Source organism: Haemorhous mexicanus, chromosome 2 (genome assembly GCF_027477595.1).
Source record: "Haemorhous mexicanus isolate bHaeMex1 chromosome 2, bHaeMex1.pri, whole genome shotgun sequence".
Taxonomy (NCBI): Eukaryota; Metazoa; Chordata; class Aves; order Passeriformes; family Fringillidae; genus Haemorhous; species Haemorhous mexicanus.
Genome location: NC_082342.1, coordinates 10,918,021 through 11,039,916, shown reverse-complemented (window position 1 = coordinate 11,039,916; position 121,896 = coordinate 10,918,021). Strand labels below are relative to the sequence as shown.

Here is a 121,896-nt window from a genome sequence, read left to right as displayed (position 1 = left end):
CCTAGACAGACTCATGAGCACTCAGAAAAGAAGCATGGAAATGATAGCAGTCATTCTGGAAAGCTTTAGTTAAGGATTTTTTTTATGGCTTCATCAGTTATTTCTTTTAAGTTATTCTTGGTAATATTGCTCTAGTAACTATTTATATCTGAATGAAAAATGCCATGGAAAAAAAGAAAACCCAGCTGTGCTCAAGAAAATGTTAAAATCCATAGCAGCTTAGAGAGCCACTCCAGAGCAGTGACCCACTGAAATGAATCACTAAGAAGATTCTTCACCTCCCTTCGAGTGTTTTCTTTATGAGAGGAGGTTTTTAAAGCTCTCATTTCAAGATAGAAATATTAGAGGTCTTTTGCATGTGCTAAGCCAAATGTACCACAAGAGCTACTCTTGGATACAGGCACATCTCTGCTTAGCTCTGTAGACTTCAAACCTTTTTCATGTCTGCCTTTAGCACATTAGGTTTCATCTCTGTGGGGAGGGTGGCAGTGAAGCTCCTGACATAGCATTTCTTAATCAATAAACTAAATTCATGAGATTACTTGAATCAAGGAGCTCTAAAATCATCACCAATTTACAAATATTCACTGTTCTTTTAAAGGACTAATTGCTTGACTTGTGACTTGTATTTTAGTTTGAGGAGTGGCAGATCATTTTCTGACTTGGTCCAGGGATTAGACATTCAGAATACACAGGAAATCTCTCAACTTACCCAACTCAATTAAAAAAGATGCATGTACAGCATTTATGTAGTGTTTTGACAGACTTTATTTTCTGCTTAAGTGATTCAGTTTCCCCTGGATACATACGACCCTCTCTTTGTGTTATGCAGAACTGGAATTGCACAGAAAGAAGATGAGGTTATTGGTTATTGGCTAAGTTGCAATACATTCATTAAACCAGTAATTTCAAATAGCCTTCAATAAATGAAATGTTCTTTGGGTAAAATCTGATTCTCAGCTACTTTAAACATTAGGCTACCAGGCCAAATGAAAACAAAACAAAGTAATATCTATTAATAAAAATAAACACTGCTGACAGCAAAAGCAACAGCACAGCCATTACAGTCAGAAGAGACAGTACTCTTCTGACTTCTGCACCCACCAACCACCAAAGTTTCAGAATCAAAGAAGTTTTGTCTCAATTGCTGTGGAAGAGCTGAGCAATTTTATCGGATGAGCATGATGACTACTAAAAAAATCAGGAAATTAATTTCAAGATCCAGATGCTTAAAGCATCCTGTTTGAATAAAAGTTTAATAAAAACTAAGAATATGGAGCAGTGCAGTACAAAAGAAAAACAAACTGCAGGACTTTCATCACAAAGATGCAGGAGGTCAGTGCCCACCTACAGAATTGTCTAAATCAGTCAGCACTTCTCAAACTCTCTTGGTGACTCCCTTGAAGGCCAGTTTTGGTTAGATCCAAAACTGTGATGTTTTGAATATCTGAATCCTGTATATGGGTGAATATGCACCCATGACTTCAAGAGGTCAGGCTCCACATGGCAGCCTGACACAGCTGTGGGGACAGCACATGGCAGGGCAGAGGGGCTGCAGTGCTGGAGCATGGTCCTGGGACCACTCTTCATGTGCAAAGGCAGAGTCAGTGCTTTCTGAATGCAGACATTATCACCCACAGCTGACAAGCACAATTGGAACAAAGCATTAGTCAGAACTTAGTGTCATGTAATTTGCTTACTGTAAGCATGAGCAAGAAGATCTCGTCCCAAAATGGCAGATACCTCATGTACAATATTTTTGAAAAACAAAAGACAGGTGTTAAAAGACAAACTGCAAGAGAAGAGAAAGAATGGACTGATACCCCCAAGAAAAGGTGCCTGTGAACTGGTGGCCCCCAGCTGGGGGCTCACAAGATGTTCCAACTCACCATGCTTTCTGCAGCAGCTCTGGAACAGACAGGACACAACAGCAGGTGGAAACTGGCACCTCCCTCTCCATCTGTGCATGGCAGCCTCTCAGGAGAGCCCCCAGCACTGAAAAACTGGGACCACCAAGGCACGTCCACCCCTCGCTTACTGCAAAGGGTGTCTGAAACAATCCTCTCTCCTCCCCTGAAGGGTGACACAGAATACCTGAAATAAACTTCTGATCAGAAATTCCCTGTGAGATCCACTTTCTCTTTGTGGACTACTAAGGGGATCCTTGGAAATTAAAATCTTAATTTTGTTGACCAAAATTAGTGACCTACAGCTAGGGCAAGTGAAGTCCTCATCCTTTCCTCAAAGCATTTCCCATGGACAAAGTAGAAAATTTCCCAAGGTTTTTTATAAAAAGTTTTCTAATAAATCAGCATTTGATATTCAGCCAAATACATTTACATAGTTTCCAAAAACACTGAGAAACAATATCTTCTATTAATAGGAATGAAAGTCAGAAGCAAGCCCAAATCCCCAAGTTAACTCCAGAAGTGATCAGAAGTTGTAGTTTTTGTGGTGACACTGTATCTCTTCAGTGAACAATTATCTCTGGTGATGTTAATAAAACAGTTTAAAAAAATTATTTAAGCTATTCTTTAATAGTTGGGTTGTAGATGCCCCATTGCACGTAGATGCAAGAAAAGGGTATAATCTCTGTTTAGGAGAGGTTACAAGCAAAATGAAGTTTCCTAAAAAGAAACAAAACTATGACAGTAAGCCACTTTTAAATACTATCATGGCTCTAGTGTATTACTCTCCACAGAGGACACAGGCAGCTGTTAAAAGCACCTTTGTTTATTGTTAACCAATAAACTTAGGAGGGGGAGGGATTCCTGTCACAAGGCAGGATATAAGGAAGGAAAAATAACAGTGCATTTCTGTTGCTGTCTTTATTCTGTAATATTTTGTATAATCCAAGTAGCTGATGATGCTATTTTCTTGGCAGGAGAACAAGGAGCTATTGTAATTAGGAGAGGCCAGGCCATTTTCACATGAAGCAGCTTTCTGAAACACTATGGCAACATTCAAGGTTGGGAGAGAAGACTGCAGAGAAAGCCCAAACAAGGAAGAACGGAACTGGACACACTGATATTTCCAGGTTTCTCACAGGCCAAGTCAGGCAATGACACTCACTGGTCCCACACATTGTGTGCTCTGAAGTTGTGATGATGTTACAACTCAGAGCAGGACAAGATGTGAGATCAGCCACATCTGATCCTGTTCTCTGCAGAAACCCTGTGAGACAAGGGCAATGGCAAGGCTGAGCCTTCACGGTCTCTACAACAACTTTTTAATCAACACACAGAGAAAAAGGTAGTCACCTCGCTGAAATATGGCATATGGAGAAATCAATGGGATATATTTATTCCCCAGCAGTCAGACACTGCAGATACATCTCTCTTTTCTCATTACTCCTTCTGTCCCCTCCCCCTTCTAAAATGAAGGCATTTGTAAAACTAGAAAGGGGGAGGGCAGAGAAAATCAGTCAGTAGATTTCTCTGTAACTATGATGCTAAAATTGAGACATTGTTTACCTTCATAACTTTTTTGTTTAAAGATACAGCTTAGCTTAGAATAAAATATATCAAATGCAGTACTTTTGGGTTTTTTATATATGCATTATCCTTGGGCTTTTTATTGTGGAGTTATTTCAAGGTTTTTAAGATGGTTGTACCTTGCTTGTGATCAAGAAATGGTATCTAGTCAGCTATATCCTGCTACAGAGTGACAAGAGAGGGACTCCTGCAGGAGCTCAAATATTTTTAGTCCAGAACACTGAACTCCTTAACAGCAAATGTGTGAGTTTAGCAGTGTAGTTTTCAGCACTGAAGCCAGGTGTCTAGAACTGTCTGGAGTAAGTACCTGACTTCAGGATAAAAACTGATATTACAGGTTCTAGCTTGACTTCCACTTGGTCAATTCTTCCCCAGCCATCATTAAGCCATGTCCCTCAGTGCCACATCTATACATCTTTTAAATACTTCCAGGGATGGTGATTCCAACACTTCCCAGGGCAGCCTATTCCAATGCTTAACAATCCTTTCTATGAAGAAATGTTTCCTCACACCTGATCTAAACCTTCCCTGCAAGAAGGACCTATACACAACACTTCCATGTCCTTGTAGTGAGAAGCCCAAAACTGAATGAGCACAGGATTTGAGGTATGGCTTCAGCAGTGCCAGAAGAGGGGAACAGTCACTGCCCTGGTCCTGCTGCCACACTACTGCTGACCCAGGCCAGGTGCCATTGGCCGTCTTAGCCACCTGGGTACAGCTGGCTCACATTCAGCCACTACTGACCAGCACCCCCAGATCCTTTGCTGCCAGGCAGCTTTAAAGCCATTCGGCCCCCAATCTGTAGCTCACTGTACACTCATTAAAAGGCAGTGCATAGACAGTAATTTATAGCCCAAATTCTCTGAGCTTTTTCAGCAACATAACACCACATAATTTATGCAAAAAATACTATCAAAACCCCTTGAAACATATGATTCTACCTGTTGCGTACCCTCTTCGTGTAATTAGCATTATCATTAACAATCTAGAAATCCAAATTTCAAACTCTGAGTGCAAAAGACCCACAAACAAGCAAGATTCTTTTCCAGGTTGTTAAACAACATCAGGTAGTTCCTGTGGGACAATCTTCTCTCCCTGTGCTGGGCTCTGTCCTACCCTCGGTTCCAATGCACTGATGTTTTTAAGCATTCTTTTTTAAAAACTAATTTCTCCACTACTCCACTTATAGAAAAAAACATTGCAGAGACTATGGAAAACATTTCAAACTTTCACAAGAATTTCCAAAACTGTACTTAACTTTTGTTACTTAAGTAGAAACAGAAGAGAAAAAGAAATGAAATGAATAGGGATAATTAAGGCTTACACAACCCCTTCTTGCCACTTTGCTGAAACTAAAAGAAATGATGATGCCATCAAAACTCTGGATCTAGCCATCCCTTCCCAAACCCATACAACAATATTTTGGATCTTTATAAATAACTGGAATTCTGTACATGTAAACTTTTTTCTTGAATTCAAAGAAAGCTACAAATACATCATGACATCCTCTTAACAGAAATTATCATGGCAAGGAAAAAAAACCTTTTCCAAGAAGGCTTTGGAAGCCTTTCCTGCAAAATTGGATGACTAAATCTCATCCCATACCATCAAAATTTCTCACTAAAATCTCATTTCTTGAGCTAAGGTTTCCACTAAGCTGTTCTACACACACATATAATATACGTACATACATTTTTTTCCTCACTGTCACATAGAAGAAAAGGAAAATGACATTTGAAGACTATAAAATCAGCAGGCTCTGAGGGAATATGATAGGTACTATATTAACTGAACAGTACAGCTCAGACTGGTCCATTCACTTCTCAGCCACATTTGTGGCCTGCCCTTCCATTCAAACCACTGCTCAAAAATGTTAATTTTCCTTGAGACAAATGTTTAAATACATATCATCTGACAAATTTACAGATTTCAGCTATTGCAGAAATAATTTTGAAACACCTGTGATTATTTCCCTCCTCTTTGTCATAAGTTTTCATGATGCCATTAATGCAAAACAGAAACTAGAGAACTATTCAGCACAGATGGCACAGCAATAAAAATCTGGACATTTTTCATGTGAATGTCTATCTTTGGACCTATTTTCTAAGCACATGGAAAAGAAACCACTACACACTGCAGTATGGTAAGCACTCTTGATAGCAGTAATTGACTATTTTTGAGTACAATGTTAGGGATCATTTGACATAAAAACACATGTTTTAAAACAGGTTATTTACCTTGGCACCATACTTAACTCATTTTCTTCAGCTGGTAAAGTAAGGAATTCATCTGCTGTTTTTAGATATCTTCAATGTTGAAGCTTGAGGTGGTGATCTCAAGGATGAGACATCTGAATCGCTTATTTCAGCTGAAAAAAGGCAGGGTTTTAATCTATGGGAATTTAACTTTTATACAAGATAGGCTTGGACTAAAGAAATTAAATGCCATGCTCCTAAAAGAAAAATATGTCTTGCTTTACGAATGAACCTGTATTACTATTATTTTGGAATGAAAAAGAAAGAAAAAAAGAGGATTCAGAAACCATTTTAGGCCAGCAACTTAGAGCAGTTTTCACACAAAGACAACTTAGCTTGAGCAAGCAGCACTGTAGAGATAGCCAAATTAACCTGAAACTGGCTGGTCAAGTGTGAGAAGTTTATATTAAAAGCCATCCATGGCAGGAAGGAGCTTACCTGCTGAGAGCCAATTATTCTTATCAAACTCTTGCATTGCCACTTCCATTACTTCAATGGCTAAATTAAAGCTAGTTCAAGTATTGATAACTCCAGTCTATTATTTCTAAATAATTTTGTAACAGCCGCTTTTGAGATGGAAATGCATCTTCACAGCCGCAACTCCTACACATTCTCCCTGGCTTTAAAAAGGAAATGGGGATTAGTCCAGACTTGAAAAGGTCCCTCAAATTAGGAGATATCAGTTGCTCCAAATCAAGAGGCATTTGAAATACACTTCTAAGAAAATCAGATTATTTAGCCTTTCAAGTTGCGAATTACAATTTTGAAGGGGTTGTTACAAAATATCTTGTGTGATATTTGCATATATACAGTCTCCTTGTATCTTGAAATTATTTCTGATTGATTCCTGGTGTTATAATAATTTAGTTTATTGTGCAGCTATCATATGAATTTTTTTAAAGAAACCTCTAGGAAAACTCAGAAACATTTTTGCAAATCATAACGTATCTACAATTTTTCCAGCTGTTCAGCTCAAATAAAGCTGAACTTCCTCTGAAATTGTCACATAATTACATTTCTATAGTATTAGGCACAACTGTGTTTTAGAAGCCTCTGACAATGAGAGAACTGAGGCAGTGTTACTGAACAGAAATTATGTTATAAACAATTGCAACCTTCCAAAGCTGATCTCATCAATAACTGGAAAGGAAAAATTTAGAAGACATAAAACTTTATAGGAACAGTCTTCTCAGACTCCTTCTGAATGATTGCACCTTTTCTTGGGCAACTAAAACTGAGCACACAATTACAGCTGGTTCTCTGTTCTAATACAGGTCATTTAACACAGCTCACAGAAGGTCAACAAAGTTTTTGGAGCGGATTCTTCTAAGCGCTATTCCTCTGAAATATAAATGTCTGCTATGCAAGATTTCTAAGGAGTGAGCCTGTGACATCTGATACAAATCTTGCTACAGATGCCAAAGGGGTATAAACAAGGTAGAACTTTCTTTGTAAAACACTAAGCCCTAAAAAAGAGTAAGAGCAGGAGACATCCTCCTGAGTCAGGGTGCCTATAAATGCTCTCAGAGCACTACAGATCAGGCATGAACAGGCAGTATCCAACGGGACTTACATGCCTCCTGAAATAAAAGCTGGCCAGCCCCACAGCTCCACTAGAAAGCCATCTTCCCCTACAAAGGGTGCTCACTGTCAAATTAGTTGACCCTTAAGGAATAAAATTATATGCCTCATAATCTATGTTTAAACCCTTGCTGCGACATAATCAGGCTATTAACACCATCCACTCACACATTCTTTGAGATCTGGGACAATCCACAATTACTCCGCTCTGGCCGCTCTTAGGTTTTGGAGTCAGTTGCTCTGTATTAATTACATCATGTGAGAGAAGAGCATGAGTAACCTCTTAGTAACACTGTCCTCAGTACCTAACACATGCACAGGGCCTCAGAGACAGATTAGGGGTTTAAGGCATAGTCTGACTGACAGCTAATAGTGCTACAGTTTGGGGATTTCTGAGCTAGGGAGAGAAGCAACACCTCTTTTACTGTTACCGCTCACTTCAGCTTCAAGAAGTACTCAAGATAAAGAGCATTATATAAAATCTCATTATTACTCTGCCTCTTCCTACATTTGAATTTCATCCCTTTTGTTATTTAATTCCCTCTGTCTGTGCTGTTTCTTCTTCTGCAGGTGACAAGAAGAACATGAAGAGGGACTAGTGATGACATGTAAATAGTATCTAAAGAGGTGAGCTTGAAAGCACCAGGCATAAAATTGCTCTTTACTGGTGTCCTACACATCTTTGCTTCTTGTCGTATTTCAAGCAGCAAATGCAAGCACTTAATAATGTTCCTCAGCTCCTGACCAGAAAATTTAATAGGAATGTTAGAATCCCTTAATTTGATTTGCAGAGACGGTATGAACTGGAAGCAACTAAAAAACAGAAAAGTGTGATGAATTTTTCCTCTCTGTGCCACTTCCATATCAACATACCCTTACCTGTAACAGGTTGTAATATTCAGGTCATATTTTAATAACCAAAGGAACTCTTTACACCATCAATGATTTCTTATTAAGATGAAAATAAAGAACAATATCTAATCTTCTAGCAGAGCCTGAAATCAATTTCTTAATTAGTCAGGGTCCATCTAACATCTGACAAGACTTCCTTCATCATAGGAAACTGACTTTAAATTATCTTAGGAATTCAGATTTTTGGTCAGCAATAAAGGGCTAGAACCATACATAAGCCATCAAAATAATACAGTAATTTTTAATAGTCATTGTAAATCAGCATATATTCTCCCTAACAACCAAAAGCGTGAATGAAGTTTAGTTGTTTAATCTCTATTTGTAAACTTGTTCTGACACCTCAATTCCTTTATATGCTAAAATGAAATGCCCCATGCTAGACAAGCAGAATGGTATTTCACTGACTCAAGAGTCACTTCTAACTGCCCACTAGGTGAGTTTTTCTTCATGCTTTCTCTCTCACCACTTCCTAGCCTTTGCAGTATCTCCCTTCATCTTTTAAATATAGACCTTTGGAAATGTAAGTCTCTAAAGCATCTCTGGTGATGACATGATTACCACATCTCACCTGTTGCTGCCATCATGTGGTCCATAATTAACCTTCAAAGTGCTTTGCTGCTATCTCAGCTTGAGTAATAGAATCCTTGAGACAAACACCACGGCTTGCAATAATTTTTAGAGAGCTTGCTTTTCTTGCCATCAATAACAGATTTACAATAAATTATTAATGCCTCTATCCCTTTCAGACCTTCATTTGTATTGAGCAGAACTTTGCTAAAGCCAACAAATATCTAAGGTCATGCTGAGGCAGAACCATATCTCGTGGCAGCATCTTTACTATTTTTCTCACACATTTTGGCAGGCTGACAAGTCATGCTATGGATACAGGCACACTGGGAAAACCCAAAGAGGGTAAAACAGCTTTTTCACCCACATTCCAAAGAGAAAATATTTTAAAGAGGCTAGTCCTGATTCAGTGCATTTCCATATCAAATTCTCTATTTGTCCAACTTCAGCAGGACTGCTCATTATCTTAATTTAAAACTTAAGCCTGAGGAGATTTGTTTGAAGGAACTAATCCAGCTAAATGCACTACCATGAGGAATTTACACAAGCTAGCTCTCTACATTTGCATGTCCCCGAGGCAGTATTCTAATGGCACCATAGTAAGAGTGTTATTGCCTCACAAATCTGACATCTTCAATGACCTTAATAGTTAAAAAAAAAAAATAATTACAGGTCCATACCCATCTGACTAAAGCTGATGGTGTGTCTGGAGCATCCCTCTTTTGAGGAGAGACTGCAGGAGCTGGGCCTGCTCAGTCTGGAGAAGGCTGAGAGGGGAGCTCATCAGTACATACAAATATACAGCCAAGAGATGTCAAGAGGTTCGAGCCAGGCTTTTTTGAGTGGTACCCAGCAACAGGACAAGGAGCAGCGGCTATAAACTGAAACACAAGAAGATCCACCTCAGCATCAGGAAGAACTTTGCAAAGAAGATCGCAGAGCTCTGGAGCAGCTGCCCAGGGAGCGCAGAGAGTCTCCCTTTAAGGAGGGAAACCCGCTCCAGGTGACCCTGCCCTGGCAGGGAGTTTGGAGCGGGTGATCTCAGAGACCCTTTCCAACCCTAACCACCCTGTGATTCTGTCTCCCGAAACGCACAGCCCCCTCAGCCACACACCGAGCCCACACAGCGCTCCCGCTCCGAGCTCCGCACGGGGCTCGCAGCGAACCTGGCCCGGCTCCGGCTCCCGCGGGCGGCTGCGCTCTGAGGGCGATCGCAGCCACAGCATAACCACCCCCACAGAAAAGGCACTCCCGGCAGGAAAAGGGCGGCCGTAGTAGGGCGGTCCCGGCAGGAGAAGGGCGGCCAGAGCAGGGCGGCCCCAGCAGCAGAAGGGCGGTCCCGGCCCTACAACACCGGCCCGGGCCGCCATCTCGTGGCGGGAGCATCCACCAGCCGTGAGGAGGAGCCGGCTTTGGGAAAGCCCACTATGAGGAAAGCCACCAGGAGGAAGTTCCGGGCTGTTGTGTTGCACCGGTTTGGGGCGAGATCTGAGCCTGCTGCGGCAGTGGCGGGGTGCCACGGTGCCCTCACGCCCCCGGTCGGGCCAGCGCGATTTGGGATTCGCTGCTGATTCCGCCGAAGGCATCGTTGTAAATTTCCGGGGAGCACACCCCTGCCTCACCCACTGCAGTGTTTTCCAGGGGATTACCGAGGCGCCTGAGAGGCAGCTATGTTTGTAGTTAATGCCGTTAAGTCAATCCACCTGTTCCAGAGGTGAAGGAAATACTTGCTTACTACGGATTTAAGGCTTTCATAGGTCAGGCTCGCTGATTTACAGCCAGCCTTGCGGGCTGTGAGGGTGAACACGATCGCTGATTAGCTTGTTTTGGGGTGACAGTGCCCTGAACACAAGAGAGCCCTGGCTCACCCGTGCCCTTGTGCCCTCCCATGCCACTGCTTCACCCCAGCTCAGCCCCTGGACACAAGCCGTGGCAGTACCTGGGCAAGGAAGGCTGAGGGAAAGGCAATAAAGACAGAGCTGAGCCCTTTTCTTACGGCTGGAGCAGTCATCTGCTACCCCCGTGCCCAGGTGTGGCCCCACACGTGTTGGGAGCAGCTGTCCTGCGTTCCGGATGAGCAGGCGGGCTCTGTGTGTCCTGCTGTGCCTGGGCAGTGACCGCAGGAGCTGCCCTGCGTCTCTCACCTGCCCTGCTGGGCAGCCCTGGCCTTTGATCGTTTGGGTCTCACCCCAGCTCTTTCTTGACAAAACCACGGTTCCCATTGGAGGTAACATCAGGGACTGAAAACAACTGAACTATTGCGTGGTTTGGGAAATCCTGAGTAAGCTGGTTTTGTTGTTTTGCGGTTTTGTTTTGGTTTGGTTTGGTTTTTTTTTAGGAAAAACAAAACAAACCTTTGGTTTAATTATCTATATGCACCTTTAGTAATCTACTATATACTTACTGGCACACACAGTTTTTCTTTCTTTCTTTCTCGGGCCTTTCCAGATTCAGTCATTCTCAGAGCTCTTCTCTGAGGCCATTCCAAATTTTTTTTGTATTTTTCGGAGGTGCTAATTTCAGAATTGGACACAGCATTTGACAGTGATCTCACCCTTGATGCTGAGAAAATAAAACAAGCCACCAAATAAAACCCTCCCATCACCCCCTGAGTAATATCTCCTTCTTAATACAGTGGAGTGGGTCTACCTTGGGACAATTATACTGTCTGTTAATATAGCACTTTCTAGTCAGAAAAAAATGCTGCCTTCATAATGCTAGACCTGTTTAATTCCAGAAGAGGGCCCTTAGTTCTAAAACCTTACTTTCGGTCTTAGCATACAACATCTGTGTCCTTTTTCAGACACAGACCTGCAAATACTGCCGTCCACCTAATTTCAGGTTTTTATTCCTGACTTACAGTAGTACTAGGCATCTTGCAATCTTCTTGAATAGCTTCTTAATTCTTTTCTCTCCTGAGGTGTTAGCAACTACCAGAGACTACCCTCAGTCTATTTTTTTGACAGTGCTATTATTTTTTTATTTTTACAAGTTAAACCACAGTGTAAATCTGAGATGAACACCTTGCAAAAGACCATTTTTGACCATTTCTTTTACCAGCCAAGCCACTGATGTTCTCAAGAAGTTACATATTGTTTTGATGACTAGATTAAATATTCATAACTAATCTAAGACAACAGTGAGTTTGTGGAGCATATGAATCTTGTAACTTTTGTTCTCCTTTTTTAGTGTGCAGTGCCTGGTCCTGTGTGATTAAACCTGGCAGCCAGTGTAACTCCTGCTGGAACTAACACAGGTCAGCCCTTCACTTTCAGACACAGGGTCAGTCATGAAAAGGATCTGGTTCAGTATAAACAACAGAGAAGCAATACCATGTAATACCTAGACTGCCTTCAAAGATTAAGCTAGAAGTATTTCTGCTTTGTTCTGAAAAAAAACCCACTCATACCCAAGCTAGTGGGCGGTATTTGGGTATACACATGATGAACTGGAAAGTGACCCTGTGGGTTTGTGGGTCCCAGACCACTGATAAGGAAGCATTCATCTTAGGAAAACTGGGCCTTTTTTTTGAAAGCCAAAGTCATAACTTACAAGACTGAGTTTTCTTCTTTGACAGGAAAATCAGCCCCTTCCTTTCATTTTAGTGGCAGAAAATTTAGCAGGAAGTCCCTTCAGGCAGGATCACAGAATCATAACTTGGAAAAGACTTCTAAGATCGTTCAGTCCAGACTTTGATAGATCTCCAGCCTGAAAACTAGATCATGGCACTGAGTGCTACATCCAGTAATTTCTTGAACACCTCCAGGGATGGTGACTCCACTTCTGGGCAACCTGTTCCAATGTTTGACAACTTTTTTACACGAAGAAATTTTTACTGACAAGAATGTACTTTATATTTCTACAAAAGCCAGAACCCCAAATGTACAGGAGAATTCAAGTGTTGCCTTGCTTGTTAACAGGAATGATCAAACCTTAGTACTGTTAAAAAACCCCCAACAACCCAAAACCAAACAAACAAAAACAGAAAGGAAGATAGACAAAGAAGGAAGGTAATAATAGTAATGAAAAACTTATCCTAGCTGGCATGCATCTTCAGGAATTGGAATTTTTTATTTCTCCTCTGGGTAAGAAACTATACTCTATGCTATTTTATCTTTGCCATTCTCTTAAGGTCTTTGATAGATGTCATACGTTAAGGAAAATCATCAACAGTGTCAATTATTCATGAATGCTAGAGAAAACTTCATCAAAGAAGACATGGAAGGCAGGCGGTAAGATGAAGAGCATAGAACACTAATAATTACAGATGTGTTCTTGGAGATTTTTTTAAAGCGACAAATATTTTTCTTGACAAGTTTAAAAGCATGTCATTTCACAAAGGAGAGGCTAACAAATTCCTGATAATAAACATAATCTAAAGCAACTTCATTAATATCTTAATTTAGCAGCACTTGGATTCAGCTTCTTGGTTGCAGAAAAACCCCACACTGATAGAGCTGAGCCCCTAGTAGAGCTGACTTCTTTTATGCTGTCTTAAAACTGATTTAATCAGTCCTTTCAGTCATTTGAGAATAAGACAGCTAATGAGGGTGCCATAAAGGGAATCTCCTTCTCATTTCTGTCTTTTAGGTAATGCTTTTTACCTTACAGAATGGAGATACGAGCTGTGCTGCAGGTGGCAGATTCAAGGAAATCTTTTATCTCCCTGACCCCTTTCTCCTTCCACACCTCAAGGCCAACAAAGATTTCATCTCTCAGTACTATGCATTTAAGTATTTGCCTGGTTGATCTCTCGCCAACAGATTGAGCTGGCTTGAAACAACCCTTTTCTTATGAAGAGCTTTCTTCTTTTTTTGTTGGGTCATTTCTCAGAACTGATTTAGAGCCTGCATGCCTCCACCTGTTCAAACTGGAACAAGCAAATGAAATCCAAACCCAATGGCAGGGATCTCTGGCCAAGGGAGCAGCTAAAGGTGAAAACAAGCTGCTCTGGGGAGGTGAGGGGGTGTTTGTGTGTGGGTGGTGGCAGTAAAATATTGATTCAGCTCAGCTGTAACCAGAATAGTTCCTCTGACCGTACACATAGTGCTTATCTCCTACTTCATCATATTGCCTGTACCTGACTTCTTTAATTGAAGTAATATATCTTTTGGGTTGCTTTCCTTGTATTGATATGCAATGGAAGACTTAAGTGAAGGAGAAGAGAGAGTCAGCTTCTACATTTGTATTCACCTTCCTGATACAGGGCTGGAAAAATATGGAGGCATGTCTCAGGCAAACATCAAAACAGCTATTATACAAATCTGGGAGAACATCAAAGTGAAAGCTCTCGTGTGCCCTGATTGATTTCCATTGCAAATACAAAGCTAACTCATTTATTTTCCAGTTTGTGCTCATGATTATTTTAATTTAACATGTTTGTCCGGAGGCAGCCGTCATGTTGATGCCATGGTGCTGTGTCACACAAGCTGTGGCCTAAGACACCCCAGCTGGGTATCTCAGTACCAAGAAAATTTATTCATGCCTGCATACAAAATGCATTGTGCAGGAAAGCTTGCAGTGGTATTTTGCAAAATAGCAAAATCTGTTACTCTGGAATGTTACAGATTTTATGAGAATCCCATATGGGCTTATCTAGTCTACTTTTTTTTCTGAAAATGGCCAGAATATACCTTAGTGGCAGATAGAAAAGTCTTAAGATGCACTTACTGGCATCAAGAGCAGATTTTCTGCAGATCCACTTGTATTCTGTGAGAAAAGCTAAAGAGGAGCTGCTGGGTTAGTGGGACCACCACTGTCAGCCAAAGCTGTCAGCTAACTGAAATTTTGTTATAATATCAGTTACAGGTCTGCTGCAGAGCAGCAATTCCACAGAGTTTTGAAGAGGAGGTGTCAGCTGTAATTGTGAAGAGCCATGCAAATACACCCTGGAGTCAATCAAGAAGGGAAAAAAAACAACCAAACAACAAAACCTGAAATCCCTTAGCTTTATAACCAGTGAATTTAGATTCAGTTGCGTCTGTTGCAAGCACCTCACAGGTTCTGGGAAATTAGGATTGGAAGGGACCTTAAAAAAAAAGGCATAGTTGTGAAATTTTCTTAATGGTTATCCAGAACTTACCTTGCTGTAAGTTCAGTAAACTTTTGTCCTGTTTGTCAGGGAACAGTGACAGTGGGGCTGGTCCCAAGAGAGGATGAGCCAGGGGCCAAGGGTAACTCCAGGACAGGCAATGCCCTCACCAGCTGGGATGAGCAGAGCCAGGGGCTTGTGACAGCGTCTGTCAGGAGCCCAGACATAGGAGAAGGCATGAACCAGGGGCAGGGCCATCCAGGGACAGCAGGAAGGAGACAAGGTGATGACCTGAACCTGGGACCCACCTGGGAATCCCTGTTAGAGAACAGGGGCAGAGGAGGTCTTGGGGGGGGAAGGGGGCGTGGTTCCAGGGAAGCTGGTCAGAACAATTAAGACCTTTTAGGGCTGACAGTGTCCTGACAGAATTCACAGTGGATATGGTGATCAGTTATGCTCTTCTGTGGAAGATGAATCTCCTGGTTTTATCCTTCCCTCTGAAGGTTCAATCCGATACTCACTGAAAGGAAAAAAGATTGTGGAAATACACATTAATAAGATGTATAAAATTATCCACTTGGTTCTTGTGTTTGATGCTGTTGTGTCTCAATACGAGCCTGGGGAAGGATTTTAATTCTATGTGGTGGTTGTTGTTCTGGGTAGGATTTTTGTCTCTTGGCAGGACTGAGAAATAAACTATTTTTTCCTTGAACCACTTGACTCAAAATTCAGATACATGAACAAGTTTGAAAAACAGTCCATGAAGATTATTAATAGTTGAAGAGCTGCTTCTTTTATCAAAACATTTAGGTTTTTTCTCAGAACACATTAGCAAACAATTTGAATCCTTAATATGGGAAAATCAGGAAAAGTTCAACAACATGCACTACAGTTGGCCACAGTTTCAGTTAAGATGGCTAAACCCGCAAACCTCTGTCATCTCCCTCCATTTATGCATCCAACTATTGTAGCAGGAGGATCATCAGTGCTGTCTCTGAGCAGATCATCCTCTATTCCAGGACCTGGAATGATTTTGTATTTTGGTTTATATAATAATATAGTTTATAAAATTTGGTTTATGTAATGGTTTTATATTTGCTCAACACTATCAAATGCTTGTGTGAAATCCCTACCCTGAACTCTGATAATTACCTCCCATCATCTTCCCAAGCTACAAGTAGTTCAGCTTTTCTTTGAGGCGTAATCTGTGGAAGATTTCAGAGAAGATAAAAGGGCTCTCTAATGGCTGAAAATGTGGCTAGAGTTATGTTGAACTGAATAGCAAAATAAATAATATATGGCTTTTATATTTTTAAATATATTTCAATGAAAGGCCCCAGAATTTCCAGTTTGCAGTGGTATCTTGAAATTTCTATTCCTCGTTCCAAGTGTACACAAAGTTGTACCTATGCCCACTGAGGGATATTTCACACACGTTCTGTGAGTAGTGCAAACACTGAGTTATTTAAGAACAAAGTATTTGTAGCTGTGTACAGAGGAAGTGCACGTACTTGGAAAACAGAACCATTTACAGTGCTAACGCTTCACATACTTGACTATTTCCCACATTTTCTGCCGTGTTTTATTAAACCAGGAACTTTTGAACCTTTGTCCCTGTAGGGAATTTAATTTAATCAAGGCTCATTCACAGGAGCGACAGATACTATATCTTGTCTCAAAGTGCAGTCTAATTCTGCCTTGATGCTGCTGCATAATGGATGCATACTTTACACTCACATTCCAGAGTGTATTTTTCAGCTAATATACTGTTCCAGCACTGCAGAAAAATCATCTGAAAATTGAAATATGTGTCAGTCAAATGGTAGAGATTAATAAAAATTGCTGCCTTCATGAAAAACTGAAACTAGGTTTCTAGGAAGAAGATATTTTATTAGCAGAAATAAGAACTTCTTTTCTGAATTCATTCTCACATGATAAATTAACCTCTCTTACAGTATAGACATTAAATCATTTGAAGTTACCTTACTACAGTTCTCAACATCTGTGCCCTTGCTGAGCTTCCTTCAGTGCCCAGCAGCAGGAGCCCTCAGCTAGCTGGAAATGGAAACGAGTTGTTTATATAAAAATAATGAGCCACCTCTGAACTGATTAAATTCCCCCCTGTACACTGCCTGCATAAAGGATTGTCTGAGATGATCTCTTTTGTAAACCCCTCACCTCCTCTACTTTGTATCTCATGAGCTTTAAGACTCATAACATTTTGCAGTGATACTTTTCCAGCCCAGATTCCTTACCTATGCATTTCTTTTTTTATTACAAAGCATTTATATTTTGCCCAGAGCACTCATATTGTAGAAGTTTTCTGCATCCCTGTAACAAAAGGGAAAAAGAAGAGGACAGAAAGTAAGTTAATTAAATTCATTTTGCCTGCTACAGAAGTTTGGTTTTCTTCAGCTGGTGGGAACAGGGAGGGAGACAGGGATGGATGGATGGATGGATGGATGGATGGATGGATGGATGGATGGATGGATGGATGGATGGATGGATGGATGGATGGGACAGGACACATTTCCTTCTTTGTTGCCAGAGACTGAACTTTGGAGTTGCTTCCTTTACCAGCAAGTGATCTTAAAACATTGTGATTCTGGTTTCTTTGTAATATATTTGAGGAATTGAACGATTGATGATGTGTCTTCAGAAAACCATTCATAAGGCACTCATTTTCTTTACATATTGCAAGCAGTTGATGTACATTATGAGCTAATAATCTGTCAGAATTGCCTGATACATGAATTTTTTTCTCATTTCATGTACTTCATCTTGGTCAAACTGCATTATTTGTTAATAATACTACTGTGCTATGTCAGGACCCTGTTGTTGATGAAGAGCAGAATGCAATTCAATGGGAAAAAAAAGAACTAAAAGTAAAAAAGCATTTCTCTCCCCTTAGCATTAAAAAAAACAATAAGTGTTTACGGACTGTCAGACTAGCAAGAGGAAAGAGTGAGCATGAAGCTGGTCAGCATGATTGCCAGTGATCTGATGATTCAGCCCAAACAGATTTGACTGTCTACAAAGCTCATTGTTCTACCTGTTAATAACCAGAGGAAATTTTCCTGTAACCATAACCTTTATAGGTCCTCTCAGCGGGGGCTTCAAATCTAAAGTGTAAGAGCTGGCATGGGAGAATCTTCCATATTGCTCGCAATTCTGCCTATAATAGTTGAGAACAATCCACCTCATGCGCTTTAGAAGCACATGAATTACAGATGGGGCACCTCAGAAAGCAAGTTCTTCCAGCAGAAAGTATAGAAACACATGTTCAAACCATTCAATATTTTCTGCACTTCACTTGAGCAATTTACCTAGAACTGTCTTAACCAAGAAAGGCCAATACATGACCAAAAATTACTTGTGTACAGATAGATATAGACTGCCAGTATCAAGGAAAGACAGTGTTTAGTGTGGTCAAAGGGGCATTCCAAATAAAAAGGTGATACATGTTAGGGGTTCTGCATTGGTAATAAACTAACCTGTACCACTGTACAATTTTTGCAAATGGAGTGATGTCAAGCACCACGTAGTTTCAAGAAACACATTAGTACATGTGAAGTTTTATGTGCTTTATGTATTTTTTCTGAGTTTATGGGTTTACTAGGATAAAAAAGATTTTTTTTCACTCTTGCATACTAGATCAGATACCTAAAGAATCTGCAAAGGTTAAAGTGAAAAAGGTCATGGCAACAGACTGTCCTGTTTTTGAGGAGAAAGTGGACTGCAATATGAATGATGAGGCACAAGGTGTCCCCATTAGTCAGTTGTCTTGGTTTAAAACATAGATGTCTGCCAAGAAAGGTGGGAATCTTCCTGGATGGAAAGATGACTCCCTCCCACCAAATTGTTATAACTTTGAAATGACAGGGCTTGCAGGCAAAGATATGGAAAAGGAATAACACTTCTTTACTAGACTATATCTCTCTTTTTTTATGTATATATATGTATGTATGTTACATATATATATATATATATAAAAAGACAAACAACAAGAACAAAAAAGGGCTTTATTGCAATACCACACTATCATACAGAAAAGAGGTTTCAATTTTGTTATTACCAGAGTTTACATGTTTATGACTCTGTGCTGTGAAGTCCCTAAAAAACATCTTTCTTTAAGAGTTGAATTACTGGATTGAATTTGATATCTGAAAACACACAAGAACTAATTCAGCTGCAGCATTTTGATGGCAAACTGAGGTCCATAAAGGATATAAACCAAAAAGATTCCATAAAGGATATAAAGTAAAGATTCCATATTCTAAACTAGTAAGGCTCAGAAGCAGAAAAATACTCCATCAGCAGCTGGTCTCATACATTCTACATGGCCAAAAAGAAAATGAAAGACTGTATAAAAAATTACTGAACTCTTCAGTCTAACTACAATAACTTGCAAAAAGGAACTGTGGCTCAGAGCTGAGCAATACTTCATGGGTTGCATTTACTCATTAGTAAATTAAGCCTTTACATTTCTAACCATGCTAATTTTGATAGCCACAATGGTAGTGGTACAGTATGATGTGTTAACTAACTGTATCTTACAGAGATTCTTTTTTATTGAGTTTGAAACTGAAGCAATACATACAAGCCACCATTCTGAAAATATCTATGCAAAGACTTAAAATATCTATGTATAATTAGTTTATTTGTTACCAGTAGAGCCTTTGCACACTGCTTGTAGAATCAAGGTCTTAACTCATATTAGTGACTTCAGGTACTCTTAAGTGGATTAGAAGTCAGTTGAATTAACAGATGAAAATATCTAATATGGTTTTCCCCACACCTGTGCTTTCTCTTTATTTAAAAAGTTTTAAAAAGCATATTAAGTAATAGTAGTAACCACATTAGTTCTGAAAATATTGCTGCACTGCATCTTGCACAGATGCAAATTGTCACCTTCTGTTCATAGAACTCGCTGAAATTCACTCACTGAAATTCACAATTATCAGAAGCAGCTTTTTACCTGTCTGAAAGATCATTGTCAGGAACCCCGCACTTCCAACAGAAACACCAGCAGGACAGTGCTGCAGTGCTTCTATAACACCTGCTTTGCAAGGTGTGTTAGCCAAACAACAGGAACCCAGCTGTGGCGCAGTTTACTGCTTTTATGGGAAACTTTTCCTGGGCAACAGGAGTTTCCTTGCAGCTCAGTGGTGGAAGTTTTCTCTCCCCTGTTGGGCTGCCAGGCAAAGTCATCCCAGAGACAGAGCTTCCCTCCATTTTCTAAATGGGCTGTCCCCTTAGAGACCCTAATGTCAGTGGTTCTTATATTAGCTGGGTTCCCCATAGCAGGAAGGAAATTATGAATCTGACTCCATGTTCTTAGGAGGCTAATTTATTATTTTATGATACTAGAGTTTATTAAAGAATACCATACTAAACTATACTAAAGAACACAGAAAGGATACTTACAGGAAGCTAAAAAGATAATAATGAAAAACTCATGACTCCTTCCAGAGTCCCAACACAGCTTGGCCATGATTGGCCAATGAGTCAAAACAGCTTGCACCAGAAACCAATGAAACAACCACCTGTGGTAAACAATGTCCAAACACATTTCAAAGCAGCAAAACATGGGAGAAGAAAATGAGATAATATTGTTTTCCTTTTCTTCTGAGGCTTGTCAGCTTCCCAGAAGAATCCTGGGCAAAGAGATTTTTTCAGAAAATCAGACGTTGAGAAGTGGTCTCTGCCCCCTCACATGGCCCAGCTGCCTCATGCACGTGGCATGTCTTAAGGCTCCCCACATGTGTAGTAATTTTCATCCCACATTAGAAAATGGATTTCTAACATAAAGCTGGACATTGTTGAGGCATAAGTAAAGATTAAATTGGTTCCTCACACTTACCTGTTCTCATTGTCATCATCATCATCATCTTCCTTCTCCTCCACTGGGATAGTCCTTGATGAATTCTCTCCCTCATCTCAAAGAGGAGGTCTGGTGGGGATGCTGCTCTGGCTCCAGGCAGCTTTCCACACTGCAGCTTCAGTGGGGTGAGGGACAACTTCCCCAGGCACCCACATGGGCTGGGATGGTTTCCCAGCAGGTACAGCTGATGAACTCTCAGTCAATGGAGCAGCCAGGACTCTCTTCCACTCTTGGAATGGGCTCACAAGCCAGCAGCAGGCAGAGGCCCGTGGCAGTGTGGAAAACTGCTGTGCAGGAGAGGTTCAAGGTGAAGGAGCACCACAGTCCCACCCATGCAAAAACTGCTCCCCACCCTGCCAAGAAACTGCCAAAACCACCCTGCTTTCCCCCCTCCCCCAGCACCATTCCAAAAGTAAGGCTTCAGCTAAATCTGGTCTCTAGATCACTGTCTGTTCACCATCTCCCTGACAACAAATGGGAAGAAAATTCCCTGAGAAAAGGAAAAAAGCCCCTAACACCAGTCCACCACTGAAACTTAGGCCTCCAACCCTCCTTCATACTGAAAATTGATTTTTTCCCTTTTCTATGCCTCAGTCTAGGAGTTCTTGTAGCTGTCATTTCAGGAGGCGGTGAGAGCAAGCCAATGGATTAAAACAGAGTGCAAGGGAGTGGTTTCTGGTTCTTCTAGGGCACCAGCAGTAAAAGCTGAGGTAGTGGTTGTCTTTCATTGGAGAAAACCATAATAAGAAATTGAGGAAAAGACCTGAAATCAGCTTTGCTGGCTCTCAGTGACTCTGTCTGCTCTGCTTATATTACTTTCTGTGATAATGCTGCATTCACAGCTTGCTCACTCTTGTGGAAACCTCTGGCACCGTATAACATGCAGTCCCAAAGCACCAAATGCAGACTTCACTTTATGCTGTAATCTAATTTATCTTCTTTTTAGTGATCAAGTCTTCAGAGGATCCATGGGAAAAGCCCTCAAAGTCTCTTAGAAGCACAGCACAATTAGGCTTCAAAAAACTCAAAGTACATTTTCTACAAATTTATTCAAAGCATTTTAGATCTTTCTTTTTCCTTGTCTTACCCCATAGGTTAGGTGTGCCTTCCATTCCTAATGAAGGATTAAGCTGGGCATAAGCTTAGCATATTAAGGTAATGATGGGGCAATGAAGAATTGTTATTATTCCTGCTTTGAGTGGGGAGATGAGGCCTGCTAGAGTAAAGTTTGTAATTTTGGAAATGCTTGAGACCCAGAAAACTCATGAGCTGAAAACTCCGTGAGAAGCCATGGGAATGGCAGTGTACTTTGTTGCCAGCTAAAATTTGCTTGAGAAATCTCATGTAATTTAAGGTAGGTTTCAATTTTCTTATTGGATGAAATTAGCCCAATGAGAATTTTCATGACAGCAAATGAGACTGAACACAGGTTACTGCCAGAGTCCTGTGTCTCTGCACATACACTCAGAGATGACATCTACTAGAATATAAAAAAGAGGAAAAGGGTGCAAAATATTAGGAATACAGGTGAAGAAAAATAGTGTAAAGACTGTGTTTATAATGTTTTCTTTTTTGATGTTACAATGTTTTATTTTGATTTTTTATTTTACTATTTAACCATCATCGAACTTAGAAGAAAAATTATAAATTTTTAAATTCTAAATTCTAAAATTGTTTTACACTTATTTTGTCTTTGCATTTTCAGATTTTCCAATTGCCCAGGTGAGCAATTGCACATAGTTGCCATGGAAGGAAATTAAAGGGGAGATAGCACAGGTACAATACTGAAAAGCAAATGTACAGGAATACTGCTGAAGAATATGTTTCCCAGTACTTCAGCATTTAAGGCAAGGAGGGAAAAAAATACTGTGGGAATTAGGTGTTCCTACTCCATTTTTCTAACCAAACTGTGCCCTCCAACCATGAGAACATCCTCTGCTCTGTGATTCACTCTTAGTTTACTCACAAAGCATTTGGATGTAATGAATAAGGAGAGACATTTTAGTAAGCGTGATTGACGCACACAGACAGATCTTGCTGTCTGCCAAATTCACTTTGTGCCCTGCAACTCAGAAGTGGCCAGAGCTGTGTGGTGGAGAATAAAGTCTCCACATGAGAAATTATCACAGGCACAGAACTGGCAGCTCCAGACAGTCGGAAATCACAGCTCAAGCCTCTGAGCAGTGCCACAGGGCTTTTAAAAGTAAGTATGAAACAGACTAATATAGTCTGTATTTTTGCATTTACACTCTAGATATGGAGACTTCAACTTTTTTTTTTGTTTGTTTTTTGTTTTTTTTTCTTTTTTTACCTTCCCTTTTTCCTTAAACAAAAGCTGACATTTCTTTTGAAACTTTATGGTCTGAAAGCTGGTCTCTGCAAATATTTCCAGAAATTGCAGGTCTTGGGATAAATTTGCAAGAGTTGTCAATACATTTGGTACAGTAAAGGCTGCACCCTGCACAGGAAATTCCCTATCTGGTGTAAGAAGATAAAAGACTGGTAACAGGAACACCAGACTAAGATGAAATATGTCAGAGAAAAATAAGAGAATATGAACTGAACTGCTTTGGCTCTTCTTCTTGACACAAGTAAAGGTTCTGTGTCCTAAACCCTGTAAGTCACAGAGGTCTTTCACAGGGGAGAGCCTTTCTCCACCAGATCAGGCTTTTGCCATCTGTCTTGGTCTCTCTTTTCCCCACCTCTGTGCAGTCCAAACAGGAAGGGACAATGTAAAAGCCACTGACACGTTATTAAATGAAAAATGTTCAGGAGAGGTCAGGAACAAAATCTCAGGGCTGTTTATAGTTGCTTGATTGCTGCCTGTGTAGCAAATAAGGCAACCATACAAAGGTCACCGTGTCTCATCCTATTACATCAGTGCCCTTTCAAAGTACATTGTGTCCCTTCAAGTTGTGTCACATCGAGAGCTGGTTGAGTGCTTCATTGTGATTGATATTCACTGCTAATTTAACTTTCTGCTACTGGTACATTACTTGTGAACCAATTCTTGTTCCTGGAAGCATATTTGCTATTTGCAAGAGTGTTTGAGCAATTTGCCAACGCTTCGTTTGGTGGTTCATGTTGTTGGGAGAGTCATTTAAAACAAGTGGTTCCTTCCCCTTCTTTATCAGATGACAGTTCTTTTTAAAAGCAGAAAAAATAAGATTATTAAAGCATGTATATATTTGTTGATTTGTAATACAGCTGTAATCTCCTTAAAACCAAACAAAAAAACAACAAAAAAAAAAAAACCAAAAAAACAAGCAAAGAACAAAATAAAAAGCCCGAGTAAAAGGAACAAGAAGCTTTGTCAAAGAAGCTGACAATGAGCATGACCTTGTAGGTATTAAAATGTTGACCGTACCTTCAGTACGGACTTGTAAGCTCGGATATATTTTGCATTAGAAACCCAGTTAAAAGTTAAATCCTTCAAATGCTACGTGGAGCGTAAAACTCGGAATTCACCGCTAGAGGACTCTCTTTTCTTTGAAATGACACTCAGCTCGCACATAAAGACTTTGGGACCCTGTCCTTTGGTCCTTGCTGTCAGAGTGGTTACTTTATAAAATGTGTGAATGAGGTCCATGCTGAGGGACTCGTGTGAAGTCTCAACTGTTCTGTCTTTAGCTTTAAATAGGAAGCAGATTTTTGAAGCAGCATCCAAATCAATTATCCAAGCTGTGAGATTGAACTGAAGTGCATGGAAAATCTCACTCTGTTTTGATGCATGTGTAATATTTTATACATACTGTTGCACTCTACAACATATCTTCACCCTTTTCTATCATTCTGCTCTGGTTATGACACATTCACACTTAAAAGTTTACCAAACATGATACTCACCTGTGACCACATCGTTTTATTTTGACTTTAGTGCATGTGGGAATTTGTTAGTGCTTTATACAGATTATTGACACACCAGGGAAATGAAGTGTTGCTTTTTCTCAGCATCCATTTTCATGTTAACCTGCCCCATTTAATGGGGAAATGCTAATGAAAGAGCTAATGTCCCCCATCAATCCTCTTGTGCCTGGCTGTGTGTCCCCTCTTCCTTTCCTCCAGCAGGTATAATGATTGTGTGGCTGCAAGGTGAGTTGCATTAATCACCTGGCTCGACCCGAACAAAGCCCACTGCAGCTGGTGCCAGAGCACTGGTTCTCTGCCAGGGAGCTGGGGGTACCATGGGGCTGGCTGGGAGGGCAGGCAGGATCGGGACATGCTGTCAGCTGCAGATTAAGTGCAACATGATATGGCAGATTTTCAGACCACTAAAAATGTCACGCAAACACCACTTTGGTTTTTTATTTGTTTTGTTTCTGAAACTGGAGTTAGGTCACATCCAGGCTCCTGATCTGCAGTGTTGGATTCATGCACTTTCCTGGAGTTCACTGAGTTCACAGCTGTTTGGTTTTATGCAGCTACAGAACAGGTGGCCTGAGAGAATTAGACCAATAAAAGATGTGTTAGCAAACTTAGGTTTGCTTTTTTTTTTTTATTCCTCCTCATGGACATTATAGTCACATGGCTGTTCCCTATGATGCTACAAATGATTGTACTCAAGGGGTGCAGTGTTTGAAAATTATAAAGAAAATACATTGTGAATCCCATCAGTTTGTGAAAACAGTCTCTAAGCACTTTCTAAATAGCACAGACTTGATTGAGCAACGTCTACTGTATGTATTCGAGCTATAACATGTTCTTACATCTCTGGTACATTTATGTTAAAGCCAGATCCTGTCACACTAATATGGATTAGAGTCACAAACACAGTGTGATGATTTGATGTTTTGCCTGTGTCTAACAGATTTTTTTTACCATGTCCTAACTGCAATTATTGAGAAAAGAATGATAATTATTGCAATTAAACATATGAAATAGCAAAAAAAAAAAAAAAGATGATGTAACATTCTCTATATTTTTTGTCTTTCAAGGGTGATAATTTATATTTGCCTACAACAATTGTACAGATGTTTGTTCTTTCAGTAGCATTAAAAATATGTAAATTATTTACTCCTAAATATGATTTTCTGGCTTTTTTCTTGTAATTGCTTTTGAAAAATACTGATAAAAAGCAAAGAGATCTTCAAAAGGCAGATTTGTGCTTAGAGAAAGCAAACTATTACCCAGACCTTACAATACTAATTAAGTAACTTGCCTTTCTTCTTGATGAACTTAAGAAGAGGTTATCTTTCATTGTTAAAAGGCAAGGCAAATCACCTTAGTGTTAATTACCTGATGCTGGATGACATGGATGGTCTGTACGATGGACACAGTTTAGGAAGGGATTCTCCTACCTATAAATTCCAGGAAGTCACAGAATAAAAGAGTGCACATTTCCAGAGAGCAGCACAATTCAGTTGCAAGGCTCCTTGAGTTAGGTTCAAACCTAAGAGTTAAACTCTATTACCTGCCTACTTGCATATGATCAAATATAATTTTAGCTGGATATAGCCAAAGTTCCTGACAGTTAATTTAAGGCAACAATAATCAGAACAAATTAATATAAAACAAACAAAAAGACACAATAAGCCACTCAGTGTTGTCAAAATACAGTTTTAAACTAGCTAGTGAGCATGTATGCAGTATTGCAGAGTCTTCTCAGGCAGTGTCTGCCAAGCATGGATGATAATTTTATTATGGAATATAAACCAAATGGTTCAGGAAGTATAAAGAAATTACTGAAGTCAGAAGAGCGGGAAGAACTATCAGTGGTTTAACAGAGACCTAAAAGACTAGATCTAGTCACAAAAAATATAAGGAGAGTTTAATGGCAGTATTTTGGAAAAAAGTACATATTTCCTAGACAAACTAATAAAGTTTAATAAAATGGAGATGCTTTTGGACTTGTCATCCCTTAAGGCCAAATCCAGAAGCATAATTTCCAGAATATTATCTGACTTAATAAATGTTGCATCCTCTCCCTTTCCTCACTTCTATCCTTAGATCATGGTTGTAACCAAAATGGCAAAATATTGTACAGTGGAACGAAGATGTCTTCTACAGTGATAGGTATCCGAATGAAAATGAGAATACACAGTCTTGCAGAAAATAGTTCAGTCATGGAGATTTTAATTCATTATCTGTGATTCCTTCCCTCTTCTTGCAAAAAAGGCATCTTTATTTCTGCCAGGCACATGCATAGGTGGCAAATGAAGTCCCTTGCTGATCATGGTAAGTGGAAAGATCCTGTTTTCTAGGTGAAAATGTCACATCTTAATTTTTCTTTGGAAGCAAAGGTCAGTGTCTGGTCTCACCTGCCTTAAGGTGTACAAAAGTTAAACCAAAACCAATGGAGAAGTACAATTATGTCATCTAACAGTAGTTACCCTCAGAGGCTCAGCTTGCTGCTGTTGGTGTTGACTGCTGGTGATATTTTGAACCCAAAATATCACCAGCGGTCAAAATCTTGGTCTTATTCCAATATACCAGGACTGTTGTTGGCACTTTTAGGTCTGTGGCACCGGGGTGTTCAGATCAAGGCTTTCCACAAGATTCCACCAACCCTCTAGAGTCAAATACCCCAGAGACCATGAACCATCATATCCTTCCATTACCTTCTGCTCCAAGTACATTTTTTGACCACTGCCCCTGCTCCATATGAATTTACAACAGCACTAATAAAGACTTTAAAAGCTATCATCCTTCCCTATCTTGCTTTCATAAAAAAGAACTCCCTTCACCAAAGGTTTTTCTCTGCACAGGTTCAATTCCTGGGGGCAGGGGGAGAGGAGAAGGATATGCCAGAAGTTGGGTGCTGTGGCTGCTGCACTATCAGAAAGCACTCTGGCACTCTGGTGATGAGCGTGGAGGAGAGGAGGTGCATCCAGGGTGTGCCAGAAGCACAGTCAGCATGACAAGTGGGTTCAGCTCGTTTGCTGCACCTCGCTGAAGCCTCTTGTCCCCTCGCCAAGCCACACCATTTGTCCTGGATGGCTGTTGGCAGTGGGACGGGAAACACACGGGGTGAGCGCTCTTTCACAGAATGTGCACTCTGTCTTGTGTGTCCGAGTGCACTCAAGGGATTAAACAATAGGAATCACAGGCAGAATTAGCATTTTAATGGGGAACAATGAGTTTGAAAATTCCCATAATTTGGCCTTTGAGCACCATCTAAAAAATCTGCAGGCACAGGGGGAAGGAGACAGAGAGACGGAGAATGTGCTCTGCCCAGACTTACGAGAAATCCAGACTGTGTTTTAATGAGGGATGGGCTGAAGTAAGTCAATGCAGCTGACCTTGCTGGAGACACATTTTCCTCACGCTGAATCCTGACATTTCAGACCTGCTTTCACACATTCCATGAATAGATGTCATTACTCATTATCACATTTATCACTACAAGTCTAAAACAATGAGGTGTCACCGAGGGGAAGGATTAAAATAGGCTCTAAAACTTCCCCCCCCACCCACCTTCCCAGGAAGTACCTGGCCTAGGTCATCATATGGCCGTGTGTTCTAAGAGGGGAAACAGAAGCCAGGCTTCTGATCTTAAAAGCTGTTCCTCAGAGTTGTTATTTTGCTAAGTCCACAACTTTCCATTATCCTGTTCTTTTCCAGACTAACAGAAGACATTGAGAACAGCTTGGAGAGATAATAGCCAGTTCTATCCTGTACTGGGGGTTTATTCTCTCCTTCACTGCAGGTAGCATCTAGTACACAGTGCCAGTCTTTCCTACTTTTTGTAGTTTTCATCAATGGCAATAAAGTACATTAAAAAGAATAACTTGACCATCAAATTCTGAACCTACCTGTGGCAAACTGTGATGGGATAGCGAGGGCAAGGAGAAAATGGCCCAGTTACTGAAGTGCAGAGGGTGAATACCTGTCATGCAAAACTAGAGAGGCTGAAATTATCTCCTTACATAAGTCACTCATGAAGCCTGAAGACAGTCCAGACACCTTCTTTCCAGGCAGAGGTGATGATTGAAGCAGATCAAAGGAGTCAAAGGAGTCATGCCCCATGGGTAACCTTCCTCTGCTCTGCCAGAATGGCTCTATCCATTGCCCCACGAGAACCCAGATCCTGGAAAATACGTTTAGAAATAAGCTTCTTTTTTTTTTTTTTTTTTTCTTCCCTTTTACTGTTTGGATTTTATTGTTTGTTCAGTTTAGGTTGGATTTTTAAGCCCTGTCAGTTCTTAAGGCTGCTTCCCATCATGATCAGATGCAGAGTGGTGCCAGCATACAGGGAGGAGGAAAATAAATAAGCAGGAACTAGGACAAAAAAGAGGTGGTCAATACAGGGAGATATTGCTGTTCACATAGCTCGAGTTGCGACTCCTAAACATGTTCTAAAATCCTAAATCTTGTGATAAACACTGTGTACTAGGAATGGGACTCATGCCTTCAGAATAGTTTTGATAATTTTCTCTATTTTTAATAGAAAGAAAACTGGCCTCTCACAAATAGTAAATCCTGCTATTTGAAAATGAACTTAAAAAAAATGCATCAGTTAATAGAATTCTCTGTCATTTAGCCAAATGCAAACTCAGGTGAATAAGATTGCCAATTATCAGTACAATTTTGAAAGAAAGGTATTCAGAACTAATTGTATGCTTCACTTGGATAGGCAGTCTATCAATTTATGTTTGCAGTGCTATCTTCTATCCAACTGACAGTATTATGGCTTCTTTTTTTTTTTTTTATGGAATTTTTCTCATTTGAAAAAATCAAAGCCTTAGTAAATGAAAATCCAGTCTGTCCAAACTAATTCTGTCAGTTTTTGCTTCCACTCCATCATGACCAACAGAACAGTCAGGAGGACTGGTAAACTTACTTTTGTTGACAGTGGTTAGAAAATTGGTAGTTACATGTGTAATCATAGAATCACAGAACCATAGAATGGCCTGGGTTGGAAGGGACCATAAAGGTCATCTAGTCCCCACCCCTGTGCCGTGGGCTGGGACAACTTCCGCTAGACCAGGGTGCTCAGAGCCCCATCCAGCCTTTCCTAATATCGGTGGGGAAATTGCTTCTCATTTATTTTGGTGATGCAAGGAGCCTGATCATACATCAGAGTGAGAGAAGAGAGAATAAGAACAGGGAGAGAGAGAGAATAACCTTGCCTTTGCCCATGTACTCCTCAAGTGCAAGCCTAAAATCCACAGAGCACTGACGGATCTATTTTGCTTCCTCTCGCAGTTCCATTACTCAAGTGATAAAGTGCTGTCTGCCATACTGACAGCAGAAGGGGACCTAAAAGAGGTCTTGTGATACAGCCTAGGATGCAGAAAGCTTTCTATGGGAATGGATAATGCCCACACACGTGCAGAATAGCCTATTCACCTCTGTATTATTTTACAGCATAAAATGTCAGGTGCAGATGCCACTGTGTAGACCAAACAAAAAAAGAGAAATTGCCTGATTTTGCAAACAGTTTGATTTCCATCTACTGATCACAGATTTCTAGATTTAAAAGGCCAGAGGGACCATCATGATCTCTCTGTCTAACCTCTTGTATCACACAGGCCAGAGAATCTCACCCATTAATTTCTGCCCCAAGACCATAACCCATGCTTGTGTGAACATAATTCTTTTAGAGACAGATTTTCTTTTCAGTGCCCAGGCCCATGACTCCAAGTAAAAAATAATTGAGAAAATTTGTGCAAATGCTGTAACTGTCTGCTGGTTGTTTTTTTACTTGTTTGTTTGTTTTCTGGGCTTTTAAAAAACTTTAGAATACTTTTGCCATCTTCTCTGACAAATCAAGTCCTGCACTTTGTCAGCAGTTAAAAGCACAGCAGTACTTGTGTCGCCAACACCCACCTAAACCTTGATGTCTTGCCAATGAATGTGCCAGGTTTGGTGGCAGGTTCTGGAATGCAGAGAGTTTTCAGCTCCAAACTGGACAGACAAGTTAATTCCCTTCACATGGTCCACTGAACAGCCATCAGGTGGTGATAAATTTCAGCTGTTGTTCACCTGCACTGGGTTCACTTTTGTAATTGTAACTGAAATATTGCAATGTTCTACTCTGAGCTTTACTATTGGTACAGGAGAGCAACTCATTTCCCTGTTTTAAATTGTAAGCAGAATTTACCCTGCAATGAATTTGATAAAATAGAATGAAGCTGTAATTTAGCAGAAGACATGGTATACTTTTGTTATTTCACAGAAGTGTCAAGAATAGTTAGGCCGACTTTAAAAGTTTAAAATCAAAACTGCACAGAATATGCCATGGTAAAGATCTTGTGGTATAATATCCAAAATAACCTCAAAGAAAACTCGTAGCACTACACTTTGCTACCTTTCTTGCATTTCCTGTAAATTAATCTTTAGTTTCCAACTGTTAATCTCTGGAACTGCAATGTACAATATAAATGGGACCTTTTAAAAATAGCACAGTAATATAATGAATTAAAATGACAGTAAAGAAAAAAAAATCTTACCATTGTGCCAGAAATCAGTTCAATATGCTGGCTTAGTCTTTTTAAAATGAAATTGAATTGATGAAGTTAAATGCAGATCTTGCACAGAAAAAAAAAGTGTATGATAAATATTTATGTGGTGAGCACTTTAGAAGTAACATATATTCACCATATATCTGTACTATCAAAACGTGGGGTATCTTTATTATTTTTATTAGGGATACAAGCAAACATAAGATTGTAGTGAATGAACAGTAGAAAAATTGTGTCCTATATAAAGCCATATTTATGATAACAATTTGGTCCCTTGTGTGGAAATTTATTTAATTTTCAAGCATGCGACTTAATTAGAAAAAGAAATGATCTGCAGAGTGGTTACCTTTGCTGATTTTTTTAATGTGTGTATTTTACACAAAACTTATACCACAGCCATTCATTTGCACATGGGAGAATTTAAACAGGTGGGGTTTTTCTTATATTTTCAGCCTTCTGCTACTCAGCTCTCAGCCCAGAATTTTGTCTGAAGGCTTCTCTCAAGGGTGCATTTCCAGTGCTTCTTTAAGCTGTCTATGTATGGCCTGCTACTTCTTTTTGAGTTTCCTCTCCCTCACTAAAATGTTACTTAGCAAAACCTTCCTGACCACTGCTGCTTTTGTTTTGAGGAGCAACAGGCCATAGTGTTTTGCTTAATTATCTTCTTATGTTGCATTTATTTCCATGCTGGAAGGCAAAGATTTTTTTTCAACCATGTTTTTCAGTGTTACACCTGAACATTTTCATTGAAGCATGAGAGACTCTATATTTTTACCCTTTGTACACCACTTTTATATTTAGCTCATGAAAGACACTAGAGAAAAGATAAATGAGAAGGCTCTAGAAAACATGGCAGAGAACAAATACCACACAAGAATCTAACACAGCACTTTTTTCCATGCCCACCAATGGTTTCACTTTCCCAATTAATTGTTGTCTGGACATTAGCACAAAGATAATTGCTCAGTACCATCTAATACCAATGTTCACATAGGTGAGCATTGATATTAGGATGTGAGCCCTAACAAATCCAAATGATTTCTTGTCAGGTCACAGAGCCTTTGACTATGGGTGATGTTTATATGCCTAGATGGGTTTCTTTGTTACTGGAATTCTCCAAGGGATTTTGTTTCATTCACATCACGGCTGTCCAGCCCATGTGCAGATGTCGCAGTTGGGCTCTGATACTGCAGTAGTTCAAGTCCACAGATTTTGACAGAATCAGGGAGTTGTTCCCAGGGAAAAAAAAAAAAATAAAAGTGTGGGAGGACCCTCCTCTTCTGAACGGGTTCAGGGATCTATCTGTGGTGGACTGGGGAAAACTGTTCCTAGTAATTAGGGAGGTACTGTAAATTGCTGTCCAAAGATATTGTTAATTACCTCAATCAACTAAAATTGAGTCTGCAATCTTCCATACTTGCAAAGGTCTCATTTTGGATCACTGGCACAGTAGTAACTAAATAACTGCTTCTCCTAAAAGTCAATGTTGGATGGAATTAATCTGAATTTAACTTCCTAAACACCGGCTGTCTATTCTATACCTGGTCTCAGCAGAAGAGAAAGCTTCCTCAGCAAGGATTTGCTGTAGTGCCTATAACACTCTCTCATAGCCTAGATGATTCCAACCTAGATTCCTAAATACAGGACAAGTTGTACCTCAACATTGGTCTGTATTTCCAGGGCAGTCACAGGAACCAACTTGACTGGTTACCAAGAGCTGCCTGCCAGTGGCCTACATGTGATGCACATTCCTGGTGTCCTCAACTGGGACATTAAATTCTGCTTACCTTGGATTTGAGACTTTGCACAGGAGCTCGGTGGCTTGTGCCGCTCCTGTTTGTTGCAATGGCAGGGAATGATTCTGCAATCCATATTGATCTGAGCACGTGGCTTTTGATTTCCATTGCTACTTGCTTTATCTGAGGCATCGAGTAGCTTAGGAATAGCAGGCAGCTGTAGGCAAAAGCTAGGAGGAAATCTTCACAGTATTTGTTACTCTGTTCCCACTGCTTCATGTGACTGATTGTAATTTTGCTGATATTTTTGGGTTAAATTTTTGTTACTATTAAAATGCTTCATCTGCCAGAAGGCTTTTCTCCATGTTCTTGCAACAGGTCTGAAGTTACTTGTTTGTAATAATAAGAATTGGTAAAAGAAGGAGGGCAGCAGGCATCAGGGCTGATATGGGAAGTGTCAGTCAGCTTTTGGATCATCATTTGCTACGACAGCAGTGGGAAGGAAGAAGAATGGCGGTCACAAATTTATTTTAATGTGTCCTGCAACCTTGTGATTGATTAGAAGAAAAACAGATTGTTTCATCCTTTTTCCACAATTGGATTTTCTGGTTAAATCCAGAACTGCCAAAGTGCAATAAAACACTCTCATGAAAGCAGTAATCTCCCTAAATCTTCAAATTTTCCCCACCCCGCCTCCCCACCTCATTTCATACACAAACACGGAACAAAATGATGCATAAAAGCAGCAGAACTGATTACCATCAGCAGAGTTTCCTTTTTAATGTATTAAACCTTTAATCTTTTCTTAAGTATTGGCCATTAAAATTATTAAACTACTTCCCCTCCTCCTGCCAACGTATATTTTTTTGAATGAATTGACTGAGGTATTTAAAAAATGTTACTGCATTTTTTTCCACAGCTCTCCTGGTGTGGTTTATAGTGTAAATTTTGCATTGTTTAATGAAGGCATCTTACTGCTTTCTGCAGAGACAGTGGTTCCTGTAAGCTGCTGGAAGCTGGAACTGCTTCTCCCCTCAGTTCTAACCAGGAGCCCTGGGGCTCAGGGAGGCTCCCTGGGCAGCAGTGAGCAGGCAGAAAGGCTGCTCTCTCTGCTGGAATCTGCTGGGAGTGGGTGTGTAGGTGTTTGAGAGCTACCTTTTACTTCTCCTTCAGGCTCATGAATTGAATGAACATTGGTCTGAAGACTGTCCACTACCAGTCGGTTAACTACTGGCTAAATAAACATTATGACAGGAAATAATGTCATTATTTAGCCACGTCCAAAAGCACTTCAGGCTTCATAGGCATGGTAGCAAACAGCAGCAGGTTAGACAGGGCATTTTCTCTTCAGAATAACTAAAATAACTGACAAAGATATTCCAAAGTGGCAGGGGGTCTCAGGAGACCCTTGGGGAGCCACAGGCTTTTCAGAAGGGTGGAGGACCCGCTTTTTGAGTATCACACTGCCTAAAGGAATCTCTCTAATGGAAAGGAGCTACACTATTTGTATCTTTTGAAAATACTGATCACTGATAAACTTGATACTATTGAGCCCAAATTAAGTGTTACCTTGCACATATGCGAGGTTGGTATTCTCACACTAGGCTTTAGAACAAATGACAAGCCTTTCTGCAGCTCTTGATTTGGTATAAATCTAGTCTGACAGAAATTAATAATGCATTCTTGAAACATGAATCATGGAAAATGAGCAAGATAAGTTCTTTTACTAAATAAGCCACACACTGACCACAATGACTTCTGCTCTACACCGTCTGCTCTCCCTGGAGAGCGGTGACTAAGAACTGGGTGCTGTGGGAAAAATGTTTGGGTGTAGCAGCTGAGTTTCTGGATGTTGTGATCTGATCTTGTGAACACTTCAGCAAATGAGTAACTACCCACATTGGAGCAGTCCCACTGAACAGAAGCCACTTCTTCCTTATGTGTTTGCAAATAAGTGCTCAGCTTTCTCTACAAACAAAATGTACTCATTTACTTCACATTTCTGACTGCCAGTTTAACTTTCATTTCACTCAAAACAAGCAATGTTCTTATTTAAACAGGAGCTGAGTGCCACAGGAGTAGGCTGACAAGGAGCCAGCCCAGCTAGCAGTGTCTGAGTTTCAATAAGCACACATGGAAAGTTGCATCGGTCATTTATTTTGAGCAAGTTCGCCAACTTGGCCCATCTTTCTGAATAGTTCCCTTGTTTGGTACAAGTAATGAAAGACATTCCACTTATCTTAATTGCTTTACTCGTGTCTTCCACATTCCTGTAATGGTTCCTGATTGTTCAGCCTTAGAAATTAAATGTATTGTCTGCTATTATTTCCACAGTTACCCAGTATGAGCAGTTAGGTAGTACCACTGATGGATAGATGCTTGCCTTTCACTTTTAAAAGTCTGAAATTCAGTTTTTCCATTAGATTAAAAGTACAAGCAATGTTAGCTGGATTAATGTAGCTACTGGCTGGCTCTTGAAACAAAGTAACCAAACCAATTGGACAGTGCAGTGAATTGTCACTAGATATATTGATAACTGCAGTTCTTGTGCTTAACTTACATGCAGATAACGTTGTATATAATCAGAGAAAGTTTGCTTTCAGTTAAAGTTTGCTTTCTCTTCACATGAACAACTTTGATTTAGACATTTCTATAACAGACATGCAGAGTTAATGACATTATGTGAAGACAAAAAGTGAATGAGATCTGGTTCCCTCCAGCAGCCCACAGGACAGTAGATCATGCTTGTTCAGGAAAACATGCTAAAACTAGGAAAATTAAAATACCAAAATTAATGCTGCCCGTGTGACCTTAATAGGGCTGTCTCTATATATGCCTCAATTCCTTGGCCCCTGGTACCTGTGTATGGTGTGAATCAGGGTTCTGTAAGTCAGGGAAATTTGAATTTGAAACCATCACCAAATAAAGGGCTGCAAGAACAGTTTCAGGGTTAAAACAAAGCATCTCTTATGCCTTTGTGTTTGGAAACACCTGACTTATTGTAGATGAATAATTTTCTGCAGATTCATCCTTCCAGCCTCTGCAGTTCTGGTCTGCTTGGAGGAAGCACAGTGATCTTGAAAAACAATATAATACTGGGTTTCATAATGGAAAGCATATGGGACTCATGGTGATACAATGATCTGGAGGAATTTCTGCTGGGAGCTGTGGTCATCTGGGCATTTCTGTGCCAGACTGCTCTAAGAGTGAGGCTCATAGAAGGATTTTACAGCTGTTTACCCTGTTCCACTTCCACCACAGTTTTGCAAGTGCTCAGTGTGCTCCATATGTGGCTACACTTGAAATAGTTCCTTTTTCTTTTCCTAATTTGTTTTAAAAAATGGATGATTTCACTGACTGGGTTCAAGGAGTGTCTCCACAAAGAGCTGCAGCAGCTTGGCTGAAGGGCTGGGAAACTGTGATGGTCATTGCTTTGATGGAGGTGAGACAAGGGAGAGATCAGGAACCTGCTAAGCAGGCTTTTCTGCTGGAAAAAAATTATAATGTAGAACAAACCATTCATTTCTATTTGTGCTCTCACCTGTAACTTTAATTTGCATCTCTGAAGACATAGTGCTGTGCTGGTACTTAAATAGCAGCTTCTCATCCAGCTCATGAGCACATTTTACCCAAACCTCACGTTATCTGCAGGCAGCCCAGGAGTTCCTCCCATTACCTGCTCCCTCAGAAAGTGGCTGTGAATCCTGAAGGCAGAGCAGAACCAGTGCATTGCTTCCTGCTGATCAAATCTCAGTAAGAATTAACAGACCTTAGAAGAATTTCCCAGCAGACCTCGGTAGAAATTAATTAAGTACCCCTTCTCTACTGGATTAACTGAAACATTCTGTTCATTTAGTAATGAGAACTTCTTTGATATGCAGACTGGGTGCTGCAGCCCTGGCTCTGCCTGGCCCTGGGCCCTGCTGAGCCGGCACTGCCCTAATCCCATCCCACCCCATCCCAGGGGATCCTTTCCTGGCTGAGCCCCAGGGTGCCTACGGATGACTGGGCTGTGTCTGACCCTGGTCACCATCCCCAGACCAGCCTGGCCCATCTTGCTGGGATCTGCAGGACAGGGCTGGTCAGGGAGGTGCCCTGGTGTTGCCTCCTGGTCCAAATCCACACTCCCACAGCAAAACCCTCCAACCTCTGTGTGTCTGATTTAATTAACTAATCAATTTTGTTTTAAGGCCAAGCTGAAAATCTGAGAATCACACACATTAGCTTCTCAAGAACTCTCCCATGTACAACTAATATGGCCTCTGGATGATGTTGTATCTAAAAACAATTGGCCACAGAGCTGAAAGAGTCTGGCTCCCAGACCTGTGAATGTCATGCTGAAAAGAGAGCAGGTGTCAGTACTGTAGGTGAGAATTTCAAGTCCTTGAAAGACAAGAATAATTTTAGGCATTTGTCTGTAGGACCTCCTGGAGCCATGGGAACTTCCTAGCAGCTGTATGGATACCCTGACTCCCCACCCTCATGTTCTTGAGGCCACAGACATCAGCCTTGTTTCCCAGTGCCATGGCTGCACCTTCATCTCTCCAGTTCTTCCTCTGGGCACGAGCCAGGGTAGAAAGCAAACCAGAGGAAGATCATCACTGTTGCCTCCCTTTTCTACTGAGTTTATAATGCGGAACCATGCTTTGCAAAATGTTTCCTTCTTAAACTCAGCTGACCCTTTCTAGCCAGGTCTGGAGCTCACAGTATCACTACCAGGAGACTTCCATGAGAAGGTGAAAGAGGGCAGATGGCTTCTCTCTAGGTTTTGCCTTTCCTTTTGGCTCCTGTTCATCCTCATCTGTCTTACAGCACAAGGGAATGCAGAGGTCTCCGAGCAGGCTACCTAGAAAATTCGCTTTTGTGCACTGCAAACTGGGGGAAAGGATTCCTGATCCATCAGCACACTGCTGCCAGGCCCAGGGCAATATAACACCATGGAAATCAGCTGGGATGAAGCTGGAATAGAGCTACAGTGGGGCAACACAGAGAATACACAGTCACATCATTATATTTATACCTGAGGCCCTTGTGCCTCCAAAGTGCTCCTTGCCCTGCAAAGCAGCAGCATGGCACTGGGAAGTAGGAATAAAACCACCTCTTGGCACAGCCTGCCCTGCCTGGAACAAAGACATCCAGCAATCAGTGTGTGCAAACAGCCTGGTTTCCCTCTTCAGAGCTGCAGGCTTGTAACCTATCACTGCTGACTGTCTTTATTCAACAAGAATAATGTCAAATGCTTTTCTGGCAGAAAAAAAATGCAGACTTTGACCACACATTAACCCCATTAGTATGGTGTTAACTTTTGACTTTAATTCTGGCACAGTGTTAAGGATACTTAAAAGCAGAACAAAATGAAAGGAAATGTTAAACACATTCCTCTTTCTCTTGAAAACGGGAACAATAATTTAAGGGTAATGTCACGAGATGCTTGAACGGGTTTCTCATATCTCTATCTTGCATACAGTGTTACCAGAGGTAACCTGGGCAATTTGCAAACAGCTGAAAAAGAGGAACATGTAGTATAGATTTAAAAAGTTTACCCCATGAAGTAATTTCAAATGTGTGTCTTAGGAGGCATAAAACTATTATTACAGTAATACATTCTCTAATTGATAAAAATATAACATTGAAAAAACCATATCATTAAAAAATATCATTAATTATTAAATTTCCTATATTGTAATTTATGCCAGCACTTTACATACAGAGAAATCATTCTTTAGAAACATTTTGTAGGGGAGTAAAACTCCTAAAGAGGTATAATTTTGGTCTGTGAAAGGCTACATATGCTGCATCCAGAGGTTTAATATTTGGCATGAAGTTATTTGCAGCTTCACTTGCAAAAATGTCTGAGAAAATTAGAAGCCATAAATTACTAATTACATAAAATATCCAATAGCCAAATGATGGTTGCTTCCAGCAGTGAGATTACTATAACAAAAGCCAATACTGATTTCCCAAGATTGCAAGATGGATAAACATGAGGCACACAAAGAAGGACGTGCTCAGCACTCTTGTAAGGTAAACCTGAATTTTATTTTTCAACGGTTGCATATATTTACTGAAGGAGAAATGCGGAGTCAGCGTCAATTGCATGGAGAAACCACTCTATCCCATGGCTAGTAAACTCCAAATGTGCCACAGGGGACTGATTGGAAGTTACCTCCAGCTCTCTCATTATCACAGCACTTCGCCTCTCTGGTGACTTTTGTCATGGTAAGCAGGTTGCAGAGGAGTGAGTGCAGGATGAAATGAATCCTAGTACAGAGCCTATTCTTCAAAAGACTCACACTTCATCTACTCCACAGAAGCACAGGAACAAACACTCTTAACTCTTCTTTAGTTCTCATTATTTGTTTTTCCTGCACTGGTGATACCTAGCTTTGTCAGGAGTGCTCCACTGTGTCTATTTGTAAGTACTATAAAAATGAAAAAGAGTGTCCACACAGAGGATTTTCTCATTTCCCTTAATAACTGAATGGGCAGAGGGTGAGCTTGAATTCTTCAAACAATGTACAAATGATCAGCACATCCAGTGGAGGACAGAGAGGCCTTCCAGGTTGCCCACACTTGGCTGAGCTATGAGAATGTTCCCTTTGACTGGTCACACTTGTCCCACCTCCTAGTCCATGCTGGGAGCTGTGCAGGTGCAGAGGGTACTGAGACACTGACAGCTTGTCCCTTTGCTTGTCCTTTTGCAGCTCAGCTGCTTCCAGAGGAAGCAGAGGAAGTGCAAATGGTCACCACAGATACACTGACACCAAAGGCTTTTAGGTCAGTAGGCCTTCCTTCATGATAAATAAGATGATCTAGCCACTTTAGGGTTTTTTACTGTATGAAGAGGAGCATTTATTTGAGCTTTATGTGCACTAGGAGCAGATGACATTCTTTGGATGCTCAAATTAATGTAGGGTTATTTTTTTTTTTCTGTCAGACAACATAAAATGCATTGCTTGGCATCTCTCTGAAGTTTCACATTGCATTTTTTGTAACTTACTTTAAATAAGGGGGATGAGAAATGTGGTATAATGCAGCACAAGAATTTTAGCTGAGATAACACAGAAATAATGATGTTCCTTTATAGTCCCAAAATTTGTTAGAGTAGTATAATTTATACTGTAGTAAATGAAATATTAGGCTATATTCAGATTATTGTTGTATTAGACATTGTAAAGATACACAATAACTGATTGTTTGTGTCTCAGAGCTATGATCTAAGAGCCTTAACAGAACAGAAATGCAGCAGAAGGGAGAAAAGGGTGACAAAAACATCTCAACAACTCAAGTGTGATTCATAGCCAGGCATTAAAAGCAAGTATCTCACCACTTCTGATGTTGTCTCTAACATGGGCAGCAGAGCAAGTGAGGTGATGAGCAAGGTGTCACCCTGTTTCTGGCCAGAACTGCACCAGGCACTACCAGCCTGAGGAAGGCTGTGCCCTTCTCTCCACTCAGCTGCACAGGTGCCTGAAATCTGAGAGTGCTTGGTACTTGCCAAACAGCCAATTTCAGTGTAGAGTTGTTTTTCTTTCTTGTCAATGACTGCTGCTGCAGTCACTTTCAAAGACCAAAATCTTTCATTTAATGTTCCAAACTTTGCAAGAGAAATTTAGATGCAGAACTAACTCAATGTATATATATATATATATATATATATATATATATTTTATTATTGCTTTAGAAAAGCAGCTAGGACAGTGTGGTGGGTTGTCCCCAGCTGGACATCAGGTTCCAGTGACTAAAGTCATTCTGTCACTCACCTCATGAACTGGACAGGGGAGAGGAAAATAATATGAAAGGTTTGTGGGACTGCTGGGTGTCTGCAGAGTAGAACCTCTCACATCTCCTCACTCCTCTCTTCTCTGGCAGCAACTGACTGCCAGATGACTGTGGTAGTTGGATATGGTAAAACCAGTACATCATGGTGTAAGTTGCAGCTACCTTTCCTGGAATTATGGGTTTTCTGCTTATTTTTTTCTGTCTTTCCTGTTATTTCCTTACATTTAGAGGAAGAACAAGCAAATGATATTTAGGATTCATGTGTCAAATAAAAGCACTGCAGTTAAAGCCTCTAGATAAATATGTGTTCTTGAAGTAAGCTTCCACAGAGAACCAGACAGTTTGTAGGTATCTTTCGTAGGATTGTTTTGGCCTATTTTTTTTTCTCAATAAGGTTAATATTTTACTTCATTTTAGCTCCCATAAATTCTTCAGAAGCACACCATAAAAAGGTGAAAAGAGGTATTCAATTTCATACTAAGAAGTCAGGGAAGTCATTGCAGGCCCATTGAGTTAGCTCCCAAGCGCTGATTTTGTAATCATACTTGGAAGCATATCTTCCTTCTCTTCATCAGTATGAGTAATTAGTAATTAATAGGAATAAGCAGCCTCAAAGAAGGCAGTGCAGAGGCTTTCAAGCCTGGACCTCCCTCAGTGCAAAGAGAAATACTGATTAATGCAGTCTGACTTCTGAGTCTCCTCTGCCCTCTTTCCACAAGCATTTCTCTGAATCCACATCTGCTCAGAGCCATGTCCATTCTGCCACCAAAACTCACACATGACATCAATCCCCTGGCACCCTGGGTGTCACAGTCTGCTGCTGGTAGCCCTGTGTGCTCTGCCAGAGATTTTCCTGGCCCCAGGACCTCAGAAAGAGCCCCAAGCAGTGGCAAGGTGACATCAGCATGCTTATGTCCTCGTAATGGGGATGCTGCTCCATTTTCAGCTCAATGTGCTCTTAATCACAACACATAGGTCTGTTCTCCTCCAGAATACCAGTGTAAGAATATAAACTATAAATAAATGTAATAAGTGAAAAACAGCATTTCTTTTCTGCAGGTTTTTTTGTCCCTTTCCTGCTCTCTTATGATTTCTCATCATCTTGTGGTTGCCCATTTTGTGTTGGTAAAAATGTTGGCCCTTAAAAGTAACTTAGTGGAGTTTGCTCCTTGTTTGTGGATCAGTTTCCAGGGAGCAAAAGCTGATGAGAAATCAACCTACTAAAATGAAAAAGAGGCTGGCAGCCACCAAAGTCAAAGAAGGCATTTTAGAGTCCTGAAGCAGAAATTAGAGGTTGGTTTCCCAAAAGAGAGCAGATTCCAGAGTCTGGCAGAGAGGCACATGTAAGAGGGAGAGAAGAAAGGAAAGAACCTGGAAATTTTGTGCCTCAGCCTAAAGAATTGTCCAGAAACTGAGGAAATGAAGGCATGGGGATGCATAGAGAACCAGCACTATGTTATCTAGATTTATTGTCTGTGATGGTAGCAGAAGGAAGAACCATTATTCCAGAATCTCTTTTGAAAGGCCTTTGTGTTACAAGCTATAAATGCTTCCTAGCCATGGACAGGCTAAAGCAAAGTCAAATTACTCATGTGGCTGAGGTTTGGAAAGAGGAAGTCCTAGGTCTGGAACGACTTCACAAGGTTCTACTCCCATAGGGTGCCTGTACCAAGAAGCTGCATAATGGGGAAGGCAAGGAAAGAGTGGGCTGGACTTCACCCAAATCTAAGACAGCTTTGGAGTACGTCAGTCCAACACCTGTAACTAAACCACTGACACCTGGCCTCTCCTTATTTCTTTCTGCCCTTCCACAACTGGCCTTGTCCAGCTTAAGAAATGAGTTGCTTATTCATTTTTTTCCTGGGTGGATCTCATGTGTCTGCATTAACAGGCTGCATGTGGATGGTCCTGTCATTGAGCTGCTTTGCTCCACTCCTGCTCATTGGAGCCCAGAGTGAAATTCAGTGGAAGTTCAGAGAAGTTGAGATGCACTCAGATCCACTCTGCTGGTCCCAACGCAGGCAGAAAATAGGCAGCAAAAAACAGCCCAGGACCTAGAGGTCAGTCAGTAGTGTACAAATGGTGCTCAAAACCTGAGCTTGCTATGGGCTCAATTACATCTTGAATGAGCATCTAATCAGCAACCATTAAAAGCAACCTTTAAGCCTGTTGAAAGACATGTTAAAAAAGCCTTTGTCCCACATTGATTTTCCCAGATCTCTCTCAGAGAGTTGCTTTCCAAGAATGTGCAACCACAAAAGCCTGTTTTCCTGCCGATATTTTGCAGACAAGCATTTCTGACTTTAGAACTGGTGTCAGATCCCCTCAGATGTGTCTGTGTGTAGGATCAAAAGCCAAACTCTTTAACCTCAAGAGTGGTATTGCACGAGTTGAGGGTTGCGCTTCTGACTTTTTCTTCATTACCAGTAGGCCAAGTTGATCTAGCTGATGAAAACTGGCAGCTCCTTCTCTCAGAATCCTTAGGATTATAGTTATGTACCACTTAAACTTACTTCTGACAGATTTGTCTCCATATGGTCACGCTTCCTGCCAACATGAGATACTTTGTTAAGAATTTGTAAGTATTGCAGCCAATACATGCCTAGGTCCAGCCACACTCTTTCTATAATACTTGTCTATTTAGTATCCACTGGTGTACTCCATGTTTATATCAAAGCTCTCTCTTGCCATCGAGGTTACCTTGATAATTAGATTATTAATATGCTATGACCATTAATTAGTATGATTTTCTTTAGTATAATTTCTCTCTTGCCTCTATAAATCATCTGTTGTCAGATGCTTGCCATAAACTGTTTGCACTACTGATTAAAGTCTGGCCTGCTTTTTTGGCATATAAACCTGGAAGAATCCTTTTTCATACTCATAGAAATAGAAACCTTAGTTGCATCATCACCAGTCCTGGGGTTTGGTTATAAAGGAGTAGCTGAAACCAATTGGTGTGGTTAATATGAAATTGACTTGGTGTCTCTTGGAATACCAAGGGAAGAAGGTCAAGTTCTAAGTAACATTGATATCAATAATAAAAACTAAATATTTTTTATTTGGAGTAACAAGCAGTTTTTCTCACCATTCTTGCATATCATGTTTCAAAATGAAGATATCCTTATTACATTGCATTTGGCCGATAATACCTGAGACATCCTGATCTTTTTTATTCAATGGCCATCATTTTATTGTCACTCTGACAATATTTATTTTTTACTTCTGGAATATAGCCATGCTCAAAATTTAATGCACAAATTTTTTGCTGCCTTTAATTCTTAAAAACTTTGGTGTCTTAGTATTTTGCAAGGTACACAACAAACCTGATTATCAATCACATTAAGACTTTTTCTTTTTTTTTTTTAATCCACTCTTCTATCTAAAAGGATCTTAAACATTATGGAAAGAGTCTCTTGAGAATAACTCCTGTATGAAAAGCCCTGTAAGCAGCACAGGATCTCGAACTCTCTGGCCCTGCCTGTCAGGAGGGAAATACAAAGACAGGAATTTGTTGTGCTATACAAGTCCTTTGCTTTGCATGACTGTTAGTAGGTCATGGGAATCAGAGCCTCGGGTGCCTCAAATTCATGGCACAAGCATATCCAGCTGAATGCAGAAAGTACAGATGTTTCACATTGAGAAAATGCACACGTTGCTCTTTGGTCCCAAGTTAGCTACCACAGACATTCATTATTGCTACTATTATTATTATTATTATAGGATTTTTTTAAAGAACTGTCATTTGTGAGGTAATTTTCATGCTCCTGACACTATCAGCACAAAGGTACCTGAAAATAAGACAAGGCTTTCATTTCCTTCTCACACTGGCTTGGCGGGTGCAATGCATCCCAGCAATTCAGAATGCATTCAGTACACTATTATTCTCTAATAATCACCTGTAGTCCTTAGTCTCTAATGAGGCATTAAAGACTCATGCTTTATGGTCTGCTCAGGTTAGCTTCTGCAACTGCAAATATTTTAAGGATCTGAATATGATCTACATTCATCATCTCTTGATTTCAGGCTCTTTAATTTGGAAGCACTTTTGCCAGGCTTTACAATTTGTATGGCTATCATGCATTTTGCCAGCAAGCTTGTTTTAAAAAATCTTCACCTTAACAAAAAATCTACAAAAGTAACAAATTTAAGATGCTGATTTTTTTTTTTTTTTTTTTTTGGCTACTCCATCATATTCTCTTTGGTCCTATTTGGATTCTTGTCTAACTCAGGCTAGTATTGTCAAGCATCCAAACATCATGATTGTAGGTGCATGCAAATCTTTTAAATAAAAATAACCAATACTTGTGGTCAGTAGTGGAAAAGTATGGAATAAAGATTATATGCTTTGGCCAATGATCACAGGAAAATTTCTAATGAAGTATTATGCAGTTTCTAAGATTGGTGGAAAACAGGGCTAGGGGGTTAGAATTTGAGGGGTTTTTTTTGTTGTTGTTGTTGTTTTGGGTTTTTTTTGTTTAAAATGCTGCCTTAAAGGGTGGATATGCAGCTGTCAAGACAGAGCTTACGGTCTGTGGGCAGACAAGTCAGTATGGCTGAGATTGGAGCCTGTTGGTCCATAGCACTGACATGTTTGAAAGCAACAGTATTCTATCCCTTGGCAGACTAATTAGTAATAAGCAAACAAAAATTCAAAGCCTACTTCTCTTGATCTGATACCCCCTCCTCCACCCCTGAGTCCTACAGAACTAGATTGAAGACCACAAGATGAGAGAATCACTATTTCTGTTTCCATCTGTGAGGTCTGTAGTGCAGGGGATCCTGCTGTCAGAAGAAAGATCAGCAATTTCAAAGGGATTTTTTCAAATAGTACCAGAATTCATATGGACTAGAGACCACCTATGATTACACAGCCAACCTTGACTGTGTCATTTTCCAACCTCTCAGTTCTTTATTTTGCAGCTTCAATTTTAATAATAGTTGTTGCAGTTTAACCCCAGCCAGCATCCAGGTCCTAAACAGTCACTCACTCATTGCCTCACCAGTGGGATCAAAGAGAGAATCAGAAGAGTAAAAGCCAGAAAACTTGTAGATTGAGACAGTAACAGTTTAATAGGGAAAATTTAGGGCACACATGTAAGCAAAGCAACAGTTACTTGGGAAGATAAAATGCCACCACTCCAAACATCCCTCCTTCTCCCTTTTCCCCTCGGCTTATATGTGGTCTGGAATACCCCTTCAGTCAGTTTGAGCCACCTGTCCCAGACATGTCTCCTCCCAACTTCCCATTTAGCCAAAGTCTCCTCTCACTCCTCCTCTCCAGTGAGGCAGCACAAAAAGCAGAAAAGGTTTTGGCTCTGTGTAAGCCCTGCTCAGCAATAACAGAAACATCAACCCCATGTTCAGCACAAATCCAAAACACAACCCCACACCAGCCACGGTGAAGAAAATTACCTCTACTCCAGACAAAACCAGCATAACAGTGAAATTACATCATTTGGATGTCTTATTATGAAATTAGACAGTGAAATTACATCTTTGGATGTCTTAGGAATATTTCAAGTAAGGTTAAAATTATAATTTGTATGTATGATGTATATGTTCAATAGAGGGAAATATGTTAACTTCTTTAACTTGTAGCTCAATTGTAGCAGAAGAGAGTTTTAGAGAAAGAAAGACACTTCTAATGCTTGAGGGTGTTTCTTTTTGCTGGATATCAAAGCCTTACAACAAACAGGGAATCTGTGAGAGATTTGTAATGAAAGAATCTGAATAGTCTTTTACCATGGAGTGTATTAACTAACCTGACTACCAGGGAGGAGAGAATTTCTCTGTATTAGTCCTGTGAAAGTTACCTGCCTCACTGGAATAAATAATAGCAGCCTAATACACATATTACAGTAATGAAATATTAGTTACAGCTTCAAAAAGTCAGGGTGCAAGTTCTGCTGGGAGGAGAAGCCCCTGGAAGCTCTTGCAGCAGCCCTTACCAGCCATGATTCAGGTATCAGAGCTGTCACTGGCTGGATCACCAGGCAAGGCAGATCCAAGCCAGCTCAGAAATGAGCACAAGGAGGCATAGCCAAATTAACAAAAGCATGCAGTGGTGATTTTCTGCCAGCACGTGTCACTGGTATTCTAGACAGCTCCCTGCTTGTCTGCCCTGTGCATACCAGGCCACCAGCCCTGCCTCACAGCAGGAATATTTTGGGGCAGTTCGCTTAGACAGGGCCAGTTTTCCTTTTCCAAGGTCAACTGGTGACCCAGGAAATAGCTTTGTAAAAAGTGCCATGCCACAGGCAGGCCAAAATGCCCCGGGAATTTTGGCATTACAAGCACCCTGTGCTATTTTTGCCTCTCTCTTGAGCAACAGAAATAGCAGCAGCAACAGCATGTGTCCGTGCCTGGCAGGGCCAGGAGAAAGCTATGGCTACACGGAGGCTTGGCACCAGCTCCCTGCCCACTGTGGGCCACATGGAGAAGGCAAGCAGGGACCAGCACACACAGGTGTGTTCTGCAAGAGCTCCAAGGCAGGGAAGGGAAATGTCAAGCTTCTTCCAGCAGACCTGATGTGTATGGGTGCCCCATACAGCTGGGTTTGGCCTGGGGCTTGGTTCTGGCTAGACTGCAATGGCATCTGCTGTAACTGCTGCATGTAGACATAATGGCCAAGGTCTGATGTCAGTGCCCACAGAGAAAGATGCTACGGAGCTCTGGAGCCTGCACTGAAGGGTAGGCAAGAATTTTTGGTGAAAACAAAAATTCTTGGTGAAAACAAAAATGAAGGGGTGAAAAAGCTTGCAACCTAGTGGCCATGCTGGTAGAGAAAGGTAGTGTGGCTCTTTCCAGCTCACCAGTCCTGTCAGGATGGATTTGAACTAGAAAAGTCCTTTCTTTTATGGCTTTTTTGATATGGAAAACAAAAAACTGACTTTCTGCCTTAGGGGAACCCTACCTAGCTGCCACTGAGCTCTCAATGCTTGATGCTGTTTGCCTCCTGCATTTTGGACTGTGAACTGCTGCCAGTGAAGAACCTGCAAATATTTACTGTTGCATCCTTTGCTGCAAGTAATAAGCTGTCTGCTGCTGGGCTGCTATGTCTGAGAGCACTGTAGCTAGACCTGGCAGAGGTCACCTGTATGAGTCCTGCTCAAGAAATACAGATTTTTAAGGAATCTCTAAGTGCATTTGTTCCCAAAAATATGGAAGCATAAGAAAGAAGAGAAATAAGAACTACTCCAAATCAACTGCTCCCACTGAAGCATAATCAGCTCACCAGTCCTGACTGTAGGATCAAAGATACACATGTAAACTATTAATAGCAGCATAAGCACATAGATGTTGCTGAAAACAAGCAGATACTATTTTTCCCAGATTTACAAAACAGGACAGCTTAATTCTCAACTTTCTGAAGCCTAAGTGTCTGGAAATTCCAAAATTAGAGATGTGAAAGTAGTGTGTAAAAAAATTCAGAAGTGTTTTAAGAATACCAGTGTTTGCATGTCTTATTTCTGTTCTAAATAGGATTTAACCAGAAATCATGGCAACACCAAGAAAGACTAATGACAAGGTCATTCTGGGGCCATGTATTTTGTCCATGTAATACTGGTGGTGAGGACACAATGTGAAACACTCATGTCTGCTTTCTCTTTTATGCCTTATAGAAAGGCCAGAACATTATGAAAGAGTTAGTGACCTGGCAAAGCTTTTAGAAAGAGCTAAGAGCTGTTTTCATATGCCCCATAGCCAGGAGGGAACTTCAAGAAGGGACTCAAATGCAAGTATGATAGTTGCATTTCTGATGATGTCACAGAAAAAAACAACCCAAACCTTAGAAAACAAACCAAATAAGAAAAAATCCAAACACAAAACTGAAAACAAGGAATTCTGTAAAAAAGTAGAGTGGTGATCATTGTAACTACTCACAGTAGTTAAAATAAGGATATATTTTAAACCATATACATATGCAATTAAGGTTGTTCCCTGGTCTAGAAATTATGCAGGTTTGGAATTTTTTGCAGTCAACTAGGATCTTTTTCTGTACAGGAGTTCCTAAGGACTTAGACTGGGTTTCTCCCAGTCTTTACTGTCCAAAACATTCTATTTCATGTGTAAAATGTAGACAATTTTTGCTCAAGTTACTAATTCTTTCTTTTGTTTTTTAGGTTACTCATATGGGATCATATAGATTTTTAAGGAATCTCTAAGTGCATTTTTTCCCAAAAATATGGAAGCATAAGGTTACTCATATGGGATCATGCATGGAAGTTTTCACCCACCATGGCTGAATCTCCACAAGCACTGACTGTCCAGTCCTGGGACCTGACCTGAACAAGCTGAACCCTCTCAAAGCCCTTCCATGCACCTTCTGGAGTTTCCTTCCTGTGGGCATCAGGCCATGGAGGCAGAGATGGGAAGCAAAACTTCACCGTGCACTCAGTGTTTGTAACAATGGCTGCGATGTGTGCCTGGAGCTGGGAAGTATTTCTGAGTCCCACCAGGCTCTCACAGCCCATTCCTGCACCTAATCCTGTAGAGAGCAGAGGCTGATAGCACCATTCCAAGGTGCTCTACGTGATCCATGCAGGAGAACTGAGCACTGGATCTTCTCCTGCAGGGTCTGGGCCTCTCTTGCCTCCTTGCTGAACTCACAGAAGGAACACATGGACCTGGAGGCAGGCAACCCCATTCCCAGCACTGCGTGGGGGTGGGCAGGCAGAATGCATGAAGAAGGGGAATGGCAGGGAGAGAAGGAGGTCACATCCCCCTTGGCTGTCCTGCTAAATCCCCACCTGAGTTTCATTACGTTATTGCCTTACAGCTGACATCTCATTATGGAAGCTCACAGAAGGCCTGGACTTTTGAACCCAAGAGCAAAGGTCAATTTTTGCCACTAAATCAAGGTGGCAGAGGAAACATATGGTCCATGGTTGATCCCTCCTCTCTGTCCTGATTTATTAGAAACCAAGAATTGATTTTTTTGGAACTGCCTTTGCATTTATTTTCTCTGTATTTGGGATCAGTTAGATATCTCTAAAAAAACCCAAAAAACCCAAACCAAAACCAAACCCCAAAAAAAACAACATAAAATCTCCAGTAAACCTTTATACACAGGTTTCTATTTAGGTACCTGATATTGTGAACTGTTTTACTTCAGAGATAATTTTAAGCTGTCATCCCTGACATTGCCTTCTGTTGAACTCTGTTACAGTCCTTTCTTGCAATCCCTCTGCATTTTAGCAAGATTTCATCCTCTATCCATATTCCATTGTGACTGCTTTTGGCTCAGATCCTGCACTAACATGGTCAAGAAATGTGAACATGATAGGAAAATAACCCCATAGGTGAGCTAAAAGTCTTTCTCTGGGTAATTTGTATGCTCTTCCCTTCTAGCTGTAATAGCATCAAATCAAAGTGATAAGGATACTGCTAAAATTGCTTTAATTAACGTCAGTTTTACAGCCATAAATCATTATTAATTCCCACGTTAAATTTTGGAAATGGCCTAGATTTTTTTGGCCATTGCCACCGTTTGTCTGGAACTTTTCCCACTTGCAGACCTTTGCTTGTTCTTCTTACTCTCATCCTGATGTTTCCCCGTCAAGTGGAGCTTCCATCTGGCCTGAATGTGTGCACAAAGTTACTCTCACTCCTTCAACCGTGACCTAACTCCACTTTCTGTCAGTGCCTGGCCTTTTTCTAATTCCAGAGGTAGATGAGATGCTGGAAGTCATTGCTGCCCTGCCTTTCAAGAGACAAAATCATTGATCAGAGATTGTCTTCCCATATTAGTGCATTATTGCAATTTAACAATACTTCAGATGTCTACAGAGAGAAGCTGAGCACATCGCTGATACATCTACATAGATTAAGCTTTTCCTCTTAAATGGAATGCAGCCACTTCTTTCAGGAGTTCTTGCTTCCAGATGTATTAATGAAGGTGAATAAAATATTTAAATTACTTAGCAGCTCATCTATTTTACTGGATGTTGACTTTCCAATGACTATTTAGCAGGCCTTTCTTTTATTCCACTTGGGAGCTTGGACTAGTTTGTTTTCACTGTTTCATATGTATTGATAAAATTCACTTCTGCTGAAGAGAATCCATTCTTTAGGAAAGCTGTGATTCTCCTATATTTCAATTTTCATTTCTGTTTATATACTTCTTTTACTTAACAGAATTCAGCTGCCCTGTTTGCTGTGTCATTTGTATGCAGACGATATTCGGATATCCTCTCAGTCCCTTCAGAGTCTACAAAGAAGTTTGATGTTTTGTGTAATTGCCTCTGTGATATTTAATCACGGGTAACTTCAAATTTTGTTAAACTTAACACAGACAAAACTGAGTTGCTATTGATTAGTTCACTGGTGCAGAGGTCTCAGGTGTCATCTGTGGTAGTTTCCATTTGTGGTATTTCTTTTATCCTTCAGATAATGCTTGTGACCTTGGGGTCATTGTGGATTTGGTGCCTGCTTTTGAAGCCCACATCAATCATGTAATTAAAGTGTCTTACTACTGTCTTTGGAATCTAGCTGGGCTGAGACCTATGCTCTTTCTAGCCCACTTGCTAAAACTTTAATCCATATTTTTTTTGTCTGACTTGACTACTGCAGCTCTTCCGTGTGCCCTCCAATGTTTGCTTTAGGGACACAGCCTGGCTATTTAGGAATATACAGTGAATTAACCATGTTCATTGAATTCCATTCTAAGTAGACAATGTATTTTTAAAATGTGGCTAGACCCTGGGTATCACTTGGCTGCTTCTTAGCAGGGGGCTTTTAATGATATTTTATTTAACAGGATATTCTTTACCGACAGACCGGGAGAATTTAACAAGAATCATATCAATTTGTGCTGTCATTTTTCAACCTCTTTCTGAAAGTGGATGGCTTTAAAAATTATTAGAATTTCAAGATTGCTCTTACTTAATGTTATTAAATGTTATCTGTTTGGCAAATTGCAGAAGCTTTGGTTATGATTCCATTACAATCCTTTCTTTACTTGTTTGTCACTTTGGGGGTAAAGATTTCCAGAACAGTGTCTACTAAAAGATGACTGGTTTCAGTTTTTCTTTTCTTTTTTTTTTTTTTTTTTTTTTCAGAATTTATCTGCAACAATCTTTTTCTTTTTGCCAATACAATGTCACAGACCACATTCTACTCTTGCTTGTGTCTTCAGAGTTTTTTGGGATAGTACAGGATTAACAGAAGCCTTGCCCACGACGTAGAGTTTTAAACAATCCAGATAAACCTATGCAAGTATGTATGTAAACACTTATCTAAGTTTAAAATTTGTTCAACTTTATTTAATTCAGGCTGATTGCAGGTACTGTTAAGTCACACCGAAGGAAATGAAAATAAAAAGTGATGCAGCCTATTTTCCTGTTACAAAATCACATTATGTGTTTGTATTTTTGAAAAGTTAATGTGTAAACATATCTTAACAGCAGGCTATTGCCACATACACCTAATTATGGTTCATACCTCTCCTAGAAGGAGAAGCATGTGAGGTGAAGTATGCTCTGACACACAGTGAGTAAAGACAGCAGCTAGAAAAGGTAATCCCTGAAGAAGCAGGACAACAGTTGCATGGATCCAAAATTATTCCCCTTAAAATCTCTTGAAAGGAAGAGTAACATGGAGCACAAGTGGGTAATCAAATATGCATGCCATGGTGATGAAGCAAGGCTCCTCTGCTTCTATTGCTTGACACACAGAATCACTGCTGAGATGGCAGGAGACAGGAAGATCTCCGGCTTTCAAATACAGCAAAAATGACATTTTGTTTGGTTTTTCTTTCAGTTAGGTTCTGTAAATAAGTGCCTGAAACTATTCATTAGCATTGATACCTGCAGTCTCACTGTTTATACAGCAGCCAAATGGGTGAATTTCACTGCAGCAAACTGCTACAGGAAAGATTAATTTGCACTGAATTAAGTGGAGTAGTCTATTGTCTACCTTTGCTGTGATGCTTTTTGTCTACATGCCCAACTCTAACCCAAGGCTGTTCACTTAGATGTGAAAATCAGATGTATGGGATAAACTGGATGTTTTATTTATAGCAAGAACATTAATATACAGCATGCTCTTCACTATGGGCAAGGGTGGCCTAATGGCACTCTGGAGTGGCTTGTTCCTCGCTGAAATGTGAACTTTCCTCTCTGACAAAGAAGTACAGAAACACTCTGAAGTTGGATGCTCTTCCTGAATCATTACAAAATTGTCTGGCAGTCACTGCAAGTGTTAATTGCTGCAATGAGAAGATAACTTAACCTACCTCTCTAATTAGAGAAAGCACACTGGCCCAAGAAAGGGAAGTGGCTGAAGCTTTACCTAGTTGTCTAAAATGGATCCCAAAAGTGATTAGATTAATTTTTCAGTACCTGAACAACACTGCCTGCTTTCCTGATGGCCATCTGCAGCCTCTGTCTTGCAGGCTACTGGACTCAGAGAAAAGGCAAGGTGCCCTCAAGCTGCGAGGAATGAAGGAAATCTGAAATTAAGTAAGAAATTTTCCAGATGAGAACTTTTACACCGAGGTTGTCCCAAAGTCTCTGGAGAAGTGCAGTTTTTGTACCAAAGATGCAAAGCCTTATTTAAAGCTTGTGTAAGCAACTGATTTTTTTTTTATAATTCCCCCAAAAATGCTGCTAATTGATTTTATTTTGGCACACATTTGCTCTGGGGTGTACACCAAAGGAGCAAGAATTATTCCAAAATATTGTGTTAAAGATATTACTCACTTCACAAGGTGTTGCAAAATCAGTTTCTTCCCCTTCCACCTGGGCTCACAAAGTTTGCAGGATTCATCCCAAAAAACAAGAGAAGTTGTCAACCTTTTCCCACCTTTTCCCACACAAGGGTCAAACACAAAAGTAAAGGGGGTGCAACATGAAGAAGTATTTATTCTGCAGGGTGATGTACTGTTTTTTTGGCAGCAGCAGAATTTCAAAGAGAATTACTTTATCTCTAATATGGACATGAGTAATAGATGGCAGAATGTACTGAGACTTATATAGGCAGATTTATGAGGCGTGCCAGAAAACAGTGGCCTGCTGAGTTTATTTAAAGCCATACATTCTGAGCGAGTCTGCAACAAGGACTGGAGCAGTCTCTGTCCTTCTTGCAGTAAAACTGTCTCAGACTGGAGAAGGTGACTGTAGCACCACTGACTCCCCCAGAACAGCAGTCTCAAAGACTCCAACAGCTACATGGAAGTTCTTCCTGAGTGAGCAGTTTTTAGAAGCAAAAGTCTCTTTGTATAAGACTAGGCAGCAAAAGTCTTTGTATAAGACTGTACAGTGAAACTGAGCTCTACAAACTTCATTGCAATAGGTTTTGAAGATGGTTTAGTCACTTTGGTCAAATTTAGACACTTGGCCTCAAAGACTGTTAGCACAATGATGTTTATATCCTCTAGTTAGTAAAAAAATAACTTTGTGTGACTACAGAAAAGCGTGCCCTGGAAAAGCGTGAGAGCACTTCAGCATCCCTGAGGAGGAATGTAATGTTCAGCTGCTGTATAATGAAGAGAGGTGGAACATGTAGTGGAGTAACTGTGCAGTAAAACATTTGGAACTCATAATGTTTCATGGGGCCAATGCCCCTGGGAAGAGAAATAAACTCTTTCCTATGGCAGAGCAATAAATATTTATATATTGTATTGCCCAAAGACCTCCGTCAGAAGGGACTGAGAGGGAGCTGAGTTTGCAGAAAAGAAAGAGGTGCAATCCTTCTTTTGCCTTTACAACCTGAGGATACAGACAGGCAGAGAGGAAGAGCCTGTTTCCAACGCATTTAAAGAAATGAGACTATTGGAGAAGTTGCTGGGAATTTGGTAACTGTGGCTACTACAAGAATGCTGTGTTTCCCCTTTCTTTGTCTCTTGTTCAGAAGTGAATCACACACAGTCTTTGACTTGACACAGATGACAGATTCACAAATTTTACTTTTTGATTGAGACAAAATTGATTGTAATCAAGGACTTTTTCTGTGTTATCTGAGTAACTGCTTAGCCCTTACAGACCGAAAGGAAGTAATCACATCTCTCTTGAGCCCAGAACATGAACTTTCCCATCTTGCAAGAATGCCCATTGACACAGTCTCATCTTAGAAGACCATAATTGATTGAGAAAAATGAGAGAATCAAAGATTGCTGGGAAGTTTTTGTCACCTGCCACAGACTGTGCTAAAGGTATTTTCCAAAAGTACAAGTCTCATGTACTTAAATGCAGCACCCACTGCACCTATTCATAAGACACCACATGAAAGAAATAAGTTTCAACTTGATTTTCTACTTTGGGGAGTTCTAGTTATCTCCCTAAGACATCAAAACCGCCCAACTACTATCTTATATCAGACAAGTGAGGTCTGGAGGTTCACAGAGAACCTCACAAACAAGGCATCTCCCACTGCAGGCATGAGAAGAGGCATGCTTGGCACATCCAGTGACGCTCAAGCACCCTTCAGATGTTAATGAGGTTGAGAGGTCCAGTGTTCATCTAAATTGTTCACAATGTATAGATAGGCAAACTGAAGCCTCACAATTATCATCCCGAGGAATATGTCAAAAGTTGGTCTCTGATTCTGCAGACACTCATAGTTCTTTTCCATCCAGGCAATGCATAGAGATATCTGGAGATTTCCATAAAATCAGATCTGGTTTCCTTTTCTATTAAATATGTAAAATTTTCAATAGCAGGAAGTTTTTTCAGAAATACATTAATTTAGATGAAGCCCTTCTAGAAAAGGTGGCCACTGGAAACTGCTTTGCTTCCTGCCTACAGGCTACCAAGAAATCCAGATTTCTAGGGTCGAGGTTTCCAGGATGGTCCTTTCACATGGACTACCATACACTTAGGAGACCACAAGGTTTTGTGGGGTTTGCAACATGGCTGAGAGCCCAGAAACCCAGGCTGTAGCAAGTTTTTCAACCCCTCTATTCTCCATTTTTTCAGGACCTGAGAGAAGTCTTACAAAAATCAAGAACAAAAAGGCTCAGCTTATATTTGAAAGGTTTTTGGTTTTGTAGGAGCAGCTTGCTAAGATGCAATAAAAAAAAGTATTAGGATATAGTTAGGTAATCAGAAAATAACATATTTTAGTTTTTCTCAATTATTTGTAGGGGTTGGAAATATATTTTCTGCAGTGGACTTTAGTACATTTTTTTTTTTTTTTATCAGGGATAGACAAAAAAATCTGAAATAGTGGAATTGCTCTGCAGGACAGAAATATTTCATTTCAGTCTTCCCCCTGTTCTTTCTCAGTCTTTAGAGAGATTTTGGTTCCCTGTTTTCTTTCTCTATACAGTAACCAGCTCTAGAAAATACAAGACTGAAAATTTTAGATACAAAATAATACCAACCAAAATCACTAGGAGTGCCTCTTTCACCTCTCAGAGATGTCCATGACACCAGTGTGAGAGACAATGCTGGGAGACCAGAGAGGACCCAGGGCTGCATTGGAAATAAAAGTGCTGAGACTGGGAGAACTGCAGGCAAGAGCAGGAAAACCCCATTAACCTCCCTAGCAGCAAGCAGGAATTTTCTAGGAGAGAGACTCAAGATGGAGTAATATTCCTCAGAGTTGGGCAGGAAAAATGGGCACACACCACACAGACTGTTTGAAGATGACCAAAGTTCAGAAATGCCAAGAGGAACAGCCAGATGTACCCTGGTTCCAGGGACACAGTGGCTGGCAGGGCTGCTGGAGGAGGGGCTGGACATCACCTTGGGTGGCCCAGGGAGAGTCCATCCATGGCAACTGGGGCTTTATTGTATGTGTGGGAATATTTATCACTCTGAGTGAAACACTATCCACATCTCTTCCTGGCAGGATGCTATCCTGTCCTGAGGTGTACGAGAGAGGCTTTCAGCTGGGAGGCTTTAATGATAAGCAAGTGCAATTCAAAGGAGAATTGTAAATTGAAGTCGACTCCAAAACACTTCTTAAAGCCCTGAGTCATTAGCAGCTGAATCACATTATTCCTGTCAGCAAGATCTCTTCTCTAACATCATCCTCTATTTACTGTACATTACCTCATGGTCCTGGTCAAACTGTGCAGCTTTTACACGAACATCAAGAGCCCTAGTCATTAGGATGAGTTTGACATAATGCAAACTTTATTTTCTGATGCTAGTTAGAAAGCAACAACCCCAATCCAAGGATTTTCTTAGTCCGCACACAAAAAGCTTGTCCTAACTAGCAGGTCATATAATAAGCCTTGTTTTCTGTTTTTCACATTTCACTTATTTGCTGAAGCTCATGGCTCTGCTACAAGGGCACTTTTGAAAGTCAAAAGGTCACAGAATAAAGCATCACCCTTAAAAATTCATCATTTATCTGTCAAAGAGTGACCTCATGGTGACTCTTTCTCAGCTTCAAAGCCATCGATTGCATGGCCCTTCATTCTCCTGGAAATCCTATAAACAAGTCCCTCTGAGATGACAGAAGTTTAACATGCAACCCTTGTCATATATTAAAATAATGATGCAATATTAGATTAGATATTAGACTAATTACTACATATTTAGTTCTTTCCAACAGTTCATCCTATAAGATTAGGTGATAAATTCCCAGATAAATTTTCAAATGTTTAAATGGTTAATTTTCAAAAGTTTTAAAATTTGTTTATGGAATGTATACTTATCTAAATATATCTAACTTTAGGCTTACCAATATGGCAGGTATTGTCTTAAGGAGATAAGCTTCTCTGATCCAGATATGTCTATGAATTGCAGCTCCTTTAGGCATAGAGCTCTTGATGTTGGAAAGGCACAGGATTAGGAAGTTTAAGCAAGCTGAAAGATAAGGATCAAAGTTAAATTGAAAGTTACTTCGGTTGATTTGTTTCAGTGATTAGAGAGACCATATTATTAAAATAGTGAGTGAGTTGTTTAGTGCTGTGCTTGACACAACTGCTCAAAGGGCAGAATTAAGGATAAAAAGTCCAAAAATTAGCACTGAAGTCTGAAAAGAAAAGGCTTAAACCTGCAATCAAACATCTATATTTACAGTCTGGGCGATGCCAGACTTCATGGACAAGATGTATGTCTTCAGCAGAGCTCCTGAGGGACCTGAAAGCCAGGCTAGGCTCTTTTCTCTCAGACACCACGTTCTGCAGAGGAAGTTCTTCAAGCAACACAGATCTCTGCATGACAGAGGTGCAGCCTTGTCATCATGACTGCATCCTGTTTTTTCCCATACCACCTGTTAATTCTGGGCCTGCTGAATGAGGGGAAGGGCTGGGGACTGGATTCCAAACCCAGTACAAGTTCATAGGGTATTTGCTAACAACAGCACTCAGTTCATAGTGAGACAAAGCCTACATCCCCAGCCAGTTTGCAGCCACATTGCAGACAGACCCTTACTCTGGCCAGCCTCTAAACCAAGAAAGGTATTGTTGGGATTGAACTTTCCCCTGACAGCAGTTAGAGCATTCCTGGGGTGCCTGAGAGATAAAAGTGTGGAGAGGAGTCTTGCTGGATCTACACGTTGGAAATCGCCGTGCTGGAGCTACTCTATCAATTCAGACAGCAGCTGGCCTCTGGCAATGCTTTTTTCCTTCAGATTAATTAACATTTTCCTCTCAGCCCCCTGGTTATGGGCATGATCATAAAATCTGTGCATGTTAGCAGAAGTTGCATCACATACTGTTCACCTAGCCAGCTGTGTAGCAATGTTTTTCTACCTCTGCAAAATCTCTCCTGAAATTTCTGAGTGGAGAGTTCAATGCTGAAAATGACAGTGGTCAAATTTCAAGTGGCTGGTCTGAAAGACCATCCAATCTTTAAATTCTCCTAAAAATGTGTCTCTCTGTGCTAATTATGCTTTCATATCAGGCAAAGCTGTTGTTCTATACAGAGTCAGGTTTGCATTTCCAGAAGTCAGGAATACAGAAACACACTAGGTCAGGATTTCACATCTTGCTTCAGGGAAAGCTCACTTTCCATTTCCCCACCTCATCAACTACATACACCTCAGCTCCTCAGGCTGACAGCCAATTTCTTTTAGGAAATCTCCTTGCTTAAGTAAGGCCTTGTTTCACTATTCTTCAAGATTAATTATTCTTATTTAAAAAAACCTGACCCCTGTATTAGTGAAAAATATTCTGCTTTCAACATGGTATGAAATCATGATGCAAATGTATAAACTGTGGTATAAATGTGGTGTAATTTTCAGCATATCTTTTAACCACCAGCTTGATAATATTAAGTGGTTCCAGTCGGAATCCTCATGGGCAAATGCTGTGACTGAGGTTTGCAAATAACAAAACTGCTGCAAAAGCAGGCTTACTAGTCAAATTTTCACAGAACTGCTTCCCTTGACACAACTTTAACTCACTCTCATCCAATACCGAATCCTAAAAAATTGTAATTAAACAACAGAGATTGTTCACTATTTGAATTTTAATCCATTGTATTGATTGAAGCTGCTGAGAACTTTGAAAACATAAACTATTTCTAGCACAGGAGGGACCAGAGATTGGACATAATGACTACATGCACTGCCTCAATTGTATGATGATGTTCAGTCTGCCCCTAGCATTATACAACTGCCAGTGCTTTGTTCTCTAGATCAAGGTAATATCCTTCCCTTTCTATTACTTTCCTGGGGCTTCTGAATGCATTAAATTAGTAGAAAAAACTGCAGAGTAAAAGTTAGTGTGTGAAATCTGGTACACAGGTATTGTGTGTCACCTGCAGAGATATCTACTGTGGTCCTTAGCAAATCTTTTGAAGGCCTTTGGTAAGTAACAACCAGAGGGTTTGTTGGACAAGATGTCCTGAGACAAAGCCTATCTCATATATTAATTAAATTCACTCTTTGGCTATTCACTGTTTGGCTGCATTAAAAAAACCCAGAACACTGAGGGCAACTAAACCCCTGTATTGGTGAATAGGTCAATATCAAAGATCATCTGTAGATCAAAACCTGGAAAATGCAAAACGTTCAGATTAGTATGCAAAATAAAACATCAATGTGGAGAGTGGATTTATATGATTATCTATGAATAATTCATTAGCACAAGAAATACAATTAGCTTTTAAAAATTGTCTAACTACTATACTCATGTTTAGCAAATCTAACATATAGTAACATCAGGAGGAAATGTCCATAATGTAAAAGAAATTAAAACATATTCCTTAAGGAGTCCAGCTGCCTTATTACTGAGGGGGGAAAGGGCAGTGGGTTGGATGGGTTAGATCATGCCCAGAGAGGTTAACTTGCCTGTAGTCAATACCCTTGCATTTGCAGGTGTGCCCTCAATTGACCCTATTAGTATGTGCAACCCTTGCTGGAAACCTTACTTGAGAAACATGAAGCTCTGGACATTTGAAGTGACTCTGACTAGAGCAAAGCATTCTTTAAATTTGGAGGGGGCTTATTTGGTGGGAGGATGGAGAAATAATTTTCATGAGAGAGGGTTTTCTGCTCTTCCAGTAGATAGAAACCCGAGGGCTGAATCAGGCAGAAGATAATCGATGCTATAGCTGGCATACTAAATCAATACATTACTGGCAACTGGAGCTAGTTTTAGCTGAACCTCTGCTTTCCAGAGCAATCACTCCAAGTCCTGACTTAGTCATTTTCAAGATGAAATTGCATCAGGCTCTTAATCTGTAGGATCCAGTTTGATGTTAGCCAGGCTGATAGTGGCAGTGATTTCCTTGGAGCTGACTTGTGTTGACTGCTCCTGCTCAAGGAGAGAGGACAGTGAGTGCAAATGGATAGGAGCTTGCCCTGGAGAAGCCTTCTAGCTGGTGTTTTTGTTTATCCCTGTGCCCTGCTTCTGCAGACAGTTTAGGCAAGGGAACACAGACATTGCTCACCTAGCCTTTGGTGTTTTAAAAGTATTGTGTATTTGTAATAGTTGTTCTTTCAAGAACGAAGAGTGCCACGGCTAAGTGACATTATGAGCAAGAAGCCAAAAGCTGATACAACAATTCAAAAGTGCACAAATTAAAGTCGATTGTCAAATGGATTTTCTGTTCCATTAAAAATGTCAGGATTGAAAAATTCTGACATATAAAAGATCATATTAAGTGTCCACATTAAATTAAGTGGGGACCCAAATATATAATCCAAACATTGGGAAAAATTAAGTACTGAAGATAATTACTTTGCCCAAAATTTTTGAATCCAAATATGTTGACATTTGGTCCTTCCTTGGATACTTTTATTTTCTATTTCTAATACTGGCATTTTTTTAAATAAAACAAAATGTTTTGTGCATAATATTTCAAAAGCAAGACATTGTTTTGCTGTGGTGTTCTTTTGCTTTTCAATTGCAATTGTTACCATTATATTATTGCTATTTATTCAAATAATATAATTTATTTCTCATTATCTATCCAAATAATTTGTCATAATTAGATTTGCCAGGGAGAGATGGCTTTAATGAAAACTTTCAGTCTACATCACTGTAGATTACCCACTGCAGTTCTCCTGGCTGGATTAGGGATAGACACAGCCATCATAACATAATGATTAAGTTCTCTTTGAGAATGTTCTTGCTGTCAGGTGAATGCCTAACCCCAGATGTACTCATTTAACACAGACCTTCTCGCTGGATAGCCATGGACTTTTGAGTTTGGCCTTTGGACAGTTTGGATGACACTGCACAACCAAGCAAAGGAGAGCCAAGGGACAGTACCTGGCACAAAGGGTGGAGTGGCACTGACCGGCTGGCTGCTAAACTCATCAGGGCTGCTGGCCCACCACAGCAGACTGGCTGTTCCACCCCTGCACGGTGCTTGCTCCTCTGTCCCCAGCCCTGGGGGTGCCTCTCATGCTCTTTGGGACAGGGATACTGGTTCAAAGCATGTGCAGCAGTGCCACAGACTGCCCAAGGGCTGCTTTTGCACTTTGCCACGGGGCTGTTGTATTGGAGAGTGCAAAGGTGCAGCAGAGCACCACATGGGCTGGAGGAAGTCAGACTCAGTGCAGTGAGGTCATTGCTAGCCAAGATCATGGGGTGAGCAACCTCCCAAAGAGAATCCAAACTGTCCCTGGGCAGAGCTCATCGGAGAGGTGCCAGACAGAGACAGATGTGAACGATCAGTTCAGCAGTGATCCCAGTCTGGAGCCTGTGCTTAGCTGCCCCCTGGCCCCTTTTTACTCAGCAATATAAATCTTGCACTCTGGGCAAGGCCCAGGTCTTAGGAGTGCAACAGCTTAACTAATGGGAAGAAGTGTCTACATTTCTTCCTTTTAAAGAACAGAGATGAGAGCAGTGGTATCATTACATGCACATCACACCATGCCCTTCTTGCCCAAATTTTCTCCCTCCTGTCTCGAAAGCTCTGTCAACAGAAGTGCAGCCAGCACAGTGTTAGTGGCAATATTTGGATAGCACACAATGTTCACTGTTGCCTATTTGTGTGGATGTTTTTGTTCTCACTCAGCCGTGGGAAGGTGTCTCATTTTGCTGCAGTTCTGTCCCATACTGAGATTCAGCTGTAATCAGCTCTCTCTGAATCCTTTCCCCAAAGAACAGTTGCAAATGTAATTTCTGAGCCACATTTGCAATAGCTCCATCTTTGTCATCCCAGAGGCTACTTCTGTTCACACCACTTTCAGACTCTTTTGCAAGCATGGATACAGCACTATTCTGAAATTGTCCATCTGTCCAATCGAAAGAATGCAGCACACCAAGGTACATGATTAAAAAAATCAAGTTACACTCCAGAAGTTGAAGCCTTTTCTAATTCTGCATCCACTTCAGCATATGTGACCCATAACTGCACTCAACAGCTGTGACTTTGGCTTCTGTGGGCATAGCCCAACAACCCATTTGCAGAAGGACTTCTAGGTGTCTATGAATTCACCTGAAATGCCTTTTGTTTTAAGATTAGCAGGGGGTTATTCATGAGAAATTTTTACTAGACCTGCTGATGTAGCAGTTTTGGAAGAGTAGCTGAAGACACAGGATGGAGGTGTCCTTAAACACCGCACAGTAACTTCAAGACTGGAAAACGCAGAGTGCTGTGACCTAGATTTTTCATCTGAATACATAAAGACAGCTGGGTAACATAGATATAATAAAGAGAAAGCACGGCAAGGGGAATTTAGCCAACTTGATAATTCTCAATCACCCACACAAGCAGGACATTTCTGATGGCAGAAGCTTTTATCTAGTAGGAAAGAAATTCATCAAGACATGCAGTCACTGGAAGCTGAAGCTCAGTAAACATGGGCTGTAAGCAAAAGGCTGATTTTTTTTTTTTTTTTTTTTTTTTCTGATATTGTAACAGATAATTAACCACTAGCAGAGTTTGCCCAGGGACATTGTGGATTGTTTGGTGAGTCTGTCCTGGCAGTGACTCATACCATGGTCTTTTCCTCCTGACACAGTTTTCCACATCCAGGCTCCTGCCTTCTGCACTCTGATATGTAAACAATAACTCAACATTTATCCAGTAACTCTGCTGCACATTTATGAATTTTAATCAACCATTGACACACTTACATGAAGTGAAACAAATGAGCAGAGTTGACAAATGAGGTCCTTGCTTAGAAAGGATTTTAGATTCATATTAATATTCAGCTCCTTTCTAGGATTCTTGACATTAACTGTGTTTCAGCACTGCATGGTTGTCTTGAGGCTACAGGATTGTTTTCTATAGCCCAAACAGGGAGCCCATTGTGCTAAGCATATAACAAAAAGACAGCCACTGCTTCTGAGAGCTCACGGTCTGAGGCAGAGAGAACAAATGGCTGGTAGATGAGGATAAAATAAGTTTGGACTCCATTCAGTGGGGTAAGAAGCACTGTTGGGATACCAGTTAACTAACTGTTGGAGCCATGTAATTTGATCTGTTCCAAAGATGTGGAAGATTTCTGTACATAACACAGTCCTCACAATTTGGATCTGATTTTTTTAAAAGCGGTGCCTGGTTTGTCAGCTAATGCAATTTTCCCTCTTTACCCTCTGCTGGCCTGAATCAGTCCAAGACTAGCTCCCTTCAGGTAAAGGGCTCTGTGCCTTTGATTATTTTATGGCATTTGCTGAAGCCCAGTTTTCATCAGAGGTCCTTCCCAGCAGACTAACAGCCCCATGAATGAAATCAGCAGGGAGGCTCTTCATTATCACAATTCTGGCAGTGAAGTCTCTGTACTTTTATCACTGTACTAGTATCAATTATTTGGAGCCACATTAAATAAATGAAGTCAGTAACATGAATATGTCATGCCCAATTCATACAGAGGCTCCTGAACTCTCTTTAAAAAAGCCCTCTCTTTTTTGCCTGCTGCTTCCCTTATGAATTTTTTGTAAGCTCTGACCTTAGACATATCTCAATCATTGCAAGCATGCTTAGTTCAAGATTGAATACACATCCATTTTATATGGGTTGAGGGGGGAAAATCATGAGAAAAGCAGATGACATTAGAAAAAAAATTACTTTTCAAAGAAAGTTCAATGACCTCCATATAGATATGACATGTTAAAGTCACTGACTTCTCTTTTAACTCAGCACTAGCATATATATATTTAGTATTATATAATGTACTTGTAAGGGCAAAGCCTCTTCAGCATTCGATCCACAATATTTATTGGAGAGTTCTGACTCACCTTCCTTGGGTGTTGCCCAGAGTCACCATAATACCAGTAATGACAATGAAATGGACTGCATTGGCCAGTGCCCTTTGCTTGTTTGATGGGTCATGGCAGCACACTGATTGCAGCTTTCTGCAACCTAAGGACAATCTTATTTATTGATTGATTCTGCTGAATCAGAATTCAGGCTTGGCAGAGCCCATTCTCAAAAAAAAAAAAAAAAATTAAGAACCCTTTGGGCTTTGTACAGTATTTTCTAAAATATTTCTAACTAAAGCTAACTTATTTTGGTCTTAATAAAAGAAAAGTAAATCTCTGATGTATGTACTTCAGACACTGTAAAGCCAGTTCATTTTGCTTGTAATTTAACTGATCTGTTTAAGCAGAGCAGGAAAAGCAGAGAACTGTGACAGGAGAGGAGATTTCTTGGATACTGCTTTGCAGGTACTCAGAATAAAAAAGCCCTAGAACCTTTGAGCTTACTGAGAGTGGAAATATACATAGATGTAAGGAGGAATGGGCAAATGCTTTGTGGGAGTTTGTGAACTCTGAAACTCCAATTCAGCCACATTTGAATATGTTACAGCCTCTTCTCTGTTAACATTAATCAGAGTGGCTTTTCTTTACAAGAATGTTGGAGAAAGTGTATTCTAAACTCAAATACTCTTGGAAACCCATTTCAGTCAAACTGGCATGAGAAGTGTTATCCTGGCAGCTGAAAGAATGGTATGTTTCTTAGGGGGCCAATTACACACCCAAAAGAAGGAAGAGTGAATAGATACAAAACATAATTAATATAAATGCAACCTGTAAATAAGCCCAGTCAGAATATAGTCTGATGAAATGCTTATTCAGTCTGTTAGAATTTGCATAGATGCCTCATTCTTATGAGGCTCTTTCCTGCTGAAATTTACAGGGAAAAATCCCTTAAATTTCCTGTTACAGACAGAAACCAAAGCAGCGATGTCCATATTTTGGAGGGCTTGCATTGAGTTATATTTGTGGCTTCCCTAGGACTATTAGTGGTGTGCAAATCTGAGCAGGTGTTTGCATCTTTACAAAACTAAGTCTGAAATCATTAAAAAATCCCAACAAACAAAGAAATAAACAAAACAGGTTTTGGAAATTTATCAGAAAAGGGGTTGTGAGTGGTGTGATTCAGATCAGAAACTGCAGCCAATGATGAGTGCAAAGCACAAAATTGGAACCCTAGAGCTAGGATGCTTTCTTGTTTTATTTTTAAACAATTTCTTAAATATAAAGTGAACCAAGAAACCAACTATTCACCTCAAGTATTGAATCTCTGAAGAAAAACTTGACTGCCAAGTCAGCAACAGGAATAATTTGAAAGTCAGTGTCACCTGAGAATTTCCAAACAGATGCCAGTGTTCTTTGATCAGGAAGCACTACTGAAGCAGAGAGAGGGTCTTTGTCCCAGTCTTATGTCATAAAATAACCAACTGGAAGAATTTAAAATAAAAGGTAGCAATTGTATATTCCAGTTTACCATTCTCCTCTCTCTGGATCACACTGTCTTACTTTTTTGTAATTTAATGTAAATATAGAATATTTCACAATGGGTATCTCATCATGACTTTAGCCTGCAAAGTTGCCCAGCCACATTGAAGATATCAATGCAAAATGTTCCTGATTTGGTGGGGGTTTTCTGACAGTCTCTTTGCATGTGTTGTCCAGGAAGATAGGCGTGGGAGATGCAGAAATCCTTCAACTGACATGCGTTCCTGGCATCATCATGTTATTTCATGAAGACTGTCAGGTTTATACCCACAATGAAAAGAGAAAATGCTATTGTGAAGCTGTTCAGCAAAAGAGAAAGCAAAAGACAGATGAGTCAAGTGTGGAGCTCATCCATCAGAAATTGTCTCTCAGTTTGGACATATTTCCACACATTCCTGAACTGTTCATTATTATTTTCCTGTATGATTACCCTGCAAGTGCTTGTCACCACTGCAGGGGCAAATCTGAAATCAAACTTTTTTGAAATCCATGAATTAAAACAATCAGATAAATGCAATGCAATGTATTAATATGAAATGACACATCTGACTGTTGGTAAAGGCAGAAAGAATTTCCAGAAGACCTTTCTGCAATGCAGACTGCCACCTCAATTTGTTTCTGATAGCTATCACACTGCACAGATGCAATGATTGAGACTCAAACTAGAATTTGGTGCTAGAAGTCCACTGTAACATCAATCACGTGAAATAAAAATGTCATGCTTATGATTCTTTGGAAAATGCTGCACTTAACTTCCAAACTGTTGCTTTCAGAAAAGGCTAATTCAGGGCTGGGTACATTAATGTCAATGTCCTATAAAAGTGCCAGCTAAAAAAAAAAATGTCAGCAAAGACATTTTTTAAGCCTGTGTCAGCACAAAAGGGTGCCTCAGTTGTTTCATCTCACAACAGCTGCATGCTTTCATTGACATTTGTTGCCCTTTCTTTGTGCACTCATCCTAACCTCATAGGTTATTTCCTGGCCTCCCTTCCATGACCTATGACCGATGATGACCTTTAGCTAGAGAATGTGACATTTTGTTCTCCTCTGGCTGACATGTGATGCCCTCATTATTCAAAGGTATGTGAAAATAATGACCTGCACTGACCCCTGAGTTTCCTTTCGTTTATTGGTCTACACTAGGTGCTTGTTCAGCAGATTGCTATGACTAGGTGGTGGGGTGTACAATTTCTTTTGAAGGAGGAAGCTCATGAATTACACCAACATTTTAGCTCTTTGTGTCTGTTGTTCCATTTGAAGAGCAGGAGATGAAGTGATGCAGCTGGGGGAAGAGGGTTCAGGGTTCACAGTTCAGTTCAGTGTGGGTTGTTGGGAGCTTCCTGCAAAGATGGCAGATCTGGCTGAGGAATGGGGGTCTTATGGAGTGGCACTTGAATCCCAGGCTGGATACCTGCCTTAGGGCATCTCAGATAGTACAGGATACCAGTGCGCAAGGTACTGGCTCAAGCCCTCAGTTCTCAGTCACCAGGAAGAATGGATGACTGAGAAACCTCAGGAATTCAAAACAGGAGTGAATGCAGCTTTCCCATCACCAGGATTTCTACACCTTCCCTATTGTGACCCCAGTGGCAACACGGTCACAGTTGCAAAGATATACAAAATTGGCCTAACATGCTGTCTTGGGGATGTCTCATTTTGCATTTCAAGTGGTGGAAATTTCAATGCTCTTCAGAAATGCAAGCCTGAACACATGAATTTTTTTTCAATAAGTAGATTTTATCTCCTGTGAGGCAAGACGTGTCCTCATTGACTACAGTAAATATTTCAAATGCTGAGAGTCTAAAGGAGGAATAAACCACCTTTGTGTGGGAGATTGTGATACCAATTAAGAGTTTCTTCAAGACCTAGCCAGCATGAATATTTAAACCCCCTTTGCTTGGATGGTTACTTCAGGTCAGGAACCAGGGCATGCATGGAGCAGCAAAAGGAACAGATGGCTGCTAAAGACAATTTCAGACTATAAATAGTCCCTATTAAGAATATAGAAATAATCAATTAGGGAATAAGCTCTGCTTCCTGTTGCAGAGGAGCAGAGCAGCAGAAAAATGTTAACATATATGTCAGTGTTTGTTGCTTGCTGGGAAAGAGATATCAAGCCTTTCCCACCGAAAGGTGGGAAGCTGCACTGGGTCTGTGGGTTTAAATAGAAGATTATCAACAGGTCTCTGGAAAAGGTTTATGTATTTGGTATGCAGACCAGGAAATGAAAATCAGGATCCAAATTTTGACCTTGTCTCAGCACTCTGTGCAAACTAACACAGGAACCAGGGGAAAGGTCCTTTATTGGTAAAGAGAGAGCATTCCCCACCACCTGGAGGCTGTAAAGAGCTTCATGTTGGAACATGTTCACCAAAGGTATAAAAGGTGCTAATAACTGATGCCCAGATGTCATCTTGCAAACTTTGAGGTTCTACCTGGGTGTCTGGGCCAGACATTCATGCTGCATTGTAATCCAGCTAAAGATTGAGAGTTCAGGCTGACACTTAGAGGACTGCGGTGCAGTGGAAAGGGGACTCCAGAGTACAGATAGCCTGGTTTAGGGTTGAATTAGAAGCTTTAGTAAAACCTGATGAAGAAAAGTATTTTATCTATCTTGGGGGAAAATGCTAGATAAGTGAGCTAACCATGGATGTGACTTACCAGTCATGGGAATGTCTTCATCTGAAGGGAAAAAAGCTGAAAAGTTTTGAGAGTACTGCCCTCTGTTTACCATTACCATCTTTGTCCTGCTTGGACTGAGTTCTGCTGCATCAGTCCCAGCAGCAGGTCTGGGCAGGAGCCCTAAACTCAAGAATGGCAGAGAGAAATGGCATCTGTGGTGCATCATCCCATCTCTCCTCTCAGTCATCTCACAAATGCCCCTGGTATTATATTTCTGAGGGCCAGTTACTGATGGATTAAATGAAGGAAAAACAAGAGCATAGAAGTGGATATTAGCTGGTGCCAGACAGTCCTCCTGTCACTGACCTGAGAGTGCTCCAAGCCCTGTCCCCGACACGGCCGTTACACAAATCCTGCTGTTCCCCTTTTTTCATACAGCTCGCCCATGGAATGCTTTTAAAGGATTCAGCTGAGGAATGGACACACTCTAATATGTGACACAAGGTCAGATCAGATGTCAGATTGCTTATGACCCATCATATAAATGAACTAATCCACTAGCAACATAACTCTGGAAGGTCTTGCAGGAGCCTTGTAGAAATATATTTATCATGTGCCCAAAAGATTGTGGCATGTGAAATCATGAGTTGCTGCTTTGCTCAAAAAGGCAACATTTTTGTATAGCAGAAGCATGAGTGTACGAGGATAGTACTAAGGTAAATTTTTAAACCAAGAGCATGTTTAGACTTTGTTGTTCTTGTTTTTCCCCAGAAGCACAGTCTCAGAAATATTCCATTTTTCTTCCCCTCTGTCTCACTTGCCTCTCATTGTTCAGGAGTTCGTAGGGTTTCACTCCTCCCAAGATCCATAAATCAGATGATTAACTTTCAGTCCAAGCCTGTTTTATATGAGCAGAAGAAATCTAATTGGAATACAATCACCCTCCTACTGCTTTTCACAGCTTTCTTTGCATCTCAATGTGATCTGAATTTCAGATATCTCTTTCTGTGAGATATTTATTTTTCCCCATCATGTACTGAACCCAATTGTGCTGCTATCTTTTTCTGCCCTTTTAAGCTCTGGCTGTAAATTAACCATTATCCAACTGAAATAAGTTCCTTTAGAGTTCATAAACAGTAGTTCAGCATGAAAGCTTCCAGACTGGTTGCACAGGAATAAACTGTCCATTCCCCTGAATATGAGGGTTTAATATCAGCTTCATTTTCCTCTGCCTCAACGTGGGTGCTTAGAGAGGAAGCTCTTTTGTGAGATGGGATATTGGATGGAAACTAAAGGAAGAGAGAATCTGGAAATGCAGAATTCCATTTGCAGGTGCTGAATGAACTCCAGGCTGGGGAATCTTCACATTACAACTATGATTACTTTTTTTGACTTATGCTCATAGACATTTAGTACAACTGAAAGATCCTGCTGATTATGGATCAGTTCTTGCCCTGAAATTTACTGGGTTTTATTTTTCTTTAAAAAAACCTAAAAAGTTAAAACCTTTTCTTTTTTACACAGTGTTTAAGGAGCCTGGCAGCCCAAGAGTTCTGAACACTAAGATGTTTCCTTTAACCATACAACTCACAAGTAACACTTTTCTTTAGTTTCTCCCCTCCTGCACTCCAAGCCTTTTCCAGATCAAACAGGGAAGATCTATGGGAAAAACTAATGCTCATAATTCATTAAATGCTTGCTTGTCTTCTCAGTCACTATTGCTGCAGTGACTTGTTTGTGTATGAATGTGTTACAGACACAAGCCCATCTGAGAGAAGATGAATTTTAACTCTTATCGCTTTTACACATTCAGATTTCAAATGAAAGCTACTTAATTATTACCACATGATCATGAATTGAGACTCAACACAAAAGCTCAGTCTAGAGCTCAACAAAACCTGCAAGATGATGCATTTTTCTGCCACATCCTGAGTGCTGTATGGGGGGAACCTGACAGAAAGCACCCCGAAGTTGGAAGTCTCCAAATTCTCTTCCAACAGGCACCAGGGTGCTGTTCAGAACCAGGCAGAAAACTGCACGCCTGGATTTCATCCCGATGTGGAGTCCAGGCAGAGCAGACTCCAGCTCCTCATTCCACAGTTCAGACATAGCCTATCAATCCTTTAAGCAACTCTGTGTTATTTAAATAACTGTACCAAACTTTGTTTCTCCTATTCTCAGCAGTTCCACCTGCCCCAACAGAGATACTTGTAGAAACATTTTGGGGCTCTGACCTGTCTAGTGTGAGAACAAAACCTTGCAACCAGTTACTTCTAAGTTTGAAGTGTGACACAGACATTGAATTGAATTTCTAATCTAAAGTGAAATGAATTATTAAAATTATTAAGCCATTAAATAAATACATCTCAATTCACTGTGGGCTGTGAATCACTGACACACCAATTATTCAAAATGAAATGGACATTTCATTTTCTGGGTGTTCATGTGCATTGTTTTACAGTGAGGGAACTTTCCTCACTTAGGTTATCAGCAGTTTATGAAAAAGAAGGATCTGATATAGTGTAACAATCCTACTGGCATGATATGACTTTTTCTTTGTTCAAAACAACTTTATTGTCTCTGAATTTTTCTGTAATTATATTCCAGCATAGCAGAGAATATACAAGGGGGGATTAAGTATTTATGATATCTTAGGTATCTCCAGTTGAAATGTGTAAATCTGAACCAATCTGTAAAGACTCCCCTTATAATTTTCCTCAACAGGAAATTCTTCTGGAAAAATGAACTCATGTATTTCCCACTATTACACGGAGCCAAAGTTGATTACCTCAGAGGTGGAAACCTACATTTAATCAGACTAATCCCATCCAAAGGTCTTTCCTCAAATCTTTCCTCCCAGCAGTGCTGTGTGACAATGTCCATGCTGGTGCTCCTCTAGCTATACTGGAAGGGACATTTTGTTCAATATTCTGGTTCTTAGTAATTCATTAAGTGGGGTTGTCATGGGGATACAGTCCCAGGGTAGCCTTGCCTCCTCTCTTTCATCCACTCATGCACAGTGTGCACTGTACAATACTTCATGCAAATAAGTTCCAAGCAGAGTTGCTTGTCATTAGCACAGACAGCTCTAGAGGCAAAAACAAACAGAATTTGTCAGTGAGAACTCTGTCATTAAGGAATTTTGTTTGCACCCCTGCAGTGATTCATAGTGCACTTGACTGTTTTCTGCCTTCCTCTTCACATCTCTTATTTATTTACAAAGTGAAAAAATGTCCTTTTTGGGTACCTTCTCTCCAATTACAGATTTTATTGATATCATACCAGAGAGCTGGTTTCAGCTCCTGGCAAACTACTAGCAAAAAGAAGGTTTTCCTGGATGTCATCTTCATTCAAGTGCTGATAAAGTGCAGCCAAAGCAGTGAAGATAAACAAAATATTTAATGAATTGCTAGAGAAGTCAAAAACTAGACAGGAAACCATGGCCTAGTTTTAAAGAAGAAATAAATCTGGAAAACTATCAGCATTTAAACCTTGAAGTAAAAACATACACACATCCATGTAGCCTGACTTTGCTGAGCATGTCATGTTTGAAACTGAGGATACATTTATGTGACTATCAGGTCTCACTATCTTTGTTGCAATTGATTTCTGTTTTATAATTAGCTGATTCAAGCACTGACCACCCAGCCACCTGTAAAGTGCCCATAAGGTCCAGTCACATCTGCTTCCTGAAATGGCCAAATTTTAACTGTGTGAGCAGAACAAAATCTTTGGTTTATTTTCAACTGCTGAAGGAAAGAAAATAACCTACCATCCATGAAATATTCAAACACAGCTTTAAAGACATTAGCCACCCAGCAATACTTGTGTTATATAAAATGTTCCTCATGAAACGGTGGGAGATCTGTCTGAAATTAGCAAGGATTACAAAACCTCCCACTCTGAAGGTGAAAGGATGAAGCAAGGTTATAATTATATAAATGACTATGGGGGAAACAGTTGCTCTGTACAGAGTGTGGGATCCAAGCAGTGTCAAACACTACGTGGAGACAGCTTTCCCAAAGCCACGGATTTGTTCTCCTTTTTTTTGAATCCTTTTTGTCTCTTAAAGCTCCAGTCACTTCCAGGGGAGATTTCCACTGTGGGGTACATCCTGCCTGCTCTCAGATGCTGTCTAGTCTGAACCTGATTTGCTGACATCCCTCTGTTTCAGCCCACTCTTTACATCCTCACTTCATTGCTGGGCTTCTGAGTATGGATCTGTAACACCTGCAGGACTGGACTACAGGGTTTTGATAGTTTTAGGCTCCACAACTGTGTTTACCCAGGGTAAACTAGGATTACAGTATGTTCTTCTGGGACATGTGGCAACAGGAACAAATAGAAATATGACCTTTGAAGGGTTCTAAACTCCAATTGTATCTTACATCAGCTTGCCTCAAGAAACAAACACATCCAAACACATCCGAACACAACATATCCAAACACATAAAAATATGGCACCTGTGCACTTTATTGATTACATTTCCTAACCTTTCTGAAGTAATACCTGAATTTGAATCAACAGCAAGTTAAGGCCTTTCCCTTACACCTGCCTTCTCCTACAGATCAAACAGTATCTGCTCCCTTGGCTTTCTCTTCTAGGCTCTGTGCATTTACAGCCAGCTTCCATTTTCTCAGCAGTCCCTAGAAGGGAGTCTCAGCCACAGAACCATTTCCCAATTTCACCTCTCTCCCTGTTTGCACGCATCCCTTTCCCTAATCAGCCTGCACTCAGGTCAGCTGACCAAACTCATTTTGTGGCCAAAGCATTCCTAGAGCCACGTGAACTGTGAGGACATGGGGCCTGTGCTGAGAGAAGCCAACTCTTCCTCTTTCTGCATGGCTCACTTCAGCCTGAATTGAATGGAAAACCCTGCTGTGGCTCTGTGAGATTCTGCTTCCCACTGTGTGCCTGCACATCTTTGCTATGCACTCATCCACAGCAGCTGTTATGGTTGTTATTGGGAAAAAACTCACAATCAGACAAACAAACAAACAAACACTGAAAAAAACCCCAGCACCCTACAAGTCAAACCAAAGCTTTTTTTTTTCCTGTTTTTTTCCACTTCATTTTTGTACCTTCAAAATTTCAACAGTGTGATGTTAGCAAACATGACTGCTGCACATCTAAAAGAAACACTGAGGTGCCTGCAGTCTCAGACCTCAATAAACATTTCAAAGGGTAGGATAGAGTAGAAGTATCCTTATTGTAAGGATAAAGAAGTACAGGTCCTTAATACTGCTGCTGTAACTGTTGACAAAAGCTGACATTTAAACAGCAACCAAAACAAGACCTGACCCTGCAGTGTTCCCACAAATATCACTAGTCACCTACTCAAACCCACTAAAATCAAATAAAATTGCTCTCCCCTGACTACAGATTTTAGGATCAAATTCTTACTCTGAAAAAGATCTTTCTTGAAGTAACATCCTGCTCCACTCATGCTAATGGGCATATTCAATTGTAGCATGACAGAGCTTGCAGTATAAACATGAAGTCTGTAATATTAAGGCACTAAACTGTTATTAAGCCAAATAGCTAAGGTATTTTAATTTAAAACTTCAAAGAATACCTAGTTGGGCAGTAGGCATTCTTGTCATTAATTAAAATTCAGTTGATGAACAAAGTGCTGTCCATGAAACCATACAACTGAGAACCCAGCAGCTGTGAGCCAGCACTGCAGTACAGTGGAATCAGGGGAAAACAGAAAAGGTGTAAAACCACATCTTTCAATCTGACAACTTCTTAAAGGTAAATCTGTGTCTTACCCTGCCCTCCCTCACTATACAAAAACTTCTCAAAAGTCCTTATCACCAGAGATGACTTGTCAGCACTCAGTGAAGTTTGGTGGCATGAATTTCTTTAAGGGATTTAAATAAAGTGAAAGCCTTCATAGAAATGCACATGACTGCAAGTAGAGGGTCTTAACAGTTTTAAGAGAATTATGAAGCTATCTGATGTAAATATACATTACCTGATCTTTTTTATAGTGTGGATTACATAAATCTGAATTAAGAGTCTTTTAGGAACATTGACTATTGATCTGATAAACTATAATGGCCATCAGAAATATTGGGTAAATAACGATTTAAAAAAATTTGTTATGTCATAAAAATACTTATGGAAAGTACTTGTGGTACTTTATCTGCTGAGTAACCACTTTTCAATATGAAGTACCTCAGCCAAGGATACATTCTTAAATTAAGCAGCTTTTAATTTATACATGATTTTAAAAGAATGTTTTTAAACCACTCAGCATGTACCTTCCTGTACTTGTATAATTTTAAAATAGCCATGTCTTTTTTTTTTTACTTCTTGAGAATGAAGATAATAGAAAAATAAGTGATCAAGTGGCTGTGTGAGTCTTGTCAATGGCTCTTTGTGACCATACAGCTTTTGTGACAATATGTACTGACAAAATGTGCACAGACCCAAAGATGAGCCTTTCAGCTCAAATCTCATTAAGAACTGCCTTTGAGAATTTGTTTGTGCCAGTTATTTCCAGCAAAGATGGACCAGCTATCTATGCTCAAATCTAAAAAGGCCTTGTTGAACTGGCTTTATGCCATGTAGTGATAAAAGTAGAATAGTTTTCCTCTAATGCAAGTGACCTGCCATGTGGTACTGGGAGGGGTGGAAAAAAAACACCCCACCAAAAAAAAAAAAAAAAAAAAAAAAAAAAAAAAAAAAAGTAAAGAAAAGGTGGCATGCTTTGGGACAAAAGGCACTGACACCCAAGGGTCTGTATGAACTGGAGTTATTAAAGGCAAGCAGAATGGGGAGCAAGTGAGAACCCCTAGAAATGATGCTAAAATAAAGCAGCCACATTCAAACAAGCAGGCCTGCAACGAGGAGGGATGATGCCCACAGCAGGAATGCTGTGGATCAGGAGTGGAGCCCACAGAGGAGAAAACAGAGGTAAAAGGGCAATGCAAATCCCACCCACACACATTTCTTTGCTGGTGTATTCAGTGGATCAGCAGCATGTTGCAAGAGGGATATCAGCCCCCTGTGATTGAGCCATTCTGTTTTGCTGACTCTCCCTAACAACCTGACTTAGGTGCCAGAGAGTGTTTGCAGTACCAGCAATGTCCAGCTGAATATCAGAGAATCTAAGAGGGAAATGACTTTCAGAAAAAACACTGGAATGGAAAAACCCATAGAAATGGTCATAGGGGATACTTCTGGACATGTTTTGGATGCTGTTGATCTAACTGGGACCTTTCAGCTGCCTGGACTCGTGTACCTCCCTCAGCACCAACATTTGTGAGGGCCAGAGTCCAGAGTGTGACCCAAGGCCACCTCAGGTTCAGGGGAGACCTCTGTCCTTTGGCAGTGGGATGTCCCTGTACTTGTGTGTCTGTGCAGAGGTGGAGTGCACCCACCCCTCCCTCCGGCACTCTGCACCCCAGCACTGCAGGAGCTCTGCTGGGTATGGCTCCAAGGCAGAGCTCAGAAGTTCAGGGATCAGGAAAGATCCCTGCGAACTGGGACTGACCCCAGCCTTACCCGTGTTCCTCTCTGGCTTTACATAAAGCTGGCTTGACCCTCAGCTAGCACAAAGAATGACAAGGAGGGATAATTGCACTGTAAATGCCCTGCAAATCACTGCAGGGAGGAATTTCATCAGGATAACCAACTGCAGTCAATGGAAAGCTGTTTCTTGCAGGGGCCAGCACACATAGAATTAAAGCAAATTCAAGCAGAAGCAGCAGTGTCTTAACTGTCTGCTTTTATTCCTGTTTTATCAACAGGTATTTCATGCTGCTTCTCTCCATGACGTCCCCCATTACCAGGAGCACTTTCCACACGGAGCCAGCAGACTTCTATCTGCAAAGAGAACAAACTTCAGGGTAACTTAATACTGCCTCTCATTCCTCTCACCACACTTTGTTTTTCTGCTCTCTGGCAGACTGGGAGCGTGTGCCAAGCAGTGTGTGTGCTGTTCTGAGGTAACCTGGAGCCAAGGTGTCCCACAAAGCTTCACCAGCACCAGCAGCATGAGCTCCAGCCTCACATGGCCCCTTCCAGCTTGCCCACGCCAGGGCCTCGTGTTCCCACAGCAGATGCCAGTGCCTTGTGTTTGCTGGCTGCACAGATACTCCGAGGGAGTACTTAGGTATGCAGCCACATACGTGCTTGCTGTTCCTCAGCTGTTGGGTTCTTCATGGGATTTTTTCTGTTTTTGTTTGTTTGCTTTTGGTTTTTTACATTTTGTTGTTTGCTTTTGTTTTTGTTTTTTTTTGTGTGTGTGTTTGTGTGTGTGTGTGTATGAAATAATGGAACTTCCACTTGTAATTTTGGTGGGAGTTGAAGTTTGTGGTGTTTCTCCCAATGTGCCACACCATGCTATTTATAATACAGTAATAAAGTGTTGAGTGACCAATCAAACAGGGGTGGATATGTCCAAAACTACTCTGTAGGTATTTGGGAAAAAGGATAAATGTTCCATCTGTCTTGACTAGATCTGTGCTCTTTCTGGTTTTAATTTCCCTGCAGGTTCTAAGAAACAGCTTTGCAAGACCTGACATTGATGTTTTCAAATTTTGTTGTTTTTGTTGTCTGGTTGTTCAGTTGATTTTTTTTTGTTGTTGTTTATTTTTGGTTTTTGGGGTTTTTTGTGGAAAAATCTAAGAAAGCATAAAGGAACTGTAAAGTGAACCTACTTTCTCATTGGTAGCTGGATTCAAAAGAGTTGCTGTAGCCACTCAGGAAGCAAAACCCAGGCCCCTGTGCTTTCTGTCTAGCAGGTTTAAATGGCATACACTCGTGACAAATGTCTGGAGAAAAATCTAATGACCAATACTTATTTGCAGCAAGCAAATGCATGATTTCAAGTGGGGAATAAATTTTTTTAAAAGTCCTTGGATCACTCAAATAAAAGCTCCTGTTAGTCAAACAAACTATTCCCTATGAACTATTCAGCCATTTGTCATAAAAGCATAACTTTTTTTCTGTGCATCCTAGTAATTGTTCAGGAATATTATTCAATATTTTTTTATGAATGTCTGGTGGGTAAAGGGTCCTGTACAGTAAAAAGCATGTTTGATGTCAGCAGGGGTTCATGAGGAACCTAGGGAAAGGTCATCTCGGTGTCAAAGGCTGCAGGAAATGTCACATGCCTTCTCTTAATTAATGCAGGCTAGGAGAGAACCCTCAGGGAGGACACAAGATCAGAAGGAGGAAACAGACATTGTTGTACCAATTATCACTGCCTATTTGAGCGTCTCCCTCTTTGTGATTACCCCAATTTAACCAAACATGTAATTTCTAGGCTGCATCAGCTTATCATAAGTGAATCCACTTAGATGAGTGCTCGTTCTGTATTTAAATATAGATAGACCCATCCTTGCCAGGTGCTGAGCTTGCTCAACTCCTACTGAAATTAGCAGGGGGTCAGCATTTTGCAAGAATCACTTAGCAGTGCCCAGAATTGGGTTCTTTATGTGCCTTATACATCAAACCAAAATCTGTGCTCCTCTGATGTCCATTTGCACAGTAACCCATATTTCTTTTCCTTCATTTATTAACAAGCAGACATCCACTTGGTGTTTGTCCTAAACAAATGTTAGTGGCTGTCACTACTAGATACTTAGGCAAATTGAATGTATTCCTATTCCCTTTTGCACCACAGCAATATTAGGCAGTGTACTTTAGCTTTCAGCTTTTCCTTATGTACAGAATATTTATGGTCCATTTTAGAGTTGTCATCCAAACACTTGGGGTCATTTTCTTATTAAACAGTGCAATATTAAAGCAATGGGGCACAGCAGGTGTTGTGTTTCTGACTATTTTGTCATGCCTCAGGCTGAGTTGCCATCTTCCACTCAAAATAATGTCATGCTGAATATTAGCACGCACGCACACACACACACACACACACACACACACACACACACAAAAAAAAAAATCCTAGTAAAAACACAGCATTAAAAAAAATTGTGGCATTGTAAGTTCCAAACTTACATGGGGAAATTTTTCATGTGGGAGCTCTTCAGAGAGAGAAAGTGATTGATTTTTATAAAAGTTGGCATGCATGACCAAGGGCAGATGGTACATAAATTTGGGCCCCGGTCTTACATTCTGCTCTGTGTAGGTGGACCACTGAACTGCTGTGACTGAGAAAAAATAATACAACCCTGAACAGATGCAAGACTCCTGGGTGAGATGATCAGGCTGCAGGACCAGGACACAAACTTGCACTGCTGTAATAATTTTGATGACAGCTTTTGGTGATACATTCAGGCAAATAATTTATGATTTGTATGCTGCTGATTGATTGTGTCAAATGTGTGAGGTGTCTCTGATTAAGATGCACTTTGTGCTGTTAAAATTGTGTGATGGATGCTTGCTCACACACCCTGCTGAAGAGTAGGTGCCAGCCATCATCACAACTAAGAAGAAGATATGAAATACCCTCCCCAGATACAATGATTGCAGTGATGAGTAGAGGGGTGACAGGAAGGTGAAGAAATGGAGAGGATGTTGTAGCAGCACAAAGGACACTGTCAAAGGACAGCCCCCATGGCTCACTGTGTCAGATGGCTGTTGGATGATTTCAAGTCTTCCCTTTTCCATATTTGTTGTGTTCAGCTGATTTTCTATCACTGTAACAATCTACAACATCAGTTGACTGTTGTTTCATGCCTGATGACACTGAAAATATATCATTCTCCCAGAATGTGTGCCTTCAAACTGATGAATCAGATGAGCCATGTCATCACATGACCATTTCTTTATCATTTTGCTACATGTTTGCATGCATAAAGAACAAGGTCTCTCCAAAGGGCAAGAAGCCTATAAGGTTTCAGTTTGTTTAGCAATTTCCACAGTGGAAAATGCCTAATATTCATATCTTTTCCCCTATAAGCCTCCAGAAAGATGTGCAAGGGTGAAGAATTAACACAAGATGTCCACAGAAAAGGGGCAAAAATATATGGGCAAGGCTCAAGGGGAAAATCCAGTGTCCCTAGAGAAAGCATATCAAGGAATGATGAAGAATTAAATCAGTAGTCTTGGGAAATGAGGGACAACATATACTACAGGTTAGTGCTCTCACCATTTACAAGCTTTTTCTAGCTCCTGCAGTTACCAATGTAATGTTCCAAACTGTAGTAGCAGACACATTTCTTTCCTGCCTAATCACTTTGGGATTATCACAGTGCCTCTCTCGCAGAGAGGGAATTCTCCACTGAATAAAGGGAAACAGCAGTAGCACACAAAATTAGACAGTGATGTACTGCCTCTGTTTTTAGAGTGTTGCCCATAACTTGGGAGTTCTTCAATTCATTGTGCCATGGACAGGATCACGTACCCGTATTTCAGTTTCACATGATCCTTCAGTACTTCCAGAACTGCTGGGAATCAGGACCATGCCCATGAGCTGGGATGGCAGAAAAGAAATCCTCAAAATTTAGCTCAGAAATGAAGGGATCTGGCTGCCAGTCCTAGAGCAGCTGGACTATGTCATTGCACAGAGTGAAGGAAACACCTGGTGGAGACTCCATATATTCTAATTTGCTTCTTTGTTTTACCTGGCTTTCAATGAACAGATTTGGACTCACAGTGGGAAATTTTCTTTTGTATAAATATTTATGGTAACATAGCAACAAGGAATTTTGTTCACAAAACTGGTTTTCTAACTAATTTATCTTGGTTTCTAAGATGATCATCTATGGTGGAAAAAAAAATTAAGTGGTTAGTTTGACTTTGGAACACAAACTCACCATTTCTTGAAAATTTTCAACTGGGTTTAGCACAATATTTACTATAGCTATATTCTTTATATAGATACCTTGAGTATATTTTACAAATGGCTTTTTATTGAAGTAGCACTGTTGCTAAGGTGTTCTTTAGGTGGCCATTCTACAGCAAGTCTTTTTCTAGAATTTGTATTTTAAAATTAATCACTATAGGATCCCATCCTATATTAAATAGGGGAGATAAAGTGTAAAAACAAGGGCTGTACCTGATACTTGAAAGTTGCTATTCCTGACAGCACTTCATCTTTTTCATACTCACATTGGCTTTTATCCCGGGCCATCTATTCCTTAATGTAAGTGTTATAAATTGTTGTAAAGTGCCATAAAATATAATAAACATGAATCAATATTTCTTGGTTAAAAAACTTAGAAATGCTGATGAAGCTTGAGTTTATTATAGATGTCCTGAACCCACAATGTCCCTTTATTTTTTTTTTACCTTCATCATTTTTTCAGGTCTTGACTTCATGTGTGCACACACATTCATTCTTCACAATCAAAGAGGCAGTGAAAATTAAAATTACTAATGCAGAGCTAATAAAGCATCTAATGTTTTAACCAGTTCTTTTGGGCAAGATATCTTCTTTGTGCAGGGCTATTAGATTTGGTGTGAATGACCCACTTCAAGCAAATTCCTTATGGATCTACAGAATATTAAGCACATGCACAGCACCAGAAAGTTCAGGGATTACTCAGATATTTAAATTTAAGCATATGTTTAATTGCTTTGCTGAATCAGGGCTTTAATGAAGAAGCATGGCACAGTAGTGCTATTTGCCATAAAAATCCATCATTGCCAAGTATCTCTGCCCATTAAAGAAGATGCTATGATTTGTGTTTAAAATATGAAAGAAATACGATGCCTGCATGATGCATTAAATACCCAAGCATACACATGCATTTAAATTCTTTCTATCTTTTTAAGGATATTGTTGTGAATTATGTTCTTGTATATCCAAGAGCATCCTTCATGGTGAAGTGGCAGTTCCTCTCCACATCCAGTTGATGCTCTTTACATATTATTAATATTATTTATTCTCGATCCAAAGCTGATGATGGATTTCTTTGTCCTCGGTTGGGTTTGTGGTTTGTCCACAGGAACCACCAAAGGCCGTGGTGATTCCAGGGGCATTGGAAGGCTTCCCTCAGGCAGGGAAATGGCCAGGCTGGTGCCATCCCTGGTCAGGGAATCTGGTCCAGCCCAGCTGGGTGATGTGGGATGCGGCTGTTAGTAGAGGAAGAGCACCACACCACTGTGAGCTCACAGCCCCCTCCACTGTGGGCTTTTGCTCTAACCAGAAAGAAATCCTGACAGAAATCTCTTGGAAAAAATCCACATCCTGGCAAAACAATGTGGCTGCTTTAGGCTGTGGCAACAAACATGACCAGGTTTTCCCAGGGCAGGGAGGCTGTCAGGGGCTGGGACAATGACTACAGCCTGGTGCCACACACTGTGACTTGCCTGTGGTGCCTGGACATTTCAACCTTCTGGCTGGAAATGAGGCCACTACAGTGGAAGGAAGATAACATGTCTCCAAACTATGCGTTGTTGTGTGATGGGTTTGTGGTTTTTTCAATTCAGCTATTTATAGATGTGATAGACCTCTGTTTCTCCTGCCTCTTTCAGCACCCCACTGAAGAATGTGTGAAAAGCTCTAATTTCCCCTGAGGAAAAGAGTATCTTGTGATTTCAGTGAAAAGCTGTGTTCGCACTGTGGTCAATAAATTCCTATAGACAATTTTTCCCCTTTGGAATTCTCCTATCTTGTTATTTTGTTAATGCTTGAGACTAATATTCCAGCTCAGCGAATGGTGGATAGCCATCCCATTTTTTGTCAGTCAGCTTCAGAAGGAGAATGTCAGAGCTTTAACAGACTTTCCTGGCATCAGGTTTTGCTTTTCTTTCATAAAAACTTGAACACTTTTGTTTTCTTTCTGACTTGGAGCAAGATCAAATTTCAAAATATCCAAATCCTCCATGAAACAGCATTACATCTTTCTCTAGAGCCCCAGTTGTTCCTTCTTGCCATGATAAATCCCACTTGTGCCATAAAAAGATTTTTTTTTTTCTTGAGAAAAAGATTGAGACATCTCCCCAGACTAAATCCATAACTTCCTTTTTTGTAGGAAAAACTTATAGTTTGAATATTTGAGCTGAAAAGTTCCTGCCTCAGTGGTTGAATTGCTTCAGCATTCACACACACACACAACCCCTTCCATCTCAGTGAATTCCCTGATGAAGGAGGCAGACTTCAGGAAATACTGCAGAGGAAGGCATGACTCCAAGCCAAGAGTCTCCTGAGCCCATGTGCCAGATTGCTCTGTGGTAATTCCAAAGCCACGGGAAGACCCTGCACCCTTTAGGTCAAGGGATCACTCTGACTTTAACCCCATCAATCAACCTTAGTGAAAAACTACATGCAAAATTTTAATTGCTGCCTTTAGATATTCTATCCTTCTAAAATTAGGTTTGAATACTGTATTCTTTCTAAAAAGGCCAACAAAGAAAAGGTTTGACAATACTCTTATCTCTGATGATACTATTTTTCATCATGTTTTGGAGAACATTTTATATATATGTGTGTCTTTGGTTTTTTTTAAATGGTCCTTTAAATGGTTTAAATTTAAATTTCTTTTAATTTGTCTTGTTAGTTAAGGGATGTCATTTCACACTGTTAGAATTCTTATTTTCCAAGAGTTATCTGGGTTTCCATAAGGTAAACATGGCTGTCAGCACCATATCCCAGCATGGCTGTACAGAACACCTCAGCAGTGCTGCTGATCTGACTGACAGCACAGGGCAAGATGGAAAGAAAGGCAGAAAAAAAGTGTTCTTAGGTCTTAGCAGAAATTTCAGAGCAGGAGCTGCAGATGGAGTGATTAACAAGGAGTTTCCAGAAGTTAATATACCAGGCACAAGGGTTGCTCCTTTGGAAGCTGAGCACAGGAGAGTGGAAGTCAAAATGACTTGTGCACCATTGAGCTGGAACGTGCTGCTCCTGGGTCATTGATCCGCTCTGCTCTGGCAGGGCACCACTTTGGAATTGTTAATTTTCAATGACATAAAGACCTGTATTAGTGCAGGAAGCAGAATTGAAAGGCTTGAGACTAAAGGGAAGACAAAAGAGAGGCCCGCGGTAAACAGGAAGGGTTCCAAAGACTGTGATGCAAACCCAGAAACAAATACAGCCCCTGAACAATATGAAATTCATTACTTCATGGATCAAATGGACCAGGCCTGATCCTCAGCACTTGTAGGATAGCATTTTTTTATTTCACATCAGGGAAACTAGGCTCACATGAACTGGAAGAGCAGGTGATCCATGGTTTACACAGGCAGTGAAGCCATATATAAGGATGACATTTTTTCCCCTAAAAGGTGAGTGCACACAAAATTATACAATGCATTTTTTAATAAATATTTAACATCTAAAGCACACTGCCACCACAATCCCTTTTTATGACCCCCACAATACTGATGAGTATGAAAAGGTGCATAAACCTCAAAGACCTATTCATTTATCAGGAAGAGAGATGCTCATTCTAAAAACTGGGGGTAATAATTTATTGTTTGGATCTTCTGTAATAAACTTGAAATAATGCTCTTAAATTTCCGAATTTTACTGTCAGTGAGACAGTCATTAGTTCTTATGACTGAATTTCCACTCCATAACATTCATCAGCATCTCCTGTACAGTCCTCCTGTACTTTTCCCCAAGCCTTACATTGCAGTGGGTACATGGCCTGGGGTGTGGTAGGGGTGTTGTCTCTGGATCTTGTCTGGGCTAAATATAAAATAATAATTATATGAAATTCTTTTTTAAAATAGCAGCAATCTTCAATGAAGTAGGGTGGATGAAGAAAAGGCAGCATGAGGACAGGCACAGTCAGACACACAGGAAGGAAGCAAGAATTGTTTCCTGCATGAAGTCAGTGGCTGTAGTGGTGACTCTGATTACATCAGTTCATTATGACCAAAAGCAAAACTGCATGTTTAAAAGGACACAACTCTTAGCATTTAAACATTAATACCAGATTTGATGCCTAAAGAGAATCTCTAATTCAAAACTTCCTGGACTTTACAAGTTATTTTTTCCCTCTTATCATCATTCAGCCTGTCCTAACTCAAAGGCTGATTCAATGCAAAAAATTATTTAAACATTAAGACATTGATTCTTTTTATTTATTTTTGTTGTTGTATCAATAGTTTAATAACTTGCATGGTGTCAGGGACAGTGTAAATCTCTAATATCAGCTCAACTCAACAATAACCTGGCAATGTACAGCATATCTCAATTCTAATAAATATGAAGGAAGCATCTGAGTCTTCAACACCACCTGTAAAATGTCTCAGATCTTAAATACTTTCCTGTCCTAGGTTTGAGGGTGATCTTTACTTGCTTTACAATGAATGAGGACTCAGGAGCAAAAATAAAGAGATTTTACATTAAGAAATGAGAGCTTTTCTTTCTAGATTTGTGTCTAAAGCATATGAACTTGCTCAAATACAGCCAGTTTTACTGGGATTCTTTTTTCTTCTTTTATATTGCTATAGAAAGAAAATAAGTTCTGGATTTCTGTGCATGAAAATCACAAAACTTGACTGATTTTCTTTTCATTCTATTGAGAAGTACTATATTGTGAATTTAAAATGCTTGATTTATTTTTTTTAAAAAACACATGCAAAACTCCCCCTATGTGTAATTTGATTCACTGATTCTTTCTGACTGTACCTAGATTAGCAATTTAAGTAGTGCCTGAACACTGAATCTCAATTGCTTATAAAGTTAACTTGTTTGTATGTGGCTTGATTTTTTTCTGGGCCACCTTGCACTGTCCCAGAGAATTCCCAAGCAGATCCTGAGGGTTGGTGTGGGACCATTTGTATTACTGACAGCCTTATCCCACTGACCAAAATGCAGCCTTCCTGTTTTGAGGACCATGAGAGAATGATAGTGTAGACAGGCCCATTCTGTGCTAGTCTGTCAGTGACAAAAAATGGTGTAGAACTGATCTTCCTGGACATGGGGCTGCTGGAACTGGGAGGCTTCACTGGACAATCACTGCAGGCTTTGGTCTTCCCTCATACTTTCTATTTAAACAATTATCTCTCATTCTTTCTCATGTTCTACCTCCATAAATCTCAAAGCCTAAGTTGCAGGTAATCTGTTGGAAAAGTGCATTCTTGTGAGTATATTCTCCAGACAATAGAAGAAAGAGGGAAATTCTTACTAATTCTCATAACACTCTATTTTTTTTAGTTCCTTCTTTTCTATGTCATGAGGATCATACTTAAGTTCTTTAGGATCAAACTTGAGATACTAAAACAAATATTCTTAAGCTCTGTGTTAAGAAATGAGTCTAGCAACAGCTTTACAAAACAACTTATTGCAGTATTTTCTTTAAAGCCAAGAGAGCAAAGTCAGTCATCTCAAATCCTTGGTCTTTCCCAGACGTGTAGAGTCAAAGACACGCTAATAACAAATTGTGATCTCTAAAGAAAATTAGAATTAGGAAGAAGGAAGGAAGGAAGGAAGGAAGGAAGGAAGGAAGGAAGGAAGGAAGGAAGGAAGGAAGGAAGGAAGGAAGGAAGGAAGGAAGGAAGGAAGGAAGGAAGGAAGGAAGGAACATTAGATGTTTATTTCTCTTTTTCAGTGGGATGGCTAATATCAATGTCAGTCAGTGGAGTGGGACCAGGAGCAGCTCCCTTGCTGAGATCAGTCCCCAGGTGTTCAAGGACATTTGAATTATCCACCCATCTGAGCACAAAATCTTTGAGATGCAGACTATTTTACTACCCCTTTATCAAGAGCACAGAAAAGATTGTCAGTGCTTAACTAACAATGAGTAACTCCTCAAATGCTGCACTCAGAGTTGGTGTTACTCCTGGGAGCTGACATCTCCATAAAGTGCAGCTTTCCATTGCATCAAAGGGAATAAAAAGTAGTCTGGATGTAAAGACAGTAATTTTATCTGTGTGCCTGGTGCCAGGAAAGCATTGCCAAATTAGATCTATCCACCTCTCTTCTCAGACCCTTTGGATGGTAAAAAAATTTGGTTTCATGGTAACACAGTCCTACTGATTTACACTAGATGAGGGTTTAGTTAAGTTATAGGTTAAGACAGCCTGTGACTCTTCTATACTGTAAAATTCAAAAATCCAGCAAATTGGTCATAGTTCAAAAGGCTGTGTACAGCACATTACCATTAAAAAAAAAAAAAAAAAACAAAAACCCAAAACAAATAAATACACACACAACAATTAAAAACCTTGAATGGCAAAACCATAAACAAATACTATTTTCTATGTAGCTTGAGAGTCATATAATTACTCAAACAACTTCTTTTATTTATTTCTCATGCTCCCTTTACTAAGGTTTTTTTTTTCCCTTCTACTTTTAACCTTACCTAGGAAGAATCCCAGACAGATATTATCTAGAAATTCATAACTACATTTGTTTTCTCTTGTTATCAGGGAGAGGGTCTACTCAAAGACATTAGTTTCTTTTTTGGAATTTTCAAGCACATAAAAGAGTAGGAGATTCTGATAAGGCCCTATTGTAGTTATCATGTGGTATAACTACAGCTAAGGTCATGTCGACCTGCTCTTGTTCGAGTACATCATCTACTTAGCAGAAAAGAAAACAAATTGTGTCACATTTTATTCCATCAATGGCTGTAAATGAAAAGGATATTTTGAGAAACTGAATTAATAATATGTTATAATAACTAGAAAGAAGGAATGATAATTAAACACGCTCTGCAATTCAATCCCAGCAGTGAATCTACTCTTTTGGTAACACTTCTTTTTAATTATAAAAGTGACAATTCTGAATGACTCAAACCTGTGTCATGTTGCACAGAGACAGAGGCAATTAAGGTGAGACCAAAGAAAAAAATATAGTTTGTTCATTCTGCATCCAGTTTACACAATCACTACACTTCTCTTTAAAGAATGCAGAAAGTAAGCAAGATCCAAATCCGGTATACATGGGATGAGTTTGTTGGTTTGTTGGTTTGTTTTCAGATTTTTTTTTTAAAAGGTCAGAGATGCTTTCCAAATGTGATACAGAATGACCACATGGTCCTTCACATCACTGCATTTTATCTTGGGGTAACAAACTACACAAGCAAGGCAGGCAAAGTAAGCTTGAATGATAGCAATGGTAACATATCAGAAGCAATTAAAACTTCAGCTAATCCATAAATTTAACACAGAAACATTGTAAGACTAAGAAGCATTGTGAGATGTGCAATCATTGTATCCTAGAGACAAGCAACATTTACTGAAAGGATTTTTTACTGCAAGTTCCTAGTAAATTTTTGCTCAGAAGACCAAGATTATCCCTTTCTTTGTCTCTAGAAGCTACTGAAATAAAACATGATTCTCAGTGCCACTCAATTTTGATGAATTGGCATTGATGATGTTATATGAAATTACAGTGCCAGCAGGTATGGCTTGAAGACAAACCAGAAGAGCATTCTTACTGATAGCACTACAGGCACTGATGGCAGTCTGCACCCACGTGCATGGCTACATTTGGGTCACCGTTCTGCTTCCCAGTGCATGATGTATCAAAGCAGATAGATTCTAAACAAGGTTTGGCAGCAAATTCCAAATGCTTTTGCAAGGACTGTGCTTCCTCATTGCTATTTTACTGTCTGGCCAAAGGGCATTCCTTCTTGCTGAGGGCTTTGCAGCTAAAGGGTGGAACCAAGCTGGGGAAGGGACAGAGATGTTGAGAAGCTGTGCCAAGTCCATAGTGCATCTTTTCCTCCTATATTGTTCAGGTAGGCTGACTCTGAATAAAATCTTGCTGTAGAACATGCCTAAACTTGACTGTCACCATTAGATTTAAAGACTGACACCTCAAAGAGAAGAATAGAATACATTAAACTGGCTGTCTCAGATAAGCTGCATCATTATCATATCACGATTGTGTCCTGTAAAGGCTGGCATATTCCCTGGGAAAACAGCAGCAATTTCTTCTTTTTTAGTGTGCCTTGTATGCCTTGCTAAGGCACTTTTCACAGAGCTGGGTGATGGCTGTTTCTTGTGTGGATTATAGAAATAAATAGCAGGCTGCAGATGAAAGCCTGCTCTTCCTACAGTGCTCAGGAAAAGTGTCATTTCTAGCTTGTGAATAATGTGACTTTCCTGAATTATGTCTTTCAGCACAGTTGTGCAAATAATCTTGGTTTGGAGGGGAAAAAACAACCACATATACTTTTGGTTTGTTTTGTTTTGGTTTTTTTTTTCCCTTTCAAAGGAAAGAAAAAATTTAGAATGTAATATCCCCTCCCAGCCATTTTCAAAGTCTGATCTTACTCTATTGGTCAGGGACAAGTCCTGGGTTCTAAGAACTTGCAGAGTACTTGCTGTTTGGTTTTTGCACTGTGAACATCACATAAGATTAAATGGCAAGGAAAATTCCACATTTCTTCCAGGTAGATTGGCACTAATGTTAATTAAAAAATGAAGGCTTTTAAAACCCACAAGATTGATTGTCTCAGGTTTAGCAGAGGAAAGTGCCACTGTAATAAACAGCTATTTAACATAGGCCATGTGAAGTGGATATTTTATTGCCAGGGAGCGGGAGGGCACTCACACCTTTGGAATACAGACATTATGCTTTACTAGGAAGCTGGGCTGAGCCATATCCTTCCAGAAGCTCTTCATGACCTACTAATTGATCCCAAACCACAATTTTGGAGCTAGATTATAGCAATAACCATTCCTTGCTCTACACATATTCCTGATATAAAGAAAATCAATCGAGCTTTTAAGAAAGGTCAGGATTAACCCATTCCAGCTATGGTTTGGAGGTACAATTCAAGTCCAACAGAGAGGAAGAACCCCTCTATCAACATCACAGATTTCTTGCTGAAACCCTCCGTACTCCCTATCCTGCCCTGCCCTTAAGAGGCCTCATGCTACTGCATCCTGCAAGATGTTTCATTAACTAAGATCAAATGAAGCTTTTTAAGCTACTGAAAGTGATTATTCCTCTCTGAGGAAAGGCAGGATTCACTGCACACATGGAGCCTGGCACCATCATGTTCAGAGTGAAGAACTGCCACAATCACACATTTTTTCTTTAAGACTTCTACAGAATTCCAGCCAGGAAATTTACCAAAGACACATTCCTTAGAGACAAATGCCTATTAATATCCACTGTGCAGAAAGGAGGTAATCCCACTGATCTGTGGGATCATCAGGACCTAGTTCTGCTTTCCTGGTGAGATTCAATGGGTGACAATGTTGCTTCCTGTAATGATCCTCATTGAATCAAAAATTTGAGTTCGACAGTAAGTTTGATGCTTATGTATAAAGTAGACATTCTTAACTTCTATTTTTTTTTACTTTCAGTGTGGATATAGACCATAGTTTTTGTAGTTGAGAGCCAAGTGGAGCCCACAGCCATACAGTCAGGGACATGCCACCTTATCTTGAGCAGTTCAGAGATACCATGGCCAGCTACTGAAATCTAAGAAAACGTGATTCCAATGAAAAACTAAGATTTTTATATTGTGGTGGTTCTGAGGTTTGGTTGTTTGTTTTGTTTTTTGTTTGTTTTGGTTTGGTTTTGTTTGTTTGTTTGTTTGTTTGTTTGTTTGTTTTAATTTACCAGTGAAAATGCAACCTTATATTCAATGCTTTCCCTAAAGCTCAGGAGAACATGATCAGATATATCAATTACTTTTGCTACTAGGATTTCTTGTATTACTTATCTTAAAACTCTGAAAAATAAAGTTGGAAAGCTCAAAGGGCAAAAGGCAGAAAGGATCGAACTATCTAAATCCTAACAGACAAGACAAATAAATATTATTATTTAAGTTGACAAAAGGATGACTGATTTGGGCTCAAACTTCGGGGCAATACACAAAGCTGTGAAGGACGTCAGGAAAGATACAGATTTCTACTTTTAGATCATGCAATGAGACATCAATGTAATATAGTTAATACCTGTGGTACCTTTGAGCTAATTAGTAAAATTCATCATTATATTGAGTATTTAATACAAAAAGAATGATAAGCAAAGAAAATGGAATATAACCTACAACAAGTATTACACTTGCCTGGTTGATGACTGAAGATAAAAAAAATCATGAATTATATAACCTTACATCCCAAACTAAAAAATTTAAAGTGTTTTATGGGGGAAAGTTAAACCACCAAGTAAAAGCATTTAACCATAAAGCAGAAGTGGCAGAAGAGCAAATTTGAGAAAACAGGACAATGCAATTCCACAGATGGAGCACAGACAGATCAAGAAGAGCCCCTTCATTGCCTAGAGAAGGCCTCCTAAATACCCACCCAAACTTAGCTGCTTTAATAATTTATCCACTGTATAATTATTTCCTGAGAGGCAGAAACTGTATATTTTTAGCTGAGTTCTAGCACCTTCCAAACAAGGCCATCATGTACAGGGTGGGAATTTAGACTCCCCACCATTGCTTTCACTATGGGCTCAGCATCCTCAGCAGCAGAATCACCCCTAGACATGCAGTAAATTGTCAGCTGGGGTTCTCAAAAAGCTGCTTTCAAGGATTCTACAGTGCAATTAAAACTGCTGCACTAATGGGTCTTACTTTCCCCCCTGCCCTGTTTCTCCTGTCCCATCTTTGGAGTGCACTGGACCTCACGGCTGGAAGCTGTGACAGGGCAGGGCAGGCTTTCTCCTCCAGTGTTAGTGAGCATGCTGGCACCTTATCCTGCTCTGCAGGTGGCTGCAAAGAGACACAACCCCCTGCAGGCAGCAACTCCAGCTCTCCTGGCCCTGTGCATGTTTATAGTGCTGCAGCTGGAGGGAAAGAAGTGACTGCTCCTGGGTGAGAGCTCTGCAGATGGGAAACAACACCAGGCTCTGAGCGGCTGCACAAATACTGCAGTGAAACCCAGCTGGGTGGGCACTTCCCAAAGGTCTGGGACATGATTTACCTCTCTCAGAGCTTCTCTAGATCTTCCTACTTGCACAGAGCCAGAAGTAAAGCTGTTGTGATCCTTGGTGCAGCTAAAAAATGACCACGTGGGGTGTAGCTTAAGAGAAATATGATCGGTCACAGGAAACATTCACGGAGGAAGAATCTTCCTGTATTAACAGTGGGTGAATTCCCTTGGCTAGGTTTCCACACTAAATATCTATATTTATTTATTACTATTTGTTGCCACTCCACTTTGTATTTCACTTCTTCTACTCTTGTGTTGTACTGAAGTTGAATTTCCATGTTCCAGGTTTTGAAGCGCTTTTTGCCAAGAGGCGCATGGTTAAAAGGCAACAGTACGCAACCACAGGGGTTTCCATTGAACACACAAGTCAATCTCACAGCTAAAAATATTCAGAAGCCGCATGTAAAATGGATTTCTCTTCTTAAAAATGATTTTTTATATGCATATATGTAATTTAGGACTGCATTCCAACGATAGTCCATAGAAAAATTACAGGAATGCCTCATAACTGCCAGTGCTGTGAAAGTCCTCTTTAAAAATATAAGAAATCTTAGAATGGAATGCTTGGAGTGTTGTTTTCCATTTTGGTGTGCTTTTGGTTACTCTAAGCACTATTTCTACTCTTGACCAAATGTTCTTCCCCACCATAAGCAGAGAAATGTTTCCTGAATAAGCTGTCATTGAAACAGATACTTCTTGGCACAAATTTCTATGACTAGGCACTTTCTAACGAAAAAAAAGTCAAGCAAAAATTCTCAGTGAGTTTCATACAAATAATCATTGAAATTAGACAAGAAGTAAATGGACTTGGCATGTTAAATCAGCATTGTTTCCAAGCACAAGGCATGGAAAACAGAAGCTCCTAGAGTGGTTTTAAAGTGAAAGTGTAATTGAATTGCATATATATTAATCCAAACAGTATTTTTCTTGCTTTTAATCCACTGGAACTGGCAATTTATATGCACAAGCAGTTCTGCCCAAGTAACCAACCTTAAAATGCCTTTGTATTTAAATAGAGTGACATCTGACATTTCTGTGTCCATGTCTCATCAGACCTCTGTTTACCCTCTGGAAGGTGCCAGCACAGGGGGAGAGTAAGGTAAAGTGAGAATTTGCCTGCTGGTTCGAGGACAGCTGGAATTCTGATTTACTGTGAAAGTTCAGGATGTCCCAATTAAATCAGGACACTTGAGAGACATGAAGACTTAAATGTCCCCCAAAAGCTTTGGTCTAATGTGATTAAGCTGGCTGGTTTTGCTAATGATAGACACATTCCAAATTGCAGAAAAATGATAAGTAGGTATAATGGGGTTTTACTGTTGTGCTCTTATAAGAATATGCCCCCAAAAAAGATTTCTCTTCCCTGCTTCCATTTTCTATTGAATGCCAATTATTTTTAACTTCTGGAATGTATAATATAATCCTCCTTGAGATACATGATGCCCTTAGCTCTTGGGAACATCATGGTCTTTTATTTTTACCCTTACACTCCTTGCTATCTTTTCTTCTTTGAACTTTACTTGGTGATTTTTAGACTGCAATGCCTTCATGAAACTATGGCAATGCCTATGCCTTCTTCATGTGAACAGCACTGTTTCTGCAGTGAGTACTGACTGACCACAAGGTGTGAAGGAAATGTCCTGCACTGTGCTGTGTAATGCTGCACAGACGTGCAGGGCAGATGGAGTTTTGGGCAGGTAAAAAACCATTAAGCCCTAAATATCTGAATAAGGAGCATCTCCTAATAAGCATTAGGAGATGCTCTCAGCAGGAATTATTGGTGAACTGTAAGCAAATATAACTTTATTGCATAACTTTCAGAAAGACAAGCATTCTCCAAGAACTGAAAGGGCAAATAAAGGAAAATGTGTGTTCTGCACTGCAGAAACAGCCTAAAAAGGAAGGAATAATAGAAAGAAAATCCATTTACAAGCTCATAATTTTTAAATTTCTGTAATTGTCTAATGTTATTTAAACACCACACACACAGGATTTAAGCCAGTGATAAGTTACCATTTGCCATGAAATGTCTTTCTTTTGCGTGATTGCGTCCCTCTCTCCCCACCATGACAGATTGTATTTAATTGAACAGTTGCTGGTTTAGAACTGTCATTAAAACTGCATATATTCAAATAGTCTTAGTACAGCATATTGCCCTTTCAGTTCATTTTCTTCTTTTATGTAGCAGTAAATATCCCTTTGTGTTCTGGTTCTAATTTATTTAGAAATAATTTGCTTCTTGCTAAGTGCAAGGAATTTTTTTAAAGGATCAGCTAAGCTGGTTAAGTTGCTTGTTATTGTATTTTTTATTGAACTAGTGGCTCTCAGTCCTTACACCATTGAACTCTTTGTTGACAGGATAAACTTAGAGGAAAAACTTGGATCTAGCTCTCACTTTTTTCCAAGATGGTTTTAAAAGGAAATTCATGCTATAAAAATAATTTTGGCCTTACATGAGAGAGAAATCTTGGACTTTAACCAGCCAAGACAGATCCTGACTATAGGTAAGCAGAGGAGAGACATCTACCTCACTGGAGATTTGCCAGGAGGAGGAACTAGGGTGCTTAAGGCATATCCACACTACACATCCTTAAACCATGTCCACACTGTGACTGGCTGCCCTCTCAGTTTATACAGTCTGAGTTGCCCTTAAAACACAACCACACAGAAAGTCAGAGAGCAAGCTGGTTGTACAGATGTTTCCAACAACAAGTATATCCACACTTCCTTCCTAACCTGGGATGGAACCAGCAGGAATAATGACTGTTAAACATTATTGCCTACTTTGCAGCACTCACTACTTAAGCATTTTTAATCTCTTCTACTACTTAAGCATTTTTAATCTCTTCTTTGTTTCCTCTTTTATTTGTTGGAGGGATGGGTCTAGGTACACAAGAAGCTTAAAGTAGAATAGGTAATTCTATAAAATCTGTGAAAGAAACATGCTGGAAGCAATGGGCCAGACCTGTGGCTGCTGTGAGCTGAAAAGCTTCATCAACATAGATGGAGCTGAGAGAAATCTCAATACACTGAGGACCTGGCCCATTGTTTGCTGATGATAAAAGTCCACAGTGCCTGTGACTTTTAAATGACATGTGTGGAGGCTGCCCTGAAAGTTTCATAGACTGTGAAAGAAAGGGATAGTTATCACCAGTGACAAATCTAATGCTTGAAGAACTCTGATGTTGCTAATTCTTCAACTGTCTAAATGAGGTTTTGCTTTTTTTTTTGAGATTTTTCCAGTAACATGGTTATGTATAGAGAAAATAAAATTAACACTTTATTACTATTCATCATATGGCACTGGAGACAAACTTGAGAAAATATACATTATTTACCATCAGCTACCTAAGATTCTTTGAAATGAATTAAAAACAATAAAAAAAGCTACTCGCTAAGAATTCATTCAAGAAATAATCTAGCAAAGTTGTTGGATGAGACATAATTGTATATTAATTAGGGAAACCTAAAACCCATCACAATTAAATTGAAAATTAGGAACCAAAATAAAGGAGTTAGAGAGTCAAGAAAAATTTCTTTGGACTAGAATTTCTGAAAACTCTTAAGTTATTGACAGTGGGAACAGAGTACTTAGAACCAGAAGATCCATGATCACTGATAAAATTATTATTTTTGTAAAAATAGATAATTTTATTGCCATGGACAAATTCAAGGATGATTTTTCAGACAAATATAGAAAAGTTCCAGCCAGCTCTCTGTCAAGCCAAGCTTTTATGTGCCTGCAGAGAGCCATGGTAGAAAGATAACACATATAGGCAGAGACCACCATCTCAGTGTCAAAACTGTTAAAATCTTTGCCAAAAGGATCATATCATGTATGTGTACCCATGAAATATTAAATAGGAGTTGCAGGTGCATGTTTCTCAGTTGGCAAGCAGATATATATTGTGTGTCTTTATTTAGATTGTACATGGGTACATAATGAGACACACATCTTTCTTAAACTGATGCAAAACCTTTTTATATCACTAATTAGAACCCTATTCGTAATCTGTAGTGTCACAGTATAAGCAGGTGGAAGATCATCAGTGCTGCCATGGCACTAATAACAAAAAAAAAAAAAAAAAAAAAAAAAAAAAAAAAAAAAAAAGAAGGAAGAAGCAACTCAAAGGCAACCTGGAAACACAATTGGAGTATAACAACTGAACCACTGAGGTTGCCAATGACTAGTTAAGCAGTCATAATGACATGCTAGCATGGCTCCCTAAGTATAATTTTTGGTCAAGGACAGGTGATTGTAAAAATGGTAATAAAAGACAATTTTAGATTCCTTTGTAATGAGCCTTCACAAAAGCAATATTAGTAATATGTGCTATATAAGCATATTTTGTGCAAAGCCAATTAACCTCTTTATTTGAAAACAAGAGCTTTGTTTTTGTTGAATACAACAGCTAATCCTTTGCAGCAGAGAAATTTCAGCAAGTATGAGTGGAATGAGTTATACTTGCTATGCCCCATGTTCTTTCACAGTTGAAAGATTAAATATTTATTTTGCTAAATACTGGTATATATGAAGGTTAGGAAACTTTTGGTGTAGGAAAAGTTGAGGCATCATCTAAGGACATGATAAATGTTTGCACTAAGTCCATCTTTCCCATTTATTTATTTTCTTGACCAGGTCAGCCCTACAGGTAAAAACACACCCCTTTTTGGTCAGCAAATTTCAGCTTGTGTTCAGTCAATAAAAGTCTATAGCCAGCTTCAAATTAGCGTCATGATTGTGTGGCTAACAAAAACACTGCTAAGACCAGCTATGCTTGTTTTTTATCTAAAAATGTAGCAAAGTTGCATTGATAGACAAGGCAGTGCAACCATTGTTTCAACCAGTTAAGATTAAGATATTTCTCTGAGATGATACAGCATTCTACATATCCCAGGGACAAATGGCTAATTACAGTCCTGTCTTTGTAATGAGGACCACACAGATTGATGCAATGGTAATTCCTGATTCATGGCAAGACTGATGAAGAGAATTAAGAATAAATAGTACAATGAACTAGGAACAAAGAGTATGACAACATGGCCAGAAAAACCTTTCAAAATTAAATTCCTCTTATAAGAAGATTGTAAAACAGGTTATGACAAGGCAAAACAGGTCAGCACATCCTCCATGCTAGAGATGATGCTTAAGATCTTTTCTCTGGCAAAACCTCATTTGCAACATTTTCATCCAAAAGCAGCACCTATTTTTGGTCTCTACACAAGAGCAGAGAGACACTGAGGAAGGCTTAACCTTTTGTTCTGCCCCAGCCAGACAGGACTACTAGACTGTGGCCTCAGCAAGGGACAGGACTTTAGAACAATCTATTATCTTTCTATACTCAAAGAACAGAAAGCTTCTTATTACAGGTAATACATTTAATTTTGAAAACAGATCTATTTTCCTTACATGTAATTGAGTTTTGTTACAGAGCACAAAACAAGGAGGGCTCACTGTCATCTGCAATGGAAAGAGGTCGATATCAAAGGACACAGACTTGAGTTTCCTTTTGTTTTCAAGGGCATAAGTTTCTTTATGAAAGGTTTCCAGAACACAAGAACCTTTCCTTTCTGCATCCATAGAGGCTAAATACTGTTTTCAGTGGATTAAGGTACCAGCTGAACCTAACACATATTTTTTCCCTCCTCAAGCAGAAGTTTCAGTGAGCACCAGCTGCAGTCAGGTCTCCCATATCTTTAACTCCTCCTTGATTGGATTTCTCTGCTCTTACTTTGCTGGTGAATTTGGTTCTGGATTTTCCCACTTTGTGTAAAGAGGCAGCAGGACTTGCCCTAATCTGTGTGACCTTCTTTCAAATCCTGAGGAAAAAAAGGCAGGCTGCTGGCTTCATGCAGGTTGGTTCTGCTGCAAGAATGGCTGTTGAAGAGGAATGGCTGATTCAGCACTATTTGAAAATCATTTTGGCATGTCTTAGTAGGATGTTACTGGTGAGCTAAAAGAAGGATGGTGATGTTAGAGCATAAATATAATTTTTTTTTCACAAGATAGGAACCGTCCAATTAAAATATAAGTCACTTGTGTCAGGGACTATCTATTTGTACATGACCAACATTACTGAGGAACTGGTTTATAAGATGACAAGATTAAACCAGTAATGGTAACAATAAGAAGAATAGAAGAGGTGTTGAAAGTGTTGGGGGGTTTTTAATGGTTGGAAAGAAATATGTAAATTCTGCATATGTATGTCAAACACACAAGTGCTATGATACACACTAAGCTTCAAAACAATATTATATTTGATCACCTTAGACAACAAAAGGAGAAAAATGGCTTTTTTAGAACCTGGTTGTTCAGATGATGGCACAAAATTATGTCTGCTTTAAAGCCATAAGCAGATTGTCTAATTTCTTCATCTACACATTACTATGTTCCTTTTTAATTTCTGTATCTCAGCAACCATCCATCCTCCAATGGACACAGGACTTCAGCTCCCCATATTCTGCAAACTGTGTCCATTTATACTCACACTATATCTCTGCCACCTGCTGAGCATGACATTCTACTATCGCTTTCTTAGAAATATGAGGAGAATATAGCTCCTGGTGAAACCTTTCCTCTTCCTCCCATTCTCAAAAAAGTGACAGCTGGGTGGGTGACTTCACTTGGCTGCTTTAGGTATCAGCGAGGTTCTGCTCAAGCTATCTATATCAAGACCCCTGGGTTCCTATATCCATGAGGATAACTGGAGTTTTCCTAAGGTACATCCAAGCACTAAAGTGAGACAGTAGATAAAAAGAATATTTTTTGTATGTTAAAAGTGTAGACCTGAAAATCACAGTGATTTTCTTTCCTTGTAAAAAAATCTCATGTTTGTCTTGTGTTGTCTCCATTTTGCAGTGGGAAAGCACAGAATCCTCTGTAAAACTACTATACACAAAAAGCACACACTGTTGTATATTTTATCTCCTAGTAACTGCACCTCTTAAGAAACTTTTACTGCAGCTGAATCTTATTAAAATAACAAAAAATATCTAAACCTTCCAAAACAGAGAGAGGTAATTGGTATCACCAATTGGTATCACCTTATTCTGTTTGTAAGAGGAGTTTCTGGAGAGGAAGTATAATCAGGGCCGTTTTCTTACCCTCTGCTGAAAGAATGCTCACTGTTGAAATTAACTCTTGAAATAAACTTAAAGTAAGGTTTACAGCTGCTTTACTAAAAATATGAGAAACAATGGGAACATGTGATCCTGTCTGCAGTTCCTGTCAAAATCACAATGCAGGACAGTTCTGCAGCAGATAACATTGATTAATGTTCCCATATAGCAATGACAGTGTACATTTATGGACAGACTGGTGAACCTTTGCCAAAGCTCACTAAAAGCAGCTGCAAGGCAGGACTGACTTTTAACCTCCCCCTTTTAATGCAGGAACTTCTTGGCATAAAAACTGTGCTAGTAGCATACAACCTGCAGGGTTACCATTACAAAAACAGTTTTGGCCAGCAGGACATCACTATTTCCTGAATAAACTCCTGACAGATTACATGGAAGTTAAGTTATACAGGCGTATCTGGAGACTGGAGGAAGAAGCAACCAGAAGATGTCAATTCTAGGATACTTTGAAAAAGATCCCCACATTTTTGATGTGACAATTTTCATTTTCATTGGTTAACAGGTGATATTATTTGCTATCAGAAGTGAACACCTGCAGAGCATTCTCCATTGCTAGAAGCTGTGCACAGGAATCCTTATTTCTGCCGACAAAGTGATCTCTGAAGAGTGGAGTGGACCTTTTGCTTTCATCAAAAATATATTGTGAAAGATCAGGAGAATTGTTCTTGCTTTCTGTAGAGTCATGTATGGTTGAAGCCAGAGTGCCAAAAGTAGCTTGTCTGTGAGTCAAAAAAGGATATTATAGGGGAACAATGGTATTTTCCTTCTCTTTGGGGACAGGAAAACAGGGAATTCCTTAATAAGGGATGCTGATTAAGAAAAGATGCTTTTTACTACTCAGAAGGTTATATTCGTGTCAAATTCCATTTTCTGATTTCAGCAATAAAATATTAGTGTCATTTTCTGGAACAAATGATGCTGTAAATAATTCCAGCAAGTGCACTTAATATAGATTTGTTTGCTAAGTGGCGGTGTCTCCCGCCAGGGTTAAAGGTAGAATAAAATGCTGTTTATCCCACGGGGAAAAGAAATGATGGGATTTCTTGCTTCCTCTCTTGTTTCTGTCTGTGAGCCATTGTGATCCCAGGTCAGAAGGTCCATCACACGCTAAAGGAGGGAATTCTTGCACAGAGCCCTTTGTTTCTGCAGGGCAGTGTCAGTGGCCCATTGTGCCATTCATTAAAGACCCATCTCTTTGCTTCTTCTTCTGTTTCTTTTTAAACAAACCCCTGCCTACTTTTAGAAAAAAGTTCTGTGCTCATCTGTTTAATTCTGGATTAGAGCTTTCCTAAGAACCAAAAGTGAGGGTGTTAAAGCAGCCAGAGGTGACATGTTAGAGCTAGAAAAAATGAGGTCCTTCTGAGAAAAGAGCTGTATAAGATATACTAATTTTCATTCAAATGAGCGCTTCCAGAGTCCTTTAGACCTCAGTCCCACATCCACTCATCCCTTTGCCATTTCACTCCAGGAAAGCCAACAGAAGCATTGCCAGGCAGCCACCTGTGAGCACATGCATGTACAGAGCCTTATTCCATCAGTCTGTGGAAGACAAAGAAAGATGGAGACAGTTTTGCTGTCTGTGAAAAAAAAATCACAAAATCCAAACAGTTGCTAACTAGCTTAACTATGTGAATTACTCTCCTAAAAGATCCAGGTGATCTATATTGGTGCAGAATCCTATCAGAAAACACACTTTCTTAAAAAACAGCAACAACAAACCTCTTGTTTTCAAGCTGAAAGCTGCAAGCAATTCTTTCTATGAAGAAATGTTTGTAAATGGCTCATCTTTATACTGTTTGCAGGCAAATGAAATTAATATTAAAACCAAAAAAGTTAGCCCTTCCAACTGCATGTAGAAACCATGGCCTTCTTCTTCCAACACACATTATTGTAGGCTTCAAATCAAAGTGTCCAAACTCCTTTCATTTTTGGGCAAGAAGAAACTAGGCTCGCAGTAGTGAAATGAGAATGCTAACAAGGCTAAAATTTCCTAAAGCTGTTCAAACTTGCAGTCGTGCTAACCTGCTTCCAGATCCAAAATGTTTATTTTCTTAAGAACTAAAAAGAAATTGTTAAAAACAATGAATCTGCTTCTGAAAACTGTTACTTTTCTCCTGAGAATTGATCTGAAAAATCACACCTGCAAGTAGAAATAAACAATCACCTTTCAGACAGTGAGTCTGGAAGAATCCTCCCTGTCAACAGCCCATTTTAATCAAATACCCTCTTATCAGGTAATGCACACACAGAAACTGTAAATGTATTTTTTACATGGAATACTTGTATGAACATTTGAATAATTTTACCATCAAAAGTCAGCTTGATTACATGTAAATTATCATGAGACACAAAAAATTGCACGTAGATCTCTACCTCTGATTTATCCACCCATCTGTTTTAGTTTCAGGTAATTCGTCTTGAGAGCTCTAGAACACCTCCTGAAACATGCAAGATTAATCAGTCCTGCAATGGACTTATGTAAATGCTTTACTGTGAGATGTGAGTTGTGTTCTTGACTTCACTGAATCTACTCACTGGCTTGAAAGTTAGTCTGAATAAACAAACTGTAGAGGTTCCATTTCTCTTCCTATCTTTCCCATAGACCAGATAGATTCATTGCCTTCTCTTCCTTCTAATACTTTATTTAAGTTTTCTCTTTTCTACCAATTGATTTTTCTCCATAGTATAAGTATATTTTTTGTGCACACTGGGGGTCTCAGCTCTAACCAGAGCTCATCTATATTATTTTCACACAAATATGTTCAAAAACAACACCCTTAACAATTTTGAGACTATCAACTGTGTTAAACAATCTGATATATCCAGGTGAAGAAGATGGTTTTCCTAAAGTCAGCTTAAGAAAGAGTTTTTTCATTTTGACTCTAATGAGGATTTCAGCAGTGTACAAATGAGGTTAGAAAACAATGTGAAGAAGGTTCTTATCAGAAGTTAAACAGGTGTGGATTGAAAGAATCTGACTCTTTTTCCACTTTTCAGCTGAAAGGACATTGCAGCCTTATCAAGAAGCATCTTTTTCCCAGTGCCACAAAAGGAGAATGTCTTTCCTGAAGGAAGAGTTGCAAGTATGCACCTATGACTAGAATGGCTATTGACACAGAATTAAGGGCATTACCATGATTTGGAATAATTCTTACTCTTCCATCATCAATAGGATTTAACTTCTGGGAATTTTTTTCCTCCCTAAACTGATGGCATTGCTGTTCAAAATAGACCTTCTGTACAAATTACAACTACAAATTGCACTGTTTGGCTGGCACATGAGCCTCAACCAATTGTTTTCAGCTTGATTCGTATTGGGTGTGCCTTATTTCTCCCTTAAAGAAATTAAAAATGCCCATTTTCAAAAGGAAAGGAGCTGTGAATAATACATGTTTTATATAAGCATTGCTAGTAAGCAGAGCAGAATAAAGATGCCTTCATTTCACTGACAATTATGAAAAGATCATATCAGACAATGACCTTTAGAAATGCTTCAGTGACCACTGTGTCAAGCTCTAAGTCCTATGTGGGAATTCTTCAGCTAAGCTTTGACTTCACTTTCACTTATATGCCTAATTTTGCCTCATTGATGTTAACATGATTTTAGTGATGACTTTAAAAAGGAAAGAAAAGAGCCCTGATGTGAAATAAGCTAAAAGAAATTAATAGACAGCTATATGTACAGCAGAGAACTGGATTTAACTGTGCATTTCCACTTCCTGGTTTCTTGATTTTCCAAGGACATCCTTTAGCATTTGATGTTGGTGCCAATTAGAGAGAAGGTGGAGGTAGAATTTACGGCGCTGCCATCGACAAAACTCTCGCTGAAGCAAATGGGAAATACGTGCATGAATTTGGCTGAGTGTCAGTAAGGTAGAAAAGAGCCAGCTGACTGATTTTTTTTCAGTTTGTAGATGGACTAATAATCTCAAAAAAGCAGTGGGAGAGAAATGTCTCTTTGTTAGGGCGTAAAAATAAAGTTTGTAGGTGAACTTCTTATAACAGCAGTCCTCATAAGATTCAACAATACAAATCCGTATCATTCTCTTGCCATTCAAGGTCATGTTAACCTTCTTGAAGAAGAAGCCAAGAACTCCTTAAGTTAATCATCCTCTACATTGAAGCTGGTGCTTATTTAATTCTGAGGTTTTTGCTCAAGACGGAACAAGCACGTGAAAAATTGGTGAAATGCAAGATTTCATTTACACAAGGTCAAAGTGACCCAGATTTCGAGTGAGGTCCAAAGTATTACTGGTCCTTCACACAGGAAAAGTTCTGTGCACAGCTCATTTAATATTTAAGAGGTTTGCATAAGAGTATGTAAAAGAGCATTTTCTTCTTGCTCTGCCAAGAAAGGTCAAATAACTGTTAATACTAGATAAACCTCGTGTGAGTTCTAGTCCCCAGAGTAACTGGGATTATGCCTAGTATTCTCAATACACAACAGTTTATTCAAGCAGGAAATCTATAGGAAGGGGCTACATCCACTACAGATCCAAGCTGTGCAGCTCTGTGGGCTCTGGTTGTGCCTGCTGAGGATTTGGGCCCACAATTTGCTAAGACAAGTGTAATGAGAACAGACAATTTATATCGACTATGACACTGGCAAAAAGCTTTTGAGCATTCAGCTTTGGCTGTGATGTAGCTAAAAAACACAGGCAGTTTTATTAAAAAGGAGCCACATTTTGAGCTGAACGACTTTATGACAATATAAATCTATGTTGTTGTGGTGTTAATATCTCATTGACTCAGACCTAAACAACCAGTGTTTTCATTGGTGAAAAAGTTACTGGCTTGAAAATTAATGATTAATTTAATATTAAGCTTGGGAGAATGAGAACAGTGAAGTCAATACCTCTACCAAACAGCATGGTTTCCATATCACATTTAATTACACATGAGTTCTTTAATATTATTTTTTTTAAAAAAGCACATTAAACTTTTCTTATAAATATTTTAGCAGTTACATAATGGACTGAGTTGTTATTTGCTGTAGGATATTTTTTCTTCATATTTTCCTTCTGTCCTATCTGTTGACAGGGACATGGGCACTGGAGGGGGACATGGACACTGAAGACACAAAGCCAGTTTGAGACAAGCAGCATAACTGGTAAGTGTGACAGGCAGAATCAGATCTGAGGTGATCTTTTTGTAGGGTGTCACACCACACTGAAGAAGTTTTAGCAAGCAACTCACTTTTAGCAAGCAACTTTTAAGTGTTTGTCAGCTACTGCAATTGAAAGGGGAACACAAAAGTTGTGACAAGTGGTGATTTTTTTCCTTTAAGTATTTCCATAAGTTAGAGAGACAGAGCTGAGAAATCTTTTATGTAGAGGTCTTCTAGTATATATTGGTTATCTGCTGACTTTCCTTGTGCTGAAGGTCAGAAAGTTTGAAATTCCAGAAGGAAGTTTGAAATTCAGAAGAAGGGCTGCAGCATGCCTTGAAGACAGATTCCTCACTGGGGAGGTGGAGTCCCTGCCCCATTTCTGGCACACAAGAGCCCAACTCCCTCCACCTATTAATGCAAGGGCAGAAGAGACTCTGCTGCAGCCCATTCCCAATGTAGCACCAGTTTGGCAAGACCAGAATCAGCCCTTGTGCTCTGGGAGAATACAGGCTCAGCAGTGGTACTTATCTCTTCATCTGCCCAGTCCCTTCATGAGCTTTCACTCACAGTAGCCTGCAGACAGGCCAGGAATTCTGCATCATTTGTCTGTAGATCCAGGGCCTGTCTTGTAACCACAAGCCACTGCATTATTTATAAAATGCAGACTGCTCTCTGCTTCTTAAATACAACCCGTCCTAGTCTGAACACCTCTTTAAATTGAATATTGTCTTATGCACTTTGATTGTGTGTGGAAATATACTGCTTCAAGGTAAAAGGAGGGGAGTTGAATTATTATCCTGAAGGCTGTTTGTACACTTCCATGATCCACCCACTCATCTTACCTTGAGGGCGATGTGAATTGCATGGGCTGGTCAAGAACAGAGCAAAGCAGTCAAGTGCTGACTGACAAGGTTGCCCCTCCTAAGTGCTGGCTCTGAGCTCTGATCTCTGAGCACTGTTGATACTCGGCAGTGAAGCAGAACTGCTGACGTTCCTGCTGGGCTCCACACAGAAACCTGAACATCACCACTGCATTCTCAAATTGGAGCCAGAGTTCAAGGAAGAAAATTTAAAACAGGGATTTTCATCTTAAATGAAAGATGTTTTGGCTGTGGCTCCTATTCAGTACCATACTGAATAGGAGCCACAGTGAAACATCTTTCGCCTTCAAACTTTAACCTAACTTTATACATGGCACCTAACTTCAAACATTAAAACCCTATTGTGTACTGGAAGGCTAGAAGTCAGCTTTGTGATTGAACTTAGCTGGCTGAACTTAGGCCTATATCAAGAGAGAAACCTCTAAAGCACTTCTCTTTATTAAAAATATATTTCTACCGAGAGTTGATATGTTCCAGATATGGCAGCAGACCACATTTCTTAAAAGTTACCTCATGGTGTCAACCTTCCTAATGACACTGTAAACCATGGGTCATCACACCAGATTTAAAGTGTGTGCATATAGAAAACTCCATTACAAAGAGAACTATCACAACTGGCCTGGCCATTCTTGCTTTATTACAGAAGAAAACCAAATATCTATGCATGTGTATCTACATATCTGTATGTATTTCATTTAAAAAAAAAAAAAGGTAAATTCCTGGACCTTGGAAAATAATTACCTTCCCATGTATTTAAGCAGGGCAGGATTTCTCATATTTCTCATCAGCAGTTTGATCTCTAACCTGATTTCCCTTTGAATGTGGTTTAAACTTTACCCAGTTCTTTTTCTTCCCCCTACTTCTTGTTTTATAAATGTGAAACTGTGCTTATAGAAAGGAAAACTTTGCATTTACACAGTCATGTTTTTTTACCTTCATTGACTAGAAATGTGTCTTTATAAGTTTTAGAACTATAGTAGAGTATTAGCTATAAATAAAATAGTTATTTTTCCTTAATCCTCTGAGGTACACTTGAAAATTAAAGCAATAATAAAATGACTGACAAAAGTAAATTTTAAATACTTAGGTGCGCTTAAGAAAAAAACCCAAAGAGCAAAATTAAAGAGAAGGGAAAATATGCAAAAAGTGAGTGTTAAAAATGTTGCTGCTCTTAAAAGTTGCTTGTGAGAGTAACAACATTGCCCAATGTTATGGAGCAATGGAGCAAGCCACAGATGGGCACGTGGTGGGCACACCTCTGTAAGGATTCTCACCATTGCCATATGCTGCTGATGATGATATAAAAAGGGGAAAATCAGAGATGGAGGAAGCACAGACTGTAAACTTAACGCACTGCTTTAAAAGAAATTGAGTGGGATGGATTCTTAGCCACCTAGTTCACGCGTTATGGAGAACTTTGTGTAAATTTTCCAGCTTTTCCACTGAATACTTCTCCCAACAACATGAGGTGTATGAGTGGATGGCTGACTCAAGTTCATTGCATATGAGGTAACAAAAAACCAAAAATATTATACCTGGGTAGGTACAATGGAAGAGGAAATCAGCACTGGAAGGATTTTCCTGTAAAGGGGATACTGTCAAAGGGTTACCCATCACTGGAAAGTCATCCTTTATTTCTAGTACTGGCTTACAAAGGCAAAGTACCATCAAATCTTATGTGGGATACCTCTGTATGTCATCTGTGTGGCATGCAGGTGGATATATGGAAATAATGCTGAAAAGCCTAGACATGCAAAACCTTAGACCTTTTGAAAGCTCTGGTTTGGATGTGGGAAGGGAGATGACCCTTTGCTCCCTCAACCCTCTGAAGTCACATTCTGACTCCCGGGTGGACAAATCACCACCGTAAGCTGATAAATGAATTGAACCAAAAATTGAGGGAGAGGGACCCACACTTCACCCATTCCACATGTATGAATAGTTCAGTAAGTGAGGGGAGGAAAGGGGAGGCTTCCTGATCTGCCAACTAGACCTCTCTGCGAACACTTTCAAACAACACACCTTCAAATCCTTGTCTAGACATGGCCTTATGCAAGCCAGAGATAAGAATCAGCCCCTGAATGGGTGTTTTGTTATATAACCACCCATGAGGCACAGGGAGTTAAACATTTGCACTAGTTTGTAACATTCCTAAAGCATTACGTTTCCAGCAAAGTGGATTATCTTGTCTCATTTTTCTCTGATGAACAATCAACTTCAATCTTGACACATGAATTTATTATGCATGGGTTAGACAAACTAAGCCTTAATAAGTTGCAGTGAAAAACCTCACTTTTTGTTAGTGGAGAGAGAACTCAGCTCCTAGGTTGCCTGACAGGGGTATGAAAACTAAATCAGGCTTCTCTACCCTCATCCAGCTCAGGTTGGATGTCTATATACCAAAGATGTGATTTTTTTTTTTTATAGGTTTTGCTAGATATTTGATTGCTTTGTTGGAACAGTTCCACAGTAGCTGACTGAGCTGACCTCCAGATGTATCTCCTCCAGGGCATTATGTTCTGTTTCACATTATCAGCTGCATGCTCCAAAGGTTAGGTTGTGAGAGCTTGGGTGGGGCTTTTAACTCCTTCTTCCATCCCAGCAATCCCGACGTGCCTGTTCTCCTGCTCTTCCGTGGTTAACTCTACCCAACAATGGAAGGAACACAATACAAACTCAGCTTGATTTAATAATTGCAGTCATGATTTATGTGCAACGGTGTCACTTCACTGAGCATTGATTTGACAGATAATGGAAAGCATGCGCCTGGCTTATATGGAAAGTTTATTTGACACTACAGATTCCTGAAGGAATGTGCAGAAACACCTAAATATATGGAACAAACTCACCTGGTGTAAATCAGGTGTCTGAATTGACAAGAGCAGTAATGGGTAAGGCAGTAATTAGTATGCATAACTATTTCAAGGTGAGTAAAGTAATACAGTTCCAGCACCCAGAGTGTCATTGATTTACGCCAGCTGAGGATATGGCCCGTAGAACTGACAAGAAATGGCTATGCCTACTAATTACTGAAACTGCTAATGTATTTCAGCTGGTGCTAACTGGTTTTATGTCACTGGAAAATTACAGAAGTGCTAACTCTTGATACCAGATCAGATACCAACCTGTTTGTGCAGTTTTTTTGGTGAAACGTCCAGAAAAGTGGGGCTGCGTTTTGTGCGATGACTGTTCTTGTTAACATTAAACCCTGATCAGATGTCTCACTAACTTGGGCATCCTCCTTACAGTTTGCACTGTCTTCTTCACAGATTGAGGCAAGATGAAAAGCTGATTTTTGGGTTAGCCTTCTGGCATAGTGTGGTTTGGGATGCTTTTGACACTATTATAATTTCAGGTGGTCACTCAGGAAGGAGCAGCTGGTGAGTAGAGAACACTTCCATACTTGGTATTTGCTGTGGTTTGTAAGTAGCAAGAGCTGAAAACGTGTGGGAAGTACTTTACATGGGCTCACACAGTTTCTAATTTATGTAGAGGGTATTGAGGGTTATACTGCATGCCATATTTTGTCCTGTCAGATTTATGTCTCAGATCACTTCAGTCACAGGTATGTCTTTCCAGGGATTCAAATCATCACTGAAGGTAAAAGCCCTCACAGACAGAAGGACACCAAAGTCCTTCAGAGCACGGCCACAGGGTGAGTGAGTATTCTTTCCCAGCTTCTGTTTTGTTCAATTCAAGGCCTGTGATGTTTTGAAACGGAGGAGTGTTTTTTTTATTCCTGAAGAAATTTTCTTTAGAACCTCATTGGTAGCTGTTGGCATAATTGCCAGTGGGACTTGACCATACAAGGACATTTAGAAGGATTTTAAGAATGAGGTCTCTGCCCTGGCTTTACTCTACTGCCACTGACACAAGAACACTGAAACTCCCTGGAAATGTTCAGCTCTAAGACATTTTTCATATACTGGTGTGCTCAGCCTATACAAAATATTGTGGGAAATAACTAAACCTTTGTTGCTACTTCCCTGCAAGGAAGTTCCCTTTGTAGTTTTAGACTGAAAGACAAACAAGTGAGCCCAAGACTGTTCATGTTCACAGAGTAACTTTTATTTACATAGTCAGTAACCTTGGAAAACAGATGGTTACAGAAACATGTGGGCAACTCCTTCACCCTCCATTCCTAGTTCAGAGCTAGTGGATAAAAGCCACATTAACTCTAAAACTCAATGTAGTGCATGTGGTAAGAATTAGACAGGAAAATTCCCCTTAAATAAATAGTTACAAATCTAAAAATTTATATTCTCAAGACTAAAATTCCTGTCCACAAACCAACAACAGAAAAAAAAAAGTAAATATCTCACCTTTTCGTGACCTGTGCTAGAAAAATGTAAATAAAGAAATGGTCAAATAAAGTTGTGATATTTTCTTGCTTTCACAATATTAATTGTCACAATCAGTATCTTTGCACTAATATGATAATATTTCCTTTTCTTTTAATTGACAGGCTCTGTTGTGTTATAATATTAATCCATTTTGACAATACAGACAGGATATCTTCATAAAAAACAGATCTTAACAGGACTTTCTGTTGACCTTTACCACATAGCTAGGTTATTTTCATAATTTACCTTGATTATCCTCACTTCAGCTGTAGCCACAGTACTTTAGAAAAAAATTCAACTAAAACCAAATTGGTCAATTAAAAAATTATCTCAGATTTAAGATGCTACTTGATCAGATGTTTTGAGTTTTAAATTACTAAGTCTGTTACAGTTTACTTGTCTTAATATTATCCAATATTGCTGTGTGTGCTTTTACTAACACAACTGCTAATAAATCATTATGAAAGAAGAAAAAGTATTATTTGGTATTAAGCCAGATTGCTTTTTTTAATCTTTTTTTTTTTCTTTCTTGGAGTTGTTTAACCACAGGGTTGGCTCTGGCAACACATAAGTACCTAAACTAAACTTTAAATAACAGCTCTTGTCCAAGCTATTGCACTCATCCATTAGGTCTCTTACATTTTCCTTATTCTTACATAGAAAATAAATATATTAAGCCTGGTTCTTCATTGTCTACTCTGTGAGTAGTCATTATGCCCTTGCAAGAAAAACACAACATGAAAGGAAAAAAAAAAAATCTGATTGGTAGCACAATGGATTTGTTTTGAACTCACCACAATAATTACACAAGGGGATGAGTGATGAAGAATCCAGCTCATTATTGCTAAGAAGCACCTATCTTATAGCTAGTACTGTATATCATAGATATAAAAGCCCTGGTTTATTACAGTGATTATTATTAGTCCAGTTGCCAATCCAAAGATCATATTTGATTGTCCCATGTGAAGCAGAACACTAATCTATTTCCCTTCTTCATTCTTCCTCTATGCTTGTATAGACAGGTACATTAATCTACTCTGCCAAGAACGATCTTTTTATCTATGCAGAACTAAAATGATTCTTCCCTCTTATCAGCATCTTCCTATATGCAGAAGATAAACCAAAAACATTTCCTCACCCCATGTTTTTGTCAGTTCTCTGCTTGGAGGGTGATCAGATCATTTTTAATTGCATACTGAGCAACAACTATCTGACGTTTGCATTTGAGTGACTAAGAACTGAATTTTGTTGACAATATTAATATGCTCTTCTGTTTCATGTGTATCAATTTTTAGAAGTTTAATCAGATTAACACTTTGCTGAGGACTCACAGGAATACCTCATTCTGACAATACTCAATGTTTGTCATTCACCAGATAACACCAAGCGAAATTCCTTCACCCCAAAGATTCTGCATGCATCACGTCCCAGGGTGTCCTGGGAAGGAAAGTAGCAGTGCAAATAGACCCAGCTCTTAGCCAAGAGGTTTCAAAAGACAGGATGATCCAACCAAACAGCTTGCTGGCAAGAAAAAGGGGCAGTCCCACTCATCCCCTTCCCTTTCCTCAGGCACTGCTCTTATCTCCTGTCACACAGACTATGCACAGTGAAATGCCCAAACGAATCATCTTCTGGGGGCCTAGTGACCTCATGGGAGGAACTTCACCATCATCTCTTTGGAAGGCAGGATCAAGCCTGTAGGGGCACTCTGAAGTAATTTATCTGTGAGAGGAGGAACCTAAACTTATATGATCCTCAGCTTGGCTGGAGGAACAGGTTTTCATGCAAAATTTTCATGAAATTGGAAGCGATGTAAAATTTTATTTTGACAGTGTTTGGCTGTTTGATTCATGTTTGAGATTTACCTTGGGCTCTAACTAAAAGAGAGAAAAATGAATGAAGAGGATCTCATCTGCTTGTTAGCCAATGAGTCAGCATGATAAGATGCAAGGTGTGACCCAAGAGCATTTTTGGGTGACATGTTAAAGCAAAGTTCTGACCACTTTGCTCATTAAAGATCCCACTGCAGTAATTATATCTGTAAAGTGTGTTAACTCTGATGGCCTGGCCAGATGCCAAACTTCAAAATTGCTTTCTCCCATCTTTGTTTCAAGTGGACACTGTAGTCTTCATTTCCTCTCCAAAACAGCTCTCTTATTCTAGCCTGCTAAATCCTTCCTGTGTTTCACCACAGAGTTTCAGTACTGTAATAGATTAAGCAATCATTAAATGCTTTCTGTATCAACTTGTAAAGCAGGGGAGTATTTCACCAGATGAAAGGCAGTATAAAAATGTAAACTACTAATAGTTTTGGGCCTGCTCACTGCAGTACAAAATTTGGCCAGTGGCAAAAAGTAATCAGCTGAGGGAGAGTTGAGTGGCTCCATTACCCATTGATGTGCAACATTTCTCCCAGCATGTTCAGTGTCATGAATGCATAAGTTTGACCTAAAAATCAGATCTTTATGTACATTGTGGTACTGGCTTGGCTTTCTTTTTTAGGTCAGATTCTCAACAGATTTATGCTGCAAGCCGTTACAAGTTCTGCTTGAGAGACACTTGTGTTAAAAACAAAAAAAAAGGGTAGTATTTGGGCTTGGTTGCCTGTGTGAGCTCAATGCAGGAGAATAATTTCATAAAGGACACAAACAAGACACCTGTGTTGAAGTTCTCCCCTGCCTGGTGCTAACACTGGGTCTTTAGAGAGAGAATATAAGAGGAGGGTACACCTGTAGCATTATTTCCCCTGGTAGTATCTCCCCAGATTCTCTCTCTACTAGGCTGTACAAGAGAAACAATATACAGGATTGGGGTGTGAAGAAATGATATACAGATGTAGCTGACACTGACAATGCAATTTGCATGGTAATGTATGCATTATAGTTCCAACTACATACATGATCAAAGAATCCATTGTAAATGATAATGCAAATTAATTTTAGGCTCATTATTATTAATTGAACCTGACTAGAAATCAGATTCAGTAAAAATAGAATAAAGAAACAAACTGAAACTGTTTAGGGAAACAGACATTAATGTGATTATTCTCTCTCACTTACAGTTAGGAACATGCTCCTTCTCCCTTCTCTGGTATGATTTCAGACAGAAATTCTCCTTTATTCTGCAGTTCATTCTCTTGGTTTCTCTTTTGATGTTCATGTCACTCAGCACACTTTCTTAAATGTATTATTAAGGTCTGCATGGTCTAATAGGTTGCCATTACCCTAAGCTTTATTCATTCCTTTTCCAAATTAAATCAAGTTTGGGCTTGAGTAATGTTGATAGGGACATTAGCCTAAACTGAGTTTGTTACTCCTGTAATGGGGTTGTTTTTGTGAATTAATGGGTCATTTGTTTTTAAAACCAGAACACCAGCATGCCCCTGATGTTCCTGCCCCTTCTAATAACTCTGTAATAGTGATCTTTTGTCCTGATGTAATGGTTTCTAGTTTCTGCAGTGCCTGGAGATAAGAGAAGGATAAAACTCTAGGATCTAGCCATTACCCAGTACTGAAGTTCCTGTCCTAAAGTGGGTTTAAAATTATTTAATCATGTAATTAAATCCTGATTTTTGCTAAATATTTACATCAGGTGAGACTACTTTTTTTTTCCTAGACAGTACTAGAATGTGATCTTCAGTGACTGCAACATTATTTAGCATTGATAGCTCTCAACTGAAGAAGTACATGGATAGTTTCCTGAGAATTAAAGCCACCATTAAAATATGAGCATCTTTTTTCTCTCTGTGAATATTTGAACTTAATAATAAACATACTTTCATGCATTGGGCAAAGACTGCATGCAGTTGTAGATGCAAAACAATATTAAATTTCTTCCTAAATTGAGGAAGCTAAAGAGGACAGATAAAGCTTGTGATCTCATTTCTAGGAACATTTGTCTGTCTCTCCTTAGTAAGATCTTAACAAATTCACTCTGGCATTTTAAAGGAAATGCTGTTTTAAGTAATCATGAATCTTATGTCAACAAAACAGCATCTTTTTTTTGTTGTTGTTTTTTTATGGTTCATTCTATAATGATAACTGCAGTGACATTGCACAGAGCTTATTATCTTTATATCACTGGATGTATTACTTCATACCCAATCACTTTCCTAAAATAATTTTGGAAAATGTGGTGAGCACTGTTGCATTTATTTCACAGTGGCTACCTTTGAACCAACAGAGCCAATATAAATATAATATATATATTTATATATATAGAGAGAGTCAGTGTGTGTATATGTATATAAATATGTGTCTATATCTCTGATCCATTATTGCCTACATCACCTACAGAGAGCAAAGGCAGAGTGAAAACTGGAAGGCTAAAGAGAGATATTTTGTCCCTGTCCCTTGATGGCTACTCACACTTTTACCCTGCTCTATTTCAGATGTTCTCACCCTGTCTCCTTCAAGAGAGATACATGCAAGGAAAAGTTGAAATACTTTTCCCATTGTCTAACATACAAAACATTTTACTGGGGAAGTCCTGGTTACCAAATGCGTCTGCAGAATGTGCAGGCACTAGCAGCACTAGAGCATGCACAAAAGATTGGCTTTGTCTCCTTTATTCATGATAAATGCACATTTTCACGTGCACTCACTGAAGCCAGCAGGGCTCGAAGCAGACTAGGCAGATATTGATTTTGAATCCTGGGCCAGAATCTCTCACTCTTCCCAAATTCCATGTTTTTCAGAAACACTGGTCACCATTTCAACAGCTGTAAAACTGGATGTTGCAGGTGTCCTGCATTGACAGCTGCAATTTTACTGATGCTGTGCAGCACAGGATGTCCACTCTCATTACGTTTCAAGACACAGGAAAAGCAACTCAGTATCTGAATGCATAAGAAGGAAGGAGCCTTTTAAAGTTCAAGGTAAGTGCCATGATTTTTAAGTTTCTCCAGGAGAAAAGAGCATTTAATGGATCCTTTACTTAATTTTGAAACATGCCTTTCATTTTCAAAGTTTCCTACAGGATTCAAGAAGCCTGTTGACACCAGTACACGCTGGTATATAAAAATCAATTACAGATTTTAATACTTACATGTGCTGGCTTCCAGCCCCCCCAAAAGCCTGCACTGAGGAGGTTCACAAATGGGGAGTGAAGAACTGCCAGGCACTTGGATCCTTATTGTGAAGAGAAGCATCCAAACACAAGGTGCTGCATATAAACCTTTGAATCAGAATGGGTGGCTACACAAATGATAAACAAAATAAAAATATGTTGAGAAATATGCACGCGTTCACTGCACTCAAAATTAATCTGTTGCATCGTTTCCTGAGGCCATAATTTGCATCAGATGTTCAGCAAGATTCAAAATCTGACAAAATATTAATGTGGACAACAGGAAGCTCTCAAGGTGTAAGCCCAGGGTTTCTAAAAATCCTACTGGAGAGGCTGTACCTTCCTACATAGTAAGGCAATTCCTTATCGTAAAGAGCAAGAAGGAGAATTTTCCCAAGAATAAATGTTTATTTCTTTCTTAGTTCCTTAAGCTTTCTCTAAACTTCTGCTCACTAATGGTATGATGCTGGGAACTGTGGTCTCCTGTGGTCTGATCAAACATGGTCATTCCTACAGCTCTAATCAGGATGGATATTCAATAAATAAATAAGTCTTGTGACATGCAGAAGGAGGGAAAGGACAAAGCATTCCCGGCCAAGGTCAGAAAATCCCTATGAGCTCTCTCTTCCAGATTACTCACTGTATTTCCTATTTTCACATGGCTTACTCTTGCAGACTTTGGCTTGCCTGATGCCTTTCCGTTTCACAGGATTTTTTTCCCAGATATTGACAATAGGTGTTTTGCCTTGGATGACAAGCATGACAAACTGTAAAGTCATGTCCTAGACATTCTGGTACGTGCTCATATCCTGGTATGATCTCATTTTAAGGAATGTGATTGTGATTTCCAGCATTACAAGCTGAAATCAGGATTTGGTTATATCTGCCACATGCCATGTGAAGTACTGTCTCTCTCTGAATTTCAGCTCATGCCAATACATCTTCATAGCCAATGCTGGGAAACATCACCAATTACTGAGGCTGTTTATAGAGCACAAGAACAGAATATTTAATTTGACCAGCCTCTAAGGACAGCAAAGCTGAATTTGAACTCTAGTTAAAGTTTTGCTGATTACTTCTGACCTTTCTGGGACAAAGACATGAAGGTCATTGGAGTCATGACTTTTTTCACATTCTGCTTGTCTTTGTCATTCCCCTAATAATGCAGAGGACTAGAAACAAGAGCTGGGTGGTGTTTTTTTCCCCCTGCTTGGGAATCTATTTAGATTAGTCACCAGGTTTTCCAGTCTACGGTCATTGAAGGTCATTTGGTTTACAGCTGAAATTCTCAATTGGAACCTCATCTTGTAATCAGAACTTAAAACCCAAGCGAGGTTTTGTATCTCCTCTGAAAGGGTAGGTTGTTGTGTGATTAGCTTCAGAATGTTAAATGGACTGGCTGTGTAATGATGGGTAATTTTGGGGGGCTTAAATTGCTCTGTGAGAAGACCTGTCTTGAATAATAATACCGGGCTATATTATGAGGAACAGTATTCTAGGCTTCTCCTAAATGCTAATTCTATTACACATTAACATTTCCTTGGCTGTAAAATGGCACAAGGCAGGCCAGCAAGATGTAAAAATCTTGCAAAGTGCATTTTCACTTATAGACTGTTCCTAAGAGCAGGCTGTTTCCTGAAAACGTCCCTTAAATAAGCATCCACTTACAGTGGTCATCACCGTACAGTCAGCATCTGCTAATAGCTGTTCCACAGCCTTGGCTGCTGGCAAACACAGAGTATTTGTTGTAATCTATAGAGTGATGGGAATGCCTGTGGAATTTTTGGGCTGTTTTTTTAAAACCTATTCTTGGCCCTAGGAATGAGGCATCAGTCACACAATGGAGATGTACTCCTAGGGTCTGTTCACAAAGCCTGGTGTCCTGTACATTCTTTGGTTCTGTAGGACTACTAGTGAGAATCTGAAAGCCCTCTTAATTTTTTATTGATTGATTGATTTTTTAATGTCTCTTTGGTCCATGTGCTACTCAAACACAAATATTTACATTTACATGTATGTGTGTGTATGTAGAAGTAGTTAAAACTGAAGTCTCTTTGAAGGAAACAATTCACCCCTGCCATGATATTGTTATTGAGGATAGTATTTAGCTTTGTTAGGGGAAACAAGTTTTTTTGCCAACATTTCCTGACATAGAAGTTGACCTTTGATTTCTTCATTGTTATTGCATTTTGGTTCCCGGCTTCAGAGACCAACCCATGGATGGCTTCAGCATGTTCCATCTCCCTCTTTGTCCCAGTTGCTGGCTCCCTTTCTGTCTTTCCTTTTGACCTCCATGCATGGATACAAGCAGGAAGTTATCCTGCATACGGATGGGTGTCAGACACTGCCCTGTGCAGGCAGGGACAGCTTGAGGAGTGTCTCCAGTTGGAGATCACCCCAGAGTCCCCCAGCATCACACCATGACCTGTGGTGTCAGCTCGTTCCTCTTTCCAGCAGGCATTATTGTCACTCTTACTGGCAAGCTGGGCATTTCCAGAACATCTCTGTGGGCAGATGGTTTATCCCCATCTTGGCTCCATTCTTAAGGAGTCTGAGTCATCACCCTTTGGACACACCTTGATTCCTCTCTGGGTTTGCAGGAGCTGACACCATCCAGCCCTTAATCCCTTCTCCAGAAGCACTAAACTCTAATTCCAGATTACCTTTTCCCTTTATCTTCTTTAGCCACTCTACAAACAGAGCTTCTTTTAAGTGATTACTTTTATATATTCACTTTACAGGGATTAAAAAAAGTTCCATGGATGTCAGAATAGTTCACTCCAACAGTTTCCAGCTCAGCAAGGCCACCAGCTTCCCAGAGTTTGCAGACACAACAAACATGAATGCACCCCTACGCTCCATGGTTTTTAATATACAGGGATCCAAATTATGCTGCCGTTGCTTCACATCTCTCTGATGCAAAGATGATGGAAAAGTGAATATCTGGAAAAAGTCCCAGCCGCATAAGGAGTTAATACCATTCACAGCTACCTGTGGTTTTCAGTTGTCATTAGTCAAACAAGACCCTGACTACTTTGGAGAAAAAAAGGCAGCAAAGTCATTAAACAATTTTCTTCTACTCAAATTCATTTAATGAGTCAGATACATCCCAGGGATCTGGGCCTACATTTTCTAAAGCAGTTTATTTTGCTGAGGCCAGGCTGACTTTTCCAGTTAGCTTCCTTTCTCCACAGCTGAGACCTCAGAAGAAATAAAAATCAGTTTAACTCATGTTAAAAGGGCACCTTTCAACTCTGTGTACCCAGACCCATCAGCCTCCTGCCTCTCTCAGGCTGGCAACCAAATACCAGCATGCTGGAGAATGAGTTTACTTTTTGATGAAGTACAGACCTTAAAAAGCTAAGCTGGATACAAGGTTCATGACAAGAAAGGTCTTTTGCAGACAGAAACATGCAGCTGCAGAAAGGGCCTGCTTACAATGAATTGCAGGAAGGTTATGGTTTGAGATATTTTAGTTTTTAATAGGCCATGGAGTCTTCTGGATCTGTGTGGACACTCCACTGGCTCCAGGGGTCATGTCTCCAGCAATAGTGTAGGTAGCTGCGTGCTCCCTTCTAGCACACGATTTAGTTGATGCTCCTGAACCTAATGAATTTTGGCAGCAGGAATGATAATAGCAGACAATTGTTTGTCTCCAGTCCCTAAATTTTGTTAGAGAGTTAAAATAAACCTGTCTGCTTGACTAGCCTCATGTGCAACAAAACAAAAATAAGCCTTCACAAAGAATCATTTTCAAGCGCCATTTTACTTTGTGTCTTAGGCTCACAAATGCCTTTCATGTTTTCTGATATGTCAGATATCATAATGCAAAATAAACAACCAAGTGAAACACGCAGACTTATTCTCTAGGTGGCTTGTGATGTAGAAAAAAGAGCCTTCTGCCATTTCCCTTACCTCCTTCCTAGTTTTTGTTTTGGTTTTTTTTTCCTTTCTAAGGCTTGCAATAGATTCTTCTTTGTAGCATGGGCATGAAACACTGATGCTGTTTCAATACTGTTCTGTTTTGCTGCATTTTGGAGCCCAGTCACAGCTCAGGACCCCCTGTGAGTCAGACATCATGCAGACAGAACAAAGTCAGCCCTGGCTGTGAGGACAGCCCATCCCACACTGCGCCTCCCATGGCCACAGGAGACTCACATTGTAAATGTTGATGCATTCAACACATCTGCCACAGATGCAGATCATGGAGACAGTGACATTGCCTGAGACACTGGGGGGTTGGCAGCAGTGCCTGTTGGTTGCTAAATGCATCATTCAAAAGGAACCATTAAAAAAAAAAAAGCTTAAACCTGGTGTTTGTCATGTGAATGCAGCTTTGGAGGATCATGGGAGAGCAGCAGGACTTGTTAGGTCAAACATGTAAAAGTCCCCCAAGTCATGTAGGAAGTCACAGCCTTAATTTCAGAAGTGAATCGGAATTTAATTTCAAGGAACACAGAATTTAGGACATTTTTGCAAGGAGGGAGAGGTTCCCATTTCACTTTTCAAAGTATTACTCCTCCTTACTGAAAAAAACCCCTCCCACATACAGACCCATTCCTGACACTCCAGAACAGACAGAAAACAGCAATAACTCTGCTGATTAGACCAGCACAGTGCTTCCACTAACAATAGCCAGAGAAGAAAAATCCCTCTTATGGTCCTGCAACAGGACCTTTTTTCCTTTATCAGTAAGAAAATCATAACTAAATTTTACTGGAGCCAAATTAAACGAAAAACCAAAATCTTGCCCTCCTCTGGTCCCTATCTCTAGCATTGTTGCTTGAATTTACATTGAAGCCATCAAATCAAACTTCAAAATGGCATAGGACCAGTGACCTACCATTCAGCATCAGCATTTTTTCCATGAAAGCAAACCTGCTTCTACTAGAAATAGCTGCAGGTATTTGATTCATTAAATTTTTGTTTGAATTAATGTTTTTTTAATAAAATAAAATGTTATTTATAAGTTACCCAAAAAAATCTATTAAAGCTCTTCCTAAAAACAAAGCAGATTTTCTGTCTTTTAAAGTAGGGATCATAACTAAAAGCTGTTATTTCTTTTTTCTATGCAATTATTTGGGCAAATAAATATATTAAGAAAACAAAATCTCCTAGAAAACTCATAATTTTGTCCCTCAAAACAGTTATAACAGAGTAATTCATTCTAGAAAGATAAATAAAATTGTTCTGTGTCTCACAATTCTTTTGTTTTCACCTGTAGGTCAAAATAGGATAATGCTTCTTGTTAATAGAAATAGCTCTGCAAGGGGAAACATGCTGGCAGTGACTTCAAAACAGTTTCAAACAATGAATGATCCAACATCCTTGCTTAAAATCCCTCATAAAAATCTCTAACTTCCAAAACAGGAACTTTCCAAGGTGTTTCCCCAAGGCTGGTCTCTATGCCCAGCTGATGCTGGGTTTGCACTCACTGTGTCCCCTGTTCTGCAGGTGATGCTGTCCAGGGAGATTCCTGGCACCACTAAAACATCCTCCAAGCTGCTGCATGTTATGTTTTTCCAAATTATTTGCTGGTTCATTAAAATAAAGTGAAAAATCCTATACTTTCAAAAAGTCAGTGGGGGCAGCTGCAGGAACATGATTTCTCTTGGACAGAGTAAAACCATTGGGACCCTGACCCCATATCTAGACTTTAAAACAGTAAAAACCAGCAATATTTTGCTGATTTCTCGCAGCTGAGGGACTTTCTCTAGATTTTTGAAAGGCTTCAAACTACTCTTATTAAATACCTGCCACACTGAGAGACGCAGGTTATGCTCTGCACATCAATAGGTCTTTTGCTACCAATTGGAATATTCCATGTATGATAAAAGTTCAGCCACAGAGAATCCTCCTGCATGAGAAGTATATGGTGGTGGCCATAGCTGGAATAAATTTGGCTTAGGTCCCTTGGCTGCATAAATGTAAAGTCCACTTACACCAGCTGTGTGTCTGGCCTTAGAAGCTGATTTATCATTTTGGTCCTTTAGCCTAGGTCAAAACTATCATGTATGTATCTAATTGAATGTGCAGAGCAGCTGACACGGAAAGAGAAAGTATGTTTGAAAAAAATAATTAAAAGTATGTCAGAAAGCTACAAGAGCATTCCTAGTTATTTTTAGAGTGCTCATGACAAATTTCTGACACGCTAACCACCTGTGAGGGCAGTGCTAGCTCCTTCCAGTGAGAAAGGCTCCCACCAGCTCTTCGTCTTTACAGCCAAAGTTTTCAAGGACATGGCTTGTTGCTTAATTCATTTGATCCTATTGGCTGGCTGTCAACAAAAGTGTCAATCCTGTATTTGTAACGTCATAAACTTCCAAGTATGATGTTGTAAACTGAGGACCATGACTTTGACTTAAGGGCAGCAGCAGATGGCCGAGGCACGCACTTACGAGCTTGTTTTCAGGAATCGAGACCTTGCGATCATAGCACTAAAAAGTTACTTCATTGGAAAAGGAGGCAAGAAATCATTTTGTCGAAGTGCCCCTACTGTTTCTTCAAACCTTCCTGAAAAAAGCATAATTGATTTCCAAGATCTGTGCAAGACTGCATATTTATTGCGCTGAATGAAATATGGATTGCATGAATTCCGCCGGTGTGACATTCAACCCACTCGAATATTATGAGTTTGACAGTTTGACTCTAACTCAGTTTATTTCCCACTTGAGAGACTGGAGAGGAACAGATGGGGATGTGAGAACGACCAGGGAGGGGAAGAGCGTGCAGCAGCTTGTGCTGCTGGGCCCTGGTGTGAGCGCACCTCCCCGCAGCCACGCAGGGGTTGTGACTGCCACCGAGAAGTGGTTTTCCAGACATTATTAAAGCTGCAGAAGTGCACGCAGCTCCTAAAGCAGGCATTAGGCAGCCCCAGAAGGTAAGAGAAGGTCTGCTGAGTCTGGGCTGTGCCAAATTTAGCACCAGAGGAGAAAAGGTGATAGAGGTCAGCTTTACGGGTCTTGTAGGACGTTGGCTGTCTCAACTGGTCATCACTGCTGCCAGGCATACCCCTACATTAGTGCTGAGCTAATAAATAACTGGTAGCTGCATCATCACAATATTTACTCCACTGATCTGAACATTTTTTTTTCCCCCAGTTGATAGCATCTCTCTTTATAAAATGTTTTGTGTGTTTTCAGGTCTTTTGTCTACTTACCACATTTTGTGTCCTTATTACATATACTGCTTAGTCATATATTTACTGAAAATTAATGAAGAAGAACACTTGGCACGTTCCAGAGTCAAAATACTTTGCAAACATTAACTAATTAATAATGTATCCCTTATTTTCAGACATGCTAGCATGCTTGAATGCCGAGTGAAATTCTGCTAAATCATTGTCTCCCTGCATGTCCCCTGCTCTTTTGCAAACCCATTACATGGTTCAAGAGTCTGATTATTCAGTTTGGTTATAGACAGCAAGTTTGATTCAAACTTTTGATAAGTGCATGATTTCCGAAATGTCTCTGTAATCCAGATCACTCTTCTAAACAGAGCTCAATGTGACACACAGCAGTGTCTGAGTGCATGAGGTATGATCTTACAATAAGCTGAAGTCTTCTACCTGAAAAAATATGACCAGTGTTTTAAGAAGGTCTGGCCCCAACTGGCAGGGGCTTTGCCTGGGAATCAAAGGGGTTTTACTATTTTGTTGTATATTCCCGTGGAGACCCTGAACCGAGCACGCTCCGTATTCCAACAGGGATACTGCAGTAGTGCCAGCGCTGCCTTCTGCAGCAGCTCGGGCCAGGGCCATGCATTTAACTCCTTGACAGCCAGGAAGACTCAGACTGTCGTTCTCCAGATAGAAAACCAAGATACAAATCTTATAATTATCATCAGCTATGCCCATTCTTTATAGAGCCTTGTAACTGGTTTGGTTCAAAGGTGTTTGTTTTCACAGCAGAGTTTACAGAGGCTGCACCTTTATTTATCCCAGGACACCCTTATAAATGTTTGAGTGCAAGGCTCAGTTACTGCAATTCCCTCATAGCAGGAGTTTGCCATAACTCAGCTGGTTCACGAGGCTTGCTCACAGATCTGACAGCTTGAGCGATATTGCTCCCACCTTGCTTTCCCTGATTTTTGCCAGCGTTTGTATGGCATTCCCTGTTCTGTTTACCATCTCCCTGCTGCCTTAGCATGATGCAAACTGTGGTCTTGAAAGAATCATGGGGCGTTTGGAAAATATTCCTTTGTGAATCTCTGAACAGATAAAGTAATGTGCAACTCCAGATGCCTCCTCAAGGGTTTTCATATTTTGAAGGTGAGGCAGGGATTGCGGGGCTTAAGGTTTTCTTGTTATTTTACAAACACAGGGAGAGTGCTCTGG

The 121,896-nt window shown here is 39.9% G+C and overlaps 1 long non-coding RNA gene across 1 annotated transcript; it reads left to right on the top strand.

The window, feature by feature from the left end:
- Positions 1–22,796: 22,796 nt before the first annotated feature.
- LOC132324243 (uncharacterized) lies at positions 22,797–51,138 on the top strand. The gene is made up of 2 exons (XR_009485550.1): positions 22,797–22,927; positions 48,772–51,138. It is a non-coding gene; the product is annotated as an uncharacterized LOC132324243 (long non-coding RNA).
- Positions 51,139–121,896: the final 70,758 nt, after the last annotated feature.